Raw genomic sequence first — 110,513 nt, 5'->3', positions numbered from 1 at the left:
AGTGTCACAGCGCACTATTGCTGAAAAATTGCTTCCTTTCTACCATATAATTGTAAAATAAATCAATTGGAATATAAATATTGTACTTACATTTCAGTCTATAGTATATAGAGCAGTATAAACAAGTCATTGTCTGTATGAAATTTTAGTTTGTACTGACTTTGCTGGTGCTTTTTATGTAGCTTGTTGTAAAACTAGGCAAATATCCAGATGAGTTGATGTACCCCCTGGAAGACCTCTGAATACCCCGGGTACATGTACCCCTGGTTGAGAACCACTGGTTTAATATACATTACCAACTTTGTATTGGTATAGTGTGGTGATAAACAGGACCTTTCAGGGTCATATTAATGACAGACTTAGACAACTTAGGGCTTGTCTACAAACATTTAGTTATCAAAGCAAGGTAGATCAAAGCTCACTAAAGAATTATTTGTGCATATCAGCAGGAGCCACGCAGACAGTTCCTGGCTAGCTACTACACGTAGACTTGCCACAAACTAAATGTTTGTGTAGACAATTCACCTTGGAAAATCAAAATCTCATTTTGCAACAGAGAAGCTCTTTTCCGGAAGGCTTTTCTTTCTTGTTTAACATAAATTTAACATAGCTGGTATATCCATTTCATCATCATTTTTTTCTGTTTTAACACTCTGCTGTGAAACATTGTAATTTCTAGATAGCCTGAGTTTTAGTTTAGATTTTATTTCCTTGTCTTTATTAAATCTTTAATTGAGAACTCATTAAAATGTAGACTCTAATTGGCTGAAGTGCACAATGGAACTTTTTGTCTAAGTCAATCAGAGTAAAGCAGATAAATAATGGTATAGTGAGCATCTGTCAACCTACAGTGCCAGTATTTATCAGTTAATATTAGTAAATCTAAACAATTAATTTGGTATATTAGAAATAAAGTCATTAGGCCAAATTAACTCACCCATTATATTTATCCCTGGATCAATTGTTCTAGCTTTGGAAATATCTTGACATTGCCTCTACATTTATGCATTATTAAGAGACCATTATCCTGTGGCAATCTTTTCTTTCATTCATGTTACCTCTTATAATGTTATATATAAGAAAATCAAATACCTTTCTCTTTCTTAATCTTGTATTACTTCAGCATAATGTAAAGTTTTCCATAAAAAAACCTATATTGATCGCTATTAATTGTATGTGTCAGATATACCAGTGTCAGCTTCCTTGCTATGGAAAATAACATTTATCAAGACAATTTTTTCCCAAGAAAGATAGATTAAAGGCTAATATTGTCTTTAAATTACCCCTGTATAAAAAAAAAAGAGAGACCATTGGGTCATGGGAATTAGGATCACATTGTATAAAGGATTTACCATTTCAAATAACACTTAGTATTAAGGGTAGGTAATGAGAAGGAATTAATAGACTTTCAGAATTACCCATCTGTATATATCAAAGATGGGAACTAATGGTGCTATTTTAAAAGAGTCTGTGAAGAGATGGCCTGACCTTTAGAATGCCCAGATATGGCTCAAAATAAAAAGAGCATCACTCTGAACAAGATTTGGTTCTGTCAATGTAATAAAGAAGCATTCTGGATACATGTAGTGTGTATAATTTATTTTCTCCTAATGCCAAGTGTGGCTTCGGGAAGAAGACAGGCAGGCTGATTGATTGGTTTAGATAAAATTCTAAGACCATCTTAAAAATTAACTTTGTGAGGTCTTAACACCACATTGTCCCCATGGAATGTCGTATAGGAAGGTTTGTCCATATGTGTCTGAAGCTCACTTATTCTTCTGGCTGAAGTGCTAGACACTAGGAAGATCATCTTTGGAGTGAGGTGTCCATTCTTGATGTAGATTAGCCCATGTATCACAAGGTGACTGTCCCCTTAAGAGTAGTAATGACTAGTGGTCAGTCAACACCTTGTCTGTGGTGTGTCTCTATACATTCTGGGATTTTTTAGAGTGGAGGGAAGGCAGAGTTAGGTGTTGGGAGACAGGAAGATGGTCCCAGGAGAACAGTTAAGACATAGACTATGGTTTCTTTAAGGGCCTGCAGAATGGGTGGGGCAGAGGTCCCTTCTCTCCCAATCAATTGGGACAAACTATGGGGAAAAAGAATGAATATACTCTGTGCCTTCCCTCAGAATGGGAGGCAGCAGTAGGAGAGGGTCTGCCTGCTGAGCCTTCCTAGTCTGGGGCCAAAAGGACTTACTGGGGAATAGTGCCAGCTGGAGGAGAAGTGGGCTGAGGTTCTGCAGCTGGTCTAAATTACAACTCCAGCTCTAAAGAGGAGAGCTGGGTGTGGGGTCCCATCGTGACCCTTACCCTCTCATGGAACTTTACATCCCCACACCTCCCCCCTTTTTCTTAAATAAGGAAGTACAGCATTATCAGGTGTCTAGGCTGTGACAAACAATAAGTGCAGGTCTGGTGTCACTACTGGATAAGCCTCGGGCGCAAATTCCCCATCTATATGGGCTTCCCTAATAAGTCCGTGCCAACGCCTTACGAGGTCCGGGGGGCCCGAGCCGCCCAGGATATTGTTCGAAGCATGTCGCAGGGTGGAAACATCGGATGAAACTGTATATGGTCATCTGTTAGCTTTTGGCACTTTACAATGTTATTTAAGTTAGCACCCATTAAATTTGTTACAAGATACACTTCATTAAAATTTTCTATTGAAGTTGCTGGTATAACAAAAACCCGCGTCTTTGTCCCCATTTCAGCAAACGGGACAACGCGTCAGAGGGAAGCTTTTCTCCCTTTTTTTCAGCGATGCGTAATAAAATCATGCATCGTCTCCTCCTCTGCAGACAAAGCAGAGCCCATTTTATGGAATGCAGCCGCTCACCTGTGAGCTCACGAACGCCTCTCTCGGACGACCAGGAGCCGGTATCCTCCGGTACCTCCTGCCGCGGCTGCCATCGAATGCAGCCGCTCACCTGTGAGCTCACGAACGTCTCTCTCGGATGACCAGGAGCCGGTATCCTCCGGTACCTCCTGCCGCGGCTGCCATCGAATGCAGCCGCTCACCTGTGAGCTCACGAACGTCTCTCTTGGACGACCAGGAGCCGGTATCCTCCGGTACCTCCTGCTGCGGCTGCCACCTCCGCCTTTTCTCACCGAACGCTTCCGTCGGCTGTGTTTGCATACGTGATAGGAGAATTTGGACAGTCTTTATCTGCATCCCCAATTTCTTCAGTTTCCATGGCTGCATCCTCACTTTTTTTTTAGTTTCTGTGGCTGCAGATGTTTTTATATATTTCATTCTTTTTGTTCTGGTGTAAGGTTCTTCTGCATGCTTACGTTTTTGTTTCTTTATATGTGTTTGTTTTTCTTCTTCATTATGATTACCATTTCCATTTATTTTCACCCGAGCTGTATTATTCCTCTTATGCTTTTTCTTCTTCTTTTTCCTCTTTGCATTATTGCTTTTGGAAGTTTCCTCATTTTTATTTTCAGTACCTTCGTTTTCTTTTTTAGGCTTTAATTGGCTGCCTTGATGTTCAAGTCGAATCACGTCGGGGTCACCATTTGTGGGGTCTCATGCGGCGCGGATAAAGCACACGACCAATGTGGAGTCAGCTGGAGTCAGCTTGCAACCACATTGGTCGTGTGCTTTATCCGCGCCGCATGAGACCCCACAGCTGGGGATGGAGGGACTGTTCAAAGTATAAGCCTGCTCCAGGAGGAGGGCTGGGGCTTCCTGAACAGGGGGAATGAAACTGACCAGGACTCTTATATGGATGCTGAGTGGGTGTGAGCTTGAGCGACTAAAAAAGTGAGTTACACTCTGTAAAAAAAATTAATAAAACATACCCACAAAAGGGCTATATGTTTGAACTAATCTGGTCTGGATAATTGACTGAAAGAACCTGAGCAGGCACTAAGGCAGCGTACTGCAAAGCCATGCCTGGCTAGCAGGGAGTGCTATAGGGCAGGCTTTCCCTTTTACCCCATCACAGGGTGTCAGCATTTAAACTCTGAGGGTTTGGACTCTGCCATGAGGTGTGGCTGGCATGAAACACCTCACCCCTCTTTGCTGTGGGGGAGGAGGGGCGCGAGCAGTTGATCGATTTCTGCTTTTTTTCTCCTCCCCTTCCCCCTTTTGAGATAAAACACTATGCCAGAATTACAGAGCAAGCTGTCTGCACTTGGTCTCTGGTAGCCAGTCACCCAGCTAAGGAGAGGCCTGAAGTCTCCGGTGGCAAAGTAGTGAGCACTGACAGAGATTTGTAAATATCCTCAGAACTATAGCTAGTCCACAAAGAGCATCTGAAATAAATAGTAACTCTTCCCTATCATGAAACAGAGATCATTTGTGAGAGACTGTTGGATTGGATGTGAAAATGTTGGATTGTTAAATGAAAGTCTGTTCTTCAAAACAAGATCCTGGACTCAGTCCTGGTAAAGGAAAGAAGTTGTTTACCCTGGATATTTTCTAAAATACAGTTCCTTAAGAAAACCAAGTTTTGTGAGAACAACCTCTTAAGAATCAAGAAGCAGTTGGAATAGAAGCCAGTTCTTTGCAGATCAGATGGAATGGGTTCCATTACTTCTGCAACAATGAATGAATCAACATCCTGCTGAAGCAGAATTGCATGATAAAACTCTTATTGAGTAATAATATATAGCACTGAGGAGTCAGAAATGATCCCTATATGTTGTAGGCAAAACTCAGAAGGTAACCACCAAGCAGCAAAATCTAGATCTGAGGTCCCTAACCTATCCCCCAAATGATCACTGTCATTGCTTGTGACTCCTGAAGAATTCAGAAATCAGAGCATATCTTTCCTTATGACAGTGAGAGTATGGCTGCCACCATACATAATCTGTAGCACCTATTTTAACTTAGGTAGGGTGGTCATAGACACAAAAATAGTAACATTTCTTTTTATCTGGCAACTCAGTCTTTGAACTGAGTAACTTAAGACTTTCAAATGGAAGAGCCAAAACTAGTAACCAAAAGTAGAAATGTACAATCATAAACGTCAACTGATGTGAACAGTTAAGACCACAGAAACGAGCTGTCAAATCAGAGGCTTATGAAGTTACTTAAAGAGGGCCAACCCTAACTGGATGAAAGAGGTAAAAAGATGACTTTTATTCTCTATATGGAAACTGTCCTATTGTCACTGAAGTTGTAGCCATCTCAGTCCCAGGATATTTACCTTGCTCATCTTGTCTCTCTGTTGTCACTGAAATCAGTGACAAAACTCAACAGGGACATAGGGCGGGTCATGGGATCCACACAGACTACAACATCTCAAAGAACCACAGTTACTGTAGGGTAAGTAACTGTTCTTTCTTTTTCGAGTACGTGTCAGTGTGGATCCCACTGTAGGTGACTGGCAAGCAGTATCCCCTCAGGATGGTGGGAATGAGGAGTTTCAGCTGCATCTGTCACACAGTGATTGCAGCACTGCTCTCCTGAGCTTGGCATTTGACCTCAAAGCCCCAACATCTCTTCCTAAACAAAGGGCTGATAGCATATATCCTGTTGTGATTTAGCATGTTGGATTGCTAGAAGTAACAGCACAATCAATTCTGCAGTATGAATGTCAAAAATGTATAGCTGTAATTAGCAGGTTATTTATACAGTACTTGCTTTTCAGCAATCCTTGTTATACTTCAGATCAGAATTAATTCAACCATCTATGATCCTAAGACATGGAGCAGTGTGTCTCTGTCAGTATTTGTCTGAGCTGTGTACATTAAAGACTGAGACTCGTTTCTGGTGTGAGGACAAGTTTCATTGGGATTAGGAATTACCAATTTAGTATAACTGTGTGAGGTGGTGCGCAAGATGTTTTTACAACCTCTTTCTTACAGGTATCCTCATCCAAGGGTTGACCTAATTGTAATGACCACTTGTTTAGTTGGGCATATAGCTCCAACAGAGCTCTGTAAACTTTCCTAGGTGCGTTGGCTTCATATTCTATAGTTTCTATTGCTGTATGTTTTCTTGTTAGAAGAGAGAAATTATTTTTGTCTGACTCATAGCTTCTGTGCTAGTGATATTGAAGAAAGACAATTCCAGTTTGACAGTCTTTTTTAATATGACAAAAGGTCGTAAGAGAGCCTCTGGTTACTATCTGGGAATAACAAAATAGAGCATTCTTGTAGATTGTCAATTAGGGTGTGGTGTTTTGTTTTGTTTCCATTCATGTTCAGGATTGTCCTATATATAATGCGAAGAGGGTAAAGTTTCCTCTTATAGTGCAAATAATAGTTAGCTTGCAGGTGCCAAAAGCCAATTTAAATTTCCAATGTGTTTTTTGTTTGTTTATTTTTTTAAAGTGTGAGGATGCCTATGACCTCACTTTGTGCAGTTGGTTTTCTTGATAAATGATTATTATGCTCCATCTGATATCAAAACATATCTAAATATACATTTTTATTGTACTTATGTATTTTATATGTATAAATATCCATTGGCCTACTACTGATCCAATATATTAGGGTTCTAAACTACAGTGTAGGAGTGCACGGAGTATATAGTGAAACTCAATATGATTGAGACCCCATGTAACAATTAGTCGTACGTTATGTGGTTGGTATCCCTCTCCACAAGCCCTTCTTCCCCTCAGTGCATGGCTAGTCCAGTCCTCTGATGCTTTGATTGCTTAAGTGCATAAAGATGGCAGAGAATGGTGAGAATAAAGAGTGGGAGGAGAATGTGGCACTTCAGAAGTCCTATTCGCCCCCGCCTCCACTCCAGGGTCCCCTGCAGTTTGCCATGTTGAGTTCCTCTGATGGACAAGAGGGGAATTCTTCGTGTTGCTCACTCTGCTGCCGAGTTTCCTCCTCCACCTCCTTCAAACCTACTGCCATTGAAGAGTGGATGTACCTCCTCTCTTCTATCTCCATTGCAAGTAGGTTGTGATAGCAACTAGTTACCCGATTGCAGCCCACCCCAGCAAATGCCACTACATCCATCACATTAGTCTAATCTTTCTGTTAAAATGGTAATAAGTGAAATAGCTAATGAAGTGACATGTTAAGTTCACTAGCTGTCAGAGTTAATGCTCCACTGACATGACTCTTAGTGTTCAGCCAGCATGGAACAAAAGCTCTAAGGGAGACATTACCACATTGGTTTACATTTTAGACACATTTTTAAAGTTACCTTCAAAAGAACAATGTCTAGAGACATTTTTAAGTTAAAACTTAGATTCTGGAGTGCAATTAAAAAAAAAAGGGGTGGGGGGTGGGGGAGTTATGCACAAGGCCATGGCTGTAATTAACTAGCAGACATTCTGTTAAGGGCAAGATAATGTTGGCATTACTAAATGAGAAATATATAGTACAACAAAAGAATCAGTTTCTTCAGTCCCATTTCCCCTATATCCAATGAAGGAGGGAATGTGTCCTAGGGGATAGAGCATGGGCTTAACTCCTGAGACCTAGGTTCTATTCCCAGCTCTGCCCCAGACTGTTGGGTGAGTTTGGGAAAGTCACTTCACCTCTCTGTCCATTTTACCCCCATCTCTAAAATGGAGAGACTACTGACTTGTGTTGTGAAGCCCTTTGTCACCTACTGATGAAAAGCACTCTGTAAGAGCTAGGTGGTATTATTATGAGCCCTACTACATTCCATCTCCCCATCCTGGGACTCCTAGTTACTCATCTCCATCCTATGAAGTGACTTTTGGCCTCACTATTTTCTTCCTATTTTAAAAACAAAAAACGACTTTTGTTGTCACAATTCCTGGCCCCACTGATTTAGCATGCACGTAAGGGGAGTAGATACAAGCAGATGATTCACATATCCTTAAGATTAGCTCTAGAAGGGAGAATAAGAAAAGTCATGGCTAGGTCTCTTTCCTGGAACTGATATGCCCTCTCAATATCCAACTACAATTTGTTGTCCTATAACCAGGCTCTCAGAAGTCAGAATACGGTAGGCTACTACTGCCACATACCTTTGATAGTGCTATGTGTTAAAAGATGCCCGCTGATATGGGGCTAGATTCAGCCAGGCTTACTCACAGTAAGTAGTACTCACTTGTGCTCCTTGCTGAGTATGGTTCTCTAATCTTTACTCAGGTTACATAGTATCTTAGTCTGCCAAGTAGTTCCACTAAAACTAATGGGGCTACTAACAGAGTGAATTACTAACTCAATATGAGAAATCAGGGCCTGAATCCACACCTAACTTTTAGACACCAGGAGAATCAAAGGAACAATGGGATTCTCAAAACCTGAGTTAGGCATGTAGGCTCCCTATACAATTAATGGAGAAAAGTAGGTGCCTCTGAATGGGATTTACCCAAGTAAGCAGCTGCAAAGGGAGCTGCCTAAACTAGCCAATGGAAGATGTTGACAAGAGGAGTGTGCTCTAAGGCCTGCCCCCCTCTGGGAGATTAGCAGTGATAGGTGCCTGTTATCAGCAATCCATCTTGGAGTCAGGTGGTTTACACAGCTGTCTTCTTTTAAGAGAGTGAGGCAAACACTTCTCTCCGTGCAACACAACCAGAGGAAGCAATGCTCCCTTTAACTTTTAGCCCAATGGTTTAGCACAATCACCTGGGATGTGAGAGACTTGGGTTCAATTCCTCCCCCACCCCCCCAGCATCAGAATGGAAGACCCTGTTCAAATCCTCTCTCTCTGAGGGAGCTCTAACCACTGAGCTACAGGATGTGCTGATATAGAGCTCCCTCAACCTCTCCTGAGGAATCTGTGCTGCCGTGTGTAAGTAGTCACTGGAGCAGGGCAACTGGCCCCTGGATCACCCACCTCCCATGCTGGTGCCCTAAACTCCAGGTTAGGGAATCTCTCTGACAAAAAGTATTTATCCAGAGTGGAACACAAGAGCCTCTGACCAGATCAGGCCCCAGGGGTGAGATATGTGCTCCTTCATCTATCTTTCCCTGGTTTGTGGAGCCTAGGTGTCTAGATACCTAAAGTGAGGCAGCAGTGTGCATGCTCAGAGGCAGCTAGAGAACATGTACAGTGCAAATTTAGACACCGAGTGAATTTTGGTGACTGTGTGGTTGAGTGGCTCGAGTGGGGGTTTTGCAAATCACAATGGTGCCTAAAAACTGGGACTTAGGTGCTTAAGTACTTTTGTGGATCTGGATCCAGGCCCTAGTGTTTAAGGAAAAAGGACACAACCAAAATTTTAATAAGACTTGTGCCTATCAGCCTTATCAGTCTGCTTGACTAGTGTGTCCCATTGCCATTCCTTTCCTCTGTTTTATAGAGGTCGCTGCTCCCAAGTGCATAAATGTCTTCTTCTGTGTTTGGAGAGTGTCTAGCATACTGTGAATTCTCCCGTACGCTGAATAATTAATCAGGGAGCAGAAAATGGAGGACTGACTTTAATCTGTGAAAGTGCTTTAGGTGCTCTCTTCTCCCCCTTATGCATATCTATATGACGAGAAGGGAGAATATGGCCCAAAGTTTGTAATGGGAGCACTTACCGCTACTTCACATGTTCATATACAAATTTTATAGCAAGTTGCACTGCTTTCACATTCTCCGAAAGTACCAGATTTGAAAAGTGCATTTCATGAGACACAACCACTAATCATCCCATAGCCACAAAGTACTTACATGCAGTTTGTGCTGCCAACTCTTTTCTAGAAAGCTATAGTTCATATAGAGCAAGTTTCCAGAGGCTACAATTTACTATCATTATGATAATATAGAAACAATTCACATTTCTGCTATCTACAGTTTACAAGCCAATTTACACCAAGATATGGTTAGGAGAAGGGAAGAGAAGCACAGGCTAGCAAGTGCATGGTCTTTCGATCAACAGACTGCATAAACCACCACAGAACAAGTTAAACAACAATTTATTTATTTTTGTGTCAGATTTGAAAGTGGCAATAGAAACAGACATTTGAGAACAGAAAAAAATTCAAGCAAAGTTGTACAGGGCCAGTCTAAATATGTCATTGGTGCAAACCCAATTGTCACTAATATTCTTGAGAACAAACAGCTGGTGGAACCCCATCACTGGGTCATTATCCACCTAAACAAATAAAATAAAAAAGTAAGTTAGAAGTAGGAAAGCCAAGCCAAACCGCCTCAAACTACTCAAGTCTATTAGCATAGCATGTATCAATTAAATATCTACTGCCTCTCTTTCAAGTCTATTCAACTGACATCAAGATACAGCATTAGTTGTATTACCTCAGGCTCAAACAGGAATTATTTTTAATTAAAAAAAGAATTGATTTAAATGCAGTAGCAGAATGCAGTATTTCTAAATGGAATATTTCTAAAACCAACAAGCTTCTCCTTATATACTAGTCAAAGCATTACAGTTTGCTAGTCTCACCTTCAGCTGACCAACCACCATACTAAGTATACAGTTATCAGGCGCTGGTTGGTGATCTTGAGATGTTATGCTGTGTTGGATTTTTTGGAATGGAAGGCTCTGTTTAGGAGGGATTAAAAAAGAAACTCACATAAACTAAACGTATTAATGTAAGTATTTCACTCCATTAATATTTCTGCTCCAGCAGTGTACTTGGTACTCTACATGAACATAAGAACAGCCATACTGGGTCAGACCAAAGGTCCATCCAGCCCAGTATCCTGTCTACCGACAGTGGCCAATGCCAGGTGCCCCAGAGGGAGTGAACCTAACAGGTAATGATCAAGTGATCTCTCTCCTGCCATCCATCTCCACCCTCTGACAAACAGAGGCTAGGGACACCACTCCTTACCCATCCTGGCTAATAGCATGGTCCCTGATCCAAGGGAGTTAGACATACAATGCAGCTAATACACAAAATACTAATTGGCCATATGAATGTTAGATCTTAATAGTGCAAACAAAAGCAAATCTGATGGAAAAAAGTCAACATTTAGTATAGTTAACTATAATATTGTGTTTTAGAAAAGTGTATTATTGTGTCAAGTGAGGCAATGGAAATTCCCCACACCACTAACACTGTACAATAATCCTGCTCAATGATCTTGCAGGGAATATAAATATTTTCTTTCCTCATATCACAAGACGACCAATTTCCATAAGGTCAGCTGGCATAAAGATCTATGTACAGCATGTGGTTCTTTAACAGCAACAAAAAAAAGCATTCGATATTAAGAAAGTCTTAATAAGTGGGTGTTTAAATATGCTGCAGCGTAACACTTTTGTACCATGTACTCTGAAACTAAAAAGTGACTATTGTAAGAAATGGCACCTTCTTATTCATTTACTCTTATTTCCCATATGTATTCAGAACCCTATCTGCTGAAACTTACTGACAAAGTTTACTATGTTTGATTCCTGTTAGCAGAGCAGACATAGCTAAGGCTACGTCTTCACTACCCGCCTGAATCGGCGGGTAGAAATCGATCTCTCGGGGATCGAATTATCGCGTTTCGTCGGGACGCGACCATCGATCCCCGAATCGACGCTTGTACTCTACCAGCGCAGGTCGGAGTAAGCGCCGTCGACGGGGGAGCCGCGGCGGTCGATTTGCCGCCGTCCTCACAGCGGGGTAAGTTGGCTCGGATACGTCGAATTCAGCTACGCTATTCGCGTAGCTGAATTTGCGTATCTTAAATCGACCCCCCCCAGTGAAGACGTAGCCTAAGAGAGTTGGATTTTATACTGCCTCATCCACCAACAGAACTGTTCATTAAGTTTCAACTACAGGGCCAAATTCAGCCCTCAACTACAGTAACAATAAGGTTTCACAGGCATAACAGAGGGCTGAATTCAGCCTGCAGAACATCTTATTTGTGATGAAGAGTAAAGAACACCGCTTAACTTTGAGGTGCTGGCACTTTGAAAAAACATATTTGACTTGTAAATTAAGCAGATGTTGTTGAACAAACATGGAACCTTATGATGCAATTTTAACAGCAGTTTCATTGCAGCAATCAGATTTTTTTGAACTCTGAAAAGTTCTGCAACTCAGGCACAGGTGTTCTCTCTACTACCTGTAATCACGTGGAAGCATGCGGGGTTTAATTGTTTTTAAATCCTGAGACAAAGCAGTTCAGAGATTTTTTTTTTTTAAACCACTTTTAATATATACAGAATATATATTTTAATATATAAAAGTACCATCAACTTTTCCATGATGGCTGTTTTTCCTTGGAATTGCTGTCCTTCCCAGGACAAGCAAGAAGCATCTGTCTGAAAAAGAGAACAAAGTGTCTAAGTCATTCATATCAATGTTACAGAAATGAGGTAAGATTGAAAGGTCTGAGGCAGTGTTTCTTAACCTTTTTGATACTAGGTACCAGTTTGCTGCCTTCCTAAACTGTGTCAGGGAGATCTCCGGGACCAGCACTGGTCCATGAGAAACACTGGTTTAAAGAAATCTAGAGATACATGTGAAGCGCTTGGTAATCTAATTTAGTCACTAGCAAATGAGTATTTGTTACAACTGGAAGTTATGCAGAACATGACTAATAAGTTATCAAAAATGGTACAGCTTGTGATCAGAAAGGGAGATATTGGCAGAGTCAAGCAAGCTTTCATGAAGTAGACCCACCCATTCTATTTTTGGCCTAGCTTGTGCCATCACTTACACTAGAGCTGTAGGGTTTTCGTATTCAATCCTCACCCCATTTTAGAACTTCCTCCTGTTTCCCCACAGAGGTCTTAAGTGGGCCTACAGTTCATATGGAAGAATGGCAGAATCAAGTAGTTAAGAAAATTAAAAAAAGAGCAAATTTCACCACTTCCCCTTTTAGTTTTTGATGCTTCTTCACCGTGACAGATTTCTCATAGTTCAAGTTCTCCAGCAAGTGAAACAACAACTCCCACTCCCTCAACCCTGACATTTCTGCTACTCAGAAAAATGGATTTAAAAAAAAAAAAAATCAATCCCACAACTGCTGACAGAAGAGAGGAATATTTACCAAGGCTCATAATTTATAGGGTAAAATGACAGTTTAAGGAATTAGAATTGGTGGGGGATATGTACTTGCTTCCATTCTATCCAAGACAGAAACATTGCCCCATACAAGCTACTGTCTTTATAGTGGAAGTGCAGAATACATCAAGCCCATAACTCATCATTCAAAATGATCAATGAGGAAGTTAAAAGTTTGAGCAAAGTCAAACTGATACTTACATAGAGAGCACTTAGCTCTACTCTACTGGAATCAAAACGCTGGTAATAGAGATGCACAAAACTTGTTCCAACTTGCTCCCACATAGGTCTCTCTGCCATTCTTGCTCTTTGTCTAAGTCTGTCAAGAAGGCAAATATTTAGAAGTTTTAAGTCTAAAACAGTGATACTCAGACTGAGGCTCACAAGCCGCAAGTCACTCTTTAATGTGTGTCCTGCAGCTCTCTGCAGCACATATTAAAATACTGATTTAACTAACCAATCAGGATGCTTTTACTATGTTATTAACCAATTGTAGGTAAGATATATATCTATATCTACACACACAATATATATTTCCCCTGCCATACTGTTTAAATATGAATATCTAGTACTACAGTAAATGAAACAATGAATTCACACTACGGTGGCTCTTCGGGTAATGTTGATCTCTAATTTGGCTCCAGAGCCACTGAGGTCTGAGTATCACTGGTCTACAATAATCCTAAATTACCAAGGTCAGTGGAAACTGCAGAGAAAAGAGGAAATAGAAGAGAAGAGAACATCTCCTTTTCTGCAGTACACTTGGTGAGGGGGCACAACATTATGTATCATTTTACTTCTTACTTACTATTTGAAGTAGAATCCCATCATAAAGATTCTTTAAGGCAATTCAACTGCCAGCTTAAGTCCCAATTCTGCAGCAAGTTGCTTGTGGGTGCCCCCCTGTGCAAGTGTAGCGCTCCATTGACTTCAATGGGCATCTGGTTGCACAGAGCTCATTGCAGGATTGAGGCCTTAATGCTTTCCATTCTTTTGTTGTGATCTTGTAAACACATTCACAAGTTTATTTAACTTCAGTACTGGGAAACATCCCTCTTACGCACCCACAAGCCCATCTCAGACCCTTTCATTCTTTAATAACTTTACTTCAAGTTCTTAGCTCACATCTAAGTTTTAAAAAGAAAGCTAAAACCTTCACATGGTCTATCATAATTTTAAAAAATAAACGTAAGTAGGGGGTTTTGCATGTATTACGCAGATATCTAAATGAAAAGTACACCACAACTGACTAATGGATCTCTGTTCAAGTGGGGCATTTTTGTGAGTTTAAACAAAACAAAACTCCTAATTTTCTCTTGCTGCTGTTCATGGATACCCCATTACACCCACATGCATTGCCTATTACCCAAAATGTCCCCCTCCACCAAACTAGAAACCTTAAGGGACCCACCACCTGCACAAGATAGAGGATATGAAAGTTGGATAACTGAAGGTGTGGCTAAACTTGAGGCTCTGATTTGACATATGAAAGACTTTACAGAAATAAAGACTCCATAGGTTTAAGCTCTTAAAGTTCAGTTCTACTGTGAAAAGCATAATTGTTCTTACAGGAAGAAAATGTGTGGAAAGAACATCTGTTGATGGTAGTGACTTAAATTTGTGCTGCCCTTTAACAGTTGGCCCTGCAGATCCACCAACTCAGAAGGGCTTGTTTACACTTAAAACACTACAATGGGTTCTCTCATGGCATAGGTAATCCACCTCCCCAAGAGGAGGTAGCTAGGTGGATGGAAGACCTAGCACTGTCTACATGGCAACTCAGGTCAATTTAACAACACTGCTCAGGAACATTGATTTTTCACACCCCTGACCAATGTTGTTAAACCAACCTAATTTTCTAGTATAGACAAAGCCTAAGACTGAGTGAGAAGCAGATTCTCTCCCATTTTTGTGAACAACCCCTCCTATTTTTTAAAAGGTATAGATAGTTTCACATGTGCAACCCCAATAACCACAAGGAGGTTGCATAGGTGTCACTGGGAGCAGTTTGGTCCACAGGATCTTTAGTAATGGCATGACTTGAAGAGCACCAGGGCTAGCAGTTGTTCACCTGTAACCTGAACACATTAGAGATCGAAATTCTCACTAGGCAGAGTTTTTTTTTTTTTTTTTTAAGTCCCTCTTCAATGCTCCGTGTTCCAGGGGACACCACTAACTTAGCGAAAGAGATTTCAGGTCTTACTCTCCTGGAGCTCTTCAGACACTGCGTGGGTTTAAGAAAATGGGGTCTCCCCCCGCTGCTGTGTGTAAACGCCTTCCCAACAGGGGAAAGGGAATCGAGCTGGCGGCAGTTTGCCAAGCCAAGCGCTGTGCAGCACCTGGGAATTTGGCAAAGCCTCCTTTAAGGCAATAAAAAGCCCCCCCGCGCTCAGGGACAGCCTCCAGTCCCACTCCAGAGCTGGGCGCACAGGCTGCCTGCCTCCCTCTAGGCTGCACCCAGACTCAAGGCACAGGCGCCTAAATCCCCCCGTCAGTGGGTTGGCGCGGGGCAGCCGAGCGCACGTGCAACCAGAGACCTGAGGAAGGAAAGCGCAAGGGGCACACTCCGTGCACCAGCCATCCCGCCCCCAGCGGGTCCCCCCTGCCACACGACTAGCCTGCGGAAGAAATTGCGCTGCTGGTGCTAACACGACTCGTCCCCAGACTCCGCTCAGCGCAGCCAGCGGCGGCCGCTCTGAACCCGGCGCGCGCGCTTTCTACTGCGGCGCCACGCGCCGTCTTACCGGCCGCCGCTGCCTGGGAGCCCGGCTCAGCGGCTGCTGCGCACGTGGTATTTGTGGCCGGGCTCGCGAGCCGGTAGGTGGCGCCCCGGGGCCGGGTTTGAGTTGTAATCAAAGTGCCCCCCGGTGGCACCGTGAGCTGCGCCCACTGAGAAGGGAAACTGCTCCCGTCTCTAGCGCCGCTGCTGGGCAAGCTCCGCTTCTGCCCCCTCTTGCGAGGCCGTGAGAATAAGCGCTGCAGCTGTTGGGAGGGGGGCGTCCCCCGGGGTGCAGCTATGAAGAAGTGGGTTGTAGCCCACGAAAGCTTATGCTCTAATAAATTTGTTAGTCTCTAAGGTGCCACAAGTACTCCTGTTATTTTTATCGACACGAGTAAATTGCATTTACAGTTACTCGGCCACTAAGGGCTTTGTTGTGACTGGTAGGCTGCGAGGTCAGCGGGAAACCTGTTGTGGTTCCTGCAAGAGAACTGCTCCCATATGAGAGCACTGGAGACACCTACGAGAGATTTCAGAGTAGCAGCCGTGTTAGTCTGTATCCGCAAAAATAACAGGAGTACTTGTGGCACCTTAGAGACTAACAAATTTATTAGAGCATAAGCTTTCGTGGGCTACAACCCACTTCTTCGGATCTTCCTACTGTATTTTCCACTGCATGCATCCGAAGAAGTGGGTTGTAGCCCACGAAAGCTTATGCTCTAATAAATTTGTTAGTCTCTAAGGTGCCACAAGTACTCCTGTTACCTACGAGAGAGGCCGTCTCTGTGCTACCAGTGAGGCTCAGCGCTGGCTCCGGAATGCAAACGCTGAGGCATGTGCTGCTGTAGGCTCTTGGGGTGAGGACAGACGCCCAGTCCCTGCTGATAGTTGTATGGCGTTTCTTTGCCAGTCCAGGGGGATTAGCCCTGCATACTGGAAATAGGGACCTCACTCTGCGCTTTCCCCGCCTTTCTCAAACGCTTCTAGAGGTGGGTGCATGTAGCACGCACGCAAAGCAAACTAATCCACGTTAGAAGTGAAACTGATACCACTCGGACGCTGATCTCATCAGTTACCGCATGCAGAATGGGATCAGTACGTGAATGGGATACTGACAGGGATAATTCAGCATGCTTCGTTATGTGGGGTTGTCTGCTGAGTAGGTGGCACTCTTCTCTCTCTGAACGAGGAGTACTTGTGGCACAGTCCTTAGAGACTAACAAATTTATTTGGGCATAAGCTTTTGTGGGATAAAACCCACTTCATCGGATGCATGCAGTGGAAAATACAGTAGGAAGATTATATATATACTCTAACAAGACTAATCAATTAAAGTGGGCTATTATCAGCAGGAGGAAAAAAAACTTTTGTAGTGATAATCAGGATGGCCCATTTCAAACGGTTGCCAAGAAGGTGTGAGTAACAGTAGGGGGGAAATTAGCATGGGGAAATAGTTTTTACTTTTTTTTTTCATGTTCTCTGTGTATATATATCTTCCTACTGTATTTTCCACTGCATGCATCCGATGAAGTGGGTTTTAGCCCACAAAAGCTTATGCCCAAATAACTTTGTTAGTCTCTAAGGTGCCACAAGTATTCCTCTTGCTTTCTGCTGATACAGACTAACATGGCTATCACTCTGAAACTTCTCTCTCTGAGTCACTATTGAATCTGTCTCCTGTGTTGTGCTGTTGACATGCCATCTTTTGTATTAGATCTAAAACTGACCCTGACCAGTTTTGTTGTTAAAGATCCAATAGCACTCTTTACAAGAATAAAGGTGTCAATCCCTATGACCTGATTGCATATAATTATTCATCTGAAATTTAAACTAGGTAAATTGCTTCTGCATTTTCAATTGGATATCAATATTCAGTCATTTGTTATTTTTGTTTATTTATTTATTCCAAAACTCTTATAGTTCTGCTGGGCACTGTTAAAACAACTGCTGCTTGCTTTTCAATGGTGTGCTTTGGGATTCTCAAGGATGAAAGGTATTATGTAAAAATATAGGATGCACCTTTATGTAAGATTGATGTAATTAATTTTTGCTAGGAAACTACAAAATCATAAGTTCAAGTCTTTAACACTTTCAGTGATATGCTTGTGCATGTAAAGATTTCACTCTTGGAGAAGAAAAGGAAAAATGGTATTTAAAATATTTTGGGTACAGTTTTGAAACAGGCCTCTGAAATTGCCCCTATAATTTTTTCCATAAGTAAAACTCACATTTTCACATGCAAACTTGTTTGCCTAGTCCATTTGGGTAGTTAGATGCTGAATTACCCTACTTATGCATACAAAATACCTTTGTTCTTGTATATGCAGGATTTATGCATGGACCTAATCAACATTTGTGGGTACAATGTTAGAGGCCCACTTGAAAATGTTAGCATTTATTTTTATTCTGTTAATGTTTTCAATTCACAAACTTTTTATATATTTGTGCTTTTCTGATACATCTTTAAGATACACATATTGCCCTATATAGATTATTGTAATTATGCAGAAAAATATTCCTTGTATGTAAAAGAGAAACTTATTTAAAAACCATTAACTTAAACTCATTAATATAAAGAGAAAAAGTAGCATTTTTTACAGTTGTATAATGCAGAAATTGCTTTCCCAGTTTTATCTAACTTCTAAAATGTTCTCAATGTCTGAGACTAACCATGAGAAATGTTAGGCCAAAAATAGAGGGATATTTTTAAAACCTCATGACACATTAAAAAAGCATAGAACTTATGTAGATAAGGTTGAAAGATGGCTTCTTATGGATACATAACTGTGACTACATAAAACACTATTTTGTTTGTCTTAAAAGAAAGTTATAGATTTATCTGTAATTACAAACAAAAATTTGTATTAAAAGGCTTTTCAGCTTGTCTTTATTAGCTAAGATCTGAGTTTAGAGTTCTTTGTTTCTCTGTGAAGATTGATGATAGGTACGTTCCCTGCACTGTTTTTAGGTGTTATTGTCACCTGCTGTTGTAGAGGTAAACTAAGTTCAGAATTCTGGTTAGTGGAAGAGGAGTAAAGAAGAGCCTAGTTTGCAGCTGTTCCATTTTTAAAATTGGTTTGCAATAGAATTTAGCTAAAAGGATAGATTTAGGCAGTTTTCCATCTAATCCTTGCATTTGTTTGATTGCTACATTCAACTTAGGCCTTGGCTACACTTGCAGCTGTACAGCGCTGTAAGGTAAACCTGTCTTCGTGCAGCTGAGTAGGGAAAAGCGCTGCAGTCTGTCCACACTGCCAGCGCAGTGGTGTGGCCACACTTGTAACATTTGCAGCTGTGTTGGGAGCGGTGCATTATGGGCAGCTATCCCAGCATTCATGTGGCTGCAACGTGCTTTTCAAAACGGGGGGCGTGGGGTGGATTGTGATAGGGAGTGTGGGGGGAGAGAGAGTGCTTTTTGGAGCATGTCATCTCTCTATTTTGCAAGTTCCGAACTCCCGGCCCCCTGCTCATTCATTCACTCACTCAAAGCAAGCTGCAATCTGTTTACTTTTCTCTGTGGTAGGAGCTTTGAAACCGGCACTTCCGCATTCCTGCAGCCGGTCACAACAATGGAGAGGATTGGCCACTTGACAAGGTGATTAGTACAGCGCTGCAAGCCGTTTACACTCACACCCGTGAGTCATAGCCACTCCGCTGCAGCTGTTATTCCTCTCGGGGAGGTGGAGTACCTGCAGCGGTGTACCCAGGGAGATACAGCGCTGTAAGTGCCCTGCCAGTGTGGACGGGGAGTGAGTTACAGCGCTGGGGGAGGCTTTACAGCGCTGTAACTTGCAAGTGTAGCCAAGGCCTATGTAACAAAGCATATAGAGTCCACAGCTGATTCCTCTCCTATCAGCATACTTATTTGCTAGCACAGAAAGCAATACAGTTCCAGGCCCCTGAAAATTACCTTCAATATGTCTGAAGTAAAAAGTATAAAGATAAAAACATTTCTCAGTGTACTGTATGGTACAGTCATTATATTCAAAGCTGCAAAAAGATAAACCAGCACTGAAAAAAGTAACCACTTTCCTCTTATTAGTGGCTTCTGCAGGGCAGAGCATGAGACTGCAAGTGATTAAATGAGTGCTAGTTGGAATCTTGTATTGATTTTGCATCATGGACATGGGGAAAATAAGATTGAGTGGCACATCTGCATTTCTTTGTGAATTGGCATAACTGTTTCATCTTCCTATTCTATAGTCTCCTCAGCTGTTTTTCTCCCTCTGTTTCTGGTCTCATTTCTATTACGATGTCTGAATCCATGAGCTCATTGGCAGATGACTGTGTCCCAGGTCAGCACGTATATTAAATATTTGAGGTGTCATTCTTGTTGATGGAGAGATGTTATCATCTACACCACTATTCATCATTGTTTTCAGCTCAGCTATAAAACCCACACTTACGGAAACAGTGAACAGTGCAGGTCTGAGAGACAGCTCCCTACACAGCAATAATCATGTGAATGGTATCTAGCATATTAACATGTCTTACAACCTCCATGGCAGAGTGTCACCTGAATCGGTTCCTTTTTGCTGCAGAGGGAACAAAGTTAGTGTTTCTTGGATGTTTGTATTATTCACTGATATAGGGACTGTATCAACTTTAGGTTTATAGCGAGAAATGCAGACTTCAGCATGAGAAATAGATTTGTGTTCCAGCAAAATTGTCCATCACACTGGTGCTTTTTTTTTTTTTTTTTAAACTACACTGACTGCCAAGTTCCATGTTTCCGTTTTGAAGCTAGTCATTAAAATCTGCCTTGATTATCTAGACATTTCAACTGCTTTTACATTCAAAAGGTACTTTGTGAGCCCCACAAAAACACCCAGGCAAAGCAGATTTACAATGACTACAGAACAGCTCTTATCCATGCCAGACAAACACAAGAGCATTGCAACTCTTTTTCATTAATTGTTTCACAAACTCAAGCCCAGGACAGGGATGTCTTCAAATACAGGCATTCTGTTTCTAATAGCTCACCAAAGCAGTCTGGTCCAGCATTCCAGAATCAAAAGGTATGACAGCTCTCATACTTCCCAACCCCAAAACTGTCACTCGGTTCTTCTCTTGTCACTGGCCTGAGCAGGTGAGGAACCCAATCTTTTCCTTGCATTGGCATTTGTGCTATATAATCACTCTATTGGTTTGGTTCAAAGTATTGTCTAGCAGTAGGTTTGTAATTAGCTATTTGCATGTTTAGACTTTGTCTAACTGTTCGGTTCCCTCTACTATGGCACATGGGGAAAGGTGTCGGTGCTCAGGACTGACAAAATATCCCTGCTGAGCTGCTCCAGGATTGAATCATAGTTCCCGAAAGTGCTTCTGAGTCTTTGCCTAAAGAGTCATCTGATTCACTGGGGAAGGATCCCAGTCACCATGGTGCCATGAGATTCTTTAGGTCTCTGCCCATTTAGTTCTATGGTCCATCAGGATCAAGCTCTGTGTCGCTGGGAGGTTCTTATGATCAGAACCTAGTTGCAGAAGACATGTCCATCACAACAGGAGGTCTTTGGATCCTTTCCCTGTGTGTAGACCAACTGGGTCTCTAAACGTTTGAGCAGTACTTGATTCCACCTGCTTCTATTTTTAAGAAGGACAGAAAGCAAAGGGGCAAACAGGCATCCTATATCCTGCATGGATCTATTAGAGACTCAGGCAAAGGTTGGTTCTGATTATGCCCCAGTGCAAGTGGCCTTCTCTAATCTAAGGACATATGGTTATTTGTTGGATCCCAGAAGTTCAAGGATGATAGGGCCTCATTGGATCTAAGATGTTCAGATCCTTGTGTCAGATCTTAGGAGTCAGAAACCAGCAAGACAAGATTGTGGCTTCTGATGAAAAAGCTAAGGGCTAATAACTTTCAGTAGAGAGATGATCTAAATTGATCAAATTCTGTATTCAGACAGGTTGATTGTTTGCTGAAGTTCCTGTAACAGGAAAACATAAAGCCCTTTCTACTAAAGGAGAAGCCGTTTCTGCAACCTTTATTCATATGGGAAGATAGATTAGATCTGCAGTATGGAACCTGAATTATACCTTTATGAAGCATTATTCTTTCAATATAGATTGAATGCTCCATTTGGGAAAGTGGTGTGTCAATAACACTTGAGTTAAAAGAACTCCTCGGCCTTCCTTCTGAGGATTGTCACTGCTAGCTAGTCTCCAACAGTAAGGATCTATGGAGGCAACCTCATGAAAGAGAATAATGTTACTGAGCAAAATAACTTTGTCCTGGTGGAATCAATATATTCAGAAAGCAGGTGCTCTTCCCCTCTACTTTGGAGAGTTATGGGATGTACCTGGAGATAGAAGGTATCTGAGGGACATTTGGGAAGAGGGGACTTTTACACCTTTTATTCTAGAATGCTGGGAGGGAGCACCACTATGCAAATGCTCTCCCAAGAAGTAATTACTTTGCAGTAGGATTTGTAGTTGCCTAGCTGGGCATGAAAACTCACAGTATGGACCTGCAGAGGCAATGTTCAGAGTACAATTGTTAACATCAACACACAACCTCTTTTTTATCATTCTGGTTCTTCACCAGAAAAACATTTTGATGAATGTTAGCTTTGTCTAATACAGCACTTGCCATGCTATTCAAACTAGCACTTAATATCCACCAAATAAAGTTAATATCTGTAATACTTTCCATGTCTTAGAGGCAAAGCTCTTTTAGATCTCTGCTAGAGTTTCCTTATAGACATAGTAATGTGAGGGTGTGCCCCTTGCATTCATACTGGTTATCCTCACTTGGGTATTTGAAAGAGTTAGCTGGTTTGAGGATCCATGAATTTCTCTTTCAATGGTTGATTCCCTACAAGTTTATCAAGCACATTCCCAACCCACCTCTGTCAATCAGACTCTATATATTGTTCAGGATGGAAGAACTCTACTAGTGGATCCTTCCACTTCTTGTGGTGTTTTGCTTTTTCCACTTTTGAGTCCTGTCCTGAGGGTCTTCATATGGTGCTTGCTGATTGCCAGGCCTTTACTCAAGCAAAATAAACTATGTTTGCAGGGTCCCGTATATCCCATAACAGTGGAAATTGTTGTGGAATGTGCATCTTGCTGCAGAATTGTAATCCAGAATCTGCTTTCATTTAAAAAAAATTGCTTCAAGCTCTTACGATTAAGAGTTAACCTTAGACGTTTGAACCAAGTGTAAACAAATATTGTGATGGCTACTTGAGTTTGCAGACAGCCTGAAACAATGGCTCTGAAAAGCGTGAAGTGCTCCATTCATCTCATCCAGGACCCTGTGGACCCATATCATGGCTGCAGAATTTGCCATCTTTCCAAGGTGCGGTGGAGTTCAGCAGCCTTTCCCTGGAATTCACCATTTTGCTCCTTTTGCCAGGTTCCCCACATTTTGTTTGATATCTTCTGCCCTGCAAGGATCTTCAAGGAGAAGTTAATTGGATTACAGTGCAAGCTCCTTGGAACCAGGTAGCAGGGGGATCCAGGAGCCAGAGAGAGAGAGCTGATTAGCCACCCACTGAAGCCAATTACAAGCTCTCCCCTTCATTGCCATGCTTGAGTTAAAGGAGAGTCTGTGTCAGACAAGTTTCAGAGTAGCAGCCGAGTTAGTCTGTATTCGTGTGTTCTGCACGGCTGAGGTTATGGGGCAGGTGATGCTGTTTTTCCACAATTTCAGCCCGTGCACGTCGGCGGAAGCACTCTAGTAACATCCATTGTTTCATGTTATCTGTGTGTGTGTGTGTGTAATCTATATATATATATATGTGTGTAATCTATATATATATATATATATATATATATATATATATATATATATATAATCTTCCTACTGTATTTTCCACTACATGCATCCGATGAAGTAGGCTGTAGCCCACGAAAGCTTATGCTCAAATAAATTTGTTAGTCTCTAAGGTGCCACAAGAACTCCTGTTCTTTTTGTGTCAGACAAGACAACATCACAAGAGCCAAAATCCTGGCTGTGGATCTGGGCCACCCAGAGAACTTGGATTACAGGGGAAAATCTCAAAAATCACTGTCAAAAATAATCATTAATGAATTTTACATCCATGAGTATCTTCAGCTATTAACCATAGTTCTGCATGTTTGTGTGGAGATGGGAATGAAGGCTATTTCTTGGTGACAGAATTAATATTGCAGTAAAATATAGAGGTTGTCCCTGCAGAGCGGCATAGAGGTCTGTCATATACCAATAGTAGTTGAAAGCGTAGAAGACATAATTGCAACTATTTTTTACAGCCAATGAAGATTTTTCTTTGGTGTGATAGGTGTTGTTACCATACCACTTTGGGATCCTAGAAGTTTTTGGATCAAATCTAAGATGGGGGAGATTCCTCAAAAGTGAAGAATTGTCATATGAGCATAAAGACCTGATCCTTTGAGTAGCTAACTTGAATCGAAGATGAGAGTGCTCAGCATTAGCCCTGCTGCTCTAACTTGCTCTCTTTTATTTTTGGCACAAAGCATTTGTGCTTCTGCTATCTTTAAATATTTCCCTATAGAATTGTAAGTGGCTGCCCTGCTGAATAGGGTATCTGTGTTTGAAAGAACCTGATCCAGCAAGAATTTTACTCACTCCACTCAAGACATTACAACCAACTAGAGGGCTATATTCTTCACTCACTTACACTGGTGTATATAAGGAATAACTCCATTTACATTATTGGAGTTACACTAGTGGAAGTTATAGAATTGGCATATGGGCTTCACAGCAGTCGGATTTATTTTTAGGAAAGGCATATCTGCCACAGAATCCTATTCACGCATAAAAAAACATTTTTATTTCTAAAGCCAGAAATTCAGAGTAAAAATCCATTGGTTTGGATTGGTGGACATGATAAAATGAGAGAACTATTTGCTGAGCACCTTGCTGTGTTTTATGTTACTTGCTAACCTAATGAAAGACCATCAAGACGTTCAGGTAAGGGAGTAGAAGTAAAATTGTTCTGGGAACCTTAACTCTGCAATTCTTGTCCTTTGTGTGTTTAAAATCTTAATGCTGGCATTGCATGGGTGAAGTCTTGGGCATTTAGATTTTGATCTTAGCTCCTTTTGGAGTCAATGGGAGCTGGTTCAGACCTTTACTGATTTGGGGCGCACCCATTGAGTTCTGTAAAGTTGGTAAGTGCTGAGCACCTCTCAGGATTAGGCCGTTTATAGAATCATAGGTCTGGAAGGGACCATGAGAGGTCATCTAGTCCAGTCCCCTGAACTCATGACAGGAATAAACCATTTTATCTAGACCATCCATGACAGGTGTTTGTCTAACCTGTGCTTAAAAATCTACAATGATGGAGATTCCCTAGGCAATTTATTCCAGTCCTTAACCACCCTGAGAGGAAGTTTTTCCTAATGTCCAACCTAAATGACCCTTGCTGCAATTTAAGCTCATTGCTTCTTTTCCTTAACCTCTGAGGATAAGACAAGATAACACAAGACCTAGGAGGTCACCAAATGAAATTAATAGGCAGCAGATTTAAAACAAACAAAAGGAAGTATTTCTTCACACAACATGCAGTCAACCTGTGGAACTTCTTGCCAAAGGATGTTGTGAAGACCAAGACTATAACAGTGTTCAAAAAAGAACTAGATAAGTTCATGGAGGATAGGTCCATCAATGGCTAGTAGCCAGGATGGGCAGGGATGGTGTCCCTGGCCTCGGTTTTGCCAGAAGCTGAGAATGGGCGACGGGGGATGGATCACTTGATGATGACCTGTTCATTCCCTCTGAAGCACCTGGCATTGGCCACTGTCAGAAGACAGGATACTGGGTTAGACGGACCTTTGCTCTGACCCAGTTTGGCTGTTCTTATGTTCTTCCTTCTCCTCATGAAAACCTTTTACATACTTGAAAACTGTTATCGTATCCCTTCTCAGTGTTTTCTTCGCCAGACTAAACAAACCCAATGTTTTCAATCTTCCCTCATAGGTCATGTTTTCTAGACTTTTAATCATTTTTGTTGCTCTTCTCTGGACTTTCTCCAATTTGTCCACATCTTTCCTGAAATGTAGCACCCAGAGCTGGACACAGTACTCCAGTTGAGGCCTAATCAGTGTAGAGTAGAGCAGAAGAATTACTTCTTGTGTCTTGCTTACAACACTCCTGCTATTACTTCCTAGAATTGTTTGCTTTTTTTGCAACAGTATTACACTGTTGACTCATATTTAGCTTGTGATCCACTATGACCCCACAGATCCCTTTCTGCAGTACTCCTTCCTAGGCAGTCATTTCCTATTTTGTATGTGTGCAACTGATTGTTCCTTCCTAAGTGGAGTACTTTGCATTTGTTCTTATTGAATTTCTTCAGACCTATTTACTTCAGACCATTTCTCCAGTTTGTCCAGATCATTTTGAATTTTAATGCTATCCTCCAAAGCACTTGAAACCCCTCCCTGCTTGGTATCATCTTCAAACTATAAGTGTACTCTCTATGCCAGGGGTGGGCAAACTTTTTGGCCTGAGGGCCACATCTGGGTATGGAAATTGTATGGTGGGCCATGAATGCTCACGGAACTGGACGTTGGGGTGCAGGAGGGAGTGAGGGTTCTGGCTGGGGGAGCGAGCTCTGGGGTGGGGCCAGAAATGAGGAGTTCAGGATGTGGGAGGGGGCTCTGGGCTGGGGCAGGGGGTTCGGGTCCGGGGGGGTGAGGGCTCTGGCATGGGGCTGGGGATGAGGGGTTGGGGGTGCAGGAGGGGGCTCTGGGCTGGGACTGAGGGGTTCGGAGGGCAGGGGTGGGATCAGGACTGGGGCAGGGGTGCAGGCTCCGGGCGGTGCTTACCTCAAGCAGCTCCCGGAAACAGCGGCATGTCCCCCCCTCCAGCTCCTACGTGGAGGCGCGGCCAGGCGGCTCTGCACACTGCTCCGTCCGCAGGTGCCACTCCTGCATCTCCCATTGGCTGTGGCTCCCGGCCAACAGGAGCTGCAGGGGGCGGCGCTTGGAGCGGGGGCAGTGTGCGGAGCCCTCCTGGCCGCCCCTACGCGTTGGAGACAGAGGGGGGACATGCCGCTGCTTCTGGGAGCTGTGCGGATCCATGGTACGCGCAGAGCGGGGCAAGCCCACAACCCAGCTGGAGTGTTGGAGCGGGACAAGCCCTGGACCCCGTTCCCTGGCGGGAGCTCAAGGGCCAGCCTAAAACGTCTGAAGGGCCGGATGTGGCCCCCAGGCCGTAGTGTGCCCACCCCTGCTCTATGCCATTATCTAAATCATGGAGATATTGAACAGAACTGGACCAAGAACTGATACCTGTGGGACCCCACTTGATATGCCCTTCCAGCTTGGCTGTGAACCACTGATAACTACTCTCTGGAAACGGTTTTCCAACCAGTTACGCACATACCTTATAGCAGCTCATCTAGGTTTATTTCCCTAGTTTGTTTATGAGAAGGCCGTGTGAGACAGTACCAAAAGCCTTGCTAAAGTCAAGATACACCACATCTGCTGCTTCCCGCCCATCCGCAAGACTTGTTACCCTATCAAAGATCTTTCAGTATTTCTCTTTGGACCTGCTTTCCCTTTTAACTATCTCCAGATATCTTGATATGACTCTTTCCTCTTGCTGTCACTCTCTTCTGAGTCATTAGTTTGTATATATATATATTTTTCCAGACGCTTCATAGGATTTCCTCTGCCTGCCCCTTTTCCATTGTACTTGGTTTTTCCATCTATTTCTCTACTATCAAGTTCAGAATGGACCTTTCTTGCCTGTAGCTACTAGTTAGTTGCTAGGTAGTAGTTCCTCTCTTTCTTGCACAACCTGGCTGTGGTTACGCTCCTCTCAGTGCAAGCAGAAGTGGCTGGAAGCAGCTGTTCCTCGCTAAACAAGGATTCACAGGCATACACCATAGGCCTGCTTTGCTTCTATTTCAGATGTCTGGAATTTTCCCTAGGACTCCAGTGACTAGATGATGTGCAGAAGGGACTGTTATCTTGAAATTGTAGGATAAGACATGCTGTTATAGGATAACTGTTAAGAGAAATTGTATGATAGGGTACATTGTTGGATGAAGAGCAAAGATTATATGCTGCTGGGTACACGGAGACTCATAGACTTTAAGGTTAGAAGGGACTATTATGATCATCTAGTCTGACCTCCTGCATGATGCAGGCCACAAAAGCTGACCCACCCACTCCAGGAATAATTCTCTCCCTTGACTCAGCAGTTGAAGTCCCCAAATCATGATTTAAAGACTTCAAGTCGCAGAGAATCCTCCAGCAAGCGATCCCTGCCCCATGCTGCGGAGGAAGGTGAAAAACCTCCAGGGCCTCTGCCAATCTACCCTGGAGGAAAATTCCTTCCCGACCCCAAATATGGCGATCAGCAGAACCCCGAGCATGTGGGCAAGATTCTCCAGCCAGACCCACATTGACCATTGATACTAATTACACTGGTCTACAATTTTTGAGAAGTCGTCTGCTTCAGAGATAAAATGTGCTATTTATTATGTATTTTGATGTGCTGAATTCAAATATGACAATTAAAACCAATGATTGGCTACTGTTTCTAAGATATTTAAGTTTTTACATTTTATGTCTATGTATATTGTGTAGATAGTAGAGTTTTAATCATAAATTGTAAACCTAGGTCTTTTCATGTGTTTATGGTTGCTTTACATGATAATATTTCACCTGTCCTGTTTATGTAACACTTTAAAAATCAGCAAAAGGGTTATATAAATAAAATTTATTATGAAACAAAAGGCAAAAAACTATTATGCACATAGTTTAGTCCTATTCAGTGTCTGCTCGATGCTTCTTGGCTTGTCTCTTGTATTCATTAAATGGAGCATCTCTTGTCACTGTCCAGCAATAGTCTGCAAGCATTGATGGGCTCCATTTGCCCTGATAGCGTTTCTCCATTGTTGCAATGTCCTGGTGAAATCGCTCGCCGTGCTCGTCGCTCACTGCTCCGCAGTTCGGTGGAAAAAAATCTAGATGACAGTGCAAAACATGTATCTTTAGTGACATGTTGCAACCAAGGCTTTTGTATGCCTTGAGGAGGTTTTCCACCAACGACCTGTAGTTGTTTCCGAGAAAATTTATTGCCACTAACTGGAAGGCTTTCCATGCCGTCTTTTCCTTGCCACGCAGTGCATGGTCAAATGCATCATCTCGAAGAAGTTCACGAATCTGAGGACCAACAAAGACACCTTCCTTTATCTTAGCTTCACTTAACCCTGCATGACCAACTGGAATTGATGGCAAAACATTGCCATTATGCAGTAAAACAGCTTTAAGACTCGTCTTCGATGAATCAATGAACAGTCTCCACTCATCTGGATCGTGAACGATGTTGAGGGCTGCCATCACACCATCGATGTTGTTGCAGGCTACAAGATCACCTTCCATGAAGAAGAATGGGACAAGATCCTTTTGACGGTCACGGAACATGGAAACCCTAACATCACCTGCCAGGAGATTCCACTGCTGTAGTCTGGAGCCCAACAGCTCTGCCTTACTCTTGGGTAGTTCCAAATCCCTGACAAGGTCATTCAGTTCACCTTGTGTTATGAGGTGTGGTTCAGAGGAGGAGGATGGGAGAAAATGTGGGTCCTGTGACATTGATGGTTCAGGACCAGAAGTTTCATCCTCTTCCTCTTCCTCGTCTGACTCAGAAGTGAGAATGATTCTGGTGCATCAGAAACCGGCAGTCCTTCTCCGTGGGGTACTGGGCGTATAGCTGATGGAATGTTTGGATAATGCACAGTCCACTTTTTCTTCTTTGACACACCTTTCCCAACTGGAGGCACCATGCAGAAGTAACAATTGCTGGTATGATATGTTGGCTCTCTCCAAATCATTGGCACTGCAAAAGGCATAGATTTCCTTTTCCTGTTCAACCACTGGCGAAGATTTGTTGTACAAGTGTTGCAGCATATGTGTGGGGCCCACCTCTTGTCCTGATCTCCAATTTTGCAGCCAAAATAAAGGTGATAGGCTTTCTTAACCATAGTGGTTATACTGCGCTTTTGTGATGCAAAAGTCACTTCACCACAAACATAGCAGAAGTTATCTGCACTGTTCACACAAGTACGAGGCATCTCTGCTCACTTTGGCTAAACAGAAATGTGTCCCTTTGCCAAATTAAACACTGACAAATAAGAGAGCACGACACTGTATGATTTCTGGAGCTGATATAGGGCAATTTGTTCAGCAGAGTGATGTAAGCTTCGTTATGATTGCATCATCCATGACTTCTAGGAATAACATGATGCAATTCATATCATGTATGACGCAATACCAGCTTCAGATTGCATCATTCATTGTTTTGCCTAAAAAGCAAGTACTGTCCAAACCCAGTAATAGATTTATTCATAGATCCAGTCAAAGATGTATTTTAGTCATTTCTGGTTTAAGTTGAGATCCCTTCCCTTTATAACTCACTTATCCTCCGCCATTCCCAAGTCAAGGGTCGTATATACTGACCCAATAGCATATCTTGAAAACTAGAGCCAATCAACAATTTTAAGCATCATTTTCGTTCTCAGTGACCCAGAATTAGTAAAGTTTGACTACATTTATTTCAGAAGCATTTGGCTGTAGAGCAGTGTTACCAGTGATGGCACGTTATTGACCTATTGACACAGAGGATTGGACTCCTAGATGGAGTCCACTGAGACTGTCTGTCTGGAATTTGTGGGGGGCTGAATCTGCAGGGCTGTTGGCTCTGGGGAGAAAGGAAGCAGGATCCAGAAAGGGTCAGGGAGCTAGACTGTGAGCAGTAAGGAAAGCACTGCCAGGATCTTGTAAGATTAGGCTTTCCCTCTGGCAGTAAGTAGTAGAAGAGTTGCTGAATGCTGTTGTTCAAACTGGTTAAATAAAGTTGGAGGTGTAGGCAATAGGTGGGTTTTGAAGAGACCTGCAGGACCCTTAAAATAGTTAAGAAAAACAGCCAGGATTACCCGATATTCACAGGCAAATGGCCTGAGAGGAAACTTAGAGGGGTAAAAGGGCTGTATTAGGGACCTAGAGCCACCTGTCTATTCATGTACCATAGCATCTGAGGGCCTTCTGTCACCTGTTGTTGGTGTTCTCATCCTCTCCCTCCCAGAGGGAAAAACATGTGCAGTGGAGAGTCTTTATTATATATATATATATATATATATACACACACACACCCCTGTTGCTATGTGTTATGTAAGGCAGGGTCAAAGAAATGCACCTGGAGTGGAAAGGGGTAAAGTTTGTGATGGTACTTAGGTCTTGGACCACCCACAGAGAAAGTTCGGTCTCCCATGCCGACAAGGCTTTACTGTTATTGTTGAGCATTCCACTGGGCTGGAGGCGCAGATAACCAGTGTTGAACAAGGTATATGCCCAGGGAGGGGCAGGTTAGGATTTAGCTCGAAAGACAACTAAAATTGTCCCTAGTTCATATATTTGGCTATAGCAAGAAATTTAAAAGAGAGAGAGAGAGACAGTGTATGGAATACCAGGCTTTGATTCCACACAGTGGTTAAGCACATTGAAGTTAGTGAAAACATTCAAATGCTTAAAGTTAGGCATGTACTTAAATGAATTGCTGAGTCATGGCCTCAATTAGTATTTTTATGAGGATACTATCTACAGTAACATTTATAGAACTTCACCCTTTCTTCAGTCCTTCCTCCAAAGGAATAAATACCTCATTGCTCAAACTAACATTAGTGCCACTGTGGCAGGGTATTTTCTTTTTTAAAAAATAGTAATAACCAGCACATCCCTTCGTGGTGTTTGGTTGACGAGTTTTGTTTTTGTCTGGTTTGATATTAAGTTATGAACTAAAAATGTTTGCCATAGTCTTCCAAGAGCAGAACCTAAGACTGTCAGTTCAGAGAGAGAGAGAGAGAGAGAGAGAGAGAGAGAGAGAGAGAGAGAGTGTGTGTGTGTGTGTGTGTGTGTGTGTGTGTGTGTAGATAGATAGATAGATAGAGTTTGTATTATGCCCAAGGAGACACTGAGATTTTGTACATTGTTAAAAATCTGACATTAATCTGTAAAATGAAATGGGCAAAAAATAATTGTAATGAAAAAAGGGAGTCAAAATTGAATTGATCCAAACAGAAGAATCTTAGAAGAATGTTGTACTGATGGATGCACTCAGGGAAAAAGAGTTCATAGGTCTTAAGCACGGAACATTAGAACACAGTGCAGACACAACCCAACTGATCTCACTGTAGTGGGATTTTGCTGATTTGCACTAGCAAGCAGGAGACCCCTTGTGAATTACTGAATTATGAACTGAACAAATAAAGCATCGCAAACTCTGTAGGAAAAAAAACTGTAGATGAAGCAAATTTATATCTCTAGAGCCTGTACTTGAGATGGGGAAGGGAAACAACAGAAGTTAACAGGCTCTGCAGATAAACCTAGCTGGGTATCAAGTTACTTGATGAGGAAAAATGAGACTTCTAAATGGAATGGCCAGATAATAGCAGCTATCTCCGCCTTTGTGCCTATGTAAGGAAGATTTGTTCAGACTGGCTTCCCCTTGAGGTGCAAAACAGAAGTGGAGAGGGAGAATGAGACATTTGTGAAGCCATCAGAAAGACACAGCCATTTTGGTCTTCATGAGGCTAGGAGTAGTGAATAAGCCTTATTTTCACTCACCTAGTCTTTAACTCTATCTGCTAACTCATATGAAAACTACAAACTACTGTGCCTTCACTAGGATTTTATCTTGTGTTAGCTAACTCAAGTTAAGAACACACCTTTTTTCCCTAGTAAAGAGATGCCTCAACTGTCATTCAAGTTACATGCTCTTAAAGAATTTTTAATGTTTTGGAGAGGAGTTAGAGATACAGACCATATCTAACTACCCTACCTTTTTTCCTACTGTAATGTGTTAATATCCTAGTGGAGACAAGGCAGGTTGTAGTTTTAACATGTTAGATGGCTAAGGTCATCCCTGGGGAAGCCTAGGGTTTACCTTCACCAGCTAATCCGTTAGCTGCAGCTGTAGCCCTTAATGAAGATGCTACCTATGCAGATGGGAGAACTTCCCCTTTGATGTAGGCACTCCACCTCCCCGAAAGGCAGTAGGTACATTGATGGGAGACGCCCACCCTTCAACATAGTGCTGTCTACACTATGAGTTAGGTTGGTATGACTGTGTCACTCAGGGGTGTGGATTTTCCACACCCCTGAGCAATGTAATTATACGACATAAGTTTGTAATGTAGACCAGGGCTAGTACATTATCAAAACACACCCTTTTTCTCAGTGAAAACAAGGCCCCAAGGGGAAGGAGAGTTACAAGAGAAACTGCTGGTTAGCTGAAGGTTTGAATATCAGTTGCTTTCTAAAGTTCTGCAAATTGTGAGCTGTTTAGTGTCCACCCCTGCTCAAAGGTAGAAACAGGAAACATGTGCATATTGTAAAAAAACGTAGCCAAGGAAATAAGTACATAGGCCATGACCACTCATTCTACTCCCAGCAAAAAAATGTCTCTCTTGGAGCCTGAATCTTGCCTGACTGCATGGAAGTCATACTATTATGGTAATTTGTCTATTTTAGTAGTTTTAGATGTAATACTTCAATACTTATACATAGTTTGTAAAAATAAGCTTTAGTAATATGAGATCACAGCACAAAGCACTCTATTAAATCTTTGAGAAGTAAGGAAAGCACATTTTTGTACATATACAAAGTTTGCAGGATACTGAAATGTAGTTTAGCATGTTTCTACTGTAATCAAGTTTTTTGAAATATTTTCATTTTTGACAGTTCCTTGCACTTATATAAAGGCATAGGTAATAAGCTTTTTGGGTGGTACATAATGTATTTACAAGAAGTTTCATCTCAGTCTAAAGCTGATAAGGGTATTTTACTTTTGACAACCATAATATTTCTTAATTATTTTAGTTCAGAAGAGCTCATCTTCTCAGATTTATTATAAGCAGGATTTTAAAAATTATTTTCCCATGAAAACTTGTAGTACTTGATTCATTTCCACATATTTTGGAGAAGATGGAAAGGAGGTGGTGAATAAGCAGCACAGAAGTTGTAATTCAGTGGTTACTCTAATATAATTATTTACCAACAGTTTTTTTTTTTTTTTTTTTAAAGCTTTTTAATTTCACTTAAGTTTGGTAGTAGATGGATTTCTGTCATCATCTACCTCTAGTTCATCTACCACTTCCTGTAATTCATACTCCAGGTCACTATCTTGAGAAGGTGCAATGTCACCATCCAAAGAATCTTCACTATATTTGTCCAGCAGATATTTCTGTGGTGTGATATCATTCTCAAAGGGATCCCTTATTTTCTTCTTTTTCATTTTCTTTTGCTTTTGTATCTCAGCCAGCTGCATCTGCTGCTGTTCTGCCCACCCAATGCCTTCTGTGTCCTTCACCTTTTTCATTTTTTTGTACTCCATTATTTGCTTATTGAGCACTTCATGATCGATCCCAAAAAGATTAGCTGGGATGGACGAAGCTGCCATGTCAGAAGATGATGCAGAAGACTTTGATTCACTGCGAAAAGAAAAGTATTTTTTAAGAGGCACATAGTAAACTGTACTATAAAACTTTAAGGCACAATGACCTTTACTAAGCTTCTTTATCAAGCGATCATCGTGTGAAATCAGAGGGAAACAGAGAAGCCTTTTTAAACTCTCAGATTCCAAGCCCAGAAGGGACCATTGTGATTATCTAGTCCAGCAGTTCTCAAACATCATTACACCACGACCCCCTTCTGATAACAAAAATTACTACACTACCCCAGGAGGGGGGACCGAAGCCTGAGCCCACCCAAGCCCTGCCGCACCGGGCAGTGGAGGCCAAAGCCCAAGGGCTTCAGCTCCGGGTGGGGGGCCTGTAACCTGAGCCCCGCTGCCCAGGGCTCAAGCCCTCTAGCTTTAGCTTCAGCCCCAAGCAGTTGGGCTCAGGCTTTGGCTTCAGCCCTGGGTCCCAGCAAGTCTAACACCGGTCTTGGCAAACCCATTAAAATGGGGTCGCAACCCACTTTGGGGTCCCAAACCATAGTTTGAGAACCCTGATCTAGTCTGACCTGTATAATACAGGCCACAGGACTTCCCCAAAATAATTCCTAGAGCAGATCTTTTAGAAAAACATCCAAACTTGATCTGAAAATTGTCAGTTATAGATAGGGCCTTACCAAATTCATGGCCATGAAAAATACATCATGGACTGTGAAAGCTGGTCTTTTGTGCACTTTTAGATTTCACAGGGGAGACCAGTGTTTCTCAAATGGGGGTCCTGACCCAAAAGGGAATTGCAGGGAGGTTACAAGGTTATTTTAGGGGGGATCACAGTATTGCCACCCTTATTCTGTGCTGACTTCAGAGTTGAGCAGCCAGAGAGCGGCAGCTGTTGGCTGAGCGACATCTCTGAAGGCAGCAACCCACCAGCAGCAGCACAGAAGTAAGGGTGGCCATACCATACCATGCCATCCTTACTTCTGTGCTGCTGTTGGTCGTGGCTCTGCCTTCAGAGCTGGGCTCCTGGCCAGCAGCCACTGCTTTCCAGCTGCCCAGCTCTGAAGGCAGTGCCGCTGCCAGCAGCATCGCAGAAGTAAGGGTAGCAGTACCACAACCCCCCCTACAATAACCTTGCGACACCCCCCCCCCACCCCATTTTGGGTCAGAACCCCTACAATTACAACACCATGAAATTGCAGATTTAAATAGCTGAAATCATGAAATGGATTATTTTAAAATTCCTATGACCATGAAATTGACCAAAATGGACTGTGAATTTGATAAGGCCCTAGTTATAGAGAATCCACCATGACCCTTGGTTAATTGTTCAATGGTTAATTGCTCTCACCATTAAAAATTTACACCTTATTTCCAGTCTGAAAATACGGTTTCAATAGCACTCAGCCTGGTATCACCATCATTCTAAATAGTTTGTTCAGTTCAGTTCCTCAAGGGATTAGAATTTATTTATATTTTTTACCATCTTCAGAGAAAAATTCAAGACTCAGGGCTTGTCTACATGAGGAAATATACTGGTACAACTATACTGCTTATTCCAGAATAAGACTGTCCACAGGGGCAGTTATATTGGTATAACTAGAGCAATATAATTATATCAGTAAACTTGGCAGATGAGCCCTCTGACTTAGCATTACCGCTATATAAAACAAATCCTACTGTGAAGGGGAAAGAGTGATGCAGATATCAGTTACTTTACAACTTTTTAGGGCTTCAAGTATTATGGAAATTAGCATGTTATAAATACTTAAAATTTTGGGATCTAAAGTGACATGTCCTTCAATATACTGTAAAATTTAGTACAGAAGTCTCCCTAGTCCAGGGGTCGGCAACCTATGGCACGCGTGCCAAAGACGGCACACGAGCTGATTTTTAATGGCACGCAGTGCTGCCTGCCGGGGTCCCGCTCAGCCCGCTGCCGAACCCCGGCAGCGGGCTGAGCCGGACCCCGGCAGGCAGCAGCGTGCCATTAAAAATCCTGCCCGACCCAGCCCGCTCTTCTCCGCCCCCCGCCTACTGCTCTCTCTCTGGCAGGGGCAGAAGCAAGTTTGGTCCTGCCGGCTGCTGCTGTAGGGCAGGCTCCACCGGCAGCCAAGCTTCCCCCTCCCCCGCCTCTTCCCCCAACGTGCTGCATTGAGCCCCGCCTCCTCTCCCTCCCTGCCGCTGATGGCCCTTGCGAGGGAGGGGAGAAGAGCAGCCCCAGCGCCCTCGCTCCTCAGACCAGTAAGGAGGCGGAGAAGAGGCAGGGGGAAGGAGGGTAGGAGCGGGGTGTATCCCTCCAGCCCCCTGCCGTGAGCCACTCAGGGGGCTGGGAGCACCCCCCGATCCCAGCCCACCCCCCCAGCCCTCTGCCCTGATCTCTGCACCTCCCTTGCACCCCAGCCCCCTGCATCCCCCCCACCTGCACCCTCCACACATACCCAGCCCCCTCACACCCCATGCCCTGACTCCTGCACCCCCTCACATGCCCCCAGCCCTCTGCCCTGACTCCTGCACCCTCCACACATCCTCAGCCCCCCCCATATCCCCTGCCCTGACTCTTGCACCCCCCACATCCCCACCCCGAGCACCAGGTTGGCAGTGGGCTGAGCGGGGCCGGCGGCTGGGACCCCAGCTGGCAAGGGGCCGGCAGCCAGAACCCCAGACCAGCAGCGGGCTGAGTGGGGCTGGCAGCCGGGACCCTGGCTGGCAGGAGCTAGCGGACGGAACCCCAGACCGGCAGCGAGCTGAGCCATTCGGCCCGCTGCTGGTCTGGGGTGCCGGCCCTGCTCAGCCTGCTGCCGGTCTGGGGTCCTGGCCCTGCTCAGCCCGCTGCCGGTCTGGGGTTCTGGCTGTCGGCCCCTTGCCAGCTGGGGTCCCAGCCGCCGGCCCCGCTCAGCCCGCTGCCAACCTGGGGTTCCGGCTGCCGGCCCCGCTCAGCCCGCTGCCAGCCTAGGTGAACAGAACCCCAGGCTGGCAGTGGGCTGAGCAGGCGGGCGGCTTAAGATCAGCATTTTAATTTAATTTTAAATGAAGCTTCTTAAACATTTTGAAAACCTTGTTTACTTTACGTACAACAGTAGTTTAGTTATATTATATATAGACTTATAGAGAGAGACCTTCTAAAAAACGTTAAAATGTATTACCGGCACGTGAAACCTAAAATTAAAGTGAATAAATGAAGACTCAGCACACCACTTCTGAAAGGTTGCCGACCCCTGCCCTAGTCTAAGACATAGGTCATGAGCCAATGGGCGAAGACTGCACTTCTCTAGAACCTACCATCCAGGAAACTCAAAGCATAGGCGCAGACTCCGTGGGTGCTGCGGGGCTGGAGCACCCACGGGGAAAAATTAGCGGGTGCTCCACACCCACCAGCAGCCAAGCTTCCCCGGCCCCCACCCCCTCCTAGCCTCCTCCTCCCCCGAGCGCGTCGTGTCCCCCCCACTCCTCCCCCTCCCAGCGCTTCTCGACAGCCTCCTAAGAGCTGTTTGGCGGCATTTAGGACTTTCCGGGAGGGAGGGGAAGGAGTGGGAATGTGGCACGCTTGGGAGAGGAGGCAGTAAAGAGGCGGGACAGGGGTGGGGACTTGGGGAAAGAGGGTGGAATTGGGGTGGGGCCAAGGTCAAGCACCCATAGGGCAGAGGGCAAGTCAGCACCTATGGCTCGAAACCTACAGCCTGTAAATTACTGAAACAAAAACATTTGACTTATGGTTACTGACTTTCTGCACATAGATATTGCCTTCAGAAGCACCATGCTCTGCAGAAGAGCATATTGTAGATTGGGATAACAGAAAATGCCGAGATCACCAACTGAGCAGAAAGTTGCTGGTTTTTAAATCCACGCAGTTAACCCAAAAATAGTGAGCTGCATGTTGCTCTTCATGGTCCTACATGTGACTCTGTCCCAAATACTACTCCAATCATTTTCCACTGCCACACTAAGGTCCATACATCTAAATTAAATACATTTTCCCTTGCAGTACTTGTGACCTATGCACTGGAGCACCGTGCTAGCACACAAGAACCAGAAGGCAAAAGAAACTATGAAATAAATGTCCACATGGAGTGAAATGCACAAGGAATCCAAAGCATAAAGAGCAAGATGTAAATGTAGGTTTTAAAATTGTTTTCGGTGTTAATAATCCAAGGGGTAAGCGAGGTAAGGATGGCTCTTTACAGAATATCTGTGGTATTTTGGTATCACGTGGCGGCTCCAATCAGTAGGTGGGGCTCATTGTGCTAGACACTGTAAATACAAAGTAAAACACTGTCCCCTACATTTTGTTTTTTTTATGGGTGGGTTTTTGTTATAACTGACTACTCAATATCCCTTTACATTTATATATGGTAGTCAGTCACTCTTTTGAAAGGCAAGATGTCTACATAAGGATTTCTTTAAACTGCGCTAACTTTTCCTTTGTCTTTTTTCATAACTCCATTATACTAAATTCTTAAGATGCTAACAATTAGATACCACAATAGTGGCTAGAGATAAATACAAAATAGACACACAGCATAATTATTTTCTGTATCTTTAAATAAATATTCTTTCCATTTTTAATCGGATATCCATAAATTAAAATACTTGTTGCAAAATTTCATTTAATAAACAACAAAAAACAAAAAACCTACCTAAAGTCGTTTTCAGCCAAAGTGTCTTTTTCTTCTTGAGGTCCAAAATCAGCAATTGCCAATAACCTATTAATCTGTAAACAATTGAAAAAATAGAAAACATATATCCACTATTAAATCTATTCTGTTTACATTCATAAAGGAAACAAGTCAGAATGAGACAGTGAACAGGTCTGTTTCTTTTACATATGAGTAACATAGCTGCCTCCCTCTGGGTTTCTGGAAAGTATCCATTTCAAAATGGTCTGTATTTTCAATAAAAGTCATCCACTTAATTTACAAGGCCTCTCAATAAATACTATGAAATGTACTGTAGGGAATAATCTGCCACTAGACTTGGGATGGAGTAGATGTTCTAACAGAGATAGTGAAGACCTAACTTATCAGTCTATGGAATTGCCAGGAAGTACATACCTTATTGGTATTCAATTTCACACCAAATTGAATATTTAATTAGTGGACTACTGTGACTTTCAAGGGTTTGGCATATATTTGATGTGGACTGGAGAGAGAATTTAGTTTTTGATTAATTAAGAATTCCTCATGTTAGGTTAGATTTCACTTTATTCTTGTAAATTCTTCCCTTTACCAATGTACATATACTTCAAATTTTCTGTCACTCTCTTCCCCCTTTTGGAAATTGTCTGGCCCAATCTTGTATGTAAGAGATTTAATTTAAAAAGAAAAAAACACCACCACCACCACTCCACAACTACTTAAAGAGATCAGTCTGTCCAGGACTGTAAATCTCTAGTGCGTTATAGTTGTGAAAGTTTTACCAAATGTAAGGTTTTGTAATAATCCTTTTCTGTCAATTTTTTTCCTCATCAGTCTTTTATTCCTTTTGTGTTTTCCTTGTATTAGGAGGTGAAAGTAACAGTCTCTCTCCCCTCTTATAAGATTTAAAGTTTCCTCTACTGGGGGTTGGTGTCTGGTTTTTAATTTATTTGAAGTACAGATTGCATATAAAAATTGACTTGAAAGTTGGGTCCTGTAGTAGAGATTTAAAGCTTCTTCTGGATGTTCTGATAATCACTGTTAGGTTTCTGAGAAATCCTTGTGTTACTTCTGGAAAGATGAAGGAATTATATCTGCAGGCTGGGACAGAGGACTAAACAACCCTAAATCGAGCATTAATGTGCCTAAACTTTGCCTGTTGGTGGTGGGGTAGAAAGGCACTTTCACTGTGGTGGCGTATGCTAACAAAAAACATTTTCTGGATTTATCACTACCTTTGGGTATGTCTGCACTGCAGCTGGCTTTGTCCTTCCAGCCCAGGTAGACAGACTCAAGTGAGAATGCTAAAAACAGCAGTGTGAAAGTTGTGCCATGGGTGGCGGGTCAGGCTAGCCACCTGAGTCCACCAAGCCCACCCAGCCCATTGGGTCCGAGCTGCTGCCTATGCAGCCATGTTCACATTTATTTTTAGCGTGCTAGCTCAAGTTAAGCTAGTGCAAGTCTGTCTACCTGGGCTGGGAGGCACAATTGCAGTTGCAATGTAGACCCCCCCTCACTGACCAGAGGAAATTCAGCTGTTCACTTCGTATTCCTAGTGCATTGGTGAGAAATGAAACACTCGCTGCCTCTTCCAAGGTTGCTAGTTGTGCAGTGGATGCTCTTGTGACTCTGATACTCATAATTATGTAACCGGATAGTAACAGCTCTGTGTCTAACAGTCTGCTAATTTAGGTCACAGGACCTCATGAATTAGCTCAATTTTTAATGTTGTTATCCTCTAGTTCAATTCATTCTTCAAAGGACTCCAGAGTATCACTGTGCTCTCTAATTCGTGGGAATCTCACAATCCTAATATTACCTCCTCTCATGCTCAATAATAATGAATTCCTAGAAGACATTACTATTCTAAAAGTACTTCCACTAGTATGCAAGCCTGCTACCTTTAGCTAGATATTATCCTCCATATACAATATCTCTGTTTCTCTCCATTAGATTCCAGCGCCTTTTACAAAAAAATAACAGTTGAACCAGCTGCAATGCAGTTAGCCAGCTGGTCACCATCATCACTGCTCTGCTTCCTTTTTGGCATAAGGTTATAAAGACCGTAGTTTCCTGTCTTTCATTTGAGGTTATTTAATGTATCTCTCTCCTGGATTAACCTATCTATCTTCCGGAAGCATCTTTAGACAGTGTTCTTCTCTTCAGAAGTTTTTATAGATAAAGTCAACAAAACTAATGAAAAAGATAGCTCTACTTTCCACTGTCCCCAAAGTATCAAAATAATTGGGGACCCTTATCAAAACATTGAAAAGCTTGTTGTCAGAGACGGGGAATTGGTTTTCAATATAAATTATTTTCCAGATCTAGTGAGCAACTATGTGTCTACTTAAACATTACACCTATTAAGCCTTCCATGTTCTTCTTACATGTCTGTTCCAAAACACACTGCAACATGTGATATTTACACGCTGAGTCAGCGATTGTATCTTACCTCTTTTATAGCTGCAGCTTCTTTGTCTTTAACAAACACGATTGGAGGAACAGTTCTCAGGACCTGATTGGTAATCAAAAGATGTCTGGAAAAAATAAAATGTCCCCAGATATGAGCAATTGTACAGCATCTTTAAGACAGATGCAATATTTGTTAAATAAAAATGCAACAAACACATTGTGAAGCATGGGTACTGTTTGCAAAGTTTATAGGGTATCAGTTCAGATGACAAATTCTAGTATTTCAAAGGACTATACTATAGATTAATGGTCTGTAGCATTCTGCTACTAGAAAAAGAATTTCTCAAGTCCAAGTTAGGTCTAGTTTGTTGGATAAGGATGTAAGCTATAGGACATCTACTGAAGCAAAGACTACAGTGATGTTACTGAATAACTCAGTGAAGTGTGTACACGAAGATGTGACATAGTAGGGCAGCTGGAGTATTTTCTAGGGCTCCCACATACACAGGATTTTCTCTATATGCAAAAAAGTTACACAGTCTAAATTACTTTTTTTAAACTTGAAAAAATTAATCCCTTTCTTCACAGCTAAAAGGTTTACAGGAATATACAGAAATAATACACTGACTTACAGAAAAAACTCAGTGAATGAGAAAAGGACAGGCAGGCAGTTGCAGCTCCCTGATTTTCTGTCTTGCGCAGTTCCAGCCCTGGCCGCACTGTAGTTTATAGCAGCCCCAAGCTACTACCTTTTACAAGCTAACAATTAGCAAAGTGAAATGGCACTCCAGCCACACCCTACTCAGCAGACCTGGGTGGAAGAGCTGCATATGCTAGCTATACATGGGTTGAAAGCACCCCACGAGGGGAATTTTCAGCTGGCCAGATATGGCCAGTATGCGGCCCATCTGTGTGCCTCATCAAGGGAGATAATCTGGCCCAAAATATCTAGAAGTGCAGATGTCCAACATCCTGATCCAAAGTATTCTAATGAAAGTCACATTCATGATTTGTAAAAATACCTTAATTTCTCTTCAGAAATTCTTAATAGACAAAGTGACTATTTATGAAGCAGAGTGATTGTTTACAAAACTTTACAGCACACAACAGTACCTTATACGTGGGGCACTTTTCTGTAAAATACTTTCAATACGATCCTCCTCCTCTGCACTTTCAGCAGGGTTCCAGTACACACGACATGCTGAAAAGTCTGGTGACAGGGATACCTGTAAAATGCAAAGATTTTTATTAGGGCTGTCGATTAACTGCAGTTAACTTACGTGATTAACTCAAAAAAAAATCGTGATTAAAAAAATTAATCGTGATTAATCGCAGGTTTAATTGCACTGTTAAACAATAGAATACCAATTGAAATTTATTAAATATTTTGGATGTTTTTCTACATTTTCAAATATATTGTAGTCTGTGTTGTAATTGAAATCAGTGTATATTATTTTTTATTACAAATATTTGCATTGTAAAAATAAAAGAAATAGTATTTTTCAATTGACCTCATACAAGTACTGTAGTGCAATCTTTGTTGTAAAAGTACAACTTACAAATGTAGATTTTGTTGTTGTTGCATAACTGCCCTCAAAAACAAAACAATGTAAAACTTCAGAGCCTACAAGTCCACTCAGTCCTACTTCATGTTCAGCCAATCACTAAGACAAACAAGTTTGTTTACATTTACTGGAGATAATGCTGCCTGCTTCTTATTTACAATGTCACCAGAAAGCGAGAACAGGCATTTGCATGGCACTTTTGTAGCCGGCATTGCACGGTATTTACATGCTAGATATGCTAGACATTCATATGCCCCTTCATGCTTCAGCCACCATTCCAGAGGACATGCTTTCATGCTGATGACGCTCATTAAAAAAATAATGCATTAATTAAATTTGTGACTGAACTCCTTGGGGGAGAATTGTATTTCCCCTGCTCTGTTTTATCTGCATTCTGCCATATATTTCATGTTATAGCCGTCTCGGATGATGACCCAGCACATGTTGTTTATTTTAAGAACACTTTCACTGCAGATTTGACAAAATGCAAAGGAGGTACCAATGTGAGATTTCTAAAGATAGCTACAGCACTCAACCCAAGGTTTAAGAATCTGAAGTGCCTTTCAAAATCGGAGAGGGACGAGGTGTGGAGCATGCTTTCAGAAGTCTTAAAAGAGCAACACTCCGACGCGTAAACTACAAAACCCGAACCACCAAAAAAGAACATCAGCCTTCTGCTGGTGGCCTCTGACTCAGATAATGAAAATGAACACACATCGGTCCGCACTGCTTTGGATTGTTATTGAGCAGAACTCGTCATCAGCCTGGACACATGTCCCCTGGAATGGTGGTTGAAGCATAAAGGGACATATGAATCTTTAGCGCATCTGGCATGTAAATATCTTGCGATGCTGGCTACAGCAGTGCCATGAGAACTCTTGTTCTCTCTTTCAGGTGACATTGTAAAAAAGAAGTGGGCAGCATTATCTCCTGCAAATACAAACAAGTTTGTTTACCTGAGCAATTGCCTGAACAAGAAGTAGGACTGAGTGGACTTGCAGGCTCTAAAATTTTACATGGTTTTATTTTTTAATGTAGTTTTTTTGTACATAAGTGCAACTTCCATGATAAAGAGATTGCACTACAGTACTTGTATTAGGTGAACTGAAAAATACTATTTCTTTTGTTTTTTTACAGTGCAAATACTTGTAAACAAAAATAAATATAAAGTGAGCATTGTACAGTTTGTATTCTGTGTTGTAATTGAAATCAATATATTTGAAAATGTAGAAAACATCCAAAAATATTTAAATAGATGGTATTCTCTTATTGTTTAACCGTGCGGTTAATCTGTTTAATCGCTTGACAGCCTTAATTTTTATAAATACATGTAGTAAAGCATTCAGACTTGAGGAAAAAGCAATTATGCAATGATCCAAAACTGAGAGCAAGGGTAGAGGAAGAGGGTGACCCCAAAGATCTAGGAACAAAATCATTCAATAAACGTACGAGCAAATTCTATTTCTTTTATTTATCATTTTACAGTGCAAATATTTGTAATAAAAATATAAAGTGAGCACCGTACACGTATTCTGTGTTGTAATTGAAATCAATATTTGAAAATATGAAAAACATCCAAAAATTTTTAAATGGTATTTTATTATTATTTAACAGGGATTAATCACTTGATTAATTGCAATTTTTTTAATCGCTCAACAGCTCTAATTGTTGCATTTCCAAGCATCCTGACTACAACACATTTGTAGTTATATCTTAATATTCAATAACACAAGTTTGTAATGGCCTAATAAAAAAACCTTGCAAAATAAAATTATTATATCAATATTGAAGTCTCTCCCCTACAGATTCCTATCTGTGTGAGAGCCCAGTCTTCAATAAGAGCACAATGGTCTCTTCCTTCATTACACAACAGCAGGGGGAGCATCTTCCAGGAAAGAGAAGGCCCATCCAAACTGGCCAGAAGGAACCACAATACATTTCATCAAGTCCACAGCGGATGGTATTTCTGCAATGTGCACACATCTTCAGCTGACTCGGGGAACAAAAAATGAGTTCAAGATTCAAACTCCAATTCTTCATCTGGCACTAGGAAGCACTATTGCGGCCAACTTAAGTGTAGTTCTCTTTAAATAAATAAATAAATAAATAAATAAAAAAGACTGCACACACAAACCTTAAGCTTCTAGGATATTATGACATTTTACTGGTCAAGCACTATAAAGAATGTATTTGTGGGCTGGGGGTGAGTGTTTTTAGTCTCTGCATAAATCTCTTAAGGAAAGGGAGAGTGTGATGGGTTCCCCCCTGGGGTGCCACCTGGAACTGGGGTACCACTGAGCCTCCTGACCCACCAGCATGGGCTCCCTGTCACACTGTATTGCTGTGACAAGCTGCAAAGCCCTCTAGCCTGTACTTTCACCAGCCTTCATACAGATAAGGCCACACCCAGCTGCAGTTACATGCAGGCTCTCTGTCCAGCCCCTGCAATGAACCAACAATAGAAAGGCTACAGCTAAGGCAGCTCCCCAGGCCCGCACCCCCCTCTGGAGTATAAATCCAAAGTTATATCGTCTTGCGCTGCACAGGGAACTGTATAGAGTAAGCTCTTAAAGTTTGCCCCCTCCCTCAATATGCAACAGCCTCTGCCCCTTGAGCTAAGATTCCCATACTTACTCCAACTCACTGGTTTAGATACAGCAAAATCACGTTTATTAACTACAAAAGATAGATTTTATGTGATTATAAGGGATAGCAAAGAGATCAGTGCAGATTAGCAAATAAACAAAAAACGCAAACTAAGCCTAATATACTAGATTAGATTGGATATGAATTAGCTGATTCTCACCCTAAGATATGATACAAGCAGGCTGCAGATTCTTAAGGGGCAAGCTGCACTTGCTTTACAGCTTGGGATCCCCAGGTGTTTCATTCACAGGCTGGAAATCCCTTTAGCCTGGATCCAGCACTTCTCCCTGTTCAGTCTTTGTGCCTCAGGTGTTTCCATGAGTCTTTTTATGTGGGGAGTGAAGAACACCAGATGATGTCTCTCCCTGCCTTATATAGCTTTTGCATATGGTAGAAACCCTTTGTTTCAAAGCTTGGTTCCCAGACCAGTCTGTGGAAAAATACTGACATCCCAAGATGGAGTCCAGCATCATGTGGTCTGATCACGTGTCCTTGTAGAGTCATAGCAGCCATTACTCACAGGCCTTTGGAGTGTTCTCAGGAAGGCTCATCACCAGTGGGAGATCAACTTCTCCTACGGCCTATAGATTTTTCCTAATAGCCCATTGCCCTGAATAGGCCCTTCCCCACTCACTATCTAGACTGAAAGCATCTTGTCTAGTGGGCGTTACCCAGGTGTAACTACATTTGAAATAGTTATAGTGAATATTCATAACTTCAGATACAAAAATGATATATGCATACATACAGGATAATCATATTCAGAAAATCATAACTTTTCCAATGACACTTCACATGACTTATCTTGCATAAAACACATCATAATTATGTCAATCATATCATAATAATATCACAATAAAGACTATGGGGTGCAGTGTCAGAGAGATCAACTGCCTATAGTGAATTATGGACTAGTACTGATAGGATCCATCCTGTTTTCCTAACTAGAAATCTGATGGCCATAGTACAGGACCATGAGAGCTGCAATGAAGCGTAGTGATAAACACAGAACCCTCAAATATGAATCAAGGGCAAATGTTAAGATTTTTCAGAGATCACTCTTTTACACACACACACACACACACACACACACACACACACACGGCCCATCCCTGTGGAAGACAGAATCAGCATGAGACTTGCTGTAATGTGCTAATATCAGTAATTACTTATAGTTATATCAGGAGAAAAAGCATGTTATGAGAGCCTCTCTCTCAAATTTTGTAACTGCAAAACCCCCCAGAGATTCAGAAAACCATTTAGGAACACAGAAATTCCCACACTAGAGCAGACCTAAGGCCCATCTAGTCTAGTATCTTGTCTCCGACACTGGCCAGTATGAGATGCTTCAGAGAAAGGTGTAAAAAAAAATCGCACAATACACAGATGTGGGATAGTCCCACTTGGTCTCATCCTGATCTCTAATAGAGGTTGGTTTAAGCCCTGACACATGAGGTTTAATCCCCTTCCAAATTAGTTTTGATCATTAATTATGACAACTCTGTATATTGTTGTTCTTCGTATACAGGTCCAACCCCTTTTTTAATCTTGCTTAGCATCAAAGTAATGTTATTAGCTTGGCCTTTTTGAACTAGGGCCGTGTCTACATTACAGAATTCTAACTATGTCAGTCAGGGGTGTGAAGAGGTGTGATCCCTGATTGACACATCCGTGACAACAAAAGTCTCTAGTATAGATGCAGTTATACCAACAAAACTCTGCTTTTGGTGGTGTGACATGGCCAGAAAGGGTTAAGCAACTCGCAGGATAAATGACCCAGATTTAACCCTTAGAAACATGTTAGAAAAGTAGATAAATGGTCATTAGAAAACCTATATTGTTAGAGAATTAGAGGAGATACTAATTGTATATGTTTACTTATATCTTGTTAGATGTTAGCCATGTAAACAGACAATTCCTGTCTATTACTATAGCTATTGATTTAGAGATCGAAAGGGAATATTAACAGTTAGATGGATCTTAGGTGAAATAATGTCATTGTCTATGTCTCTTTGAAGTTTGTCGAAAATTGTATATGAACTGCTCAATGGATAATTACCTTATGTTAATCCATGTAGTTAATTACCGGTGATGCTTAGGAAATAGAAGGTTACTTCAAATGCCTATTGTTCACCCAGGACTGTATGGTCAAAAGGCTGCCAGAAAACTGTATAAAAACCCTTGGGACCTGATCCTTTCATCTCAGATCTGCTTGATGCTTTATGCAGGGGAAGCTTAAGTCGTAAGACTGAGATCTCCAGTCCCACTTGGATCACCCTGGATAAGAACATTGGACTGAATCTATGGACTAATTCTAAGTACTCTTTGCAACTCCAAAGCTCACCATCTCTACTATGAAACTGATCTCAGAACTGTACTCATGTCTGTATGTATACTGTTCTTTTAACCAATTCGCTCTCTTTTTAAAAAAATACATTTTAGTTTAGTTAAGAATTAGCTGTAAGCGTGTATTTGGGTAAGATCTGAAATATTCATTAACTTGGGAGGTAATGTGTCTGATCCTTTGGGATTGGTAGAACTTTCTTATATGATTAAGATTTTAAGTAATCCTCATCATATTTGACTTGGGTGTCTGTGTGGAAGCCCAAGGCTGGGTTGCTATAAGGGAACTGTGTTTTGGCTTCTGTGCAACCAGTAAGGTATTGTAGAAGCTGTTTTGTGCTGGCTTGGTAAATCTAAGTATTGGAATATCCACCAGCTTTGGGGATTGTCTGCCCCATTCTTTGGGGTTTGCCCTAATTGAGTAACCTCAGTGTGGGCCCCCCTGGAAACCCAGTCACAGCCGGTATAAACTGTCCCCCACTGGGACAGGCATCATACATGGGCATAGCTACACTGGCAAGTATTCCTAATATAGACATGGCCTAAGGCCCTGATCGTGCATTGTGATCCTTGCAGGCAAACTGCTGTGCCCCCACTGAGCCCCATGGAAGACCGTGAGGTGCTGCATGGTACAGCAGTCCACCTGCATAGATCAGAATAGAGGGCTGGCATCTAAAAGTTGTTTTTGAATATCGCATTATCTTGTTCCACAACTTAGTCAAAGTGATTTCACATGAACTATGGCTTTTGTACTTGCCTTGGTGAGTTCCAGCTTGAGGTCACAAACCTCTTGACTGACTTCACAGGTGCACATCAAGTCTGTCACAGCTTTATACAAGAGGATATTTAGGACCTTTTTGCGTATGCTGTCTTCTTTCCTAGTTTTCTGCTGAGTAGCCTTTAGTATAGTGGCCAACTTGGATGGCTTATACACCTTTAAAAACAAAAACATTAACTAAGAAATAGTCTAGACAAACGTACAACAGTTTTTTGTAATTCTACTACTTTTCAATTTTATCAGCAAAGAAGTGTGATCTTAAAGTATTATATTCAAGATTTATTTTCTCATTTATTTTGTAGCGTCTTTAATTTAGCCATCTATAAAGCTCAGTAAATCTGTGTTCTAAAATGGAGTGGACATAATCAGGAAAATTATTTTTAATAAAAACTAATTTTTTTTAGTTTGCTTTTCAAATTGTACTTTGCATAAAACCTAAAGGGTCAGATTTTGCAATATGGCATGCCTTAGGAAAACTTTAAGCATGGAACATGCTGTTTATGAACTTTAAATGTAAACAGAACTAGATTATGAAAAATCAAAAGTAGAGTATTTTGAACGGGGGGGAGGGGGGACGACGACGGGGACAAAGACATCACTTCCCGCAGCTCCCATTGGCTGGGAATGGCGAACCGCGGCCACAGGGAGCTGAGGGGCTTCATGCCTGCTGACGCTCCAAGTAACCAAACGTCCCAACCCACCAGTGGCTTACCCTGGCGGGCCAGAAGCCAAAGTTTTCCAACCCCTGAAATATAGGGTCGGCTTATGAAAGGGTCATACGGTTTTTGCTATTTTTACCTATCCATTTTGGGGGGTCGGCTTATAAACGAACAGGCTAATGAACGAGTATATACGGTAATTACAATCTGAAGGTTGCTACAGAATGAGTATCACAGGTCACTTTCTTGTGGATATCAAGAGCCCAGATGGCAAACTCGCCCTTGTTTGTAAGGGAGACAGGGTAGGTGAGGTAATATCTTTTATTGGACCAACTTCTGTTGGTGGAAGCTTTTGAGCTACACAGTGCTTCCTTACTCAGACCTGAAGAAGAGTGGAGTGTTTGAGCTACGTTTATAAGCCTATGTGCTGAAGACCAGGGCCACAGATCCAGCAAACTCTTCACATGCTTAACTTTATGCAATTTGAAAAGTCCCCACTGATTTAAATAAGTCTACTCATACACATTTGCAAGATTGCAGCCTAGGACTGAATATGTCTAGAGATAAGGCAGGCAAGTCTAGTGAGGATAGCTTCACCTTACAGGCAGAACAGGAGGTTATGTTGAGATATTGATAGTTTTATATATATGGTTTTGTAATTTCATAGGTATAGATATATCCCCTTGTAGGCCCCAAATCAAATCAAGCCAACAGAAAGGAATATAGACGCTCGAGCACCAAGGACAAGCTAATTAAAACTATCCTCCCTGTATCTCTATGTAAAAAGCTACAAGGACAACTTGCTAATTGTACTAGCACATCCATGGACAAAGAGTCTGTTCGAGGAGGTGATAAGAGTTGTTGTAAAAACAACTGTGCTCTGGAATTGGTCTTGCAGAAATCCCTTAACCCCTTTGTTTATTATCCTGCTTGTTTTCTACTATTGTATCAAAGAAGTTAAATAGATTGATGGAAGTCTGTCACATCTGGAGAACAGAATTGTAAAATAAAGATGTCAGGAAGAGGAGGTATAAAACGTAAGTGTAAGATGTGACTTAAAGATACAGAATGAATGTGAATGAATGCATGTGATGCAAATAAATAATTAGCAAATCAAAGGTGCCAGCCTAAGAGTTATAACTGTGATATCCCATGGCCGAAGAACGCGTAGCACAGAGATAACCGGATGACCCCACAGGGCAAGCCAGAATCCACCCAAGCGCCCCCCCAGATGGAGGGCTGAAGACTCGAAGAACAAGATAACACTCAGCAGTCAGGGATGTGCCATCTGCTGATTGATTATCACTTCAAACAAACATCAGCATGATGAAGCGATTCCCATAGACTTGTATAAGGACAAAATCCTATAAGAACAGAACCAACTACTCAGGGACTTTGAGTCTGGTTCTGCAACCACCCTCCAGGAGCATCGGATGCGCATCTGACAAGGACTTGGCTCCACCCTCGTGTGCAGGCTACCTGGCCAGTACACTGCCATGAGCAACCTCTAAGCTGGTAACTATAACAACTCTACAGAACTTGTATGAATGAGTGTGTGAATGAATAAGGAATGGTAGTGAAATAATATTGAATTGCATATCCTGATTTCTCGCTCTCTCTCTCTGTATTTATAATAAACACGGCATTTTGCCTTATCCCTCTTAGAAGATCCGGTTGGTATTATTTTATTAGTATAACAGTTACATACAACAAAACTTTTAGTGACTACCAGGCTAAAAAGTGAAATTTTTTAGTGAGCCTCGGGCAAGAAAATCCAAGCAACTTGGTGAAAATGCTTGCAGATACTGTGGTTAGCATTATAAAAAACAAAACAAACAGGACGATAAACTCCAAAAACTTGAAACTAACAAAAAGTGTGCTAAACTTAAACCAAACCAACTTTTTCTGCAGCATCCTTTCCTCTATTCTTATATTATGCCTAATTTAGGTCCCAGTTTCTGCTGTCAGAGCTGCAATTCAATGGCATTATTTGTGTGTGTAAAATTACTCATGTGCATAAGTGTTTGCAGGATCGGAACCTAAGACTAAACTCCTTAGGACAGAAATTTGTCTTCCTAGGTCTGTAGAGAATCAGGCACATTTACGGTGTTAAAACAATACTGCTCTATGTATTCTATAGATAACTAGATTGCTAGTCTTCATTTTTAAAATTCTGATGTTTCTTGGTAGTAAATAAATGCACTGAAAATTTGCACTTACCAGATGAGACCCCACTGTAGGACTGTCATACCAAAACTTCTTTCTTTTCAAAAGAGAAAAAAAAAATTACTTTTTAAAAACTGTAAAGAAATATTAGGTATACGTGTGTATGAAAGTGCCATTCTACTCTGAAAAAACACCTTCATAAGTAAAATGGCATTAAAGGAATCTTAGTTTCTCAATGACATTGCATCAAGTGTGCTCAGTATACAAACTGTTTTACTTTAGTAAGCCCTGGTCTACTCTACGGGGTTAGGTTGAATTTAGCCGCGTTAGGTCGATTTTATAATGAATGTGTCTACACAAGCAGCCCCATTCCATCGACCTAAAGGGCTCTTAAAATCGACTTCTGTACTCCTCCCCAGCGAGGGGAATAGCGCTAAAATCAACCTTGCTGGGTCAAATTTGGGGTAGTGCAGACGCAATTCAATGTTACTGGCCTCCAAGAGCTATCCCAGAATGCTCCAATGTGACTGCTCTGGACAGCACTTTCAACTCCGATGCACTAGCCAGGTACACAGGAAAAGCCCCAGGAACTTTTGAATTTCATTTCCTGTTCGGTCAGCGTGGCGAGCTCAGCAGCACAGGTGACCATGCAGTCCCCCCAGAATCGCAAACGAGCTCCAGCGTGGAGCGAATGGGAGACACTGGATCTGATTGCTGTATGGGGAGAAGAATCTGTGCAGGCAGAACTCCGATCAAAAAGAAGAAATGCTAATATATATGCCAAAATCGCACAGGGCATGATGGACAGAGGCTACAACAGGGACACACAGCAGTGCCGCATGAAAGTTAAGGAGCTCAAGGCAAGCCTACCAAAAGACAAAGGAGGCAAACGGTCGTTCCGGGTCAGAGCCCCATAATGCCGCTTCTATGATCAGCTGCATGGCATTCTGGGGGGGGACCCTACCACTACCCCACCATTGTCCGTGGACACTTGCAAGGGGGGAGTTTCACGCAACAGGGAGGAGGATTTTGTGGATGAGGAAGAGGAGGAGGAGAATGCGCAGCAGGCAAGCGGTGAATCCGTTCTCCCCAGCAGCCAGGACCTTTTCATCACCCTGAAGCCAATAACCTCCCAAGGCGGGATCCCCGACTCTGAAGGTGGAGAAGGCGCCTCTGGTGCACATTTGTAACTACAGTACAGGGTTTAAAAGAATAGTGTTTAATGTTTGATTTGCCCATAAGACTTGGGATGCATTCGTGGCCAGTACAGCTACTAGAAAAGTCTGTTAACGTGTCTGGTGATGGAGCGGGAATCCTTCAGGGATATCTCCATGAAGCTCTCCTGGAGATACTCTAAAAGCCTTTGCAGAAAGTTTCTGGGGAGGGCTGCCTTATTTCGTCCTCCACGGTAGGACACTTTACCACGCCAAGCCAGTAGCAAGTAGTCTGGAATCATTACAGCACAAAGCATGGCAGCGAATGGTCCTGGATTTTGGTTGCATTCAAGCAACATTCGGTTTGTATCTTTCTGTATTAGCCTCAGGAGAATGATATCATTCATGGTCACCTGGCTGAAATAGGGGAATTTTTGTAAGGGAACAGTAAAAGGTCATGCTGGGCTGTTTGCGCTTGGCTAAAAGGGATCATCCCTGAGAACAGCCATGCGGCAGAGGGAGGGGAAGGGATCGTCCCAGAGAATAGCCACGCGGTGGGGTGGGGGGAGGTGTGTGCTGCACATCCACCTGAAAACCGCAGCCCCTCCTTTTAAATGGCAAACCCAACCGGCATTGCTTGCTATGGGAAAGGAGGGCACTGCAGTTTGAAACCATTCCCACATGTTATGAAGGCCTTAGAAGCCAATCCCACGAACCCTTTGGCTTACCATGGCTGCCTGAAAACCGAATTCTGTGGCCCAGCCGTGTGTGATGTGTCACCATACCGAAAGGCGCTCAATATAAAAGGCAAAATGTGACCTTGTACCTAAAGCACATGTGCGGTCTGCTGTGAATTGCTTGATTCACTGTGAAAGAGTCTCCCTTTTGTTCTCAGAAATGTATCATCTTAAATTTTACTCTCCCTTTTTATCCCCCTGCAGGTGCAAATGTTTCTATGCTCCCCCTATCATCTCCATCCCTGAGGTTATTGAAGTTTAGAAGGTGAAAAAAACGCACTCGCGATTACATGTTTTCCAAGCTCATGCAGTCCTCCCGCGGAGGCATTCAATGGCAGAGTCCAGGAAAGCATTAAGTAAGCGCGATGAGAAGAGGCAGGATGCGATGCTGAGGCTAATGGGGGAGCAAACGGACATGCTCAGGCGTCTGGTGGAGCTGCAGGAAAGCCAACAAGAGCACAGACCGCCGCTGCATCCACTGTATAACCGCTTGCCCTCCTCCCCAAGTTCCAGATCCTCCTCACCCAGACGCTCCACTCCAGAGGATGGCCCAAGCAACAGAAGGCTGTCATTCAAACAGTTTTGATTTGTAGTGTGGCTACAATAAGCAATGTGGCCTTATCCTTCCCACCTCCCCCCACCTGGGCTACCTTGTCAGTTATCTCACTTTTTTTTTTAAATTAATAAAGAAAGAATGCATGGTTTCAAAACAATAGTGACTTTATTTCCTTTGCCAGCTGTGATCGAAGGGGGGAGGGTGGTTGGCTTACAGGGAATTAAAATCAACAAAGGGGGCGGGTTTGCATCAAGGAGAAACACACACAACTCTCACAGGGTAGCCTGGCCAGTCAAGAAACTGGTTTTCAAAGCCTCTCTGATGCGCAGCGCGCCCTGCTGTTCTCTTCTAATCGCCCTGGTGTCTAGCTGCTCAAAATCGGCCGCCAGGCGATTTGCCTCAACGCCCCACCCCGCCATAAACGTCTCCCCCTTACTCTCACAGATATTATGGAGCACACAGCAAGCAGCAATAACAATGGGAATATTGGTTGCGCTGAGGTCTAACTTAGTCAGCAAACAGCGCCAGCAAGCTTTTAAACGTCCAAAGGCACATTCTACCACCATTCTGCACTTGCTCAGCCTATGTTGAACTGCTCCTTACTACTGTCCAGGCTGCCTGTGTATGGCTTCATGAGCCATGGGAGCAAGGGGTAGGCTGGGTCTCCAAGGATAACTATTGGCATTTCAACATCCCCCACAGTAATTTTCTTGTCTGGGAAGTAAGTCCCTTCTTTCAGCTGTTCAAACAGCCCGGAGTTCCTTAAGATGCGTGCATCATGCACTTTTCCCGGCAATCCCACGTTGATGTCGGTGAAACGTCCCTTGTGATCCACCAGTGCTTGCAGCACCATTGAGAAGTACCCCTTGCGGTTTACGGACTGGTTGGCAAGGTGGTCCAGTGCCAAGATAGGGATATGCGTTCTGTTTATCGCCCCACCACAGTTAGGGAACCCCATTGCAGCAAAGCCATCCACTATGAGCTGCACATTTCCCAGAGTCACTACCCTTGATAGCAGAATGTCAGTGACTGCATTGGCTACTTGAACCACAGCAGTCCCCACAGTAGATTTGCCCACTCTAAATTGATTCCCGACTGACCAGTAGCAGTCAGGCATTGCAAGCTTCCACAGGGCTATAGCCACTCGCTTCTCAACTGTCAGGGCAGCTCTCATCTTGGTATTCCCACGCTTCAGGGCAGGGGAAAGCAACTCACAGTTCCAGGAAAGTGGCCTTACCCATGCAAAAGTTTCGCAGCCACTGGGAATCATCCCATACCTGCAACACTATGCAGTCCCACTAGTCTGTGCTTGTTTGCCGGGCCCAGAATCGGCGTTCCACTGTATCAACCAGCCCCACTGCCGCCATGATGTCCCAATTGACACATCCCATGCTTTTAGGAATGTCTGTGTCCATGTCCTCCTCACAATCATCCTCATGCTGCGGTCTCTTAGCCACGTTCTGCACATACTGCAGTATAACGCGTGAGGTGTTTACAATGCTCACAACAGCAGCGGTGAGCTGAGTGGGCTCCATGCTTGACATGCTATGGCATCTGCACAGGTAACCCAGGAAAAAAGGCGCAAAATGATTGTCTGCAGTTGCTTTCAGGGAGGGAGGGGAGACTGACGACATGTACCCAAAACCACCACAACAATGTTTTTGCCCTATCAGGCACTGGGAGCTTAACCCAGAATTCCAATAGGCAGCGGAGTCTGCGGGAACTGTGGGATAGCTGCCCACAGTGCACCGCTCCATAGGGTGACCAGACAGCAAGTATGAAAAATCGGGACAGGGGGTGGGGGGATAATAGGAGCCTATATAAGGAAAAGACCCAAAAATCGGAACTGTCCCAATAAAATCGGGACATCTGGTCACCCTACCTCTCCATGAGTCGATGCTAATCACGGTAGTGAGGACGCACTCCGCCGATTTAATGCGCTTAGTGGAGACAGAGTCGACTGTATAAAATCGATTTCTAAAGATCGACTTCTATAAAATCAACCTAATTTCATAGTGTAGACATACCCTTAGTGAGGCAAGCAAATAGCAACAACATATGTAGAGACCCCATGGGGGGGGGGAGGGGAAGGAGAGGGGAACGGAAGGAACCTAAAGTATCTTTACAAATAAATTTAATCTGGGACCACAACTATTAAAATGTCTTATTATGGCTACTGCAGGATCATTAGATTTAAGGTGGTTTGACTTACCTCCATGTGCATTTCCATGCACTTGGTTTGGGGATAATTACAAAACATCCCTATAATGTATTTTGCCCTAAATTACCAATCCCCTCAATCTTTACTCCCCTTTAGTATCGTTTTTGTCTGAGAATACTTATAGTTTGGGAGTTTAGCAGTATACATACTGTAGATTAAGTGACTTTTACTGCAAATACCTAGGGCTAGGAGGAAGTCAGCACTTCATTCTCTATTGAAGTTTTGAAAGACACAACATACGGGAACCAGCCAGCCCCCTGGGGCAGTGTGCTCAAGCCAGGACAATCTGCACGAGGAAGATTTTCTTTTAAGTCTCATTGCAAAACGGCTCAAGTGTAAACAACATAAAGCGGTTTCTTCCGAGCAGAGGGGAGATAATTCATAAAACGTCTTCATATTAACCAAGAAGCGTCCCTCCACACAGCTGGAAGGGGGCGCCAGTGTAGACACAAGCGCTCAGCCATAGGCTCGGAGGCTGCTGGTGCTGCAAACCGTGGCAGCAGTTTTCAGGGCAAGGCAGGCGCTCCCCAGCCGCGGGGAGGTTGCTGCCCGGGGAGGCCCGTGCTCCGCGGCCCTGGGGGAAGGGAGCTCCCAGGGGCTGGCCAGCGCGGGTCGGGCCGGGAACTTACTTGGTTTTCGAGGCGAATTTCTTGAGCAGGTTCTTGGAGCCGCAGAGGGCGGCGGACCCGTGCAGGGCCCGGCCCCGGGAGCCGCCCGGCAGCAGAGCGCCCGCGCCGGCCTCCGCCCCGCCGCCGCGCGCAGCGCTCCGCCGCTGGGCCCCGCCGGGTGCAATCGCTCGGAGCTGGCGCCATCGGGGCCCCCGGCCGGCCCGCGAGCCCCACATGCTGCCGCGCGCCGCTCCGGGCCCGGGGGAGGGAGCAGCAGCCGGGCCTTCCTGCGTTGCGCTGCGCCGCACCCCTAGCGGGCATGGGCGGCACCGCACCGGCCGCCTCCAGCCCTGCCCCTGAGACGCTGGAGCCGGGGAGCTGCGCGCTGCCCCGCGTTAGCCGCTGTGGGAAAGCCACCGGGGGAGGCGCTTACCGCTTAGGCCACCTACTGCCGCTGCTGGAGACTCGCCCAGGGCCCTTAGTGCGGGACTTGCCTCTCCTCGCAGGAGTCGTCACCCCCAGGCGGGTCCCGAGTTCCCCCAGCGGGCCTGGCCTCTGCCCCAGCTACCCTCCACACCTCAGAAAGGGGCCCAGGGACTGGCGGGCTCAGCCCATGCTCCACTTTGGCCCAGTCAGTAGAGTTCAAAACAAAAGATGACCCTGGAGAGAGCTGGACTGCTGAGCAATCTGTTCACTGATCACAATGCACTGAATTCCACCCCAGAGTTGGATGCATTTCTGTAGGCGATGGAGGAATCATCATTATTTCATTGTATCTAATTAGATTTATAAAGTGCTAAAAATGTACCTATCCATCTGTCCCTTTCCCTACACGCACACATGCATGGGAATAAAGGGGGATAAGGGCATCAGGTGCTCCTTATGTCCCCTGTGCAGGCACTCTGTGGGTCAGGGACAGTAGGCACTGAAAGTCTGCTACTCCTTGGGTATGTCTACACTACGAGAGTAGTTCGAGTTCACTTAAATCGAATATGTGGAATCGATATTACAAAGTCGAACGTAGGTGTCCACACTAAGGACAGTAATTCGACTTTGTGAGTCCACACTAACGGGGCAAGCGTCGACATTGGAAGTGGTGCACTGTGGGAAGCTATCCCACAGTTCCCGCAGTCCCCGCTGCCCATTGGAATTCTGGGTCGAGCCCCAAATGCCTTCTGGGTAAAAAAATGTGTCGAGGGTGCTTTTGGGTAACTGTCATCATCCGTCCGTCACTACCGCCCTCCCTCCCTCCCTGAATGCGCCGGCGGGAAATCAGTTCGCGCACTTTTCTGATCAGTGACAGCGCGGACGCCACAGCAGTGCGAGCATGGATCCCGCTGCGACCATCGCTGCAGTTGTGGCCGTTCTCAACGCCTCGCAGCTTATCATACACCTTTCCCTGAGGCAGATGCAGAGAAATCAGGAGAGGAGGCTACGGCACCGCCGTGAGGCCCTGAAGTCGGAGAGTAGCACACAGCTGTCAGAAACCACGAGACCCAGCGCCCAGGACATCACGGTGGCAATGGGTCTTGTGGATATTGTGGAACGGCGATTCTGGGCCCTGGAAACAAGCACGGACTGGTGGGACCGCATAGTGCTTCAGGTCTGGGATGAATCCCAGTGACTGCGAAACTTTCGCATGCGGAAGGGGACTTTCCTCGAACTTTGTGAGTTGCTGTCCCCTGCCCTGAAGCGCAAGGACACCAGGATGCGAGCAGCCCTGACTGTCCAGAAGCGAGTGGCCATAGCCCTCTGGAAGCTTGCAACGCCAGACAGCTAACGGTCAGTCGCGAACCACTTTGGTGTGGGCAAGTCTACCGTGGGGGTTGCTGTCATGCAAGTAGCCAAGGCAATAGTCAAGGTACTGCTATCAAAGGTAGTGACCCTGGGAAACGTGGAGGTCATCATAGATGGCTTCGCCGCGATGGGATTCCCAAACTGCGGTGGGGCTATAGATGGAACTCACATCCCTATCCTGGGACCGGACCACCAGGCCAGCCAGTACATAAACAGAAAGGGCTACTTTTCAATGGTGCTGCAAGCACTGGTGGACCACAGGGGACGTTTTACAAACATCAACGTCGGATGGCCGGGCAAGGTTCCTGACGCTCGCGTGTTCAGGAACTCTGGTCTGTTTAGACGGCTGCAGGAAGGTATTTACTTCCCGGACCACAAAATAAGTCTTGGGGATGTGGAGATGCCTACAGTGATCCTCGGGGACCCAGCCTACCCGCTAATGCCCTGGCTCATGAAGCCCTATACTGGCGCCCTGGACTCAGAAAAAGAACTCTTCAACTACCGGCTGAGCAAGTGCAGAATGGTGGTGGAGTGTGCTTTTGGCCGTCTCAAGGGGAGATGGAGAAGCTTACTGACTCGCTGTGATCTCAGCGAAACCAATATCCCCATTGTTATAGCAGCTTGCTGTGTGCTCCACAATGTGTGTGAGAGCAAGGGGGAGACCTTTATGGCGGGGTGGGAGGTTGAGGCAAATAGCCTGGCTGCTGATTACGCCCAGCCAGACAGCCAGGCGATTAGAAGATCCCAGCGGGACGTGCTGTGCATCCGGGAGGCTTTGAAAGCTAGGTTCCAGACTGAGCAGGGTAACCAGTGACTGTTAAGTTTGTGGACACAGAAGCTGAACCTGCCCCCGTTTCTTTACCCAGTTAATGTTGACTATCCTTCCAAGTTACATACCCCCTTCACCACCTTTCCAAAAAATAAAATCTGTTCTGTTTTGTTAATGAACACCGTTGTCTTTATTACTGTTTTCGCGGGAATGTTTTAAACCGGGGACGCAGACTGTGGCGGGGGGCGGGTTTAGTGTTCTGATGCAAATGATGCTTCTAAACTCCAGGAATGACAGGCTCCGCAGTGGTGGACTGGTTGTTTCTGCGGAGCCTGCCAGCACTCCTGGGCGGGACTGCGTGTATGTGTCGGCTATGTGACTTTCTGGCAGGGGGAGGAGGGTTACAGATCCCCTGCTGCGTGGCTCTGTGATCCAGGATAAGGACCGCGGCATAAGATCTCTAACTGCCCTCCCCCGCCACAAAGTCACAGATCAACCCCCCCCCCCCCCCGAACATGAAAACCACCTCCCAGACTGACCAGGGCAACTGGTGACTGCACTGTGTATGTGTCCTGATGCTGGGCCTGCCCCCGCCTCTGTACCCTGCTAAAGGTGACTGTCCTGTCCAATTACCAAGCACCTTCCCCCCCTTCAGACAGAGTCTCCTCCAAAAGAAAATCATGGAAACAGTAATTAACAGAAACGAATATTTTATTATGAACCACACATGAAACGGGGGGAGGGAGGAGGGGGGGAAACTTGGACGGGGGCTTGTGTGAGGTGGGTAGGAAAGGACTTTTCAAATTTTGGGGAATGAGAGCCTTTTAGTGCTAGAGCTGTCTGCAGGGGTTGACTGAAAGTTTTAACGGCCCTTGCCGCCCCTCCTTCTTTGGACTTTGGGTGAGGGGGGGGGTGGGACTTGTTGGGGGGGGAGGGCGGTTACAGATAGACTGCAGCGGGGCTCTGTCCTCCTGCCTCCGGTCTTGCAGAACATCCACAAGGCGCCGGAGCGTGTCCGTTTGCTCCCTCATTAGTCCAAGCAGCGTTTGAGTCGCCTGCTGGTCTTCCTGATGCCACCTCTCCTCCCGTTCCATGATTGCTCGGTGCATTTGGGACAAGTTCTCCCTCCACTGTGTCTGCTGGGCTGCCTGGGCTCTGGAGCAGTCCATTAGTTCTGAGAACATGTCCTCACGCGTCTTCTTCTTCCTCCGCCTAATCTGCGCTAGCCTCTGGGAGTGTGATGCCAGGCTGGGTTGGGAGACAGTCGCAGATGTGTCTGTGGGAATGGGAAAAAGGGAGTGAATTCCTGAGACAGATAAATGAAGTTGTGAACAAAGAACATAGTCTTTCTCTGTGAACAAGACCATGCACTGCACCTCTCACATGCGCACTCAGGACAAGGTCGAATTTTCGGCCCTCGCCTTCAGTGCCTGGGGTCTTGCAGTTGCGATCTGAGAAGCGGGGCAGGACACCTGAACTTGTGTAGCAGGCAAACATGGTAAGCCGTAGACTTGTGGCTGCTTAAAACTTTAATAGAAGCACTGGGCTCCTTTCGCATTGAAAGCAATGCCAGTCTCTGCTGGCAGCAATCAGGGAAGCATGAGCTCTGCCCCTGTCCCACCCCCTCGCGGCTGTCCCAGGGAAAGATCCCTGTATGCTGCCCCTCTCCCGCCTCCACTGCGTGGCTGTAAAGCAGTCCCAATACTAACATTCCCCTCCCTAATTCAAAGCAGAGCGTCATGAGCGACATCACCCTGATGAGGATCTCGGAGAGCGACAGGGAACGGATGCTTAGGGAGAGCATGCAGAAACCAGGGCCGTATGCCACCATGCTCTGCCGTGCAATGATCCCAGAGTACTTGATAGAGTCCTGGCGTGGAAACGTGTCGTACCATGGTGGACCTAATAAGATCGCCCTGCCAAGGAACCTGATGCACAGGCTTGAACATTACCTCCAGGAGAGCTACGTAGAGATCTCCCATGAGGATTTCGTGTCAATTCCCGGACATATAGACCGGATTTTGGTGTAGCTGTACTGGAAGGGACTACAGAGTGGAGCGTCTTGGGCAGCAAAATCATGAAAATCCAGACATTGTTAGATTTTTTTTAAATAGTTGGGACTAAATAGTTAAGCGCCTAAGGCAAAGAAATCATGAAAAACCAATTGTTGATATTATAAAGATTCCAGTTCTGTTACAAATAAAAGTTTATATGTTTAAATGACTTAATGAAAACCCCATTGTTAATATTATAAATATTCCAGTTCCGTTAAAAATAAATGTTTAGATGTTTAAAGCACTTACTGCTTGATCCTTCCCCTGATTCTGTGTCCGGGGTAACGGATGGGGACGGTTGGTAGGGGATCTCGGTAAGGGTGATGAAGAGCTCCTGGCTGTCGGGGAAATCAGCGTTGCAAGCGCTGTCGACTGCCTCGTCCTCCTCATCTCCTTCCTCATCTTCCCCGTCTGCTAACATTTCCGACGAGGAACCGGCCGCGGACAATATCCCATCCTCAGAGTCCACGGTCAGTGGTGGGGTAGTGGTGGCGGCCGCACCTAGGATGGAATGCAGTGCCTCGTAGAAACGGGATGTGTGGGGCTGGGATCCGGAGCGTCCGTTTGCCTCTTTGTTTTTTTGGTAGCCTTGTCTCAGCTCCTTGATTTTCACGCGGCACTGCGTTGCATCCCGGCTGTATCCTCTCTCTGCCATGGCTTTCGAGATCTTCTCGTAGATCTTTGCATTCCTTCTTTTGGAGCGCAGCTCGAAAAGCATGGACTCATCGCCCCACACAGCGATGAGATCCAAGACTTCCCGATCAGTCCATGCTGGGGCCCTCTTTCTATTCTGGGATTGCACGGCCATCTCTGCTGCAGAGCTCTGCATCGTTGCCAGTGCTGCTGAGCTCGCCACGCTGTCCAAACAGGAAATGAGATTCAAACTGCTCAGACAGGAAAAGGAATTCAAATTTTCCCGGGGCTTTTCCTGTGTGGCTGGTCAGAGCATCCGAGCTCGGACTGCTGTCCAGAGCGTCAACAGAGTGGTGCACTGTGGGATAGCTCCCGGAGCTATTAGCGTCGATTTCCATCCACACCTAGCCTAATTCGATATGGCCATTTCGAATTTAGCGCTACTCCTCTCGTTGGGGAGGAGTACAGAAGTCGAATTTAAGAGAGCTCTATGTCGAACTAAATAGCTTCGTGGTGTGGACGGGTGCAGGGTTAATTCGATGTAACGGCGCTAAATTCGACATAAAAGCCTAGTGTAGACCAGGCCCTTGACTGCTGTGCTGATGATGGACAGGGAGGCATGTGAAATAGTAAAGCCTTTCCTGGACTTCCCTAAACGCATCAACCAGTGGAGCTCAGCCAATGCAGAGAGGAAACAAAATGTTACTGTAGCAAGGGAGAAATTGGTTGGGAAGAAGCCCTGCCTCTGTCATACCTCCTGTGTGCTGCTCCTGGGGTGGCACATCACAAGTGCTGTCCCTTATTATGACCTACAGGCAACATTCAGTCTGGCCCTTTATTAAACATATATTGTCTGCATTTTGCTTTGGAGTGTAGTTTGTCTTGTAAAAGACACTAGAATACAGTGTCACTTTATTGAAGTTTTCATTTCTCTGCTGGGGCACAGCGCTGTAGAACAACTTTAAGGACGCAATCAAAATAAAGCACACCCAAAGCTAGACTTAGCCTGTGCCTACTTCTGAAATTACTCATTTTTGCTTTAGGGCTCAGGATGAAATACTCCATAATTTTTCAGGCAGAATTTCTGTTGTGATTAAGTCAAAATAAATGTAAACCAAACATGTTACTTCTACATCGTGTCTATGTGACAGATTTGAAATAATTACATAGCGTAAATAGGTGTCAAATGACAGTTTATTCTTGTTATCATAAACATTAAAGTTTTGCCAAATGCAAGTCATTTTAGGGAATCACTTCATTAGGGATAGGGAGACCATTAAGAGCAGCCAATATGCTTTCAACCATATTCTTCATCGTGAGGCAACGAGAACTTGTAGTAGCACCTCCAATGTGAGGAGTTATAATAATGTTCTTTAATTTTAACAAAGGATGGTGCCTGGAGGCGGGGCAGAAAAAACAGAAAAAGTAGAGATGAGGTTCAGAGCTATTTTATTGATTCTTTTTATTATAAAGATCTAAGGGGAAACAAGCAGGGCCGGCTCCAGGCACCAGCTTAACAAGCAGGTGCTTGGGGCGGCCAAGGGAGAGGGGCGGCACCTGCGGCAATTCGGGGGCGGCAGGTCCCTCACTCCCTCTAGGAGCGAAGGAACTGCCGCTGATCTGCCGCCGCCGATCGCGACTTTTTTTTTTTTTTTCCAATTGCCGCCGCCAATCACGGCTTTTTTTGTTGTTGTTGTTGCTTGGGGCGGCAGAAATGCTGGAGCTGGCCCTGGAAACAAGAGTGTTAATATGGATTTGAAATAATTGCTTGAGTCAAGCATATACAGAGTGGAATTAAAGCTGCTGCATGCAGTTTTTATGCAGCAAAACTCCCAAAGAAGTCAGTGTGAGTTTTATTTGTCTAAGGACTGCATGATTGGGCTCTAAGGCCTCTGTCCTGCTTAATATTTACACACCTGAGTAGTCCCATTGATTTCAATAGGAATATACATAAAACATATTGCAACTATTCTCATTCATATATTCACACACACACCTAGTTTACGCTATATATGTACACACACACTCTCTCTCTTTTATATTTAACTTTTAACCATTTTTTACCTTGGCAGAGGTTCAGGGTATGTCACATCTAAAGCAGCAGCCTTAATAACCCCATTTTGCAGTGCTTCCACCAATGCATCTTGATCAACCACTTGACCTAGGTTAGAACAACAATATTCTTATTGCCATCCCCACTAAATCAAGAAAAACTTGCCTCTGTGCTATAATTTTAAAATGAAAATGGATTTCCAACTCTTTAAACATGAATGCTGATTCTGATGTTTAACAGCAAATTTACAAGCAAGGGTTTTATTATAAAGTATTACTGATCTAGATTTTTAAAATGTGCATTGTATTGATGCTATATTCAAAGTTTTGCCTGTTTGATGAATTTGGTGCCAGAATGCTAGACAATCTACATGGGCTATAGCAGGGGTGGCCAACCTGAGCCTGAGAAGGAGACAGAATTTAACAATGTACATTGCCAAAGAGCCACAGTAATACATTGGCAGCCCCCCATCAGCTCCCCCACCCCGCTCCCAGCGCCTCCCACCCACTGGCAGCCCCGCCAATCAGCACCTCCCCCTCCCTCCTCACCTCCCGATCAGTTGTTTTGTGGCATGCAGGAGGCTCTGGGGGGGGAGGGGGGAGAAGCGAGGGCACTGCAGGGGAGGGGGTGGGAAGGGGTGGAGTGGGGGCAGGGCCTGTGGCAGAGCCAGGGGTTGAGCAGTGAGCACCCCCTGGCACACTGGAAAGTTGGCGCCTGTAGCTCAAGCCCCGGAGTCGGTGCCTATACAAGGAGCCGCATATTAACTTCTGAAGAGCCGCATGTGCCTCTGGAGCCACAGGTTGGCCACCCCTGAGCTATAGGCAATTTGTGTTTTAAATTTCCTGCCCTTAGAAGACTAGGTTGTGAGGGGTCAACTTTTTTATGTTTGTGCAAAGGCAACAGGAGAGTTTAATCTCTCTTTAATCCTAAACTCACAGGAGACAATCTCCTGCTATTGTCCCTGATTCAACAGAGCACTTGAGTACCTGCAGAACTTTAGACACTTGGGTTAATCCCATATCTATTCAGCAAAGCATTTACACATGTACTTAATTTTAAGCATGTGAGTGTCCATTGAAGTTTAATAGGACTACTCACATTTTTAAAGTTATGCATGTGTTTAAGAGTTTTGCTGAATCAGGTCCACAGACATTTAGAATCTTGACAACCCTGCTATCACAGTTCCCACAGAAAATTTCAGTGTAGGCACTAGTATCAGGAGTTGATTTTTTTTTTTCCAGAGACCCTTGCATTGAAGGTAAATTGCATTGTGGTTGGTAAGCAGTCATTCTGTACCCTACCTCTGCTGATGTTAATGAGAGTAGCAGTGGGTTTCATCAGTTCTAACTCCTTCTTCCCAAACAGTTTGTCTGTCTGAGGCGTCAGCTTCACAACCAGCATCACAAAATCTGACTGCTGGAGCAAGTCTTCTATCTTTTTACAATAAATGGCACCAACAGCCCGTTCCTCTTCCTCTTTTCTGAAGGAAAACAAAGTTCAACTGCTCTTGTAAGTAGAAAATATTGGAGGTTCAAATCTCTATTACAGAAATGGATTTCACCTTCTCACTCCCCTCCCTGCTGCCCCATCCATTTGCAGCTCAGTGTATGACTATGCAGGAGCCCTGTATTTGCAAGGGTATCTGCTTCCCAGGAGGAAGCATCAGGTACACCACTGATGAAGTGGGCATTTACCCACGAAAGCTTATGCTCCAATACTTCTGTTAGTCTTAAAGGTGCCACAGGACCCTCTGTTGCTTCATGCAGAGATGATTAGTTTGGCATCCACTGCAGAGTGGAATGTCAAGTCTGCAAGAGTCTTACTGCTAGCCTGTTTAGGGAATAGCATTGCTGCCTGTTTTGGAGGAGACTGTTTACTTTCCTTCTTACATCAAGCTGGAAATAGGGACAGCTGCCATTTAAATAACAGGAGGGAAAGAGGTTCAGACATACAACACAGGAAACAGTGGCACAGAAAGAAGAACCAAGGGAAACCTATTGGAGGGCTCCTTAATGAGAAAGCTGGTGTCATGAAGCAGAATAATGCAGGCTCAAGTGCCAAAGGAGACAGGGGAGCAAGAGCAGAGAGAACAAATATTAAATATATTTATTGGACTGTTTTTCCTCCTATTGGGATGTTCTGTAACTAAACTCAGTTACAAATATCTCTTAAGGCTCCTGCATTTGTCAATCAGTAGAATTTGTGCTTGATCCATAGCAAGTGATGCTGTTCTCAGACCATCAGTAGTTGGTCTGTCTGAGGTCTTATAGTCCAATCTTCTTGGTAAAGTTTCTCAGCTAGGATATATTTACTATATGTTTGTATAGGGCCTAGCCCAATGGGGCCCCAATGCCACAATATTAAAATGTAAAAATAATGATGTTGATGATCATGCTTTCTGGTCCTAACATGGATTCCCTCCTAACCCACATGATTTTCACTTGCTTTCTGTGTCTGCAACATGGCAGCAGACATGATGCAAGGAGAGAAATTATTCTGTGGACTAGTGTTGGTCCACAGAGAGCTGGCAGTTCACATGGTATAACTCTCTTTATATTCCGCTGCTTCTAAGAGGAGGTGAAGGAGCCAGACTAGCTACTTCTGTTTGGGGCCACTGCTACATAATTGCTACAGGAATATTGTTTGATTGGACTATCTTTTATTTCCACTATCTATTAAGATGTGGTCCATACTATGAAAAGGTTGGAGGATGACTACTGATGTCTAAGACCAGCGGCATGGCAGGCAAATTTCTAATCCTTCCTGCACATTTTTAAACAAACCTCACAACAGTTCTATGTATTTCATCATTTAAAAATAGAATAGCAATAATAAAAAAGGCACTTAAGAATAAAGCTGCAGGTATCACACCATTATGTCCCTATGCCTCATTCTGAAATTGAGTTGACACTTGGAAGGTGGTAAGGTGATAGGGAATAGCCAGCATGGATTTGTAAAGAACAAATCATGTCAAACCAATCTGATAGATTTCTTCGATAGGATAACGAGTCTTGTGGATTAGGGAGAAGCTGTGGATGTGGTATACCTAGACTTTAGTAAGGCATTTGATACGGTCTCACATGATATTCTTATAGGCAAATACAATTTAGATGGGGCTACTATAAGGTGGGTGCATAACTGGCTGGATAACCGTACTCAGAGAGTTGTTATTAATGGTTCCCAATCCTGCTGGAAAGGCATAACGAGTGGGGTTCCGCAGGGGTCTGTTTTGGGACTGGCTCTGTTCAATATCTTCATCAACGACTTAGATATTGGCATAGAAAGTACGCTTATTAAGTTTGCAGATGATACCAAACTGGGAGGGATTGCAACTGCTTTGGAGGATAGGGTCAAAATTCAAAATGATCTGGAGAAATTGGAGAAATGGTCTGAGGTAAACAGGATGAAGTTTAATAAAGACAAATGCAAAGTACTTCACTTAGGAAGGAACAATCAGTTTCATACATACAGAATGGGAAGAGACTGTCTAGGAAGGAGTATGGCAGAAAGGGATCTAGGGGTTATAGTGGACCACAAGCTAAATATGAGTCAACAGTGTGATGCTGTTGCAAAAAAAGCAAACGTGATTCTGGGATGCATGAACAGGTGTGTTGTGAGCAAGTCATTCTTCCGCTCTACTCTGCGCTGGTTAGGCCTCAACTGGAGTATTGTGTCCAGTTCTGGGCACCGCATTTCAAGAAAGCTGTGGAGAAATTGGAGAGGGTCCATAGAAGAGCAACAAGAATGATTAAAGGTCTAGAGAACGTGACCTATGAAGGAAGGCTGAAATAATTGGGTTTATTTAGTTTGGAAAAGAGAAGACTGAGAGGGGACATGATAGCAGTCTTCAGGTATCTAAAAGGGTGTCATAAGGAGGTGGGAGAAAACTTGTTCATCTTAGCCTCTAAGGATAGAACAAGAAGTAATGGGCTTAAACTGCAGCAAGGGAGGTTTAGGTTGGACATTAGGAAAAAGTTCCTAACTGTCAGGGTGGTTAAACACTGGAATAAATTGCCTAGGGAGGTTGTAGAATCTCCATCTCTGGAGATATTTAAGAGTAGGTTAGATAAATGTCTATCAGGGATGGTCTAGACAGTATTTGGTCCTGCCATGAGGGCAGGGGACTGGACTCGATGACCTCTCGAGGTACCTTCCAGTCCTAGAGTCTATGAATCTATGAATCTATGAGCTGAATAAACAAATATGACACGTTTGAGACAATGACAGCTACAAGTAATCTTTACAAGCAGTTACAAAATTGATTTTCTAACTGGGATCAGACATACTTTTACCTCTGGCTCCTGTTGTGATAAAGAATTTTCATTTCAAAAGCTTTGGCCCTCTTGGCCACCATATATCCAATACTGCCCATTCCAATTATACCAAGGGTAGCCCCGGTGACTTCATCTCCCAGCAAGTCATCAGGAAAATGCTCAGTGTTTGGGGAAACTGCAATCTGACAACCTGAAAAAAGAAAAATAGCACGAGGAATGGAATGATGCCAGGCATTCAGATACCCATCTGTGACAGGGTCTGTTTACCCCCACACCAGCCCAGCCAGGGTTAAGCCCATATTATTGACAGCGGAAGTCCCGCCTCCCCAGTGGGACTGGGCATGCTCCAGATGCTCTAGCAGTATAAAGGGAGGAAGCCCAGCTCATTCTGAGCTGAAGGCTGCAAGGGAATGACCTGCCTGGGAAGTGCCTGCAGCGCCCCAGTCCACACTGGGAATCAGAGCCCCCTTGGGCCTGCCTGAACCCCAGTGACTGGAGTAGCCACTGGAGGTGACCGGCCCAGCTAACCACAGCGAACCCAATGTCTCATGGGAGTCCCCAACGCAGACGCTGGTAGGAAGTGGCCCAGGGAGGGTGATGGAGTGGTACTTCCCGCCTGGGAAACCTCAACGTGTTTTGGTAGGACCCACCCCGCTGAGTCAGTGGCCAGTTGCTATGCCAGTGTTAGGGCCCTGGGTTGGGGCCTGGTGGAGTTGGGTGGGCCTAGGCCCCCCTACTGGGGCCACCACTCCTCTTGGTGGGTGGCCCACCCCCATCTCAATAGGCTCTGGCTGCTAGGCCATGCTGCCCTGCACCTAAGGGCATAAACTGTCACACCATCTTTTACCTTTGGCTCACAAGCCAACATGACAATGGAGCACCAATATTTACTTTTACCTTTTAATCAAACACATGATGGGTAATGTTGACACTGGCAACCAGAGCTCTAATCAGAGCTCTTGATTTGATTTCTTGCTCATAGCAGTAAATGTCTCCTTTCACCCTCCTCTTCCCCCCCCCCCCAACTCCCTTTGGGGGAGAGTGGGATGAGACTCTTAACCTCAGTTTTATTTCCATCACAAACCTGCTCTTGTCTTTGGCTCTGGAAGTAGTAGAAATTGTCAGCTCTTCAACCAGTATCTGAGCCGTCTGTCTTGGGGTGGCTAGTCATTAGGAGCTAATGGAGCTAAGTCCCACCAACAATACCATATCTGTGTCACCTAGACTCTGGATAATGTAGCTGATGCGCTACAGGTTGCAGTACCATCACCAGGTGACTTTCAGTGGGGCCAGATCTACTCCAGCCCCAGGAGGCTGCAGGACACCTGCCTGCCATTGTATTTCCTGCACATATGTTGCAGGCAGAGAGATGAGGCACAGAAGTGTGAATAAAGGTTTTTATGGGGCTAATTCACATCAGCCTCAAAAAGGCAGAACACAGTGCTCCCTCTTGTTGGGCCTGGAAAAGCAGGGGCAGAGGGAACAAGCAGTATGGGATGGTGGTTATGAGCTGAGGTAAGGGAGGGAAGCCCTAACACTAGAGGTATCTGGGGAGACATATCTATTTTACTGACATTTTTGTTTGGAAATTATATGTGCCCTGTGGGCAAGCTAATGTTACCATGAGACATTTATTGTCACCTTTTCCCATTCCTTGATTTTGTGTATTTATATTTTTAACTATGCATCCACATACATTTTAACATAGCATATTTTGAAATGCAGATCCTGAAAAAAATTAAATGGTTACCTTCCACTAGTCTCCTGGCAGATGCCAACATTAAAGCCATCCCCAGATCTGCAGTGACATTGCAAACAGCAAAGGGAGTGTTGGCGACTTTCACTCCAAAGCTGGAGATCAGTTTCAAGTCCAAATGATCCACTCCTGCCCCAGAGGTTGCAATCACCTTTAAGTTAGGCAGACTATGGAGAAGCTCCTGGTTAGCAGCTGGTTTGTGCCACCACATATAAATAGCTTTGATCTTTTCACTAAGACGGTTTTTGTTTTCAAGAAATTCCTTCATGGTGATAAGGTTAAAATGTTTCTTCAGAAACTCGACATGATCCTCATACACTCCGTATGTCCCTCCTATAGTGTTTATTAACACATAAGGAAGCTCTTGCTCTTCCATGCCCTACAAAAGGAAACAAAACCAAAGTGTTTCCCTGAGTAACATTTCCCCTTCCCTCCATGTTTTAAACAGTTCAGCAGGGCTTTACTTCACTTGCCCTGTTACGGCAGAAAGAGACAGTAAACTCATGTCCAAAGTTTCCCTGTCTTATTTATTTTGAAAAACTGCTGCTGCACTATTCAGAGAATAGTCCAGTTTGGAAGCAATTGTTACTTTGGCAAGAATGCATTGTTATAGCATGGCATAGTTGTCCTAACACCTATAGGTGAAAAGATCCAAGATAAAATTTAACAGAAATAATTAAGTAAAACAATATAAATTCAAGGGTCAAAGTCTATACAGTTCAAAGCTTTGTGGGCCAAAGGACATCTCCATGCTCACTGGCCCAAATTCTGCATTCACTTCCACTTACGCAGCCCCACTGAAGTCAGTGAATTTTCATGAGGGTATTTGAGGACATGATTTCATCTAACACAATGAGAGTTATTTATGGACTAGGTGCACTGCTGTCTCTAATTTACTTTGTAACTTAGTTCACTAACTTTGTTTGCTGAATGGGAAAAAAATTGCAAGATTTTGATGTTCATGCACTCTGCTGACTTTAGAAAAATCAGATCCATCATTTGAACTTTAAGTCCAATTACTATCTTATTAAAGAAAGAGAACAGAATTTAACCCCTGTTGATATAGGGAGTAAAAAGGGACTATGTTCCAGGAAGAAAACAAAACCCCACCACCATATTCACTTAACATTTTGTAGACTTCATATATTTTTACTGAGATTAGTTTAAAAAAAATTCCAGGTTGGTTAAACACATAAATAAGAATAACTGCTCCTGAGCGTTTCAAAACAAAAGTATCTTGCATTTACAACTGCTGCAACAAACAAAAAATGGAACAAACACCAAAAACCCAACGATCTCCACCCAAAACCCATAGCTTCCTGAAAAGTATACTTCAAGCTTTAATTACTAGCTTTTTCTGGCATGGGTAGTTCTATCACTTTGGAAAATGAATTTTAAAAGCACTTGAATTTTCCCAACCAGCAAGTAGGTAGGGCTGGAGAGATTAAAACACACAAAGTATAGAACTTTCCTTAGTTCACACTTTTTATTCCTTTGAGGTTGGGAATAAATACCAACAAACTCCCTTCCTTTTATTTTGTTTCAACAGGAGTGTGTGGGTGTGCACTATGTGTGGGAAGAAGGAGTGCTGACTGATTTGCCCCTTAGAGAACAAAAACTTGCATCCCCCAAATTGCACAGATCTTCTGGAGCTCAGTCCCAAAAATCCTGCCTTACTCTGCCCCACTCTTCCTGCAATGCCTCAGTCACTTGCCTGCACGAGCAGATTCCCTCAGGCCTCTCTGATTCATGCTAGTTCCTTAACTGACTCCTCTCCTCCTGCCAACCACCAGGCTCCTGAAGTGAACCATCTACCCTTACCAGTCCCGGGTTTAAGGAGCAAATTGTGACCCAACAGCGGTGGCAGGTTATGTCTGGACGCAGTCTGGGGTTTGGGAATGGTTTCCAGCAGTTGGAAAATGGGAGCTGAGTCTCACTCCTGGCAGAAGTCCTAAGCCACCCTCTTCTTCATTCCAGAACTATTAGTAAACAGCCACTTCCCAGGTTTTAGCCAGTTGAAAAATGGCCGTTTCTATAGGGGCCTGATCCAAAACCCATTGAAATCAGTGGGGAAACTCCCGTTGATGTCACTGAGCTTTGGATCAGGCCCCAGGAGTTATTTATCTGTTTCTTGCACAGTTACCTCCACAAATGCCTCTATTACTATAATTGCCCAAGTCTTTTTGACTTAATGAATTTAATTTCTGGCCAAAGGCTCTGCCATTTCTCCAAAGGGGTATGCCAAAACCAATGATCCAGAATCACAGTGAAGTTTGGTGCTCTACTTGTTTTCTTTAATTAACCCAGTCTGGACTTGACTATGGGGAAATTAAACAGTACTTTGGTTTTCAAGAAATTTGCAAGAATACACGTGTTTATGCAAAACTGATCTCAGGCTTTTTGTGGGCCAAGTGCAGACAACACTGCATGGAGTCCATAGCAGTTGGAAACTGGGGCCAGGGGTAAGTGCTAACACTGAGAGTTGGCCAGTTCAGATTCAGAGATGGTCTTTTAATGTTCACTGGGGTCAGAGAGGAGTCTCATTGGGCTCAGAGGAGGGAGAGATTAGGAAGTAGATCTTGAGGTGGGGGAGGGACTGCTGAACTATTTCTGCCAGTAATATTTTTGCTCAGGAATGCACCAGATGGCAGGTATTTTCTAGAGATGAGCTCACACCAAGAACTCAGAATGTGAACCCTCTCATGCCCAGTACTGGGATATGTGAACTTCACCGGATGGAGTCCTCTCTCTAGTATTCTCCGGAAATGTTCCTGTAGTGAGTCGGTATTGGGTAACCGGGAGGCGGGCGGGCTCACCCGCCCACTACTAAAGGCCCCTCCCCCAGCCTAGCGGGAGGGACCACTGGACCCAGCGCCAAATAATTGCTTGGGACAACTAATAAAAAAACAGGGAGTGAGGTGACGGTCAAAGATTCAAAATCAGGGAACCAAACGGGGACACCGAGCAAAAAACCCCGGACAGCGCCCACTGCTCCTCAAAGGTGGCAAGGGAGCCAGCGGAAGCTGCCCAGCGGAACTCCGCCCGGAGGCGTGAAACCAAAAAGGTACGGAAGTAGGCCCCACAGTCGCAGAGCACCCCCTCGTCCAACATCCTCTCCCTGGTATTATAGATGGTAAGTTTGGCCAGGGCCAGTAAGAGGTTGACGAGGAGGTCCCGCGACTTCGTGGGGCCACAAATAGGGTGAGCATAAATAAGCAGGTGAGGGGAAAAATGCAGCCAGAACCTCAACAAGACGTTCTGGAGGAGTCGAAACAGGGGCTGTAACCTGGCGCACTCAAGGTAAGCGTGCGCCAGGGTCTCCCGTATGCCGCAAAAGGGGCAGGCCTCGGGAATAGGGGTAAACCGCGCCAGGTACACGCCTGTGCTCACGGCTCCGTGAAGGAGCCGCCAACCAATGTCCCCGATGTCACCGATGCTCCAGCCAGAGCAGACCGATCCCTACCTGTAGTGAGTTGGTGTAGCTCCCCTCCGGCCCAGAAGAGGGAGCACCCTTGCAGGCACCCGAGTGGGCGGAGCCACCGCCGCCTGTTCCCGCCCCCAGGAAGTCAAGGGGCGGGACAGGAAATATAAAGGCCGGCCGCCGGAACTCAGTCAGGGCCCAGCCGCCGCAGGGAGCGGACGTGCTGCCGGGAGACCGCTGAGACCCGAGACTGTTGCTCTAACTGGCTGGAGCTCCCCCGAGCCCACTACGAGGAGGCGCCGCCGGAGCCCCCCCGCACCCGGTATTGGGAGGAGCCGTCGGACCTGCCCTGCGCCAACTACGAAGGTGAGGAGCCCCCAGAGCCCCTCCACCCCTGTTGTTACCCGGAGGAGCTGCCGGAGCCCCAGTGGCCAGATTTCCCCGAGGAGCTGCCGGACCTGCTCCCAAGCCCCGGACGAGAGGAACCGATGCTGGTGGACTGGCCCGGACCTGGCGGCACCAACGAGGTAGGCCCTGAGGGGGAACCAGGAAGTAGCCCGGGGGTAGCCGACCCCGGTCAGGCTGCAGACGCATGTGAGCCAATGTCAGTGTGTTTCGGTCAGGACACCCCACTGACCCGCAGCAGCCGCTGCTAGGGCCCCGGGCTGGGACGCAGTGGAGTGGGTGGGCCTGCGTCCCCCCCCCTGCCACCCCTGCTCATGGGTGGCAGGCTTCCCCCTCACCCAATGCTCAGGTGTAGGAGCCTGGGCTTACCCCAACTGGTATTGTTGCTCAGCCCCTGCCCCAAAGGGCCTGAGCTCCTTAACTGTACTGTTTGCTCAGCCCCTGCACCAGACGGCCTGAGCCCCTTAGCTGATTGTTTGCTCAGCCCCTGCACCAGAGGGCCTGAGCTCCTTAACTGTACTGTTTGCTCAGCCCCTGCACCAGAGGGCCTGAGCTCCTTAACTGTACTGTTGGCTCAGCCCTGCCCCAAAGGGCCTGAGCTGGGACTGTTTGTGCCCCGCCCTGCTCCAGGGCCTGGGCCTCAGGACTAACTGTCTGTTGGCTCAGCCCCTGCCTGAGGGCCTGAGCCCCTGAACTAACCGGTTGTCGTTCCACCAGTGGTGAGTTGGTGTGGCTCCCCTCCTGCCCAGGAGGGTCGAGCCCCGGCGCGAACCTTCTACAGTTCCCCATGCAATACCCTAGATCCCCACTACAAGGGCTTTATTCACTCCTCCAGCTCTTGGCAAATTATTTCAGCACTCCTGAGGAGGGAGACAGGATTATTTGGGAGAAATCGGGAGGACTAGTGCTTAGTACAGGGGTGGGCAAAATTTTTGGCCTGTGGGCCACATCGGGGTTCCAAAACTGTATGGAGGGCTGGGTAGGGAAGGCTGTGCCTCTCCAAACAGCGTGGCCTCCAGCCCCTATCCGCCCCCTCCCACTTACTGCCCACCTCAGAACCCCCCACCCATCCAACCCCCCCTGCTCCTTGTCCCCTGACCGCTGCCCTCCTGGGGTCCCCTGCCCCTAACCGTCCCCTGGGACCCCACCCCCTATCCAGCCCCCCCGCTCCCTGTCCCCTGACTGCCTGACCCCTATCCACACACCCCTGACAGGCCCTCCAGGACTCTCATGCCTGTCTAACCCCCCCGTCCCCTGACTGCCCCCCCAGAACCTCCACCCCATCCAAGGGCCCCCTGTCCCCTGACTGCTGCCCAGAACCCCCTGCCCCTTATACAACCCCCATCCTTCCCCTAAACATGCCGCTCAGAGCACCAGGGCTGGCAGCCTCGCCACCCGGCCAGAGCCAGCCACGCCACCACGCAGTCTAGAGCACTGGGGCAGGCCGGCAGCTCTCGCATCTGTGCTGCCCGGCAGAAGCTCACAGCCCCGCTGCCCAGAGTGCTGGCGGCATGGTGAGCTGAGGCTGTGGGGGAGGGGGAACAGCAGGGGAAGGTCCGAGGGTAGCCTCCCTGGCCGGGAGCTCAAGGGCCGGGCAGGATGGTCCCGTGGGTTGGATGTGGCCTGCAGGCCGTAGTTTGCCCACCTCTGGCTTAGTAGGTGGGTGGAGGAATTGATTTTTTTCACTTTAAAATGGAATGGGATTGTGATATTTGTATACTACAATCTCATTGGTTGAAGGGAGTCAACAACAGGGACCACAAAGTGTAGCCTATAGGACTAACCTGCTTGCTTACATGTGTATATATATCTTTTCTTATAGTTTAAGTATTTTGTTTATTGTAATAGGTTTATAGATTTATATTAAAGTAAGTTTGGCTGTAATGCAAGAGACCTACAAGCCATATCCTGTATGTTAAGCTAAGGCAAAGTTAGCAAATATATTATAAATATATTAATATTATAAATATATTAAGACTTTTACCCAGAAAAGTAAAGTTGACCTTTATCTTGTTGTTCAAATAAAGTACCACACCTATGTCTTAGACCTTTACCTAGACCAATAGACAATGAAGAATGGCATAGGGGTTTTTTCAATGTTGTACCCACAGACTTAACAAGTACACCACAAGAGACTGATGTACATACTAGCCTATGGGGTAAGTGTACCCAAACATTTCTGTGGGTGAGGAATGAAATTTGGGCATAAGAGGAAGGATTTCTGGCATTTGCCCTATAAAAGAGGACCCACCTCAATAGAGCTCTCTCCGTTCTCACTTACTCAATTCTCACTCCATCTCCATTCTCACTTTACTCTATTCTCATTTACTTTCTTCCCTCTATCTATTCTATCTACGATGATTGCTACTATCAGTAGGCTATACTTGTTCTTCTTAAACTTTAAGTTTCAAAGGAACTAGGCTAAGCTTGGTTTCCCTACGTTTTATTCTGTTTATTAGGTTTTGATTTTGTTAGTCAAGTAAACCCTAAGTTCGCTTTAATAGCTCTTAGCATTAGTTTCTTCTAAGCACTCAAGAATTGAGAAACCTGAACCGCAAGGCTGTTGCTGTGTCTCTTACCACCAGGTTATCAAGGAAGGGTGTGAGTATATTAACCAAAGCTTTGTAGCATATAATACTATATTATCATATGTATCTTTTGAATAGCAGTAATGCAATTGTAACTTTGTAACTCTGATTATTTTACCACTTACTTACTATTATTGATTTTAATAAAGTCTTTAAGGCTAGATCCGTCTCAGTGTGAGCTTCCTGTCATACTCCCGAGGGTCCTTTATAAATTCTGTGGCACCTGATTCGGGACAAGAACTTTTATCTTCTGATCAAACAGATTGGTGAGCCTAAAACCCATACTATTAATATTATTAATTATTAAAATAAAATAAAAATTAAAGTAATAAATGAAATTAATAAATTTCCCTTATTATCCAAATTAATATTATCAGTACACCCTAAATCAGGCTACAGACTGGTGAGCCAGAGCCAGGAATCTCTGTGTGTGTGACAGGAATTTTCAGGGATTCCAGGCATCCTTAGACCCCTGAGAATCTCACCTGAGACATAAGTAGATGGTTAAAGTTACAGAGAGTTAAAGATTGTGTCTTACTCACTCTTAAGAACATAGGAACCTGATTTCTCGTGGCTGTGGCTTGGCAGCAAGCCCAGTATTTCCGTTCTGTATTGTGGTTTAAAGTTTTAACTTATAAGTTTTGAATTTAATCTTGCAAGATAAAGCAATGATATTATTTAATGTGATATGCACATTTAAGGGGCTTTGTTGGAGGTTGAAGTTGTAACGAATGGTACCGATAAGATATAAGCAGTAGCATCAGGCCCGATGACCCACACTAAGTGGTGGGGGTGGAGTTGATAAATATATGTATTAATTGTCACCAAAAGGCCGCATTAACTCAGAACTTGTATAGTTCTTCAGCCCCCAGAACTCTCCCGGGCTGCACCTCTGATCCATCTGCCTGAGTTCCCCAGCTGTTTGGCAGGTCCTGACAGAGGGAAAAGACCTCTCAATCAGCTACGAGCCATCGAGGGAAGAGAGGGGAATGCACCCCCAACCCCTCTATCATTTACTTGGGACTTATTGAACTAGGCGGAAAACCGGTTTGGGGTATTTCCTGTTTCTGTGAAGGGACACCTTCAGTTACAGACTAAAGCAACAGAGTGTTCATTATAGTTTATTACATAAACTAGGGAAGTGTTAGAATTCAAATGAGTTCTATGTTATGTGTTAAGGTGAGTGGAGTAAGGGCAAGAGTAGAGTCTGTTGCAGTTGCCCGCAGTATGGCTTTAGAAAACTTTGCCAGAAAATATATTCAGGAACATGGAGGAGGTTTAGAACAGCTAAGGAATAGTGAGATGATATCTAAGCATTGTAACCCATGGGGTTTTGTAAATGATGTATTTGATGTAAAAACAAAGCCGAAAAAAGGAGAGGCTAAACCAGGGGTGGGCAAACTTTTTGGGCTGAGGGCCACATCTGGGTGGGGAAATTGTATGCGGGGCAGGGGGTTGGGGTGCAGGAGGGAGTGCAGGCTGTGGGAGGGGGTGTGGTGTGCAGGAAGGGGCTCAGGGCAAGGGATTGGGGCAGAGGAGGGGTGCAGACTGTGGGAGGGGGCTCAGGGCAGGGGTGCAGGGTGCAGCAGGGGGCTCAGGGCAAGGGGTTGGGGTGCACAGGGGGCTCAGGGCAAGGGGTTGGGGTGCAGAGTGCTGCAGGGAGCTCAGGGCAGGGGGTTGGGGTGCAGGAGGAGTGCAAGGTGCAGGCAGGGGGCTTAGGGCAGGGAGTTGGGGGTGTGGGGTACAGGAGGGGTTTGGGCTCTGGCCTGGCGCCGCTTACCTCAAGGGGCTCCAAGGTGGCAGCGGCACGCACCGGGGCCAGGGCAGGCTCCCTGCATGCAGGGCCGGCTCTAGGTTTTTTGCTGCCCCAAGCAAAAAAAAAATTTTGGCTGCCCCAGCCCTGGGCTCTTTCTCCCCTCCCCCCCCGCACCCCGTGCCGCCCCAGCTCTGGTCTCCCCTCTTCCCCCCCACACCAGTGCCCTCCCTCCAACCTGCACCCTCCTGCCGCCCCAGCCCTGGTTCACTGGTAACTCGCTCCCAGGGCAGGTCATTCAGCAGGAATTTTGGATGTGCACAGAACACAGACAGGATTGGTTCCCATATGGTTACAGAACTGCAGTAAAGTGGAACAATTTTCAGCTTGTGTGATTGGAGGATATCTGGATGCATATTATAAGACTGTCCTACATAAATGAGGAAAAGTTGAGGTGCCTTTATTATTCTTTTGTTCCACTCTTTGTTTCTATGGGGAAATTGCCAATGCGGTATCACTGTATTCCTTTTAAACAAATAAAACTAAAAAAAAATAAAATGGCAATGGCTGTTGAAAATAGCAATTCAGTCCTAAAAACCACTGGGAAGCATTTCTTGCTCAATTTTATCCTACTTTTTCTACAGCAAGTTACAGTGGATCAGTATATTTGATTTGGGAGAAATGAAGTAACAGCTACCCAAAGTGAGCTTGAGCACTCCTGAATTTTGAGGGTGTTCAAATCTGGAAGGCAGGTGCTAGATTCTCTTTCTGAATATTAGCTAAATCTGGAAAGGAAAAGTCAATTTCTGCTTCCATGGCTCAGAAGTGGAAATCCTCCTACATGCCTGACACTGTATCTAAAGCTGTCCAGGTCCTCTAGCAGAGCCTCCCCTCCCTTACTTTTCATTTTAAATTCTAGTGGGATCCACGTACCTCCCTTGTTAGGGTTCAGATAGAGAGGTGTACTGTCCATTTAGTCCACCCAATTCCTTCTCACCTTGCAGCCCCCAAAGGTCACACCAGTATCCCTAATCCAGTCTGGGGAAGTCTTCTGAAGGGGATATCTGGGCCAAAGCCTTCTACTCCTGGGGCATACTTGTCCCCCATTCACAGGGCCACCCCTTCTAGCAGGCAGCTCTCTATTCACAGCAAGCTGCAGCATGAGCTCTCAGCTACCTCACTCCCTCCCCCTCCTGTTGATAACTGCCAAGGGATTGCTGGGAAGTGTAGTTCTTTACCTGCTCCAGGGCTGGCTCTATAGGCAGGGAGCTAACCAAGGAACTACAGCTCCCAGGGTCCTCAGCTCCCATGCTGGATCCCTGCTGCTCGGTGGCTCCGCTTGTGCAGCCTTGTGAGAGGGGAGGAAGCGAGTGTTATGGGGCGGTATGGCCAGCCCTCAAGCGCAAAAAAAAAAAAAGGATGGCCCGAATGCCGCCCCTGCAAATGTGCCACCCCAAGCACCTGCTTGCTTTGCTGGTGCCTAGAGCCGGCCCTGCCTGCATGCCTGCCCTGGCCCCGGTGCACGTCCCTGCACAGCCCCTGGGGGAGAGGGGGGCGCACAGGGCTCTGCACTCTGCCCTTGCCACACCTCCAGGTACCTCCCCCGAAGTTCCCATTGGCCGCGGTTCCCCGTTCCCGGCCAATGAGAGCTGCGGGGGTAGTGCCTGGAGGCAAGGGCAAATGCATGGAGCCCTCTTGCCACTCCCCCCCCCGCCCAGGGGCCGCAGGGACGTGGTGCCGGCGGCGCCATGGGCCGGATCCAAAGCCCTGAGGGGCCAGATCTGGCCCGCAGGCCGTAGTTTACCCACCCCTGGGCTAAACTGATGAAGAAAATAGCTGTTAAATATCTGCTCGTAGCTTGTAGTTTGCTGGGAAAGAAACTGAATAAAAAATTAGAGTTACTCAGGAAAGCCCAGCAAACTTTGGATGCCAGCTTAAAATCGCTGGATGGCTATAAATCAGACCATGGTCGGCTGTTAAAAGGAATTAGAGTTGAAAAAGATGTGTTAGAGGAGGATAAAGAATCGGTTCCCATCCCTATTGGCATGGTGGAACCAACAGAGACAGAAAAATCTGCAGGGCCAATTACTAGAAGTAGGGCAAGAGAATTAGCTCAGGCTGATACAGTACCTTTAGGAGCAGAGTTGGAGATTGAGTCTGAAGAGTCACGAGGAGAGTCAGAAGAGGAAGTTAGCAGTGCAGAAGCTACCAGCAGCCTGCAGGTAGGAAAGGAAGTCTCAGGGTGTCACCACAGAAGGCAGAGTTGAGTGTTGTCATAGAGGAAGTGGCTAGTGATGTAAAGGATAAGATGAGCAGAGCAAAGGGGGAGGAAATATCCTCTCCCCTGTTAGTGTCCGCCCTGATAGTAAAAACGGAGTGCCTTTAGAAAATGTAATTGTTCAGGGACTAAAAGATAGCTAGTGCCTGTGATGTAGTAATCTCTAGGTTACAACAGAGAGATACAACAACCAAGGGATGCATTGGCACCATATAGATCAGGAGATCCAGCCCCTTTGGGTGGACATTTATTGGCATTTGGGCAGGGCCGGATTAACTTTGTGGGCCCGGCGCCAAACATATTGGTGGGCCCCCATGTGGTTGTGATGAACCCCTTCCAGATATGGTCCTAGAGTGACAGCACCATTGATGCCATAGTAAATGTGGTATTGCCGGGATGGGGATGAAAACATTTATTCAAAAACAAAATAAGATATTTGAAGCCAAACTGCGACCTCCACTCAGCCCACAGAGAACAAACTGGGCTAACATCAATGTACTCAGAACACTGAATTTGGTTTGTGTGGGAGGGGGGTTGTTAGTTTTGTCTTTTCTCTTTAAACACTCAGGGCACACTTATGATCCATATTAAGCCCGGCTGCAGCAGTCAGTGGTGTCGCACCTGCATCTCCCCACCACCTCCTCCTCCACCCAAAGTTATGTTTCCTAAATACATTTTTTGAAAGCTGCATTTTCTACTTTGGTACAATAATGTTTACAAAACTTTGGGGCAGGGTGTGGGGAGGAAAATTGCTAGTGCCCATCTTTTGCAGGGAGAAAGGGACACTGAAACACACATACTTTACCACAAAGGCTACCACAATCCAGCCTCAAGTTCCTACCCCAATCTTCACACCTGGGCTCTCCTCCCATCCCTCCTACTGTCCCCATCCCACACAACTAACCCCCTAACAAAGGCTCTCCTCAATCTCCCTGCTACTGCCCACTCCCTACACACTTTCACCCCAGGGCTGTCACCTCCCTCTTTTCTACTACCCCCCCTTCTACACACACACACACACACACACACACACACACACACACACACTGAGCCAACCCCCACCTTCAACCCAGACTCTCCCCTCCCTCCCTCTGCCCCCTGCCACACCAACCCCCACCTTAACACCCTGCTTCTCCTACACCCCCCACACGGAGTCACTGCCAGCTCCCCCATCGCACCCAGACTTGCCCCACAACTGCCCCTTTCCCCCAAAACTGGGCTGCACCCCCTCCCTGGAGTGCAGGGAGGTAGTTTCTGGGCATTCCCACTGGCAGGGGGTGTGGCAGCCAGCACTGACAAGTCCCGCTGTCACTGATCCCCGTGCTCCCAGGCACCACAGACAATCCGTGTGTGGGGGTGCTGAGGAGGTGTGAGGGGAGTGCAGGGTCAGGGCAGGGGCTCAGGGGGTTGGGGGGGTGCAGGGGTTAGGGTGGGCAGGGGGCTGGAGGGGGTATGCCCCAATTCCAGCTCCTTCCCCTAGGCCTCACCCCGGCTTGTCTTCTCCTCCTCCCCGGAGTGGTGTGCTGCGGCTCGCTCCTCCTTGCCCCCCTCCTGCCTGCAAGCCTGATCCAACTGACCAGCGGGGTGGGGGGGAGGAACGTAGCATGCTGAGGAAAGAGGCGGGGGAGAGACCCCATCCCCGCCTCTTCTTCTCCTCCTCCCCCCCGGACTCAGAGCGGCGTGCTGCGGCTCCCTCCTCCCCCGGCAAGACGTATGTAGCACGCTGGGGAAAGGGGCGGGGCAGGAGCCAGGCTGCCGGCAGAGGCTGCCACGGAGCCGCAGCAGCCCGCAGCTTCAAGCTCTGACCCCACGGGAGGGGGAGGGGGGGGGTGGAGGAGAGCGCGCTGGGGCCCCTTTCGACTGTGGGCCTGGCGCCACTGGCGCCATTATAAATCCGGTATTGCATTTGGGCAATCATCCACATTGCCTAGGTCCCTAGAATTTCATGGACCCTCTACACCCCCAGGGTATTCCTGTTGCAGTACTTCAGGAACCATGAGCTAATCCCACTGTGAGGATTGAGGAACCCCCAGGGTTAGGCCAAGGTGTTCCTAAACTGCCTAGGTATCAGCGTCGGCAAAATAACCCTAACCCACGTAGTAACCCTAGACCTTCGAGTGGGCATGCCCCTCGACAGGGTTATGCGTTTGAATCCCATGTAGGGGCCTGGGATCGTGTTCCTTTCTTTTCAGATGCCGCACAGAACAATTCACGCCTGTAGAAACCCAAGTCGAAGATGAGGACTCAGTTGTAATGATGTTTAAGCAGACACTTGAGGGTCAACGATGGGAGCCCACGTGAATGAGCTGATAATGGAAGGCCAAGGCCCGGCACCCTCAAACTGTCCAATGGCCTTTAACTCATTTCCTTCTTCTCCGGTGAACAGCCTCCGGAGAGATAGAAAGAGATCCCATAGATTATTTGTCTGCATACTCTACAAATTACTTGGCATAATGCCAATCGGCCTCGAGTGTAGTCATAGCCCCTTTAGGCAGGGATGCAAGCGGAAGACCCACAGTATCTGCAGTGGTAGGGGGCTGCCACAGAAATTTTATTATAGATACTGGGGCAACAATTAGTATTATCCATGTTAAGGATCCTAGATCCTCAAACACTTGCAACTTTTGCAAGTAAACACTTCCTATACACCACACACCAAAACCACACTTCCTATACCCATTGAAGCAGAGCCGTAACTAGGTATTTTTGCGCCTGAGGTAAGAATATAAAATTGCACCCTCCCCCAGGGCCGGCTCTTCGGCGGCAATTCAGTGGCGGGTCCCTCAGTCCCTCTCGGAGGGAAGGGCCTGCCGCCGAAGAATGAATGAAGGGGCGGTGGTAGAGCTTGTGATTTTGGGGGTCAACTCATGATTTTTGACTGCTTGGGCTGGTAATGTTGCTTCCAAGATGGTCTTTGGTTCCAGTCCAGTTCCAATCCAGAGAGGGACTCACAGGTTAAGAGAGGAGGGAGGTGCTGGATATCAGCAGTGGCCACTAGGGATCAGCATGTGTCCTGAGAATGCTGGGAGTTCAGGTTTGCAGGGCAGGATCAGGGGTGGCAGGTTTGTAGAAATTTTGGTGGTGCCCAGAACCCGCCCCCACCCAAACTCTGCCACCCCACCTGCCCAAGGCTCTGGGAGGGAGTTTGGGTGAGGGAGGAGGTCTGGGGTGCAGGCCCTAGGCTGGGGCAGGGGATTGGGGTGCAGGCTCTGGGAGGGAGTTTGGGGATGGGAAGGGGTGCGGAGGGAGGGGTGCAGGTTCTGGGAGGGAATTTGGGGATGGAAGGGGTGCAGAGGGATGGGGTGCAGGGGTGAGGGCTGTGGGTTGTGGCTGCAGGGGGGTGTGAGGGTTCTGGCTGGGGCTGGAGATGAGGGGTTTGGGGTGCTGGAGGGGCTCAGGGGTCGGGTTGAGGGTGCGGGGGGGGGGTGAAAGCTCTGACTGGGGGTGTGGGCTCTGGGGTGGGGCAGGGCTGGGGATGAGTTTGGGGTGCAGGCAGGCTGCTCCGGGAAAGGGGACAGAGAGGAGGAGTCCCCCCAGCCCTTTCCCTGCCGGCAGCAGCAAGCTCTGGGGGAGGAGCCCCCCTTTCCTGCCCCCCCCCCAGCAGCACACTCACCCCCACCACTGTCACTGCATGTGCTCCTAGGGCCCCTCTCAGGTCCAGGAATCTCCCTCGCCTCCCCCGTGGTGGGTGCCGGGGGGTGCTGCGTGCGCCTCCTGCCCTGCTGTTGCCCCTGACTGTAGCCTCACTGGGGGTGAGGGATGGGGCTGCCTCCTTGTCCAGCATGGGGCAGGAGCAGTAACTGCGGGCAGGGGGGTCCCCTGTGCTGCTGGAGGGTCCCATTTTAAAATGAAAGGGTCTGAGGGGGAAGGGCAGGAAGACTCCAGAGATGGGAGGCACTAGGACCCTGCAGGGAGGCAGCATGGAGCTGCTCTGCCTTGGATCCGGGAAGGGGGAGGGGGAAGCAAGTCAGGGCCGGGGGAGGCGCGGGGGGGGGGGGGGGCAGCAGGTGGGGCCGGGTGGAGATCACCCCGGTTATAAATATCTCTGTGCCTGCCAGCGGCTTTTTTTTTCTCCACCGCTTTTTGCGCCCCTCGGCTTTGTGCGCCCGAGGCAAGTGCCTCACTCGCCTTGCCCTTATTACGGCGCTTCATTGTAGTACAGATATGAACCTTTCTTAGGTGACCTACCTTTGTGTTAATGAAATTAGCAGACCCAGGAAATTGTCTATTGGGAATTGATTTCCTGTACAAACAGGGATGTGTTCTTAATTTGGGTAACCAATTGTTGTGTCTTACTGTAGAACAGGCAAAGAATGACTCAACAGTGATCATACCCTGCCACATTCAGGTATCTCCAGTGGAAGACTCTGAACCTGAGGGGTATGATTTAAACAAAATAGTGGCTAATCATGCAAACCAACCTGAGGTACAGGTGTTACTTCGCAAGCATGCAGATGCCTTTGCTAATCACAAACATGATTGTGAATGTATGGCAGTCACTATTGTTGTTGTGGAAGGAGATATATCATCCCAAAGACAATATCCTTACCCAGAACAGGCAAACCCATACATAGAAAAAACTCTCAAGTCTTTATTGACACAGGAAGTACTACATAGATGTACTTCCACTGCCAATTCCCCTATCTGGCCTGTGAAGAAATTAGATGGTTCTTGGCATCTCACAACTGATTACAGATGCCTGAATCAGGTCACACCCACTTGTGCCCCTACAGTGGCCAAGATGCCAAATCTAATCAAGTCATTTGATCCAAAGGCTGTGTGGTTTACTGATGTCAAGGACAGTAAACAGCTTTTGGACATTATCATTGGCCCACATTTTACAGTACCGTTTTGCATTTAGTTTCCAGGGAGTCCAATATTCCTGGACACGTTTACCCCAGGGGTATACAAATTCTCCAGCTTTATTCCATGCACAAATAAGGCGGGTACTGTCGCAATTTTTCCAAACCAACTGTTTTATTTCGATATGTAGATAACCTGAGTTTATCAACACAGACTAAAAAGGAACTTTTAAAAAGGCTTAACAAGCTTCTACCGATCCTAAGAACCCCCCTTGGGAGCTGCCACCTGATGTGCCAAAACTACTTCTGCCCCTGCTTTCCTGCCCTGTCAGCTTAGGACTTCAGTGCCCTGCCTGGTTTGAGCCAGACTCGCTAGCCTGTAGCAAACCCAGACCCAGGTCTGAATCACGTCCCCAAACAGCTGTAGGCTTACCTGAAAGCAGCTTACAGAAGTGTGCTTGTCTTTAACACTCAAATGCCCAACATTCAGTTGTTGGAGTTTTTCTGTTTTTACAAAAGCTGGAATCTTATTTGCCCAGATTTATCCACAGGAGGCAGTGTCAGATCTTGTGGTGAAAGAATATACACAAAGATAAATAAATGTTGGGTTAAGGCCTGTGTAACCAGGGGTAGCATACTTTGGGTTCTTTCACCACAAGATCTGACAACTTGTTTTGAGTACTTTGGCACTCTGTACCTCAAAGCAGCTCCCTGGACCCCCATATTCACCCCAGATAATTATGATATATTTCATATAAAGCATGCCGTGTTCTTACATGAATGCCATGTTCATATGGGAAATCATGAGTTGCTGAAATCCATTGTTCTGTCCAAATATGTACATCATTAGTGTGTATGAAGATGAGATTTTGCTGTATGGTTGTTACTGAGATGTGTTGTAAGTCTAAGGGCAGGTCTACACTTACTTTCTGGTCCGGCCGTAAGCAATCGATCTTCTGGGATCAATTTATCGCGTCTTGTCTAGACGCGATAAATTGATTCCGGAAGTGCTCGCCATCGACGTCGGTACTCCAGCTCGGCGAGAGGAGTACGCGGCATCGACGGGGGAGCCTGCCTGCCGCGTCTGGACCCGCAGTAAGTTCGAACTAAGGTACTTCGAATTCAGCTACGTTATTAACGTAGCTGAATTTGCGTACCTTAGTTCATAGTGGGGGGGTTAGTGTGGACCAGGCCTAAAAGTCTCTAATGCTAAATTTGAAGCGCTAAAATTGACTTTGCTGGGTCGAATTTGGGGACGCAAATCGACGGTATTGGCCTCCAGGAGCTATCCCAGAGTGCTCCATTGTGACTGCTCTGGACAGCACTTTGAGCTCTGATGCACTAGCCAGGTACGCAGGAAAAGCCCCTGGAACTTTTGAATTTCATTTCCTGTTTGGTCAGCGTGGCGAACTCAGCAGCACAAGTGACCATGCAGTCCCTCCAGAATTGTAGAGTGTAGAATGTTTCCCCCTCCCCCTATCATCTTCGTCCCTGAGGTTATCGCAGATTAGAAGGCGAAAAAAACGCACTCGTGATGACATGTTTTCCGAGCTCATGCAGTCCTCCCGCACTGATAGGGCACAGCTAATGCATGCAGGCATTCAGTGGCAGAGGCCAGGAAAGAATTAAGTGAGCGCGAAGAGCGGAGGCAGGATGTGATGCTGAGGCTAATGGGGGAGCAAACGGACATAATGAAGCATCTGTTGGAGCTGCAGGAAAGCCACAAGAGCACAGACCCCTGATGCATCCACTGTATAACCGCCTCCCCTCCTCCCCATGTTTCATAGGCTCCTCACCCAGATGCCCAAGAACGTTGGGGGGAGGCTCCGGGCACCCAGCCACTCCACTCCAGAGGATGGCCCAAGCAACAGAAAGCTGTAATTCAAACAGTTTGCTTATTGTGGCCACACTAAAAATCAATGTGGCCTTGTCCTTCCCTCCTCTCCCATCCCACCCAGGCTACCTTGTCCGTTGTCTCTCTCTCTCTCTTTTTTTTTTTAATTAATAAAGAAAGAATGCATGGTTTCATAACAATAGTTACTTTATTTCGAAGGGGGGAGGGTGGTTGGCTTACAGGGAATTAAAATCAACAAAGGGGGCGGGTTTGCATCAAGGAGAAACACACACAACTGTCACACCGAAGCCTGGCCAGTCATGAAACTGGTTTTCAAAGCCTCTCAGATACGCAGCGCACCTTGCTGTGCTCTTCTAATCGCCATGGTGTCTGACTGTTCAAAATCAGATGCCAGGTGATTTTGTCTCAACCTCCCACCCTGCCATAAACGTCTCCCCCTTATTCTCATAGATATTATGGAGCACACAGCAAGCAGCAATAACAATGGGAATGTTGGTTGCGCTGAGGTCTGACCAACAGCGCCAGCGAGCTTTTAAACGTCCAAAGGCACATTGTACCACCATTCTTCACTTGCTCAGCCTATAGTTGAACTGCTCCTTACTACTGTCCAGGCTTCATGAACGGATCCCCCAAGCAGGAGAGCAGAGTTGCAGCGGAAGCAGTGGAGCCGTACATCATGCCCTGGAGGTTGCTAGGAGCCGGGCAGGGAAGATGTTCCTAGAACCCCGGCCAAACTACGTCTGACAAAGACGGTTAGCAGTCCTACTGCACCGTCTGCTGCGAAGGCAAGGAGCTGCTGCTGTGTAGCAATGCCAGCTGCTGCAGGTGCTTCTGTGTCGAATGCTTGGCGGTCTGGGTAGGGCAAGGTACCTTGGCCAAGACAAAAGAGCAAGAGCCCTCGAGCCGTTACATGTGTCAACCACAGAAGTGCTATGGGATGTTACAGCGCCGACCGGACTGGATTGTACAGCTGCAAGACTTCTTCACCAGTGACAAAGGACAGGAATATGATGCACCTAAAATCTAAAAAGGCCCGCACATTTCCCAGAGTCACTACCCTTGATAACAGAACGTCAATGATTGCATTGGTTACTTGGATCACAGCAGCCCCCACAGTAGACTTGGCCACAACAGCAGCGGTGAGGGTGAGCTGAGCTGGCTCCATGCTTGCCGTGGTATGGCATCTGCATGGGTAACCCAGGAAAAAAGGCACGAAACGATTGTCTGCTGTTGCTTTCATGGAGGGAGGGGCAACTGACGACATGTACCCAAAACCACCCGCGACAATGTTTTTGCCCCATCAGGCATTGGGAGCTTAACCCAGAATTCCAATGGGTGGCAGAGACTGTGGGAACTGTGGGATAGCTACCCACAGTGTACCGCTCCGTAAGTCGATGCTAGCCACGGTAGCCAAGCATGAGGGTATTGGCCAATATTTTCATATCTTTATTAAGTATGGCTATTGGATAAGTAGAAATATAGTGAAGTGTCTTTTCCTGTTTTATGAGTAAGTATTATTTAGGCCTCAGCTAGTGTGAATGGGAGTCATTTCTTCTTGCAAGCCTTTATAAAACATTTTCTTTAAGAGCTGATGTATAAAATTTGGTGCTAAACCCATCAAAGCCAGCTGTATTTCCCCTTTGAAAGGCATTAATTGACTCTCTCTTAAAGTCTCTGAGATTGGCATAATTTGGGAAATTTTATCTTGTGTAATATCAACTTAAAATGGCAATTGAAGTCTCCTGGAGTACATATTTTGACTGCTCTAAAATTTAGAAAAGCTTGGATTTGAACGAACTTGTTTTTCCCATATAAAAAAACCACTGCAAAATGACAGACTAAGTGGGGTTTCAACAGGGTCAGGCAGATTCACCAGACTTGGAAGTAAGCTAATTAACATATTGGAAAATATAATGTGAGTACCCTAGTTAATCTCCCCTAGAGAACATCGTCAGAACTATAAACACACCAACAATCAGCAGCAGTCAGTGTTTTCATAGATCCATTTAGCTTGTGTCTAGCAGTGACAAATTACAAAGTGAACAATAAGATATGGAAGCCATTTACAGTTGGATCTACATTTAGACAAGAGGATAGAACACTAGACTGGGACTGAGGAGATCTGCATGCTGTTCCTGGCTTTGCCACTGGCTTTCTGGGTGACCTTGGGCAAGTCATTTCTCCTCGCTGTGCCTCAATTTCCCAATCTGTAAAATGGGAGTAACGATTCTGACCTCAATTGTGGAGTATACTTTGTGATCTACTGATGAAAATGCAATATAAGAGCTATTATTTATATGCAAACCAAAATCAAGCCTGAGGTTGAGGTTCAAGTCAAAGATTTTAGACATCTGTAGTAGCAAGTCTTCATTCCTGTAAGGAGAGTTGTAGAATAATGTTCTTTTACAGCTGTGATGTCCTTTAATATATCTCAGCTAGGGAAACACTTCATTGGGCATAGGGAGACCATTAAGAGCTGCCAGTATATTTGCAACTGCTTCCTCTGTTATCATGCGAGTGGCCTTGTCTGTTTTAATGCCAAGGTGAGGAGTTATGAGAATGTTCTTTAGTTTTAATAATGGATGATCTCTGCAAAAAAAGGAATAAAAAAAGCCAGGTGTGGTTAAGATCGCTACTGGCATTATCCTAATTAATAAAGGCCCTGCTTCAGCAAAGCCCTTAAGCATGTTCTTAAATGTATGGACTTGTTTAATCTCATTAATGTTAATGGTATGTAAGTGTCTGCTTAAGAGCTTTGTGAATCGAGTTCAGTTTGTTTTGGGTGCTAATGGAATGGTTTAAGATTTTTATAGCATTCCTTTGTGGAAGCACAGAAACTGATTTTCTGAGATAGGCAGCAATTTGTGACATGTATTGGAGGGAAGGATTAACTCTATGTGATGCCATGGACTTTATCTACATGACTCAGATAATCGACATCCCTGCCCACTTGTTTAGTGCTCTAAAGTCATATGGGCCAATTCATTCCATGAGGTGTAGTTCTAGCAGCTTTATTTTTTTTAGAAGTTAAAGAGCATCCATGACTGAGAGACCCGCAAAACGTCAGTAAAATAAACAATATTGTACTGAGGAGACAAGACCTACAGGTAGGGTGACCAGACAGCAAATGTGAAAAATCGGGACGGGGGTGGAGGGTAATAGGAGCCTATCTAAGAAAAAGACCCAAAAATTGGACTGACCCTATAAAATCGGGACATCTGGTCACCCTACCTACAGGGAATGGGAGAAGTGAGGCTGCTGAAGGTAGTCTGAGCAGTGGTGGCTCATTCAGTGTCTACCCATCACCATCATTTCTATTGCCCTGGGACTGGTGTTTTCTCCCTTCAGGTAAAGAGTTTGGAACCACAGCTGGTGCTGCTTCATGCTGTGATTCTGTGGTAGGCATTGGCCAAAGGACTTAGCTTGGCACATGCACTGCCCTCCTGCTATTTACTGCCTTTGGTGTTTGAATTTACCAGACTATGCATTCCGGCATGTTCCCAATCATAGTGCATAACATGATAGCATGCTAAATTCAGACACAGAGGGCAGCCATCTGTGCCAATCTCCAACCTCTGCCAAATCCCCATCTGCTGTGCCTTTTTGAGTACTTATTTCTTGTTCTCTTAAATATTTTTTGATTAAATACACACAGCTGTGTACCTGGGCAGTGGTTCAGGGTAGGTGACATCCAAAGCCGCAGCCTTGATAACACCAGTCTGAAGAGCTTCCACCAATGCATCTTGGTCTACTACTGGACCTGGGTTGAAATAACAGTGTACTTTCTTAATGCCATGTACAGATAATGTCAGGATAAAGAGAAACAAACAAATAAAGGGAAAACGTCATTATTTGCTAATTTAGAAAAGAGATTTTAAATACTTAAAATTAAATACAAACAGATTTACAGCTCAAACACAAGAACTCTTGTTTAAGTGGTTAACACAATATTATTTAACATTTATATCATGTTTTTCCTCCTCAGAGTTCTTTGGAAACAATAACCAATCCTCCAAACATCCCAATGAAGTGGGCAAATGTTAGTCATTTTACACAAAACAAACAGTTAACATTTTCAAATTGTTAATTTGCTCTTACATTGGGAGACATGTAGAGAGAGCCAGAATTTGAGGCACTAATTTTAAACAAAGCAATGAGATACGTTTGCCATGTAAATGCAGAAGATGAGTGGTGTTATGGTTAAGAGTCATGGACCAGAGTCAGGAAATTCTAAATTCTGGTTACTACAGCAACCGTAACTCTATCCCCATGGCACATACATATATAACAGTTTGTTTTACTATATATAGTTAGCAGTCTATATACATCTATAGGATTACATTGCATAAATTTAAATACTGTAATATTTCAGAAACTTCATTGTAAAAAGCTGCTAAGGTTTCTAGGTCAGAACACTGTCACCACATCATTTATAATACCCAAGCACTTAAAAGTAAGGAAATGAGTAGATAAGAACATAATACATTGTATACTGCCCGGTTCATAAGAATTGTATACATTAATCAACTCATATGCTTCATTGAGGACTACACACATGCTACATTTGCATATTTGAATCTACCGTGAATTATCAGGGTGTAAAAGAGCACCTGACAATCTTTTTTTTTTTTTTTTTAAGGCAGAACATTTTCAGTCACTTCAAAGAAAAAACCAAAATCAGCCAAATGAAGTTTTATCAAACTTTTGAAAAAATTTTACCCCGGGAGAGGGCGGGAGGAGAGAGAGAGAAACATCCAGACAGCCATTACTTAAGGTCATGGTAGCTTCAATCCTAGCAGCAGTGTCATGCACCATTCCAGTTAGTTATTACAGCTTACCTAGCCAGCCACCACCCTCAAATGGACAGTACCATCCCAGTTCCCAACATCTCTGCTCCTTCTCATTCCCCAACACACACAAACCAAAAGTTCTTCATTTGAACTAGGGTGACCAGATGAGAGGAAGAAAATATCGGGACATGGGGGGGGGAGGAGGAGGGAGGAGCAAAAAAAAAAAAAAAAGCTGAGAAAAGCAGAGTGCTGCTGGAGGAGCAAAAAAAAAAAAAAAAAAAAAAAAAGCAGAGGGCAAGGAGTACCGCGAAATATCGGGACTAATTGCATCCCGACCAAAGATCGATTGGGACGCTGGACAAATGCCTAAATATCGGGACGGTCCCGATTTTATCGGGACGTCTGGTCACCCTAATTTGAACCCAGTCAGCCCCTGGAGATGGAGGGCGGGGGAGAAGCCTCTAGGAGTGTAGGCCCAAAGTTCGAACTCAGGCTCAAGCTTAACCCACCTTCTGTCTACACACAAATCAGGTTAACCCAGGGCTCAGATCCAAGGTCCCAGGACCCCATTGGGGTGGAGGGTCTGAGCCTGAGTGAAGCCGTGAACCATGGGTCAAGCCCTATTGCTTTGCAGTATAGATGCAATCCCACTGGACTCGTGCTCTGGGAGTCTGCCAAAAGTATCCCACAGTCTCACAGGCTGACTTTCTTGATCTTCTGGACAGTCAAGTTTGGTGGACAGTCAAGTTTTCCTACACTGCACCACGAACAAAGGGCTAGAGCAGCCACATTTTGGGAGGGTGCGAGGAAGTTTCGGATATGGGTGGTTGGACTTGGAACCATATAATGCAGTGTAGACGCTGGAGCCCCAGGTTGAGCCCCAGAGTTCAACAATTCTTAACCTGGAGTTACCAATCAATGTAAATTCTCAAGCCCTAAGTTAACAAACCCAGGTTCTACTAACTCAAGTTCTGCGAGGCCTGGGCTTATATTGCAGTGTAGGAATACCTTGGTACACCAGTTATACTGCCCAGTGCAATTTGGTACTACACTCTGGAAGACAGGGGTTGTGCAATAGGACTATTACACTGTACCCGACCTCTGCTGATGTTAATGAGAGTAGCAGTGGGTTTCATCAGCTCTAACTCCTTCTTCCCAAACAGTTTATGTGTCTGTGGTGTCAGGCTCATGACCAGCATCACGAAATCTGACTGCTGGAGCAAGTCTTCTATCTTTGTACAATAAATGGCACCAACAGCCTGTTCTTCTTCCTCAGTTCTGATGAGAAATAAGAATCATGTTGCATTAGAGGCAGTCTTGGTCATGGAAATGTTACATTTCTACCTTATGTTACTCCCAATGGTACTTTACTTTCCTAGTTTGTAGTTTGGGAACTATCTCCCCAGGATCACTGGTAACCAAACTAACCAGTGATGCGGTTTCAGAGACTGCACAGTTGCAAAGGGGGAATGGATTTGACAGCCATTTGTAGGCTTAATTTCCTCTGGAAGGTGAAACTTGTGGAAAAGCAGAGGTAAAGGAAGTCTGTCTCCCAGGTTTGTTTTCAGTGGCACGTGTGCATTGAGTGGTCCTGATCTCTTGACCATCCTTCAATAAGGCTCTTTTTATGAAGGATGGAAGTGGCAAAAGAGTTCCTTGGGCAAGTAGGACTGTTCAGTGATGCTCCATTATTCAGATATAGAGATATTTTTAGTTTAAACTTTTTACAATGCAGAACTATTATATGGCTATCAATCCTAATCTTAATAAACTTCCCAGTTGTAGTTTGGGAACTAAAGGATAGCTTTTCATAAGCACCTGTGAAAGTCAGGCTCACGAGTCCCATTGACTTTCAGTGGGATTTGTGCTCCTAAATCCACTAGGTGCTTTTGGAAAAACTTCTCCTTACACTGGTGAGTGAAGATGAATGAAGAACTAAAGAGTCAGATAAAAATATATGCTACAAAAAGACATTCTTGAGCAGGGACAAAACTCTGAAACTGCGGTGTCACGGTTGATCACGTGTTTTTTCTAACATACAGATTAAATTTCTCCTGCTGCTTAAGTCAACAACCAGAATGCAAATGAGATAGGAGTTGAACAAAACTGCACTAAAGTTTTCAGGATGTTTATTTGGGTCTCACCCAGCACAAACATATACTACTTGAATAGCTAGATACACATTTTACCCTTTGATAAAAATAAAATTTTAAAGGTACTTCAGAATAATAATTTTCACTTCTATTGCATCTTCCATCCAAGGATCCCAAATTGCTTTACAAACAAGAATTAAGCTTCACAACAACCTGGGTAAGTAAATTGTGCTACCAATTAGGATTCTAAGTTAATGGTGACCTGCAGAGGAAATTAAAAAATGGATCTGTGCCTTTTTTGGCTCTTTATGATATATAAAAGAAGGCCTACAAGGTGGGTTCCCCCCGCCCCGGTCATTTTTTCTGTTTGGTTTTTTTACTTTAGAAATATTAGGAATGTCACACATGGTCGTCTCTGGTTTTGTTGAAAGACTCAAATGTGTGTTGTGCATTCTCATCCTGTAGCTAAAGGGGCAAAAGTGCTGAATTTGAATGACAAAGACCTCCTTCCTCCCATGTGTTACTCAGGCATTTGAGTTAAAGAGTGTTACAAAGAAAGGGTGAAATCCTGACCCCACTGAAATCAATAGCAAAATTCTCACTGATGTCAATGGGACAAGGATTTCACCGAAAGAGTTTTAAACAGACTGACTAAAAATGTAATAACCTCTCAGTTATTTAGCTTTCCTTTTCTTGTAATGCCATAATCCTCCTATTTCTCCAGTCATCCACAGAATTTCAGGGAAATAAGACCAGAATTTCCAATTAAAAAAAATCAGCATAAAAAAATTGGAAAAAAACTTTCAGGCCCCTCTTTTAATTCTGCTGGCCACCTCTGCAGCAAGCTACCAACAAAGCCAAGATTTAAAAAAATGCCTAAGTCCACATTTAGGTGTTTAAACATGGTTTTAGGAGCCTGACTTAAGGCAATCAATCATTTTGAAAATCTTGGCCTCTCCCCCTTACATCGCAATTCTTTGCTATAATCACAGGATCATCTGTTCTCTCTAAATGAAAATACCACAATTACACACTTCCTAGAAAAGGGTGGGGATGTTTTTAAAAAATTAACTACTGGTATATAATTATAAAGAAGTGAAAAATATATTCTGCTTTAATGGGGATCAAGTTTATTTTTTACCTCCGGTTCCTGTTGTGATACAGAATTTTCATTTCAAAAGCTTTGGCCCTCAGTGCAACCTTATACCCAATTCTGCCCATTCCAATGATACCAAGAGTAGCCCCATTGACTTCATCTCCCAGCCAGTCAGCAGCAAAACACGCAGTGTCTGGGGAAACTGCAATCTGACAGCCTGAAATGAAAAATACTGAATGAGAAATTGATTGGTTTCAAGATAGTGCAACAAAATGCTAGAATGTGTACCTTTAGGCATTACTGCAACATAAATGTTAAATAATAATTATTAAGAATAGAAAGACACTGTTTTAATGGGCTTTGCTTTTTTTTTCTTCCCCCCCCCCCTTCCCAGTATCCTATTTGAATCTTGAAAATATCAGCTTTCCCTGCTGTGTTGGGAACCTGTACCCTGCCCCATTGATTCTCCAGTTAACACAGAAAGACTGTTGCCCCTTAGGAAGTCTCTCCCAGACTTTGACCTGCATATGCCCTTGCCAAAAAAGTACTACACAGACGCGGTGGTAGTACAAATCATTTCTTGCTTTGTTTAAGTTTGTTAGCATATGTATTGTGCTGTTAAAGCCATTTAAAGAATGAATGCCCTCCCTAGCCGCGTTCTGCTCCTTTAAGGAGCAGAGCACAGCCCCCACCCCCACCCCCAGAGGGAGGGGGCTAGCCCCAAGTCTTTCCGGTACCCCGTGCCTGCAAAAAATCTCTTGCTGGTACTGCATACTGGAGGGTACCACCCTACTTGCACTCCATTCTACAGCCCTGGTCAGAATACTATAGTAGAAATGCAGGGTTTGTTGTTATTAATGGAGAATAATATTGGATGTTTGTTATTTAAAACAAGGACAGCTTATCATGTTCACCTCTCCTGCTCTCCCTGGAAAGGAGAGCATTTGTCAGTAATTTACCTAAAGAATCCTAGATTATCAATTAACCCCTAATTCTGGTTATAGAGTAAACTAAAGTTATCTTTATTTGCAGAACACAGAAAATGACTGTCACACCTGCTGATTGCTAGCCTGCCAACAGGGCAAGAGGATCTTATTACTAAAATCCGCCTTCTCAGACATTCCCAACTCTCCCAAATCATAAGCTGTGCATTGTGAAGCCTGTAGTGCAACTAGCCGTGCCTAAAAATAAAATCTCAACTGTGCTAGACTCACAGCTGCCATGTTTTGTGCAGCTCCATGTGATATAAGGGAGAACAAGTCACTGATCTCCCCCTCATGGTCTCTCTGCTCCCCATGCAGTGGAAGCAGGTCTCAAGGGCAGGAGCATGTCTCCCTGGAACCCCTAAGAAACTGGCAGGAGGGTTGGGAAACAGAGGTGGCTAAAGGGAGCCAGGTTAATGGGGGAGAGGGAGTTTGACCAGGAGAGATCCTGGTGTGGCTTGAAGGTTGCTGGGGAATGAGGGGGGAATTGGTGGGGTAAACTGGAAAGGAAGCTCAGAGAGGACGAGACCTTGCAGCAGCTTCCCAAATTCTGCCCCTGATTCCATTAGCCTCCCCAGTTCTGCCCCTGTCCAGTCCAGACTCTTTTCTATGTGAATGTTAGACCAGCACTGCCTAGCCATGTTTTGGGCACAGGGCCATTAATTATTCTGAGCTCCTTCTGCAGGCGCTGAACAAAAATGTGGCAGGTTCACGTGATAACTATGGTAATTTTTTTGTTTGTGTGATGAAGTGGTGGATTTTTAAACCAAACATGATATTTATGGCTCTGGAGGAAGGTTTGCTATTATATGACAATAGTTTTAAGGGAGGTCAAAGTTCAAGGTTTAAAACTAATGGCCCAGATTTTCATAACTGATTAGTGATTTTGCCTGCCTAACTTGAGACACTTTAAAGGGGCCTGATTTTCAGAGAGTGGTGAGTATGTGCTGTCTGTATCAGGCTCTTTAAAATTTCTCATGTAGGGTACCCAGAATCACTAGTTACTTTTCGTCAATAACACTATATTGCCACCACATCATGAAATAAATCCCTTACCACCAAACATCAGACAACTTAAAATATTGTCAAGTGTTGAAAATACATTGTGGGGAAAGGGCATGAAATCTATGTCTGCACTTTGTCTGGAGATGGAAATCCAGGTTCTAGTGTGAATATGAGCCCTGCCCATACACTGGGATCACTTAAACAGAACTCGGTGACATTTTCCTCAAAGATTTTTCAACATAGTTTCAACTGGATAATGTGTTATAAACATATAGACAATCTGCCAAACTAGCCCTCACTATTAAAGACTGTGAGGTTTGAATATTTCAGATGCATCTGATGAAGTGGGCTGTAGCCCACGAAAGCTTATGGTCAAATAAATTTGTTAGTCTCTAAGGTGTCACAAGTACTCCTGTTCTTTTTGCAGATACAGACTAACACGGCTGCTATTCTGAAACCTGTTTAAATGTTCTTGTTCATCATCCAAATACATTTTCTGGGATTTAAACATTCACAGTTTATTACAATGGGAATAGTTCCAGGAAAATTCAAGTTAGAGGGAGAGACACGTAAGATTTAAAAGTTACCTTCCACCAGTCTTCTAGCAGATGCCAGCAGCAAAGCCATTCCGGTGTCTGCTGTGGAGCTGGAAACAGCATGTGGAGCATTAGCCATTTTCACTCCAAAGCTAGAGATTAGTTTCAGATCCAAGTGATCCATTCCTACACCTGAATTTGCAATCACCTTCAAGTCAGGCAGGCTCTCAAGGAGTTCCCGGTTAATGATTGGTTTGTGCCACCACAAATAAATAGCTTGGACCTTTTTGCTCCAATGGTTTTTGTTTTTGAGAAATTCCTTCATGGTGATAAGGTGAAAGTGTTTCTTCAAGAATTCCACATGAGCTTCCAGCACACCATGTACACTGCCCACCTCATTAACCAAAAGCACAGGCAGCTCTCGCTGTTCCAAGATCTGCAAGAGGAAAGAAACAAATATTGCTAAATAATGTCAAAACATTTTCAAGAACCATTCAGCAGGATCTGCATCTTTGCTTTCCCGAATTGTGACAGCTACAGAAAAAGAACTTGTATACAAAATACTTGGATAGTAGGATAAACAAACCAGGTCAATTCAATGGCTCTTTTTTTGAATAATCTATTAACTGTATCCAAAAATGCAACATTCACAAAACTAAATCTGAACAAATTCTATTCCTTCTGGGCTTTAGGCTGTCACAGCACAGCTATAATGCTCTTGACACAATGTCCAAATTCATTCATGGTGGATGTCTTAGTTTCAGGCCATCCAGAGAGCATTTAATTTAAAAAACAAACAAACAAACAAAAACTTGAGTCTAAATAATTCACATCTGACTGGACCAAATGTGATTCCTGTAAATAGTATTCAGATCATACTCTTGGACTTTGAACATTGAAGTTACCAAATACTTTTTAAACGCTTCACTGTTGAGGTTATTTGCAGCTACCTGTGCTGAAGAAATGTGAGAGAAACAAGTTACTAACCTTTCATAACTGCTGTTCTTTGAGATATGTTGCATGTGTCCATTCCATTCTTGGTTGTGCGAATGCACTGTGCACAGTCACTGAAAACTTTTCAGTCAGAGGTAGCCAGAGACGACTCGTGCCTGCTGATAGTGTGTGTGTGTGGGGGGGGAGGGGGCATGCTCCGTGTGAGCATGCTCTGTAAATCTGGGGGGGCACATGCACATGCGTGAGGGCCTGATCCAGCCATCAGTGAAGTCAATGGGAATCATTCCAGTGACTTCAATGAGTACAGGATTAGGCCATGACAGAGCAGACCCCATCAGGCCTAGTGTCTCTAGGGGTGCTAAGAGATATAACTCTGAATTGTCCCCCATTTCCAGAGACATCACCCATTTTAGTCCCAAAGTTACTTCCATTCCACACAATTTGGCAGCCCCTCACTTTTATTTTTGAAAATTATTTATCTCAGTAATAAAGGATCAGGACAGAGAGATTATTAAAAAGAGTAATTCTAAGTTGTCTGCGTGACTATCTGTTGTCTGTCCCTCATTTCAGGTCTCTCTCACACATTACATCTAGATTTGGATCCTGGCAGATTGAGAAATATGCTAAAAAGACTCAGAGCCTGTAATCCTCAATGGATTCTGACCACTCCATGCCAGAAGCACGGGGAGTAAGGGGACATTCCCAGCTCCCAATATGTGAAAATATGACCCTACAAAATAAAATATTATATAAACAGTTTAACATAATAGATTAGCAAGCATACATTTAGAACATTTCTTAGAAGGCTATAATCTAAATAATTCAGATCTTTGTTGATTAAAGGAGATTCCCTGTAAATAATACATAGAACTTCTTTTTGGACTATGGGCACTGGAGTTAAAAAGTTACTTTGTTACTAAAGTTGCAGAGCATGCGCACCCCTTAAGGAAAAAACCTGTATGATTTTGATATGCCAGCACTCTGCAGCTATTTTGTCTCCCCATACCCAAACAGCTGACCATGCATTTTAATATAATGACAGTAACTGGATCAGATCAAGATCAAGAAAATAAAGTAACTAAATGAACAAAGTAATCGTTAGTACAGTGAAAGGATCCTTCTTTATTAGATACATCCAGCCTATTCCTAGGTGCAACTGCTGTCAAAGTCTTTTGAACTCTGCCAGCCCACATTGTTGCAAACCCTATGCTCTAATATGGTGAACAGATGTCCTGATTTTATAGGGACAGTACTGATATTTGGGGCTTTTTCTTATACAGGTGCCTATTACCCCCCACCTCCTGTCCTGATTTTTCACACTTTCTATCTGGTCACCCTATGCTCTACAAAAACAACACGGAGTCTGGTGGCACCTTAAAGACTAACAGATTTATTTGGGCATAAGCTTTCGTGGGTAAAAACCTCACTTCTTCAGATGCATAGAGTGAAAGTTACAGATGCAGGCATTATATACTGACACATGGAGAGCAGGGAGTTACTTCGCAAGTGGAGAACCAGTGTTGACAGGGCCAATTCAATCAGGGTGGATGTAGTCCACTCCCAATAATAGATGAGGAGGTGTCAATTCCAGGAGAGGAAAAGCTGCTTCTGTAATGAGCCAGCCACTCCCAGTCCCTATTCAAGCCCAGATTAATGGTGTTAAATTTGCAAATGAATTTTAGTTCTGCTGTTTCTCTTTGAAGTCTGTTTCTGAAGTTTTTTTGTTCAATGATAGTGACTTTTAAATCTGTAATAGAATGACCAGGGAGATTGAAGTGTTCACTTACTGGCTTATGTATGTACCCGTCTTGCTCTGTCAATCTAGCCATCACATACACCACTGGCCATTACATACAGCCCCCAGCTAAAACCTCTCCAGCGCATTATCCACGATCTACAACCTATCCTGGAAAATGATCCCTCACTCTCACAGACCTTGGGAGGCAGGCCAGTCCTCGCTTACAGACAACCCCCCAACCTGAAGCAAATACTCACCAGCAACAACACACCACACCACAGAAACACCAACCCAGGAACCAATCCCTGTAGCAAACCTCGTTGCCTACTCTGTCCCCATATCTACTCTGGTGACACCATCAGAGGACCCAACCACATCAGCCACACCATCAAGGGCTCATTCACCTGCACATCCACTAATGTTATATATGCCATCATGTGCCAGCAATGCCCCTCTGCCATGTACATTGGCCAAACCGGACAGTCCCTCAGCAAAAGAATAAATGGACACAAATCGGACATCAGGAATGGTAACATACATAAGCCAGTAAGTGAACACTTCAATCTCCCTGGTCATTCTATTACAGATTTAAAAGTCACTATCATTGAACAAAAAAACTTCAGAAACAGACTTCAAAGAGAAACAGCAGAACTAAAATTCATTTGCAAATTTAACACCATTAATCTGGGCTTGAATAGGGACTGGGAGTGGCTGGCTCATTACGGAAGCAGCTTTTCCTCTTCTGGAATTGACACCTCCTCATCTGTTATTGGGAGTGGACTACATCCACCCTGATTGAATTGGCCCTGTCAACACTGGTTCTCCACTTGCGAAGTAACTCCCTGCTTTCCATGTGTCAGTATATAATGCCTGCATCTGTAACTTTCACTCTATGCATCTGAAGAAGTGAGGTTTTTACCCACGAAAGCTTATGCCCAAATAAATCTGTTAGTCTTTAAGGTGCCACCAGACTCCTTGTTGTTTTTGTAGATACAGACTAACACGGCTACCCCCTGATACTTGACCCCTATGCTCTAGCCACATGCAGACATTACAGTTCTTAAAGCATCATGCACCACAGCCTCCTAATCAGGGTAAGTTAGATCCATCATCCAGAATAAAGTCTCTTCACTCTCTATCTTCAGTATGAAAGAGAAAACTGCTGAATTACACTTTTTGTTCTTAGTGCATGAGCTTTCCTTCATTACAACACATTGCTCATCAAAATCACACTTATATCTGTATTTATTTTAGAAGTACTTTCAGGGCTGGCCTTACCATGAGGCAAACTGAGGCAGCCGCCTCAGGTGCCAGACTGTGGGGGGCGCCACTAGGACCCAGAGTGTAGAAAATTGTCTGGTGCTGGTGCATATGTATTCTCTCTGCTCTAGATGCACAGAGGTGGTGGAGTGCTGTGCTGGAGGAAGGAGGGCACAAGAGACATGGCAGGCAGGGGAAAAGGTGAGAGGGAATAACAGAAAGCTGCAGGGAGAGAGAGGAGGAGCCTCTTATGTACCTCTCTAGCACCCCCAGGAGCCTGGACTGATTAACACCAGCTTCTCAGGGAGCTTCCTGTTTCCTGCTGCTTCCCTGAACCCACTTGAGGAGAACAGGCAGTCAACTGAAGTAGTAGGGCCCAGTTAGGCCCTTAAGACGCTGATATCTTCCCTCACTCAGGCCCAGCTACCAGCCTGTTTATTTGTCCCCTTCAATTGAGTGTTGAGAGCCACTATAGCTGGCACAGAACAGCAGTCATGAGTGAAAGAAGAAAACGCCCCTCTGGGGCAGCATTCAGAAAAAGAAAAAGCAAAGGAAGCTTTTCTATCTAAACAGGAAGGAGCTCTCCTGAGAAACATAGACACAAATGTTCACGGTGAGCCTTCTGGTCCCAGTGAGGATGTGAGTGGTGAGGAGATGCCTGATCTTCCAGTTAGTCAGAGTGCAGGTTACCTAGCAGCTACTGTAGCATCCATATCTCCATCTCAAATGGATGTAACCATGCACATTCCTGAAGAAAAGTGTTGATCAGAGAAGGGTGTGGTGGAGGCGCAAGAAACAGCTGCTGCTGAGTTTAATTCCTTAAGTCTAGATGATCCAGGACTGTGGACCCACTTGAGCAGTAGCCTGAGGGACTTCCTTGTACTGCATGGGCCACAGCAAGTGAAAAACTTCATGTTCCCCAATGACAAGGAAAATAGAAGTTTCCATCCAACATCCAGAATGCTGCATACTGTTTTTGTTGCAAACTCTTCCAGTCTAATGTTCCAGCCACATTGGGTTCTACAGGAACGAAGGACTGGAAAAATCTGGCTAGAAATTTGGCATGCCATGAGAAGGCAGCAAATCACACACCAGAGCTCAAAACCCTGGTGTTACCAGATGTGCCCATTACTTTGGGATATGCTCATTTATTCGGGTTACTCCTCTGGGGAAGGGGGTTCTGTAATCCTGTCAATGTACTGCTTGTGTCACTTGTAAAAAGAACAGGAGTACTTGTGGCACCTTAGAGACTAACAAATTTATTAGAGCATAAGCTTTCGTGGGCTACAGCCCACTTCTTCGGATGTGTCACTTGTGTTTTCATATGGAGCTCTACTTCTCCCTTCTGCAAGTCCCCTCCCAATGGAGCTATCCTGCAGGACCTAGGGTCCCTAGGGCTGGGTTACTCCCACCCCAGAACCGGATGAACACACGTACATTAACAGAGCAAGTCTGAGCAGACCGGGTCAATCAGCACTGTCAAACTGACCCCTTATATGTCTCTGGACTCACTGGGCTGGAGGAAGCAGCACTTTCAAGCTGACTCTCCTTATATGCCCCTGGGCTCCATGGACTGGGTCAAGCAGCACTTTCAAGCTGTTACCCTTATGCGTCCCAGTTTCAGCATGTCCCTATCCCCACTCCCCCAACACAATTGTACTGGCAGTAACCTACTCGATGAGCAAACCCCACAGTATTTTGGGCACTGCAGGGATCTTTAGCTTAGGTAAAAGAAGCATTGCTGTAGAGTGAATGGGGGAAGCTAAAAACACAAACGAGTAAAGTTCAGCAAGAGAGAGAGAAGCAACCAACTTAACCATAGAAGTTATTTATTGAATAATAGTGATAACTACATAAGGAGGACTAAACCAACCTAACATACATGATTAAAGGTTAATACCTAAGGTAGAAAGGAAAACAGAGAGAGAGAAAGAGGGGGGGATCTCACCCACTCCATGAGGCTTGAACTGGTCGGGGTTCCCAGGTGATGGTGGTAGCTGAGGGTCCTGATTGCTGGAGACAGGCAGAGCCCCCAGCACGATCAGTCAGAAGATGGAGTTCCAGTGGAACTGATGCATAGTTTGGATCTAAGCATCAGAACCCTGACTAGAGGGTGAGTAGGGATTTTTGTAGAGAAATTACAATGGTTCAAGGGAGAACACTAGATTTGTTTTAGGTAAACTGATGACTCAAGGGTTTTCTTTAGACTAGACAATAGGAGCTGATCACTCTTGGCTATGGGTGGTGTTTTCTTCCAGGGAGCTCACAATGCAACTAGGCTGCTTCAGTATTTGGATATCAATTAAGGATTCATTACTAGAATTGGTCTGATAACTGCTGAGCTGGGTGTGTGTGCAGGCATAGGTTCATTAGCATCTGGAGCAGAGATTCCCTGGATGCAGTGCTTCCCTGCTTTTTCTGGTCCCAGAATTCAGTGTGGTTCTCTGTTCTCCATTCAGTATGTAAATTGAGATGTCTCCCTGTCCCATCTCTCATGCAGATGAGGCTAGGGGAGTTGTCTCTGCTCTCCATTCTGTATGCTAATGGAGATGTCTTAATCTTGTCACCCTTGTCAGGAGGGGTCTAGGTGTGTCTCCCAACGCCCTTCACTGCTCTCTGCAAGTTTTCTTTTTCTGATGGGTTTTGGTTTAAGCAGAGGTTGGGGGTGGGGGGTGTCTTTCATGAGTCCGGCTGGATACTGCACCCTGGTTCCCCAGGAACACAGAGGTGTCTGGTATCACTGGGTTTAGAAGGCCAATGCGCAAACCACTGAGCTATCCCTCCCCCCAAAGCTATTTTCCCACCCATTCAAGAATACAAGAGTCACCGAAGAAGAAGCCATTCGGATTACGAGGCATGGGATAATCCCCTAAGAGACCCCAAACAACAATTCAAAGTTGAATTCTTTAACCAGGTGCTAGATTGTGCAATTCAGTCAGTTGAAGAATGTTTCATGCAGCTCAAGGAACACAGCAGTATATTTGGGATGTTGTATGATATTCCAAAACTCCTCACTATACCTGAAGAAGACCTACACCAGCAATGCAGGGCACTAGAGACAGTGTTGACACATGACGAGATGCGCGATATTGATGCGAGTGATTTAGGTGATGAACTGAAAGCCCTTTCAAGATACATTTCAGCAGGATCAACTCCAAAGGCTGTTCTGGAATATATGTGCACAAATAAGATGACCACCCTCTTTCCAAATTCTTTTGTTGCTCTGCACATACTTCTAACATTTCCTGTAACAGTTGCCAGTGGAGAACGCAGCTTCTCCAAGCTGAAGTTAATAAAAACACAGGAGAGGCTGGTCAGCCTTGCAACCATCTCAACAGAGCATGAGCTGGCCTGGCCCGACTGTGGACCTTCAGGAAGCAGTTCAAATCTTTGCAACCAAGAAGGCACGGAAAGCACCACTTTGATTATTCAAACAGATACAAATGCCAGTGTTTACTATGCGGACAAGAAAAGTTACATTTGCTGTTCAGGAGTTTGAAAGTTCAGTGTTACTTAAAATTTTTGAACAAGGCATTTTAAGTTGTTAGTTCTCCTTTATTGGGGTAGGTAGCAGAGCAGTACCATGAGAGGAGTAGAACAGGAAGAAGGCAGAATTGTGATCTTTCAAAGTTTTGGCCCAAGCGAGGGGGCATGGGGGAGTCATTTGAGCTCCCCGCCTCAGGTGCCAAAATGTTGTGGGCCGGCCCTGAGTACTTTCTCTATGTTTATAAGCAGAAGTAAGAAAAGCTATTTGTGCAGAGGCTGACTCATAACACAGTGCACAAACGCTGGGTATGTCTACACTGCAACTGGGACAGCATGTGTAAGTGAGCATATCTGAGCTAGCTCTAATTGAGCTAGCTCGCTAAAAATAGCAGAGTAGCGGCAGCAGCACAAGCTAGCTGTCCGAGTACGTACCTATGGTCCCATTTTGATGCCTGTGCAGCTGCAGCTCCACTACTATTTTTAGCAAGCTAGCTTGATCAAAGCTAGCTCCGGTATGCCTACATGTGCTGCAATTGCACCTCCTGATTGCAGTGTAGACATATACCCACAATGGTCCAGTTCACTGTTCCCCTGCACTTTGGGGCGTCGTTTACATAAGAGCAAAGTGGGTGCAAAATGCTTCCCCTTTCTGATTTGGCAGTGCCTTACAACCACTTCGTACTGGTGTATAAAGAGCTCCACAAGAATTCAAGAAATACTGAATGGGGCAACTCAAAGTACATAAAGTTAAGCTTGTGCATAAATTATTTGCTGGATCAAAGTCACTTATTGTGGGGCTACTTGAGACTATTTTGAGGTAAACTAGTGGCAGAATGGAGAGAGATATACTGAACAACTTCTTTGCTTTCTGCTTGTGATAGAGGCTGTATGAGACACTAACATATATGACAAATATTTGCTAAATACCAATGAAGAAAAGGTTTTAAAAACACCAGATAAATACTATGAGCAATAGTATACAATATCAGCGGTATTATATGTCTGAACTGTTGACTGACTACAGTCTTGGAGTAAGGACTGTCTCTCTCTGTTTTGTTAGCACCAAGCACATTGAGCACTTAAATAATATTAATGTCAATAAATTAAAAATATTCAGGGGCAGTTTGTGCAGGGTAGAAGATTCCCCCTGATACTAACCTTGGTTTGGGGAGCACTTACTCCTGCTTCGCCAGTGCTGTTTGGACCAGTCCAGTAGCTCCACCTGGGATCCATATTCCTCTTTGTCCAATGATGCACACGACAAACAGCTGGATGAATAAGTCTACCAGCCAACCTTGGGCAGTCAGTGGCCAAGTGATTAGCTTCTAGCAAACCGAATGCTTGAACGCTAAACAGAATCTTTCAGATGTCCACTCCAGTGTGTTAAAAGTAAACTTGCCAAGTAAGTTTCTAGCCCTCACAGCTACAGAAAAAAGCTTGAAGACATGACCACTAAAAGCTGAAGCACCACAATGCAAATCAAAATAATCAAACATTTATTTTTTAAAAGTTCATTGTTTTTAAGATAATCTTATGATTTTGTGTGTGTGTGTGTGTGTGTGTGTGGGGACTGGCTCTCAATTTTTGAATGAATAGGGTTAGCAATACTGCATCTAGAGTTTTAACAGGCTCACAATATAACAGAAGTTTTTGTATTCAGTGAAGTAAACCTGCAGAATTCCTAACGGCCCTGCTTTCTGCTGAAGTAAGTAAAGTTATCCAGAACAAATCTCTTCCACTGACATTCTTTAAACGAAAACGGATTATATTAGTGTAATAAATAACCTGGTAGTTTCTATTGCTTTCTTCCTGAGGCTGATCCTGGTGTAACTGTGTTGTACCACTTCTGGCAGTGGCAATAGCTTAAACACAAAATCTCGTTATACAGCTACTTCCAGATTTCTGCAGCACACGCACGGACACACAATCATATGATGTAATCCTTAATACAAGGTCCCATAGCTGTCCTTACTCTGCCTGAATCCACCCCCACATAGGTAATGCATTATAGTATATATTCTTCCTGTGTAAATTTCAGTTGGCAGCAGCTGAGTACACTCACATGACTGTGAGCACTGCCAGCCATCTCTGCCAGGTCCACCCTCTATCAGAGTCTATGGACACTTCAGCAGGAATTGCCACATAGAGTGACAGTATCTGCCAGTCTCTACCTCATTGTCTTTGGCTTTCTGTGCAGCCTTCCTAAACGATGTCATCTTCCTCCTCCCTGCTTCTGAAACTGAATTCTATGGGGAGGCGAATAGCAGAGGATGTTGTTAGAATGTTTTTAGTTCTCTGTGAGTGGCTACACACATTCTTGTGGCAATGGAATCTAATTCAGAATCCATCCACTATTGTAGAACTGTGCTCCAAAATCTACGTTTTCTTACTTAAAAAAAAAAAAAATGCTTGTAGACCTAATGGTTGCAAAGATAACCTTCTGAGTATGAACATAATGTAAATTAATGTAGTGAGATCATGCCTGTACTGGTTTTGGATTCACCCAGTTATTCTTATGCTTATTGCACCATGCTGATGATGCCTGTTTCGTTATTTTTGGCTCTTGCGCTAACCATGGTACTATCTCGTATGGCTTCTAGCTTGACTTATGTGAAAGCACATAATTTGAGAATCGACACAGGAAGTGTGGTAATTACATTCTTGTCATAGTTAGAGTACCCTCAGACTCGTGTCCTTGACCAATGACTCATGTCTTGTCCTTTTTTGTGGAAACTTCTTTATGGCTCCCTCGTGAAGGAGAGATTGAACATCCTGGACCAGAATCTCTTTGTGAGAGAGGCCTCTGAAGGAGAGAGAGAGAGGAAAGGAGGGGTAGAAATAAACTGGAGGGTGTATCCCACTTCCACAGTCCAACAGTCCATCGTGATATGGGACCAAGCACTGAGGAAATGGGAAAGACAATTTGCAAATAGAGCGAAAAATAGGGTCTGGCATCCAGGAAAGTGGCTTCCTTGAGTGTCCCATCAAAATGCCTGCTTAGCACCCTCTGTGTGTCTAGGTTTAGCAGGCATTGATGAGGAGATGGCCTACGCCTAAACCCCCTACTATTCTTTCTCTGCAGGTCCTTCAAGGAGGTGGGCCAGAATCCCTATGGGGCTTCTGTGGTTTGAAGCGATTCCTGGATGGGGCTAGGGTGCACAACCCAAGTGTCTTTAGGACCCCAGTCCTGGAACCCATGGAGATTAGTGTCAGTCTTCTCTGAAAAGAGAGAGGATCCCTCAAATGGCAGGTCCTGCAAAGTTTGTTGGATCTCCTGTGGGAGCCCCGAAGGCTGCAACCAGGAGCTCCTGTGCATAGCCACTCCCAAAGGCATGGATCTGGCCGCTGAGACAGCTGCATCTAGAACAGCTTGCAGCAAGGCTCTCACCACCGATTTTTTCCCCCTCATCCACTAGCAAGGAGAACTCTTGCCTCGCATCTTCTAGCACCATGTCTTTAAATTTTTGCATTCAATCCCATACATTAATGTCATATCTGCCCAAAAGTACATGCTGGTTTGCAATCCTGAGTTGAAACCCCCCAGTAAAATAAACTTTCCTACCAAACAGGTCCAACTTTTTTGAATCTTTTGATTTGGGGTTGTGTCCTCATACCCCTGGGAGGGGGAATGGGAGAACAGGAACTCAAAACCCTGGGAGGGCACATAATATTTGCACTTGGCCCTTTAAAAAGTGGGTAGAGGGATGCAGGAGTCTTTTATGGTGCTTTAATGGGGTCCCTAATGGCCTCATTGAGAGGTAGGGTCACTCTGGAAGGACCTGCTGTCACCAAAATGTCAACCAGGCAGTATGCGGATTCTTTTGCTTCCTCCACCTGTTATGCTCAGGCCAAAGGCAACTCTCTTTAACAATTCTTGATGGGCCTTATAGTCATCTGGGGAAGGCAAAATGCCCCCTGCTGAGACTGCCTCATCATGGGAAGAGGAAGAGAAGGCCAGCACTGGCTAGGGTTGCTCCTTCTCTCTTTCTTGACCCACAGGGTTCTGCTGAACCAGCTCTTGATGTTGGTACTGGAGTCATGAATGGGTGCTGCCCAGTGAGTAGGTCTCTCTGAGGCCACCGGATAGGAGTGTCCAGTATACAATCTGGTAACTGGGGTAAAACCCCATGGATTCCAAAAACACCAGTGGACAGGCATAAGCCCCCAGTGACCTCCTGGCTAATCACTCCTGTGGAGGGGTCCATGGTAAGGTGGTGGTGACTTGAGGAGGGGTAGTGAGAGTGCCTCCAAGGACAGGAGAGGTAGGATATTTTTCAATTCACCTCATACAATATATTTTTCAATTTACCTCATACAAGTACTGTAGTGCAATCTCTTTATTATAAAAGTGCAACTTACAAATGTAGTTTTTTTTTTTTTACATATCTGCACTCAAAAACAAAACAATGTAAAACTTTAGCGCCTACAAGTCAAAGCATGAAGGGGCATAAGAATGTTTAGCATATCTGGCTTGTAAATACCTTTCAACCCCAGCTACAACAGTGCCATGCGAACACCTGTTCTCACTCTCAGGTGACATTGTAAATAAGAAGCGGGCAGCATTGTCTCCCATAAATGTAAACAAACTAGTTTGTTTTAGCTATTGGCTGAACAAGAAGTAGGATTGAGTGGACTTGTATGAGGTGAATTGAAAAATACTTTTTTTTTTTTTTTTTTACAGTGCAAATATTTGTAACAAAAAATAATATAAAGTGAGCACTGTACATCTTGTATTCTGTATTGTAACTGAAATAAATATATTTTAAAATGTAGAAAAACACCCCCAAATATTTATAATAAATGTAAATTGGTTTTCTATTATTGTTTGTTCGTGCGATGAAAACTGCGATTCATCACAACTATTTTTTAATCTAGTTAATTTGTTTTGCGTTAATCATATCAATTAACTGTGATTAATTGACAACTGTAAATAAAATACAAGAGTACACAGTCCACTCAGAGCACTGGCAAAAGCAAAATGAGCAGTTCCAGCAACCATCACGGGCAGTAAGAAAGAACTGAGGGGGCTCAGGCTGAGCCCTCTATACTGCCGCCACCAGTGTGCAGCAGAAGAAGGTGCTCCAGCTGCCCCAACGAGTACCACTGAGAGAAAAATTTTGTGTGATTGTGCACAGGGCACACACACACCCAAGAGTGGAACACACATATGCATACTCAGAGCAACCTATAATAATAATAATAATGAATGGAGATATCCCATCTCCTAGAACTGGAAGGGACCTTAAAAGGTCATCGAGTCCAGCCCCCTGCCTTCACTAGCAGGACCAAGTACTGATTTTGCCCCAGATCCCCAAGTGGCCCCCTCAAGGATTGAACTCACAACCCTGGGTTTAGCAGGCCAATGCTCAAACCACTGAGCTATCCCTCCCCCTGTATAACTAGGTGCCTAGGCAAACATTTTTAAACATTGGGTATCTAAAGTTAGGCGCCTAAATAAAAGTGGCCTGATTTTTAGAGGTGCTGAGCATCTGCAGCTCTGTGACAGCAGTGTGTTTGCAGCACTTCTGGAAAAAATGAGATTTACATTAGTAATAGATTGGACTTTTCACTGGATTTTTGTAAGGGGAGAAACCGCAGTGTCACAAGCTATTGTTATTGGTAATCCTTCAACATTATTAGTAAGCCTTTAACATTTGGATCTTCAGTGAGTCATACAAACAT

General features: G+C 44.7%; 4 protein-coding genes across 4 annotated transcripts; all 4 read right to left on the bottom strand.

The window, feature by feature from the left end:
- Positions 1 to 9,856: 9,856 nt before the first annotated feature.
- On the bottom strand, positions 9,857 to 15,420 carry LOC135874835 (nuclear transport factor 2-like). The gene is made up of 5 exons (XM_065399775.1): positions 15,377 to 15,420; positions 13,041 to 13,158; positions 12,023 to 12,094; positions 10,280 to 10,378; positions 9,857 to 9,970 (listed from the first exon to the last, which is right to left on the bottom strand). Exons 1-5 carry the CDS (start codon positions 15,418 to 15,420, stop codon positions 9,857 to 9,859), a joined length of 447 nt encoding a protein of 148 aa, XP_065255847.1.
- A 17,671-nt stretch (positions 15,421 to 33,091) lies between these two features.
- Positions 33,092 to 56,688, bottom strand: RBFA (ribosome binding factor A). Its single transcript, XM_065398978.1, has 7 exons — positions 56,474 to 56,688; positions 51,231 to 51,273; positions 48,331 to 48,507; positions 42,133 to 42,245; positions 41,060 to 41,144; positions 38,611 to 38,684; positions 33,092 to 34,010 (listed from the first exon to the last, which is right to left on the bottom strand). Exons 1-7 carry the CDS (start codon positions 56,686 to 56,688, stop codon positions 33,614 to 33,616), a joined length of 1,104 nt encoding a protein of 367 aa, XP_065255050.1. The 3' UTR covers positions 33,092 to 33,613.
- A 6,195-nt stretch (positions 56,689 to 62,883) lies between these two features.
- Positions 62,884 to 80,118, bottom strand: LOC135874781 (probable 2-ketogluconate reductase). The gene is made up of 7 exons (XM_065399710.1): positions 80,086 to 80,118; positions 79,194 to 79,303; positions 69,783 to 70,167; positions 68,051 to 68,222; positions 65,060 to 65,238; positions 63,770 to 63,866; positions 62,884 to 63,101 (listed from the first exon to the last, which is right to left on the bottom strand). Exons 2-7 carry the CDS (start codon positions 79,263 to 79,265, stop codon positions 62,948 to 62,950), a joined length of 1,059 nt encoding a protein of 352 aa, XP_065255782.1. The 5' UTR covers positions 79,266 to 79,303; positions 80,086 to 80,118; the 3' UTR covers positions 62,884 to 62,947.
- A 9,207-nt stretch (positions 80,119 to 89,325) lies between these two features.
- LOC135875116 (glyoxylate/hydroxypyruvate reductase B-like) lies at positions 89,326 to 106,181 on the bottom strand. Its single transcript, XM_065400100.1, has 6 exons — positions 105,990 to 106,181; positions 97,445 to 97,829; positions 94,915 to 95,086; positions 92,780 to 92,958; positions 90,554 to 90,650; positions 89,326 to 89,479 (listed from the first exon to the last, which is right to left on the bottom strand). Exons 1-6 carry the CDS (start codon positions 106,062 to 106,064, stop codon positions 89,326 to 89,328), a joined length of 1,062 nt encoding a protein of 353 aa, XP_065256172.1. The 5' UTR covers positions 106,065 to 106,181.
- Between the last annotated feature and the right edge of the window lie 4,332 nt (positions 106,182 to 110,513).

Source organism: Emys orbicularis, chromosome 2 (assembly GCF_028017835.1).
Source record: "Emys orbicularis isolate rEmyOrb1 chromosome 2, rEmyOrb1.hap1, whole genome shotgun sequence".
Classification (NCBI taxonomy): Eukaryota; Metazoa; Chordata; order Testudines; family Emydidae; genus Emys; species Emys orbicularis.
This window is presented reverse-complemented; position numbering and strand designations above follow the sequence as displayed.

Bases quoted from the DNA above. Each gene is read 5' to 3' on its own strand.
- RBFA (XM_065398978.1), bottom strand. From the start codon at position 56,688: ATGTGGGGCTCGCGGGCCGGCCGGGGGCCCCGATGGCGCCAGCTCCGA. The intron at 51,274-56,473 runs GTAAGTTCCCGG...TCTTTTGAAAAG, and splicing joins AAATTCGCCTCGAAAACCAA to AAAGAAGTTTTGGTATGACA. The intron at 41,145-42,132 runs GTACTGTTGTGT...TATTTTTTCCAG, and splicing joins AAAAGTGCCCCACGTATAAG to ACATCTTTTGATTACCAATC.
- LOC135874835 (XM_065399775.1), bottom strand. From the start codon at position 15,420: ATGGCTGGTGCACGGAGTGTGCCCCTTGCGCTTTCCTTCCTCAG. The intron at 10,379-12,022 runs GTACTTTTATAT...CCTCCTAAACAG, and splicing joins CCATCATGGAAAAGTTGATG to AGCCTTCCATTCCAAAAAAT. The intron at 9,971-10,279 runs GTGAGACTAGCA...TTATTTGTTTAG, and splicing joins TGGTGGTTGGTCAGCTGAAG to GTGGATAATGACCCAGTGAT.
- LOC135875116 (XM_065400100.1), bottom strand. From the start codon at position 106,064: ATGGATCCCAGGTGGAGCTACTGGACTGGTCCAAACAGCACTGGCGAA. The intron at 95,087-97,444 runs GTAACTTTTAAA...TTTTCATTTCAG, and splicing joins TGCTAGAAGACTGGTGGAAG to GCTGTCAGATTGCAGTTTCC. The intron at 89,480-90,553 runs GTACACAGCTGT...CTTTTTTTGCAG, and splicing joins TACCCTGAACCACTGCCCAG to AGATCATCCATTATTAAAAC.
- LOC135874781 (XM_065399710.1), bottom strand. From the start codon at position 79,265: ATGGGAGCTGAGGACCCTGGGAGCTGTAGTTCCTTGGTTAGCTCCCTG. The intron at 70,168-79,193 runs GTAAAGAACTAC...TTCCTTTTGTAG, and splicing joins TAGAGCCAGCCCTGGAGCAG to GGCATGGAAGAGCAAGAGCT. The intron at 63,102-63,769 runs GTAAAAAATGGT...CCCCGCCTCCAG, and splicing joins TACCCTGAACCTCTGCCAAG to GCACCATCCTTTGTTAAAAT.